At 49.2% G+C, this 143494-nt stretch overlaps 1 protein-coding gene across 5 annotated transcripts; it reads left to right on the forward strand.

Moving 5' to 3' along the window:
* Positions 1–10190: 10190 nt before the first annotated feature.
* On the forward strand, positions 10191–118290 carry OGDH (oxoglutarate dehydrogenase). 5 transcript variants are annotated; one of them, XM_054017760.1, is made up of 24 exons: positions 10191–10279; positions 18984–19232; positions 51669–51857; positions 63431–63521; positions 73055–73099; positions 80344–80459; positions 83104–83258; positions 94451–94597; positions 95541–95631; positions 98913–99092; positions 103455–103583; positions 105344–105523; positions 106165–106317; positions 107881–107983; positions 108330–108458; positions 110129–110279; positions 110638–110765; positions 110888–111066; positions 111663–111734; positions 112941–113063; positions 114570–114642; positions 115843–116006; positions 116667–116821; positions 118087–118290. In XM_054017760.1, the coding sequence occupies exons 2-24, from the start codon at positions 19011–19013 to the stop codon at positions 118205–118207; spliced, it is 3096 nt and encodes a 1031-aa protein (XP_053873735.1). In that variant the 5' UTR covers positions 10191–10279; positions 18984–19010; the 3' UTR covers positions 118208–118290. The 5 variants fall into 5 exon arrangements, with proteins under 5 accessions (XP_053873735.1, XP_053873734.1, XP_053873737.1 ...); XM_054017759.1 differs by lacking the exon at positions 63431–63521 and adding an exon at positions 63641–63743; XM_054017762.1 differs by lacking the exon at positions 73055–73099.
* Positions 118291–143494: the final 25204 nt, after the last annotated feature.

Genomic DNA, 143494 nt, shown 5'->3' on the forward strand with positions numbered 1-143494 from the left:
TCCCCATCCAGCCCTGGGCAACAGCAGCGCCACCCCCAGGCAGCGACAGCCCATTGGCACCAATCATCACCATCACCCAGCGACAGCCCATTATGTAATTGCAAATGTATTAAAGCATTTAATGTTTTTAAATAATGTATTTTGTGTATTTTCAAATTATTAAAAATTAATTTTTGAATGTATTTCACTGGTTATTTTTTACATTTCCAAATACATATTACTATAGTATTGCAGCTTTTTTTTATGGAAGGGGCCCCCGAAATTGCTTTGCCCCAAGCCCCCTGAATCCTTTGGGCGGCCCTGGTCAGTGTACACTAAAGGTTTTCTTAATATTTTCATAAGCCTCGATCTGATGTTCTAATGAACTCTTCAGTTGGTCGATGATTGTGATGAAGGTATTAACTCTGGAGGCCTCCTTATCACTGAATGAGTGGGCAGTTGCATCATTGCATGTCTTCTGTCTTTTGTGGCGTTTGGCTGACTTGTACTCATGGTTAGCAGTCCTTGCAGCCCCCTGAATTTCATACTCATCAGAACTATCCCGCATTTATTGAAGAACAGTTCCAAGACTCCTCGTTAGGTTTACAGCAGTGGAAAGGTCAATTTGAGCACTTTGCAAGCTTAGACTGCACCTGATGAATGGCTGAAGTATATCATTCCAGACCTCACACAAAATACCAGTTTCTAAAGTGTGCATTGCATCACTCAGGTTCTTCGCATCTTTTCTTGTTGCTGATTTTTTAGATTCATTATTCTTGATGCTCTCTAACACTTCAAGGATGTTGGGGTATCTCAGAACAACTGCATTCACAGCTTCAGCTAACTGACAATGTATGCTGCTCACTCATTGCATGATTGGTAATATATACAGTATTCTTCCAATCACTGAAGCCTTCGCAGAACATGCCCCACTTTTTGGTATCAGAAAGCAGGCGGCAATAAAAACAGTACACTTCCTTCTTAGAAGGGAAATAGATGAGCAATTCTCGTGTGCCAATCTGTTTGTTAGGCTTCACATATTCAAACATTGATTTGGTCAGATAACGATTCTGATTGGTGTACTCTCGCTTTGTCAATGAAAAGTCAGAATCTAGATTCTGGCATTTCTGTGGGCCCTTCTCAGTCCAATATGCAATGAGATCTTGAGAAGTCATGTCCCACTCGCCTGGATCACTGGAGAAGGATATTTTTGTATTACTATCACTGGGTAAGTCTTCAGAAGAGTGGGGTCAGACTGCAGCTAGAGAAGTCACAGGAGGCTGCTCCTTTTCATCAGGTGCAGGTGCAGCATATTCCCTTGGGCAGGTATTTGCCTGGACTTCCTCACCACCAGATTTAGTAGGAGGAAAAAACGTTAGGAGAGGAGTTCCTTCCAGCACTGCGTCTTGTCTTTGCCGTCTTTCTTTGGCCTCCTTCAATTTCTACCATCCTCTTTTCTTTGAGAGGTTTCTATTGCCCAGTGTAGGCCTACTGTGTACGAAGTTCAACATTGCTTGGGCCCACAAACACTTCCTTAGCCCACAAAGACAAAATCACGACCACCATCAATGGAATTCACAATCTTGATGGATTAATTTGTACAAAGCAATATTTAATGAGACAAAAACATTTTGACGGCCACGCTACCGTCGCTCAGCTGTTACTTCAGTATGGAATGGAGGCCTACAGTAGGGCCTAAAAATAGGAGGGCCTAAGGCTATAGCTTTATTAGCCTATGGGTTAATCCCCTGCTCATGAAGAAGCAGAAAAGGGCCCAGGCCCCTTTTCTCTTTCCCCTTGTGCAGGGTTCGGGGGACAATCACACGGCCGGCAGCCCCGTCTGCATTCCTCTTGCTCAGCTGGATTCTCACGCAACTGTCAGGGGAGGCGCCAGGCATTTGCCTGCACTTGCACCTTTTCACTGCTAGGGGATGCTTTTGTGCCTGCGGAGCGGGGAGCCTGCCTGGCACCTCCCCTCCCTGGTGGAGCAGGACAGGAAGGAGCAGCTGGGAGGCAGTGGTGGCTGGAGGAGAAGGCAGCTAAGGAGGCAGCCTGATGAGGGGCCAGATGCCGGCTCCAGACTGTCTCACCTGTCTGCGGCCCAGAGTCTCAGCATCCACCCAGCCCCAGAACCTCAACTCCTGCCATCAGCAGGGGCCTCCTGCCCCCAGAGCAAGGCCAGGCATCCACCCCCACTCAGACTCTTGCACCCAGGCACCCATGAGCACCCACCTACCAGTGCAGCGCCAGGTCCTGCACCCAGCTGGCCCCAGTGCTGTATTGCAGTTATATCATAGACCCTCCGTACATGCCCCACCGGGAAGTGGCTTCTTTTCCAAACAGTCAAACAAGGCACCCCCGACCCCCCTCCACTGCATCCAGTCACACGGTACATGCGACTCAAGCTATGGGACACATTCGAGCACCTAACTTTTACCCAGCTACCACTCTGTTGGCAATGCGACAGGGGCCTGAGCCGCAGGTTTAATATTAATCCACTAGAGCAGATTGCCACCGTCCTCAAGGGAATCCTGCAGAGATGGTGGGTCTCAGCCTGCCGTGGTCTGCCTGGCTCCAAGTAGCCAGGTCTGAGGGCCAGGGCAGAGGTGAGGCCCTGAGAGTCATGCAAGCTGTCTGTGGCCGAACAGCTAACTGAACCCGGGGTTCTTGAGTCCCAAGGTAGTATCCTAACCACTGGACCATCCTGCCTCTGTGCTCCCCTTGGCTCTGCACACACCTGTGTGTGCTGCATGCACACAAGGCTGAGTTACAGCCACCGCAGGACCCAGAAGCATGGCACCTGTGCACTGCTGCACAGCGCCCCCTGACCAGTTTTTCACTGCCCAGCCCTAAGACCAGCCCTGGCACTGCCTGACTCCTGAGCAGTGAAAAACTCAGTCTTAGGGGAGCTCAGCAGGGAGATCTGGTGCCTTGGGGGAAAGGAAACTATGGCAACTTATATAATGTGATCCATTCAGGCATGTATCTGCAATACCAAGAGGGGCGGGGGGTGCTGCAATACTGGCGGGAGGGGCTCTCTGGCAGGAAGAAAGAGCTTCAAATGGCACTGACAGGGCGGGTATAAAGTGAGATGCCAAATTGCTGTCAGATCTCATCCAGCTGTAGGCTTCAAGGCCAGAAGGGCCCATTGTGACCATTGAGTTGACATCATGCAACACACAGAAAACCCAGAGAACCTTAGCCAGCAATTCCTGCATCCAGCCCATATCAGGTCGTTGAGCTAAAAGGGATCTTATAGATAGAGACATCCAGTCTTGATGTAGACTCTCCAAGCAATGGAGAATCCACCACCTCCCTAGGCCAGCTGCTTCCTGGTTAACTAGCTGCCCTGGTTTCACTGCCATGTTTCCAGTGGGAGGGGTGATGGTGTCCTGGAGAGACTCCACCCCTCAGCCCAGCCTCTCTGGTGGAGGAGAGGGAAAGCAGGCCATGGAGCCACTGACACCAACCCCCTACACACCCCTCTCCCCATCCCCTGCCCCTTCTCAGCAGAGGGGAGCCCAGGCCTAGCGCTGAGTGCTGCATCGCACCTTCAGCACACTCACATACATGCCTCCAGAGTGACATGCAGCCTTTAGGGGGAAATGGGGGAATGGCTTTATTGCCACTGGAAGCTCACACAGCCCAGAGCTGAGAGTGGGGGAGGGGGTGTCTGGGTTAAAGCTGTAGCTAACACTTAGGAGCTGGAGACAGCAGAGTCTACTGGTTAGAGCCAGGGCCTGGCTTCTGCTCCCTAATCTGCCATGGTGGGAAGCTATTGCCTCTTTCTGTGCCTCAATTTCTTCATCTGCAGGGTGGATGCAGGGGTGCTGGAACAATGGGCATAGTGGAGGTGATGAGAGACATTGAACCAAACTGTAAACCCTGGATATGATGGAAACCATTTCAAGCCAGGGAGTGAAGCTGCACCCCCAGTACCCCAAGCTCCAGCACCTATGGGCAGATGGAAGGAGCTGCGACCAGGCACAGCGAGGCTGGGATGAGGATGGCGGCGGAGCTGGGAAACATTAGCTTCTAGCTCCCCCTAGTGGGGCAGCAGCAATGGCACTGCCTCCATGAGTCGGTGAGCCCTACGCAGATACAAAATTTGTATTTGCATATGACCGGCGATCCACAAACACGGCCCGCGGATATATGCAGATTTTTAGGGCTCTATGGATCAACCCTTTCTGCAGGGACTTAAGCAATGAGATCCTGATTCGGCACATGCTGAACTTTAAGCCCAAGCTATGTGTGGCATGGATGGCGCTGGGCCAGCTCCACCCCAGTGCAGAAAAGGGCATCATCTGCTATGGGGCAAGTGGGTCAGTTGGCCCCTCCCAGATCTTGATTCCCCCACACGCACATACACACTTTTTCCATTATGTAACCCACGCTGCCCCTTCCCCAGGCTTTGCAGGATACAATAGAATTGCATGTAATGCTCTGTATGCTGCCACATCTCCGTCGTCTGAAATTTTTCTGAAAGCAGGCCCCTGGGGCCAGGGACATTCAGGGGCTGCCCCCAGTGCAGGATAGGGCAGTCCTCACTTGTGTCCCTGCTACAATAGCCCCTATAGACCATTGCAGGGGTGCAGGTCTGCCCCATCCACAACCCCTCCTGCCACAGCACAGGGGCTTGGTTGTGACAGCTCCTTCTCCAGCAGCTCGGCGTGGCTCAGTGACGCCTGCTGGCCCGCCTGATACAGCAACTGCCTGGCAGCCATACTGGTCTCTGCTCTGTCAACAGCCATTTTGAATGTGGTGGCACTGAGAAAGCTGTGGGGAGAGTCGTGGTATATTCCCGGGTATTTCTAACACTCACTCAAGCCCTGCCTGGAGCAGGACCAGGACAGGGCAAGAGGAAAGCTCAGCAGCTCAGATCTGCGCACGAACTCACCCTCCATGGGCAGGAATCCTGCAGCTGAGCAAAGGGCTCTGACTAAATGTGCTTTCCCTGTTGCTCGAATGCCGCAAGCTCAAGAAGTATAAACCATGCAGGGACGGGATTGTATCATATCTCATATCATGCCTTGCCATGTCCTAGAGCAGCACAACACCCTCCTCTGTCTCCCTTCTAGGAGGAACACACTTGTCTTTTAAGGCTTTCAATCTGAATTTAACAAGCTCCTGGCAGGCAGGCAGTGTTCCCCTGAGCTACCTCTCTCCTCCCTGGCATCACTCCTCTTCCGCCATCATTCATCTCCTTAGTCCTTCTCAATCCTCGTAGCAACCCTGGGGCTGGCAGAATAGATCAGCCCAGGGGCCTGTGTCACCCATTATCCCGTCTCTGACAGGGCTCAGTCCCAGCTGCATCAGAGGATGGTGCAAGGAGCCCCCTGCCTTGACAGAGTGACCTGCCCCTTAGGAAAGGCCCCTCATGAATTCAAGACTGGCTTGTGCCCTAAAGAATGGGTGACAGTTCCCATTCTCCATGTGACGAACTAGGCCTGTTCTTACTGTGGTCTGTGAATGCTGACAGGGGAGTGTGGCTAGGATAGTCTGCATTGGGGGATGGGAGTCTGCCCGAAGGCGAATACCTGAGCGTGTAACATGAGAACCCAGGAAGGGGTTGGAGGCCAGGTGACACCTTGGCCCAGGAAACTGAACAAAGGCGGTGGGAGGGGTCGCTGAAGACAGAGTGCTGGAAGCGGGCTGGAGAGATGGCTGGGAGGCAGAGATGGCTCTGACCCCCCAAAGGGGGGGTGGGCTGGGATGCCCTGGGACCCCAAGCTGGACCTAACTGAGGGGGGCCCTGTTGTCTGTGCCTGCAAGACCTGTCTTGGACTGTATTCCTGTCATCCAAATAAACCTTCTGCTTTACTGGCTGGCTGAGAGTCATGATGAATCGCAGGAAGCCGGGGGTGCAGGGCCCTGAGTTCCCCAATACTCCATGACACTCCACATCAACCTCCGATCCCTTGGCCTCACAGAGTTCTTGTGGCAGTCGGTTCCACAGGTCCTTTTGCCTTATGTGACATCTATCATCCTCACATTCACTCACCCCTCCCTGTTCCTTGTTGGTTCTCCTTTCCTGCAGGGTATTAACTGGGCAGAAGCCGGTCTCCGGTGATGAGACCTGTCTCGGACTCTTCCACACACCCATTACCCATAGGGCTCTTCGATAGCCCCTTTCTTCCTGTGAGACCATCCTCCATACATACCCTGTATGGCCCATCCACAGGCCCCATTAGCCACTGTAGGGCTCATATACACCCCCCCTGGGGCCCATCCACAGCTCCCCTGCCTTCCATAGGCCCATCTACACACACACACACACCCCCCAATAGGACCAATCCACATCCCTCCTTAGGGTCCATGGGTTTATTTGTCTAGTGTGGCTAGACATCCATGTTCTAACCCAGGGGTCGGCAACCTTTCAGCAGTGGTGTGCCGAGTCTTCATGTATACACTCTAATTTAAGGCTTTGCGTGCTGGTAATACATTTTAACGTTTTTTAGAAGGTCTCTCTATAAGTCTATACTATATAACCAAACTACTGTTATATGTAAAGTAAACAAGGTTTTCAAAATGTTTCAGAAGCTTTATTTAAAATTCAATTAAAATGCAGATCTTATTAGTTTAGTGTGATCCTTGCCCTTGCTTTTCCTTGCCGAGTTTTCCAATGTCTGGTGGCACGTATTTGGATACTTTAAGCTGCACACAGGCTTCTGAGCTATCAGTTGATAACCGGCTGGCAGGTCAGCGGCTGGAACCCCAGATCGGCAGCTGAGGTGAACGGAGCTGGTGGATGGTAGGGCTGAGCAGGGCTGGAAGCCTGGACCCTGTCTGGCAGGGGGCCTTCGCTGGAACTCCCAACTGGAAGCAAGGTGCGTGGGGCTGCGGAGGGGTCAGCAGCCGGAACCCCAGAGCGGCAGCAGGCTGAGCAGGTCAGCCCGCCCAGCTATGAGGTTTCAGGGGTGGGCTGAGCATCTCTGCCAGCCCCCTTCTGGGATTTCAGCCACTGGTTCCTGCCAGCTGGGGTCTCAGCCTGCTGCCAGCCTGGAGTTCCTTCCCCCAGGCCAGCAGCGGGTGCTGAGTGGGGCTGCAGTGGGGGGGACCCCAGATGGCAAGAGGCCAGCAGCGGGAACCCCAGAGCAGCGGTGGGCTGAGTGGCTCAGTCCGCCCCGCGTGCCATCAAAAATCAGCTTGTGTGCCACCTTTGGCACGCGTGCCGTAGGTAGCCGACCCCTGTTCTAACCCTTTCGTTCAGTGTAAGACAATCCTCTGACCAGGGGGGCTGGAACAATGTGTACAGTGGGGGTGCGAAAGCCATTGAACCAAATTGTAAACCCTGTATATGATGGAAACCACTTTGAGTCGGGGTGAAGCAGCACCCCTAGTTCCATCATCTATGCTTTTGACCTGGCTCTACCACCCACACCATGTCCCAAACCGGCATCAGACACCCCAGCCTGGTTGGCAGCATGATATGGGGATGCCATATTTGAGGAAGGAGCCTGGGAGTTGGGAACCTGAGTGTTGGAGACAGGAACACTTCTTAAGCTGTTTTCAGTTAAGCCTGCAGCTTTTGGGGGACGTTGTTCAGACCTAGGTCTGTGTTTGTAGCAAGCTAGCATGTCTGGCTCAAACCAGGCAGGGCATTGAAGTCTCAAGCTGCCAGGGAAAACGGGCTCAGAGGTAGTCTCAGCACATCAGGTGGCAGTTCCCAACGGGGTTTCTGTGACCCAACCTGTCACAGCAGGTACATTTGGAATCAATTGGTTAATAAAAAGCCAGCTGTGTTAGTAAATGTTCTCTCTCTCCTGGGAACGGCACATTGAACACATGGAGTTTCAGGCAGTCGTTTAAGATATCCTGCAAACTGGGCCCCTTGTATCAATCCCCCCCCCCCTCCCCCCATTCGCACAATTCTGTCTGCCCCAGGCAGATACTTTGGAGTGCACTTCCCTGGTACCTTTCCAGGGCCACAGGGTCATTGAAACTGACTTGAACGAAGAGTTCGAAAAAGGGTGTGCGCGTGAGGGCAAGGTTTGTCTCAGGGGTGGGTTTGGCAGCTGGGTGACAAGGTTCTCTTCCTTGTTTCTCCTCTCCTCACCCTTTCGGTTGATCAGCAGCAATCTGGTTAACATGCATAGGAGGAGGCAATACCAAGCTCCTTGGGGAGTCACACTCTTCAGTGGCATTATCTGTCTTCGGACACTGCTCAGCTTTATGTTCGCACGATGGCTTCTGGGTCTACACGCATCCCAATCAACTCTGAGCCCTGCTCTCTACCAGGTGACATCCAGATGGCAAACTGCATCTGCAAGGTGTACTCTGCCCATCAGTTCCGCTCCCCTGGGACTTACTCTACCTCGGAGGTGGTAATTTCCGCACCTAGTTACATACATGAAGTGACAACTAATATGAGGGGGAACTCATTTGGGCTCCCTGTGTGCACCCCTGCCCCCTGATTTCTTCTGGCTAGAGAAGACACTTTATCGGAGGGTTTAATGGCAGAGGGACGGATTAGCCCATCTACTCAACAAGCTCTCTGAAGAGAAAGACCAACAGCTGGTTTGGAGCCAGCAAGGGCCCTGTACCTCCTGGAGGCCTTCTTGTGATTTTAGCTGCTGATATTGCTGACTGGGGCAATGCCCTAGCATAGATGATAGACAGACATGCTGCATTAGTGCATACATGACTTGCTCTAGCACATTGGGGTAGCTACCCCAGTGCCCAGCACCCCACAGCGCTGGGTGGTATAGGTAGGGGCAGAAGAGCCTGTGCAGAAAAGGTTCATTGTATTGGAAGCAAGGAGACCTTTTTCCCGTAATGCCCTGTACACAAGGAATTGCATAAATGACAGACCCTTCCCTTGTCTCTGGCCTGCACAGTTTGCAGGCACAGTAGCTGCTCTAACCCCAGTTTATCTTCACGGGTCAGTGCAGCTTAAATTAAAGTGCGTTCAATCTTCCCCTGAAGAGAGCTGATGGTTCTGTACTAGTCTGCAGACAGCGTCCCTGGCACAATTTTAAATAGGGCCTGGCCCGAAGTCTCCTTCTCAGCTCATAAACTTGTTAATTAGCCCTTAGTTCTATACTGATAAACAATTACAGTCAAGCACATGCCAAACAGTAATGAAGCCTGGGCAGCCTGGTGGCATGGGTAATTATTACCCTCTCCATTTTACAGCTGCACGGAGAGAAGGGCTTTGTCTGAGCCACACAGCCAGTCAGTAGCAGAGCCAGACATAGAGCCCTGGTTCAGTGCTCTAAACACTAGCCAACATGCCCTCCCCCCACCCCCCTCCCCACTCAGGAACAAAACTCAGGAGCTCCGGTCCCACGTCAGCTCATGCTGACAAGGTGCTGGCAACTGCGGGTGCTTTTATCACAGGTTGTCAAGCCCTGCGATCGACATGAGCAAACTTCAAGGTGACCTCCGCATTTGTTCAGGGCAGCACTGGCGTCATCCCTGAGGGTTGGCAGGTGCTTTGGATTTCCCTGGCTAGGCTGAGAGGGTGCCCCATAGCCACCCTGCAGAACCTGGTTCAGACATACAGGCAGCAGTGCATGGAGCTGGCATGGCCAGCCAAAGAGCTTTCCTGAAGTGGGTGGATGGACACAGGCAAAACTGTCCCAATCCTCTGTGCCTAGAATCATCATTCAGGCTTGACTGATATCTCCACCCCATGCCCTCCAGTGCCTGGCACCCCCTCTCACCTATGTCTCCCCGTGTTCTGTATCCACCCCATCACCACCTACCCTGCCCCCATGTTCTGCAACCGCCCCCACCTAATCCTGCATCTGCCCCCCGTCACCAACCATCTCCAGTGCCCCACCCCATCTCCCCCACTGCCTATCATGTCCTACACCCAGCCCCACAACTACCTCACCCTTCAGTGTCCTGCACCCACCCCACCCCCTAGTCCTGCATCTGTCTCCCAATACCTACCACCTCCATTGCCCCCCGTCCGCCTCCCCCACTGCATACTACTCCAATGCCCATTCCCCATCCCCCACCAACTACATGTCCACCAGTGCCTTGCACCCCCTCCCATCTACCCCTCCTGCCAGTGTCCTGCACCCGCCTCTCCCTCCTCCTCCTCCTCCTCCGTGTCCCGCCCCGCCCCGCTATTGGTCACGTGGGGGCGAGACGGGGCCGCACGCACGGGCGGGGAACCCAGCGCACCACTACCGAGCGGGTCAAGGGCGAATCCCCGACACGTGACCCGGGATAGGTGGGGAAGCGCGGTGACGCGGCACGCAGGGGGCGGGGCGGTGGTAGTTGGCGCGCAGAGCGGCGGCCGCTGTCAGAGCAGAGCTGCGAGCGGGCGGGACGGACGCGCCAGCAGGTAGCCCGTGGGCTGGGGGAGGGCGCTGGCCGGGCTTAGGGAGCCGGTCCGCGGGGAGCAGGGCGCCGCCTCGTGCCCCTGCCCCTGCCCCCGGAGTGTCCTTGGCGCCGCCGCCCGGGCGCCTCAGCCGGGGGTCACGGGGAGTGACGGCAGCAGCGGCCAGTAAGGAGGCGGCGTGCTGCCATCGCCGCTGTGGATAGGTCGGGCTGTCGGGGGCAGGGTGTGTGCTGAGGCGGGGCCGCTCGCTGATTGGATGGCGGGGGGCGGAGCCGCAAGCGCGAGCGGCCGAGACCCCAGCCCCGCAGACGGCAGGAGCGCGCGGCCCCACGTGGAGGGAGATGGGCTGCGGGGTCGGGGGGTGGCCCCCTCTCCCCTGCGGGGTCTGGCCCCTGCTCCCTGGGGAGGGAGCCGGCATCGTCACCCCTTTCGCGCAGGCGGGGAAACTGAGGCACAGAGCGAGTCGGGGGCCAGGCCAGGGCTAGAGCCCGAGCGGTCGGCCAGCTCTGCCCGGCCCCATCGGGCCTTGGCACTGAGCACAGCGCTGTCCTTTTCCCCCCATGGCGCTGTGGCTTGGGTACCTCAGAGGCAGGCACGGGACCGGTTCATGGGGAGGCGGGGTTCTCCCCTCTCCCCCCAATAATGCTGCGGCCTAGTAGTGGAGAGCCCGTATCTCTCCCCTCCCCGGGAGTCTTTGCCCCTGGAGGTGGGAGAGGCCCTGACCCTTAGCGGTCAGATGATGGCAAGAACAGCTTCCATGACGTCAGGTACCTCCTAGCCAGAGGTCAATTTAAAAGTTCACCTGCGATCAGTATCGTGGTGAGAAGCCCAGAGTCCTTTTGCTTCTCACTCCTTGGGGGTAGGTGCCAGCCTGCTCCCTCGAGCCTTTCCCAAGGAGCATACTTGTGGGTACCCTACTCACCTTCATGTTGACCTGTGGTTGGTAGATTTTGCCTTGTTAGAAGGTATCTAGCACACTTGCCTAGGCTATGACCTCCATTCCCCCTTTTGCATGACTTAAACTCTTTCTTGTAAACAAATTTCAACCTCTGGGGAATGTGTCCTGCTTTTCTGCCTGGCACCTCCCAGCAGGAATTGGAAACATTGTTAGAGCAAAAAGGAAGCTGTTGGTCTAGGCCCAACCCTTCTGGGCATTAACTATTGTGTGAGTCAGTGCTTGTCTTCGTGTGCAGCTGCTCTGTTGTCGCACTGCACATGAAGATGCTACTGCGCCGGCGGAGAAGCGGCATAATTAATCCATCTCTGTGAGAGGTAGCTTTGTTGGCGGGAGAAACTCTTCCATTGACATAGCGTTGTGTACACTGGGGCTTAGGTCAGTATAATTGTGTTGCTCAGTGGTGTGTTTTTTTTCACACCCATAAGCAACGTAGTTATACCAATATATATGTCTGTAGTATAGACTTAGCCTCAATCATAGTCACAGTCTTCAGTGAATGCTGTTAAATGTCCCTTCATGCCCACTTAGCCTGTTTGAAAAAGGGAATTCTAATAGTGAAATTCAGCAGGTTTAATTGGCTCAAGTCAGGGAAATGTAGGGTTGGTATGAAAAGTATTCTTACTGCTTGAATTACTGCTCTTCACTGCTTGATGTCATGATTGTTTCGATTTAAAAATTGGTTAGGGAGGTGAATGTAAGAAACTCATTATACACAGAAGGTATGTCCTCACTGCAGTTAACATAGATCTGGGAACCCAGATTGGCCAAGGTTGGGTGTGAGCATCCACCCTGAGAAACCACACTCAAGTCATACTGGTGAGCTGCATCTACTCTGATGCTTCAGTAACCTGGGTTAAGTGGTAGGATTTATGGGGGCATATCCCATAGTTCTTAGCACTGCACTAAGCTGCAGTGCTCTATGATGTGAACCTCTGGCCAGGTAGCAGCATGCTGGGATGAGGATGACATCACTCTATTCAAGTGCTTGTAGATGTGGTGGGCTGTGTGGAATGGGTTTAAGTGCCAAACTGGTGTATATAAGCGCTGAGTGCTGGTGCAGAAGGAGGGAGTGGGTAGAAGGATAGGAAAATACACCCCTGAGGGAATTGTGGGATAGTATTGAAGGACTGTCAGCACTTGAGTTAAATAACTTGGGTTACAGCTAGATCCATACTACCAAATGAACAGGTTGCAGTCTGAATTAAAGCAGAACCAGGGTTCTGACCTGTACTCTCAGCCAAATAAGGTAGTGCAGGCCCAAAGACCCTCCAAACCTGGGTCAAAAGTTTTTGCATGTGGGTAGTAGGCGGGCTTGGACTAAAACCCATGTGAGAGCCTGTGTTAACTTTTGTAGTGAAGACATATCCAAAGACAAACTATCAGAAATGTCTTGCACAAAGAGGTTGAAATATGCTGACAGTGGGGAGGAATGCAAGTGCCAGTTTTATACACAGAATAGAATATGCTTGCTTTGCCTTTTAATAAAGTTGAAAAGTTTTGTTCTCATACTGATAAATTCATTCTTGGTTTAAATCCTGTTGACTTCAGGGGAGTTATACCTCGGATGAATGTGCACCATTCACTTTATAATAATACTAAACAGCTCAGTGATTATATCTTGAGGGCGAAAAGCTATGACCTGCATCGATTCCTATTGGATAAATGTGATCAGGAACCTCATTTAGACAGAATGCCCTGCGGAAAACTGTTCAATATTTTGAAGGGGAGTAGTCAAGATTTTTTGGGGCCATTTTTACCTTGTCAGTTACCTTGTTATTAGTCCTAGTTGTAAGAGCTAATTGTCAGGAATCTTTCTTTTCTCAGTAGGCACTACTGAATAACTTAAGGTTAAACAAACTGATAGCATGTGTTCTGTAGTTTGTTTAGAAACTACTGTCCCATCACGTCTGGATCAGTTTGTTTAGTGGGGTTGCACTGAATGTGTGTGTTAGGGTTTTAGTTATTGGGAACATGACTGGACTGACTTTCTTAGTGCATCCTTTTTTTTTTTTTTTTTTTTTTTTTTTAAACTCCAAATGAATTTTCAGCCCTAGGTGAGTGGAGGGAAAACTCACTCCATTTCCTCTGTTTTGATAGTACTATACTTAGTTGTCATAGCTCCTGACTGAACAGTTATAAGGACTTGTATACAAGTTCCAGGTGACCTTGGATAAGTACATACCATCTTTAAAAATAAAATGACACTCTACAGCAGTAGTTAATGCTAAACATACTCAGACATGCTAGGCCCCATTCAACAAAAAAGTGCAAACTAATAGTTTTTACCAATTAAAAAAAAATACAACCATCATTTGGTCACCTAGTAAGGAACCTGTGTTTTAAAACTAATAACTACACTTAGCAGTCTCAAAACATTTAACAAATGTTAGTAAAACTTAGACACTTCAAGATTTTTTTTCCCCCTGTTACTCTGATGCTTATATACATTGGGTTCATTGCACTTACTTAGCAGCCTGATTTTCCTCTAATCAAACATTAATTCTATCTTAATCCTCTGTTTGTTTGGCTTGGTTCTGGTTTAAGCAAAAACAGTTCTTAAGTATCTGTCTTCAGTGGCAGCTTTCATTGACTCTTCTGGGTGCTTTGAGGCCAAATTAGTAGCTTAATCTACCTTGTTTAATAGCAACAGAGGGCCCTGTGGCACCTTTAAGACTAACAGAAGTATTGGGAGCATAAGCTTTCGTGGGTAAGAACCTCACTTCTTGCATCTGAAGAAGTGAGGTTCTTACCCACGAAAGCTTATGCTCCCAATACTTCTGTTAGTCTTAAAGGTGCCACAGGACCCTCTGTTGCTTTTTACAGATTCAGACTAACACGGCTACCCCTCTGATACTTGTTTTAATAGTATACCCTTGCTTAGTTTGAATACTAGGTTTATTATGAATATTCTCATTCATTGATCTTTCAGTGAAAACACTAAAAACGGAATTGGGGAATTTGTGAGTTCAAATCCAGCTTTAACGCTAAAGCCTTGTCCACGCAGAAAGTTGTACGTGTGATACGTTGTACGCTTTAATACTGTTTTAGTTAAACTGGTGCAGCTTTGTGTCTAAACTCTTATCAGTTTATCTTGTATCAGTAAACGTACAGGCACAAGGTAAACTGACGTATGTCATTTTAAACCAATATGAGTCCTCACAGACAGAAGTTCTAATGATGTAACTAAACTGATTCAAGTTAAACCTGTGCAGCTTCTGTATATAGACAAGCTCAAGCGCTCTATTTGGAGTTGGGCCAATGGATACCTCCGTTCTTATGAGCCTAATAAGGGCTTAGGAACACAGAGTTGTTTCTGAATATCTCCATGTGTAGACACTGTTATTTTGGAACAAGAGTGCCCTATCCCTATTTTAAAGTGGATTAAGCTAAACAGAAGCAAGGCACTTTTGTTAAAAAATAAGAGTGTATATACTTGGAGTTATTAAGAATAGCTATTGCTTGTTTCTGCCTCCTTCACGGAGAGTCTCGGAACCCACATCAATCGAAGATATGAAATCAACAAACTTGTCTCAAAAGGCTGCGTTTTTGTTTTATTCTGTTTGAAGCAAACAGAATAAAACATTTTGGGAATCTGGCAAGAGAGTTGGCGAGCTGTTGGCATACAAATAAGCAAAAGGCTAACAAATAAGATCGCTGCTATTTGCGATAGTAGCAATAAATTATATACAACAGTCAGATATTAATAAACAATTTCAAAAATTTTATTCAGAACTATAGCCAAAGGGGGAATCAGTAAAGATTGCCCTAGTTGACTTTTTTTTAGTGGATTGTCTCTGTCACAGTTCTGACTCTCAGAAAGAACTTTCTGATGCTCCTCTGGAAACTGCAGAAATTACTCAGGCTATGAAAGAAATGAAGGTTGGAAAGACTCCTGGAGCAGATGGATTCACAATTGAATTTTACAAAAAGTTCTCTGAAACTTTAACACCTAGATTATTGAACGTATTCAGTGAGGCCAAGAATGAGCAAACTCTCTCACCTACTCTAACAGAAGCTGCTATTTCAGTTATTCCTAAACCTGGGAAAGAACTTGCACTATGTAGTAATTACAGGCCAGTTTCTTTAATCAATTGTGATGCTATGATTTTAGCCAAAGCTTTTGCTATGCAATTGTACAAAGGTCTCTCACACAAGACAAGCTTGTCATATTAGACAAGTTCTAATTGGAATGCTTAGACCTGACTTTCAGAGATGATGAGCTCTCACAGCAGTCATTGAAAACTCTAAGTGCTCAGCATCTTTGAAAGTCGGATCCAAAATGTCTTAGGTTGGGCACCTAAATTAAGGGCTACTCTATGAAAACTTGGTCCGTAAGCCTCTCAGCATGAGGTAACTACCATGAGGTAAAATCCAAGTGAAGACAAGGCAGTTTGTAGTTTTTCATACAAGTTAGCAAGCCAATTTAAAGGCTATGTTTTCATTGCCCAAAAATGTGTGGGGAAATGGGTTAGAGTGAGTTATCTTGCTGTAAGATGCCACTCCCTTCTGGCAGAGAAGACATAGCCATAGACTGAGAGGGAGCTTAGGGTTTATACTGATGTGCTAAGTTGTGAGAAACTGTAGCCTACCTTATCTTCACGAGGATTTTACCACCCGTTAGCTAACTCAGATTAAGAACATACCTTTTTTCCTAGTGAAGATACAGCATAAGGTTGTGGCATTTCAAGTTCTTGGTCCCTGTTCTGAGACCTCTAACAAAGGAACCTGTTGCAAGGAGCCTTTGATGTGAACACCTGCCTCCTAGGAGCGGAACTGAGGCCCTAACTCATTTCACAGGTGTCCTTTCCTAATGTGACCGACTGCTCATTCATTCAGTTCCATGATCTGTGTTCTTTGTCTTCATGAGCTCCCTTTTTAATAGTGCTGTGATGGGTGCATAGGAAGAAAGATACTATACTTTTCAACTAGCACTCGATTGAATTTGGGCTGAAAGCACAGTGATTGCTGAGTGAGCAATGCAGCAAAATTGTACTTGGGGGAAAAAAAAGTGCTGTTCCAGTTAACCAGTTTAAACGCTCAGCCAGTGCCTGCTAAATAGGAATGGGGATAATGGAAAATGTTTCTAAGCTGCGTTCATGTAACTGAAGTTGTTTTCTTGTGGCTTTGGCTGTGATGGAGAGCTGTGCACTGTTGGAGTACATCATCTTCACATTAGATTGGAAATGAGAAAATGTGACATTGAGTGCTAAAATCCAGCTGCCAGACAGACCCTGCCAGTGCTCAGCTAGGGATAAATTTGTTTTGATGTCCATTTAATGGGCACTCAGTGAACAAACTTGTTACGTTTTTTTTTATGTGAATGTTTTGTAAACCAAAGGCTTAACCACAATCTCCTCCCCATCTTCCTCCAAACATTTTCTCAAACTTGCAAGCCAGTATACTAATTCTGTGGAAGTAATTTCCAGCTCATGCGTCACTGTCCTAGGAAGGTCACTAAGGGCAGGTCTACACTACGGCAGGGATCAACGCTCTGAGATCGATCCACTGGCGGTCGATTTAGCGTGTCTAGTAAAGACCCGCCAAATTGACTGCAGATCGCTCTCCAGTTGATCCCTGTACTCTACCCCTGACAAGAAGAGTAAGGTAAGTCAACGGGAGATTTTCTCCCGTCGAGCCCCCCGAGTGTAACTCGACCTAAGGCACGTCGACTAACATAGCTGGAGTTGCATAGCGTAGGTCGACTTGCTGCGGTAGTGTAGACATAGCCTGAGTGGTCACTGCCTTTCTTCTTTTTAAAAAAAACAAACTGTTTGGTATTCTATGGCCTAATGATGGCTGCTCTGCTAACAGAATGATCCTGAAATATTCAGTTGTTTTATCTGTGCAGCTAGATGCCGTCATAACTTTTGCACGGTCATTCTTTTTTAAAGGGGAGTGAGTGTTTATCTCAAGCACTTGATTTGAAACGTTAACAGGAATAGCTGGTGAGGTGAGCAAAGGTGTAAAGGCCAGATTTTCAAATGTGTTCCACTCCCATTGAAAAATTTTCCATTTTTTAAATGGGAAAAGGCAACTGTAAAAGGAATTGGCAGAAGGACCAGAAATTATTTGAAGCTTTTCTGAAATTGACTTGATAATTACAGTACCTTCTCAGCTGAATTAATATGCTTTAGGCATAAAATAACTTTAGGAGTCTGGCTAACTAAGGCTAAGTCTTCACTGCAAAAAAATGCATTTTTTTTTAATGAGGAAATCGCTATCTTGATGTAAAATCCTAGTGGAGAAAAGGCACAGGTAGTTTTTACATCAAGGTGGCTACTTGTGGTCAACCCTATAATCTCTCCTGTCCACCTGGAGTTTATCTCCATGTAGCTACACAGAGGCAAGAAATATTTTTCTTGTCTCCACTAAGATTTTACTTTGAGATGTTAAAATGGAACCTTTTTTTTTTTTTTTTTTTTTTTTTTTTTTAGTGAAGACATAGCCTCTGAATTCCAGTCTTCTACTCTCAAAAAGTGGAAATATGGGTTTCCAGCTCTCTCTCAGCATTCTTAGTTGGACAGCAAATCCATTAAGACTTTGTCCTTTTATACTTCTCACATGTAACTCCTTTAATTTTGCATAATAATAGCTGATAATTTTTACTCTGAAGCTTTAAGGACCTCTTCCTAGTGCAAGTAGGAAACAATGGAGCACATGCAGTGAAATGCCATCAGGCATTGTGCTGCAAGGAAGGGCTGCTTTTTCCCTGTTTCAGAAGTGTGGGAATGTGCAATATGGACACTAGTAAGGGCAAAAAGGTGAAGAGAACTGCAGGGAGGTGGGAATGGGAATACAGTTCAGCAGAAGTGTGGCTGTCTCAGTCGCAGTCTTATCAGCGTGAAATAACCACTTTGCTGCCACTGCTTCCCATTAGTTATAATTACATTCTCTGTTGGGGTGTCTGCTCCTGTCAATAAATCCCTTTTTCTCCCACCATCCCCTTTGTTTATAATCATCCTTATCTCTTCTCTAACCTTGCTTCTGATGGTCTTAGTCAGGAACCTAGTGACCACCTTTCTCTGATCAAATTTACAGCCAAGCTTTCCCTCCTCCATTCCTGTACCCCGACAAGTATAAATGATGAGATCTTTCTCCTTTTGTCAGCTGTCATCAGAAAAAATAGAACATCTATTCACAATGTAGTAGTACTTGATAAATGTGAAACTTGCAAGTTAAGATATTAAAATCAGTTGCACATGATGTAAACGGAAAACAAAATAGGGGAGAAAAAACGTTGATGCTAGGTTTGGTTGACAAATTTAGATGTTTGGCTCAAAGCCATAAGTGTTAACTCCCCCTCCCCTCCTCCAAAAAATCTATTCCATTTCCTGTTTCAATTCCCTTCCCCTAATGACTGGCTGGGGTGGTAACTCAAAGGGATAGTAGGCCATATCTTAAATTAGTTGTTATGCAGTGCCAATACCTGCATTAAACTATTGGTTTCAAGTAACCAAATTAGAAATCAGATTATGTAGGGAAGGCAGTGTGGCCTCATGGATGGAGCATTGCACTAGGACATGGGAGACCTGTTAGTGGCTTTGCTACTGGTATGCTGGGTGACCTCTCTGTGCCTCCATTTCCCCATCTGTAAAATGGAGATTGAGACTGATCTTTGAGGAGGGCTTTGAGATCTATGGATGAAAAATGCTAAATAACAGCTATGTGGTTATTAGGTTGATTTCTCTTTATATACTGTGCATTGTTCTGCTGTAATGTCTAAAATGCTTCTTATTCCTATACCAACAGGAGCTTGTGAGCGGCTACAGGACAAAAATGTTTCACTTAAGGACTTGTGCTATTAAATTGCGGCCATTGACGGCCTCACAGACTGTTAAGACAATTTCCCAACACAAGCTGGCAGCACCACGGACGTTTCAACAAATCAGGAGCTACAGTGCACCTGTTGCTGCTGAGCCATTTTTGAGTGGGACTAGTTCGAACTATGTGGAGGAAATGTACTATGCTTGGCTGGAAAATCCTAAAAGTGTACATAAGGTAAGGAGGAGCAACTGCCCCAGGATATTGTTGTTTCATCTCCTCTCTCTCTGTGTGTGTGTGAGAGAGAGCCAAATGGCATGTTCAGGTAAGTGCAAATGTCGAGAATTTGGCATGAAGAGCCCGTGAATCATGAATCATCAGTTCCACATCTGCTTTTGCGAAAAGAATCAACAGCATTTAGCTGAGCAGTAGCGAAACAATATGATTCTTCTTTGTTCTGCATTGAATCCATCAAGCCCAGAGCATTCCGTCAATATTGGATATTCCACTTCGGGACTCAAACATGGATACGAAGAGGAGGAGTTGCCTTTCTTGGGAATCCCCCCTTTTGCTGAGCTGCTGCTTTTCCTTTGTGATGAAATGTTGGGAGAACAGGGAGGAGGGAATTGAGTTCAAATTCTGATCTTTGTCCATTCCGCTATTAATGTGTAATACGAATTGTGCTCGATGCTGCTGTATTTGATCTATGTGTAAGTACACTGGCTCTGCTTTAGAGTTGTTCTTATAACACCATTTGGATGGCAAAAATGTGGCTATAAAATTCAGCCTGCCACTACAACTTGGTGGTGGGATTGGTTCAAATCCCCCATCGTGGTGAGCAGTGATCTTTATACCAGCCATTTCTTAACTTTCCTTCAAGCAACTAACTTAAGAAGATAACTGTTATAAGGTTTAAAGGTGCAGAACTGTAGTGAGCATTAGTCTACCCAGAGTTTGTATCGGGGAGCATGCCACCTCGAAATCTGTCACTAACATACACCTAGCTTTGGCCTAATGGCCATCAGAATACAGTCAAACTTTGGCCATGCTCCTGTGGTAAATTACTATACACTGAAACTTGTAGCCCTATTAGAAGGCCATATTCAACCATATATAAATGTGTGCAACTCTATTTGACATACGTGTCACTTAAATCCCTCTTCAGCGGGGCTGAATTTGGACTGCAGAATGCTGTCAGTTGGATGGTAATTGCCAGGAGCAATTACCAAGGGAGGTATCACTGGGAAGTCTGAGGAATAACTGTGAGACGCTAATAGACATTGAACTAAGGCTGCTGTTGCTATACACTCTGTAGTCGTACAGTTATAAAATGTGAAATTAAAAACACTGCCACTAGGAAGGAATGGTTGGTGGGGCTAGGAGGTAATCTTCAGCCTCATGTCTAAGGAAAGTCTACTTTGCTTTTTCATCTCAGGCCAAGCTTTGGAGAGGCTGTTAAAACTGAGACCTAGAAGTGGGTGTAGAGAACTGGAGTTCTGAAACCCTACTGCATGTCCCTCTTATTCTGGCATGTGCAGAGAGATTTCTCTTCTGAATAATTCAGATCTTCCAGTACCATGGGAATTCATAAAGATTGCCCTGTGAGATCTACATGTCCCTTGAGATACAAAGCAACAGAACAGTATTTCAGTTCCTGTTCAGTGAACTATAATGAAGACCAGAACAAACATCCTACAAACCAGAACTCACTCTTTTATTCTCCTTTATTCTGACCTCAACAGACATGCATGTCAATATTAAATACCTGTGAAATTTCAGTAGTGGTCTCATACAGCCAGAATACATAGCCCTATCTATCTCTGGGATGATACTTGGCCGAAAGGTTTTCAGATGGGAGGAAAGCCAAATTTTGGTCTCCCTCTTAAATAAACAAGGTGTGGTTTTTTTTTTTGTTTTTTTGTTTTTTGTTGTTTTTTGTTAAACATTGGGTGTTTTTCCTAGGATTGTGGGGGTGGGGCACCAAAATACAGAACTGCTCCCAGTCAAGGCTTTCTGTGTTTAATTATTGATGCAGAGAGCACTTAACTCTGAAAGAACAAAACTACATAATTTTGGATTATGTGCCATTTGGCACAGCAGTAATTTAAGAAGAAAGTTGTGTATTTTTCATGCAGATTTTCTGTTATGTGGAATAATTTATTTTAAAAGGTGTATATAGAACTTCTAAACTGCTGCACATGCGTCTTAGTCTTATAATCTAATTTATAGTAAAGTGAGGAGGTGTCATAACACTCATCCTTTTGATACATGTGACTACACCTCTTACAGAGCCCCACAACAGACTTCTTTAAAAGGTGATTGTTTTGCCAGTCCACAGACCCTACTTAACACCTCCTTCAAGGGATGTTCAAGGCAAAACACTGACCTGGTAATAAACTGAGAGCAATCTGTTGCAGGTGTCCTGTGAGTAACTTCAGGGCATGTTGGGCTTTTCAAAAATCCCACCCCACCCCCTTTTTTAAACTAAGGCAGGCTGCATGCTGGCTATGACCCTAAAATAAGAGGGTTACGTTTTTCTTTATATAGACACATTGATGGATCTTAAGGCCAGATGAGACCATTAGATCCTCTAGTCTCACCTCCTGCACACTACATGCCATGGAATTTCATCGCAATTTCTTGTGACTAGGCCTCAGTGTAAGCCAGAACGCTATCCAAGGTGTATCGTTCTTGTTAGCATAAGCAAAAACCCTTAACCCTGAGAAATGCAGGTGTCTGGCACTAGATACTTCTTGGAAAATGTTTCTGGACTGTATTTGTAAAGTGTAAGAATATTTAATACTCTCTGAATTTCTAACTCTCTTGTCCTTTGTTTGATGTTTCACATGCTGCAGGAGCAGAAGGCTTCAAAATCAGTAGCTGACTTTTTTTTTAATTCTAAACCAGCCCTCCTAGAGCTTTGTAAGCTGCCAGCAGCTGGAATGTACACAAGTTCTTGCTCTCTTGTGATCTTGTTCCAGGAGCAAGCCTTGTATGCAAGGTTAGGGCTTTGGGGCAGTAATTAAAAACCTGGTGCCTCTTTTCTACAGATACAACAGTTGAGCCACAAATGGTAGAAAACTGGAAGTCAGCAGCTGAATTGTGCCTGCTGTTCGCCATAGAAATAGAGGTCAGGTCAGCTGAAATAACCTTTATATCATGCTTTTCTAAACAACTTCATATTTATGTAATTCCCTCTGGCCCCTGTTTCCATGGCTAGGCTGCTGGTAACTGGCAAGCAGCCATACCTGAGAGAGAACTTGCTTGTACAAGGATCGGCAACCTTTCAGAAATGGTGTGCCGCGTCTTCATTTATTCACTCTAATTTAAGGCTTTGCTCGCCAGTAATACATTTTAACGTTTTTAGAAGGTCTCTTTCTATAAGTCTATAATATATAACCAGGGCCGGCGCAACCCATTAGGTGACCTAGGCGGTCGCCTAGGGCACTACAATTTGGGGGGTGGTGACCGCAGTGGTATTTCGGCAGCGGGACCTTCCGCCGCCTCTGTGGGGGACGGCATTTCGGGGCGGGACCTTCTGCCACCTAGGGCAGCAGAAAAGCTGGCGGCGCTTCTGAATATAACTAACCTATTGTATGTAAAGTAAATAAGGTTTTCAAAATGTTTAAGAAGCTTCATTTAAAATTAAATTTAAAATGCAGAGCCCCCCGGATCGGTGGCCAGGACCCGGGCAGTGTGAGTGACACTGAAAATCAGCTCGCGTGCCGCCTTTGGCACACATGCCATAGGTTGCCTACCCCTGTGCTTGTAGATGTTAGCTGCTAACTCTTTAATGTAATCTCCGTATTGACACTCCAAAACCAACTATGGATTTTAGGAGCCTTTTGGTAACCTAAATCTGTGGTCCTCAAATCTGAGAAATTGCTCAAGATGTTATTTGGATGGGCAAACTGGTTACATAGCTGCACGGCTTGGTTAACCGTGCAATTAAAATCTTTGCTAGCCAGCCAGCTGTTTTTTTTTTTTATAGTAATTGCCTTCTAACTGTCTGGAGGGATGAGTACAAGAGTTGGGAGTCTGCAGTCCTAGGTTCTAATCCCAGCACTGCAACTGATTTGTAGTGTGGTGTTGGACAAATCACTTTTCCCTCTGTGACAGGTTTCAGTGATAGCCGTATTAGTCTGTTTCGGCAAAAAAAAACGAGGAGTCCTTGTGGCACCTTAAAGACTAACAAATTTATTTGGGCATAAGCTTTCGTGGGCTAGAACCCATTTCATCAGACGTATGAAGTAAAAAATACAGGAGCAGGTATAAATACATGAAGAGATGGGGGTGCTTTACCAAGTGTTAGGTCAGTCTAATGAGAGAAATCAATTAACAGCAGGATACCAAGGAAGGAAAAATCTCTTTTGAAGTGGTAAGAGAGAGGCCCATTACAGACAGTTGACAAGAAGGTGTGAGTAACAGTAGGGATGAATTAGTATTGGGGAAATTAAGTTTAGGTTTTGTAATGACCCAACCACTCCCAGTCTTTATTCAGGCCTAATCTGATGGTATCTAGTTGGCAAATTAATTCCAGTTCTGCAGCTTCACGTTGGAGTCTGTTTTTGAAGTTTTTGTTGTTGAAGAATTGCCACTTTGAGGTCTGTTACTGAGTGACCAGAGAGATTGACGTGGTGTTCTACTAGTTTTTGAATGTTATGATTTCTGATGTCAGATTTGTGTCCATTTATTCTTTTGCGTAGGGACTGTCCTCCGTGCCTGCTCTGTCCACGTATCTATTCAAGGGATACCATCATAGGACCTAACCACATCAGCCACACCATCCAGGGCTCATTCACCTGCACATCTACCAATGTGATATATGCCATCATGCCAGCAATGCCCCTCTGCCATGTACATTGGCCAAACCGGACAGTCTCTTCCAGTTCTTGCACTAACAATCATGATGCAACACCATCAATGTCATGCTGGTGGTTATTTAGTTGAGGGCCAGATGGCCATAAATCTAAGCTGCCATTTATCAGTGGCTTAGAAATCCCTCCCCCACCAACATCCCTAAATAGCCTCTTAAAATAAAAATATACTAACACGCACAAAATATCCTTAGTCCAGCCCCGAGTGCAGCTGGACTGGTGGGGGTAATGTATACTGTCAGCAGTATCTTAATTGGATCAAAAAGAACAGGATGTGAAATTTTGTCTCTTACGGGTCTGTTAACCATCATATTCTTGCCTGCCCTGTATGTGACCATAATATCACTTTCTGTTTATGTACCTTTCCTGTGCAGCGTTAGCTTAAGTAAACACTTGACAGGATGGATTTTTCACTAGCTTTCTTACACTCCCCCTCCAAACATCTTGTTTTTCTGCTCTCTTCCTCTCTCATTCTCACAAGTCTGACAGCAAGCTTCCTTTTGACTCTAGCAACAAGGAGTTAGCTTCCTTATCTGGTTTTCACTGCATGCTGACACACCCAGTTATTGCAGTAATTAGTGTAGTGCATTTATTGTTCCACACTAGTACAGATTGTTCTACTAGCTTCTCCAGGAGCAAACAGGGCACTGATCCCTGTGTGCACTTGAGTGCACTAGTGTTATACTTGTCCATGGTGAATTCGTTCAGTAGGGTCACAACTTGATGTCATAGAATCTTGGCAGGGAGGGGGTAACTATGGTTGAGGGAGCGCCAAACCTGTCCCCACAGGAACAATGGACAGCAGTGAAGCCAGTGAAGCCTCTCCATAATTAGCATTGTTCAGAGTGGGTGTTTTACCTTACTGAAAACAAGCCTGCGCTCTTTTCATAGTACTTCTGTTGTATACTGCTTTAAGCAACCTAATGGATAGAGCAAGGCACTGGGACTCAGAAGGGTATGTGGACTGGATTCAACTCCTTGTTCTGCCCCAGCTGCCTATATAACCTTGGGCAAGTTATGTCCCCTCTGCCTCAGTTTCTCCACGTGTAAAATAGTGAAAGCACTCTGAGATCTCCTGATGAAAACAGGTAAGCTAGATCACTATTTAAGTAGAGGCTGCCATCTCAAGTAAGCAGCACCAGACCGGAAACAGAGGTTTCAGACTAGTCAATGTACCACTCTCTCCTGCTCTCCATATTATCGTTCTGCTTCTCAAGTGACGGTGATAGTGGAACTAATGCCTGAGTCTTTATTGCACTCTGCACTTGGATAACTTTCTTCAATGCCTGCTGATTTTAGTGGGCACAGTTTTTGACCCATCATTTCCAAGTTAGTGTCATTCTCTTGTGTCCTCTTCTCTAGCCTTGAGAAATCCCATCATCCCTGCTCATATCCATTCACAATGCTGCTGTAAAAATCGCTTTCTGGCCTGTCTCTTTGACCATGTCACCCCCCACCCTTTCTCCATCCCATCAAACATAGGCTACTTATCTTCACTTCCGAGGCCCTTTGCAGCCTATCCCTATCCTACCTATCATCTCCGGTGCTAGCGAGGTGTTGACAGCTGCCTCTGCTCTGCCAATCATGGCAGCCTTCATCGTCCACTTGCTATCCTTTCTGACCAGCTCCTTTGTGCTTTCCCCCATGCCTGGGAGAAGCTCCCCACGAGCAGAGCCACCTCATTGTCCTCCTTTATAGCTCTTCTTAGCCAGGGTGCCTACAAAAAGCTTGACAGTGGTTAGGCACGTACTGTGCGAAGAGCATTGCCAATGGTCCAGGGTAATTCCATCCTGTGTGCATACGTTTGAATGGTCTTGGCAGCAAATGTAAGCTTGCTCTGTCAGTTGATGTTTTTGGAACACTAAATGGGCTCTGTGTGGTCTCTGTGACTGTAGCGCTTTATTTTCCCAGTATGATTGTTGCTGTTTATGTGTACTTATATTGTGCCATTCAGTTTGAAGGCTTCCAAGGTGATTTAGGGACTATGAGTTTATCCTTGGAATACTTTATTTAATCTTTCCTGTGGTGGTTGTAGTATCTGAGCACTTATACCTCCTTACCAGCTGGATATGTGAACTCAGCTGGCTCTAATATATTGTACTAGTTTATAATAGGCCTTTTCTTGGTCCTACATCTCTTGTACATACAGCATGTAACATGATGGTCCAATGCTAATCACACTATCTCAGTTTTAGTACAAAGAACAAACTTTCACAGAATTTCTCCCCGGAGTTATAACTTATGAAAACTGATCCACAAAATGTACTCTAATCATTTTGTGGACTAAAGTTAATGCTGATTTGGGTTTTTTTATCCCCCATACATACAATCACTCAGACTCTAACCCCCGAGTCATCTTATAATGCATTTAACCCACAAACTTGAAACTAACCTTTGTGGGGAGGGTTTAAGCCAGTGTAAGTATTGGGATCTTCTGCGGCCTTTTTAAAATGGCTTTTGCACCGGGGTGTCAGGATTGTGTGTCTCTCACATGCACAGGCACACTCTATCCCCAGTATAGTTAAAGAAGTTCATCCCCAAATGTGGAACCAGTTATACTCATATAGCTTATTCCCTTTCCTATATGATGACAACTATACCAGTATAAGCATCCTGATACCAGCAGAAGTGCATCTGTGTTGTGCAGGTTATATACTGGTATAGTTAAAGCAGTACAGTTTTCTAGTATGGAGAAGGCTTTCATGCCAATGAGTGATCTGAACCTCCTCTCCTTCTGTGTTTCTTTGAAAAGATGGTTTATCCAGCTCTGCGGAACCTGCTAACATAGTCCTGGGGTATTGGTTTAATACTTATTCCCAGAGGCATGCTCTTCTGCAGCATTGTGGGTTTCCTTAGTGAACTTCCATCAAAGTCCTGAGCTGGGTTGACCCTGAATAGCTTCATGTTAAACAAAACCACAGCTGCAATGTAACTAATTCTTCACATGTAAACTGAAGCAAACCTGTGACACGGTCACAAATGCTACGGTAGAAAGAGTCCTGCAAGTCTTGTATAAATCCTGTTGCATATGTGTGCAAAAGGTGCATCTTGAATGCAGTGATCTGGTAACGCTCCAGTGCCTCAGTGGTGCTCCCAGAGCAGACTTGTTTCACTTAACCTTGTTTTCAGTGACCAGGCAAAAACCGTGTGTATCTCTAACACATTGAATAGAATCTGCGACAGCCTTGCACTGTACTATTTAACTTCTTAAGCCTAAAAAGGTCAAACTAGTACGATTTAAGTGCAAATCTAACCTTGACTCCACTCTGTGTAAGCCTTATCTCCCCTCTCTGCTCTTATTCATGTCCCGTACCCCTTGTCATTTTTCTATGTTATGTCTAATGTAGGCCTAGTTTATGGAATTACTATGAGCTCCAAGTGAGGGATGGCACATAGACCAGACCAAGAACTGTAGTGTAACTTGAAATCCTTGCTCAAGAGAGAGATAAGCTCTGCCAGTCCTATACCTAGTTCGGTTTACTCCCATCCCCCTTTCAAGTTGACTCAGCTGCACTGGCTGGTGTGTTGCAGTGAGCAAAAGCAGTGCTCCCCACCCACTCTCTACCCACAGCCCAGCCATGTGACCAATCTGCATAGGGCAGGGAGGAGGTGTTTTTATGCACTTTACTCCTGTGCATGGGTATGGAGAGAGCTAGGGTACTTAGAAGGTCTTCAGTCTTTTTAGCTGCCTATAGCTTCAGTCTTGACACTGTTAGTAACAAACACTTGTTTCTCCATCTAGGGCCCAGTTATGTAATCTTTATTGCTGTAAGGGTTGCACGATTGGTCCCCTAATGTATAGTGCAATGTAAGAGATCTGGTGGTGCCTTGCTTGAACTGTTAGTGAGGTTACACTGATCCTTTTTGGGCAGGAGGTGAAGGGATTAGCTAGTGCTAGCCGGGGCAAACTACAACTCTTCCTGTATATATTGCTATTAGTTATAGCTGTGATACACCTGTTCTGAGCCTTGAGTAATAAGTTTCACTTTCACACTGCCACACTAAAATGAAGTATCAGCTTGATCCTATGTTTCCATCAATCCAGTACTGTTCATGAGTAGGGCAAGCTCCATGTGAGAGAACTGCACCGCTGTGAGATGACCAAATCTGTGGACACATCCTTGGGTATAACTGAAGTTGCCTGGCATATTCTCACGCAGTGTATCCCGAGGGCCGCTTGGAACTATTGACTATGGCACAGCAAGATGATAGTAACTGAGTCTTGTAAAACCAGGTTCTTACCCAAGAAAGCTTATGCTCCCAATACTTCTGTTAGTCTTAAAGGTGCCACAGGACCCTCTGTTGCTTGTAAAACCATGTGGTATTTAATAAATATTTCCTTGCAATAGGATCTCTGCGTCTGCAGAAAGATGAAAGGAAAACAAAAGCCAGGTGGTTCTTTTCCGGTTAATGTACAATGGCATGCAAAGAAGTAAGGCTCTGACTGCTTAGTTTGGAGCCAGCTGGTGCAGCATCATTGGGCAGAGAAGGCTGGCTCCCTCTCTGAGGAGAGGACTGGAGAGTTCTATGCGAGTGCTCTGTATAATCCATTAGGACTCAGCAGGGATTGGTTGGGGGGAGGTGTTCTTGAAAGAAAACTTATAACACCAGTTTTTTTTTTTTTTTTTTTAATATGTATGATTTTAAAACATGAGACTAGCCTTGAATTTTGGCTTTAGTATTAAGAGCAAGATGCTGTATCATGTTTGCTCCTCCTGTCTCATACAGTGAGTGTGCTCAGCAAATGACAGACAAGATATACCTGTGGGATCCCTAAGGCCTGGTCTAAACTTTCAAGTTTCACCCTCAACTATGTTTGGAGTCTGACTTTTTTTTTCCTCCTGATATAGTTATACCATACAAGCCCTATTGTAGACAGCTATACAAGTACACCTCTACCTCGGTAGAACGCTGTCCTCGGGAGCCAAAAAATCTTACCGCGTTATAGGTGAAACCGCGTTATATCGAACTTGCTTTGATCCAATTGAGTGTGCAGCCCCCCCCCCCCCCCCCCCCCCGGAGCATTGCTTTACTGTGTTCTATCGGGTCGTGTTATATCGGGGTAGAGGTGTATAAAGATGGTTATCCCAGTATAGCTTATTCCCCTTCCCATATGAGCTGTACTGTTATAAGCACTTTTATGTCTATATGATAGTATCCACACTATTAGAAGGGAGGTTGTACCAATTTTAACTATATCAGTGTGGTTAAAGCACTATAACTTTTATGTGCAGACATGCCAGACAAGACTTGTAGTTGAATTTGCTGTAGTATGGGCACTTCGTCTTAATCTGGTTGAGTTCCTATTAAGAATTGGTGTAATTACATACTGATAGAAGAATTGGAATGACTGTACACAATGAAGCTTTTAAAGTCAGTTTAATCTTAGCAAAGAGGGGAGAAGGTTGAATAATGCTTCTCTGTGCTCCCCATCTTTTAAAAGATGTGCCCAAACTGTCTGGCTATTTTGTAACCCTTGTATTGTAAACATCTGGCACCTGCTCAACACAGCCTGATATGTCTGGCCTCTTGTTTGCCTGCTGAACATAATGGGTCATATTTATGCCCCCAGTGTACAGTACAGACTTCTCTGCAGTTCCACTAGGAATGAATGTAGCCCAGCGAGTGACCTTTTTACTCGGGTATGTTAGCCGCCCTGTCTGTGTGAGCACTGGGGTTGCCTTACCCCCATGCATGAAGGTTGGAAAAAGCAATTAGGCTGCTGTCTGCTGTGACACCTGCAGGGTGAGAGCTATGGAAATAGCTACTATAACAGTAGTGCAGGAATTTCTGCATTTTTGGGGGGAGGGAGGAAATGGGGGAGGGGTGAATTCCTTCCAGGAAAAACACTTTTTTTAGTTTGAAAATAGCATGAATTCCTGCCTGATGGCCTTTCTCCTCCCCAGACAGGAAATTGCTCCCTCTTCCTGGGAACTGTTTGCAGCAGTACTGGCTCCCAGACAGCATCTCTGCCTTTCCTCTAGAGAGGAAAGGGACCCAGGAGTACAACTGTCCCTCTGGGACCTTGGGAGGAGGGCTAGAGGAGGTGGAAGATCTTAAGACCCAGGGAGCTAAAAATGAATGCTGTGTGCTGGTTGACTGATTGCCTCTAACGCCAGGCCACTAAAACTCATCACATGATCCAGCTTCTTAAACACAACTTGCTTCAATGTTAAAGCCTCGGTTCTTTACTCTGTGAGGGTGACTTGAAAACACAAGTATGCGATCCAGTCACAATATAGTGACTCATCTTCTTTCAAACCACTTTCCAGTATTATAACAGTTAATTCTGGGACCAAGAGACACAGAAAATTAGATGCCATTCTCTGCTTCCCCACAAAAAAAGCAGGAACAATTAGTTTAACTATCTCTACAGGCTAGTCTGTTTCCTTCAGTAATCTTCTCTTGGGCAGCAAGTCTGAAGTATAGGTATTTGCAGTCCTGTCTGGGCTCATGGGCATCCATCCTTTTGTTCAGCAACACTGTCGGGCAATTATAAATGACTGCAAAGATTTTTAGCTTAAGTTAAATACTGAACTAGACATAAGTTCAGTATAGACCCCAGCTGAGTGTTCCAGCTATGGGAGAGTGTTGGGTAAATCTCTGGATGTGTGTGCCTGGTTTCTCTGCCGGGAATGGGAACTCGGGTGTCAAGGCAAAAGAGAGCTGAGATTGCCAGTAGTAAATTATGTAGAGTTTCTGGGCTAGCATCCATGCTTCAAACGTATCTAGTTGTTTATAGTCCAAAGTACAGCACACACATTTGGGTAAACTGAGGTGATAAATGATTCCCTTCAAGGTCATATTGAAGACAGGCTTTGTTGCAATATGTTTTGCAGAATTCACAAGGTCTGTCAGTGTACAAAGTCTCATCTCAGAAGTTTTTTGGCATGACTCAAACAGGCTTGTTTGGCTGACAATGCCCTTTTCATCATCACAACTTCATTTGATTGTAAGCTAAGGATCCCAGCTTTCCAGTGTACTGGACCGTTTAACGCCTGATCTCCTAAACGATCAGACCAAGACAGTAGATGGCCATCGAGGTCTCTAGGTGGTCATTGGTTCCTAAGTCTATCGGTGCATGTTTTGCTCTAATCAGACAGTTGGATCAGAGTAACTTTCAGATCCTATCTGTTTTTCGTCTGGCTCCTCTTGAACAGGATGTGACTGACTAGCAAACACTTAATTCCTGACAGCGTGATGATACAAAGTCTGTGTTTCTCTGTAGATCAGGTATGAGAGCAGTCAGCCATGGACAGCTGGGAATCAAATTGTCGAGGAGACCATCTGAAAGAAAACAGAGATCCGTAAAGTGGCCTTCACTGACTGTAGTAGGGAAAGATGCACTTTCCCTTACATATTATATACATGCTGTTAAGAGACGGATCTAACTCTGTGTGCTTCAGTGGTTCCTAATCACCAATCTAGATTTTAATACGGTGCCCATTTTGTGATATCCGGGGAATGATACCTGGCCTAGTACTGATCATGCCCCAGTAACTGGCACTGACTTTCTCCTGTGCGTAGTGAGCCTCTATATAGTGCCTGTATGTTGCTAGCCTGCTGTATTCCATGGGCACCGAAACCCACAGTGGAGTGTGAGCTCTTTCCAACCAGAGCTCTCACTCATCGGGAGAGTGTGTGGAGTTGTCTGGATGCTCTTTGGTGAGATGTTGCTGAGCAACTGGGCTAGTAAGGGATCTGCTTATGAAATTGTATTTGTGCTGTGAGTTTAGTTCAAACTATTCACAACCACAAAATGGCACATTATTCTCGTTATGAGAACATTCATAGAATCATAGACTTTAAGGTCAGAAGGGACCATTATAAAATCATCTAGTCTGACCTCCTGCACGACGCAGGCCACAGAATCTCACCCACCCTCTCCTGTATCAAACCCCTAATCTATGTCTGAGCTACTGAAGTCCTCAAATTGTGGTGTAAAAACTTGAAGGTGCAGAGAATCCTCCAGCAAGTGACCCTTGCCCCACGCTGCAGAGGAAGGCGAAAAACCCCCAGGGCCTCTGGCAATCTGCCAAAATTCCTTCCCAACCCCAAATATTGCGATCAGCTAACCCCTGAGCGTGTGGGCAAGACTCACCAGCCAGACACCCAGGAAAGAATTCTCTATAGTAACTCAGATCCCACCCCATCTAACATCCCATCCCAGACCATTGGGCATATTTACAGCTAATAGTCAAAGATCAATTAATTGCCAATTTCCATCCCCTCCATAGACTTATCAAGCTTAGTCCTGAAGCCAGATATCTCTTTTGCCCCCACTGCTCCCTTTGGAAGGCTGTTCCAGAACTTCACTCCTCTGATGATTAGAAACTTTTTGAATCTCCTTTCATAAGACAGGTTTTCCATTCCTTGGATCATCCTAGTAGCCTTTCTCTGCACCTGTTCCAGTTTGAATTCATCCTTCTTAACATGGGAGACCAGAACTGCACACAGTATTCCAGATGAGGGCTCACCAGTGCCTTGTATAACCGTACTAACGCCTCCTTATCTCTACTGGAAATACCTCGCCTGATGCATCCCAAGATAGCATTAGCTTTTTTCGTGGCCATATCACATTGGCGGCTCAACCAATACTCTGAGGTCCTTCTCCTCTTCTGTTACTTTCAACTGATGCATCCCCATTTTATAACAAAAATTCTTGTTAATCCCTAAATGCATGACCTTGCACTTTTTACTATTAAATTTCATCCTATTACTATTACTCCAGTTTACAAGATCATCCAGATCTTCCTGTATTATATCCCGGTCCTTCTCTGTATTGGCAATCATAGAATATCAGGGTTGGAAGGGACCTCAGGAGGTATCTAGTCCAACCCCCTGCTCAAAGCAGGACCAATCCCCCGATCGCCATGAGTTTTCAAAGATAATGGCCAATGGCTCCGCAATCACATTCGCCAACTCCTTTAGCACCCTCGGATGCAGCGCATCCGGCCCCATGGACTTGTGCTCGTCCAGCTTTTCTAAATAGTCCTGAACCACTTCTTTCTCCACAGAGGGCTGGTCACCTCCTCCCCATGCTGTGCTGCCCAGTGCAATAATCTGGGAGCTGACTTAGCCCAGGGCCCTGTGGCCCCTAAAGCCCCTGCGTTCCGGGTGGACCTGCCTGCCAGCGGGGGAGGGGGTGGCTCCCAGAATTGCGGCCATGGGGGCGGTGCCATGCTTTGCAGAGCCACCTGCCCTCCCCTTGCACCAAACGGGAGCTGCCCCAGGTAAGTACTCTGCATCTCCTGCCTGCCCCAGCCCGGAGCCTCCTTCCGCACTCTAACTCCCTCCCAGACCCTGCACCCCCAGCCCTGAGCCTCAGGGGTAAGCCAGGGGCCCCTCCCCACCACAGAACAGTACAGTATGTAATGCCTTTTGTCTGCCCCCAAAAAACTTGCTTGGAACCTAACCCCCCACATTTACATTAAATCTTATGGGGAAAATTGGATTAATTTAACGTCGTTTCACTTAAAGTTGCATTTTTCAGGAACATAACTACAACGTTAAGTGAGGAGTTACTGTAAATTCAAATCTATATGCCCACTCTTGCAGAAAATCCTGCTGATGGCTTTCTTGACTCTCTCTTGTCCACGTCCTTGCCCCCACCCTATGGAAATGGCTAGGCAGAACTTTCTAAGTTGTGTTAGATACAATTGGGCTGTGTCCCGTTGTTGCTTTTGTATCTAATGGACATTACTTATGCACTCAGCAGGATTAAACCAAGGATAAAATCCTTGCTCCACTGAGATCTATGATGTCAGGGGGTGGTGGGTCAGGATTTCATGCACATGTTATAATGGAGGTAATGTAAGCATGTATATATGAACTACTGTAGAAATATCAGACTATTTCTGGCTCCATGGAGGTGGAGAGCAAAGCTAGCCAGGCAAATTTGATTTGATTTGTTTTTTGGACAGAATCACAAAAGTGGAGATGTGTCACTTGGGTTCTAGCCCAAGCAATTTGATACAACAACTCAGTCTTAATTGCAATATTAATTCAAATTGGCTTAAATATAGAAATGTCACGTGGCATCGAAACTGGCCAAAGAACCATAAACATAAGGGACTGAGCAGGAAAGCATTTGAGGATACTGAACTGGAAGGTGTCACAAATTCTGGTGAGGACAAAGAGGAATACAGGCATCTAGGCAGAAAGGTGTATTTGCATTTTTTCCCCTAATATTTGCATCTGAACTACTGATTCCAGTGGAGGGAGAAATTTAAGCAGTAATAGCTGAAAGAATCCTAGGCGCGACAATATCTGTGCACTGCCGGAGCAATAAAAAGTGAATTCAGAGGTAAAAAAAGCCTCTGATAAAGACCTGGTGATGATGATAGTCTTTCACCCAATGACTAGCTACTAAGATCTCTAATGCCTTACAAACTGGATCAGAAAGGAAATCCGTTTTCAACATGGGAAGAGGCTGATAGGGTGCTGCATTGATGCATGGCAGGAACAGGGTGTCAGTACATACATTTTGATCTGTAAAAGCAAAACTTGCAGATGATGCAATTTATTATTTACCTAATTTCTTCAGGAGGACTTAACATGGGCACCACGGTAGCTGTTGAGATACAGTGCAGGAAAGTGCAAATTCTTTAAACTACACATACCCACATGATGGATTCCAAACGAACTGTAACCTTTCAGAGTAGCAGCTGTGTTAGTCTGTATCCGCAAAAAGAACTAGTACTTGTGGCACCTTAGAGACTAACATTTAATTGACCATAAGCTTTCATGGGCTACAGTCCACTTCATCAGATGCATAGAATGGAACATATAGTAAGAACACACCCTCCCTCCCCCCCCATCCCCCCATGAAAAGGTGGAAGTTGCCCAACCAACTCTAAGAGGCTAATTAATTAAGGTGAGCTATTATCAGTACCAGGAAAAAAAACTTTGGTAGAGATAATCAAGATGGCCCATTTCAGACAGTTTGACAAGAAGGTGTGAGGATACTTAACATGGGGAAATGCATTCAATTTGTGTAATGACCCAGCCACTCCCAGTCTCTATTCAAGCCAAAGTTAATGGTATCTAGTTTGCATATTAATTCAAGTTCAGTAGTTTCTCATTGGAGTCTGTTTTTGAAGCTTTTCTGTTGCAAAATTGCCACCTTTAAGTCTATTACTGAGTGACCAGAGAGGTTGAAGTGTTCTCCTACTGGTTTTTTAATGTTATGATTCCTGATGTCAGATTTGTGTCCATTTATTCTTTTGCGTAGAGACTGTCCAGTTTGGCCAATGTACATGGCAGAGGGGCATTCCTGGCACATGATGGCATATATCACATTGGTAGATGTGCACGTGAACAAGCCCCTGATGGCGTGGCTGATGTGATTAGGTCCTATGATGGTGTCACTTGAATAGATATGTTGGCATCAGGCTTTGTTTCAAGGATAGGTTCCTGGGTTAGTGTTTTTGGTGTGTGGTTGCTGGTGAGTATTTGCTTCAGGTTGGGGGGCTGTCTGTAAGCGAGGACTGGTCTGTCTCCCAAGGTCTGTGAGAGTGAGGGATCATCTTTCAGGATAGGTTGTAGATCTTTGATGCGCTGGAAAGGTTTTAGTTGGGGGCTGAAGGTGACGGCTATTGGCGTTCTGTTGTTTTCTTTGTTGGGCCTGTCCTGTAGTAGGTGATTTCTGGGTACTCTTCTGGCTTTGTCAATCTGTTTCCTCACTTCAGCAGGTGGGTATTGTAGTTTTAAGAATGCTTGATAGAGATCTTGTAGGTGTTTCTCTGTCTGAGGGAGTGGAACAAATGCGGTTGTATCTTAGAGCTTTGCTGTAGACAATGGATCGTGTGTTGTGTCCTGGACGGAAGCTGGAGGCATGTAGGTAAGTATAGCAGTCAGTAGGTTTCCCGTATAGGGTGGTGTTTATGTGACCATCGCTTATTAGTACAGTAGTGTCCAGGAAATGGACCGCTTGTGTGGATTGGTCTAGGCTGAGGTTGATGTGGGATGGAAATTGTTGAAATCATGGTGGAATTCCTCAAGGGCTTCTTTTCCATGGGTCTAGATGATGATGTCCTCAATGTAGCGCAAGTAGAGTAGGGGTGTTAGAAGAACGCTTCCTTAGCTCTTGTCCCTTAAGTCAGCCATAAAAATGTTGGCATACTGTGGTGCCATGCAGGTACCCATAGCAGTGCCGCTGACTTGAAGGTATATATTGTCCCCAAATATGAAATAGTTGTGGTTGAGGACAAAGTCACAAAGTTCAGCCACCCAAGTTTGCCGTGACATTATCGGGGATACTGTTCCTGATAGCTTGTAGTCCATCTTTGTGTGGAATATTGGTGTAAAGGGCTTCTACATCCATAGTGGCCAGGAGGTGTTTTCTGGAAGATCAGAGATGGATTGTAGTTTCCTCAGGAAGTCAGTAGTGTCTTGAAGATAGCTGGAAGTGCTGGTAGCGTAGGGCCTGAGGAGAGAGTCCACATAATCAGACAATCCTGCTGTTAGCGTGCCAGTGCCTGAGATTTGGGGACAATATATACCTTCAAGTCAGCGGCACTGCTATGGGTACCCGCATGGCCCCACAGTATGCCAACATTTTTATGGCTGACTTAGAACAACGCTTCCTTAGCTCTCGTCCCCTATGGAAAGACTAAGATAAACTGGTTATCTTCTCTCTGCCACTCCTTACTTTATAAACTCCTGTCAGGTCAGTTGGGTGATCCTATTTACTCTTTCTCACAAGAACAAAGGGATGCCCAATAAAATTCAAAGGTAACAATGTTTCTTACTTATTTTAAACTTGTTGCACACAGTACATAACTAATGCGTGGAACTCATAGTCACAAGATTAGTAAAGCTAATAGCTTTATAGGTCAGCTCCTAAGGGTTATGTATCAGTAAATGTCGATAAACACGATCACTGTACACACTCAAACTGGCAAATAATCAAAATTTACAGATAGGTAAAATAATAAAAATGCTGCTTGAGAACTAATTAGTTTGATTTAAGGGTACTTTGTTTATTTTGACATGTGATGTTGACCATTTGTGTTTTAATAGTTATGAAGCTTTAACTTTTTGTATCTCATTTCACTGTCATTAAGTAATTATTTTCTGACTCTCCCCCCCCCCCCCCCAAAAACACTTTTTTGCCCAACTGAAATTTAAATGGATAACAATTTTAAAAATGCTTTAAAAATAAATATTATCCATTGAAATGATTTTAAAAAAATCAAATTATGCCAAGCGAATTTATAGATGTCTATTTTCATCCTAAATGATTGTTACCCCCCACCCCCACTATCAAGTAAGTGTGTGTGTTATGCCAGCATAGGAGCAGGGAGCAGAAGAGGAGGCTGGATTGGAACAGGAGTTGAATCCTGGGAGGATGGAATGACCAGTGGGAAACTGGAGGCTAGATTGACTGACTGGGTGAGCCTTGTGGCCTGGGGGTGATACTTATCAATTCCCTACATTGCACTATGTGGGGTACTGCTAGCAGTGAGGTAAGGGAAGTATGTGATACTGTTCTGGTTACTGATAGAGAGAAATGCAGCTATAGGGTTTCTAATAGGTAAATGTTCATGAGGGAAAACTTAAACATGCAGTTGTGGGAAGATGATCTTTAAAGTGGAGGTCTTGGTTCTCTTCTGCAAAGCAGATCATGTGTATTTGTGGGTCCCATAGTTAGTGAAAAGGATGCATGCTGATGACTACTCTTGTGGCTTGCTCCTATTAAAAGGTGCCCTTTTTCCTGCAGCTGACTGGTAAGCATTTGCCAACTAACTTGTTTGGCAGGAGGTTGCCAGTGATTAGAATCAGCATACTGGGCATGTTCACAGCACTCCTGCTCACTGTATGACCTTGGCAAGTCACTCAAATCTCTTCTTTTCCCACTGGTAAAAGAGCTTTGTGATCTGTGGATGAAAAAGCATTATACGAGTGCTGGTCTAAATGCACAAATTGTACCACTTTAATTATACCCTTCCGTTGCTGCAGGAAGTGTCTCTATGGTATTATGATGCTATAGCTGCAGAGCCATTGCTGTACCACAGCAGCACCTGTAGCCTAGGGATGGCCTCAGTAAAAACTCATATTCCCCTAATAGAAATAATACCAATACAAGATCCTTATGTAGACCGTGATGTACAATAGTGCCTTGAAGTCTCAATAAGGATTGGGTCCCCATTGTGCAAGGTGCTGTGTAAACCACGTTTGTGCCCTGAAGAGGTTGCATTCCAAATACTAGTCTGGAATAATCAAATACAGCTGCTTTATACACTTGGGATGGAGATTTAAAACTGGTGACAGTAGCATACCATGGCTGACATCCTAGCTGCATTAAGGTTGATGGCAGAACTCCCATTCAGTGGAGCCAGGATACTACCTTCCAACTTGGCTAGCCTTGTTTTGCTTATCCAAAGCTAATACAGAAGCAGAAGATACTTGTCCCTGTGTAGTTCTTCACAAGCATATATGAACCACAAGAGATCAGGGGCCTGCTGAAGTCAGTTTTGCCACTGACTTCAATGGAGCAGGATTTCACCCCAGATCTTCAAAATAGGATAAACTTTGAAGCTATATCTACACTTGAAACAGTACAGTGGCACAGTTGCAACATTGCAGCTGCACTGCTATAGCACTTCAGTGTAGACACTACCTATGCTGATAGGAGGGTTCTCCAGTTTGTGGAGGTAACGTACCTCCCCAAGAGGCAGTAGTTAGGTTGATGGAAGAATTCTTATTTGACCCAATACTGCCTAAATTGGGAGTTAACTCAGCTTAATTTACTCAGGGTGTGGATTTTTTTGCACCCCGGGGCGATGTAGCTGGGTCAACCTAACTTTTTAGTGTAGACCAGGGGTTCCCAAACTTAGTTCGTGGCTTGTTCAGGGTAAGCCCCTGGCAGGCCGCAAGATGCTTTGTTTACCTGAGCATCCGCAGGTACGGCCGCTCGCAGCTCCCAGCGGCCGTGGTTCACTGTTCCGCAGCTCCCATTGCCAGGGAAGCGGTGACCCGGCCCTCGCTGCTTCCTGCAGCTCCTATTGGCCCGGAACAGCAAACTGCGGCCACTGGGAGCTGCAAGCGGCCGTACCTGTGGACGCTCAGGTAAACAAAGTATCTCACGGCCTGCCAGGGGCTTACCCTGAACAAGCCGCGAACCAAGTATGGGAACTCCTGGTGTAGACCAGGCCTTAATTGTACGTACTTGTATTACTCAGAACAAACTTGTAGTGGAGAAAGGGTGGCTATGAAAGCTAATGAGAACTGACAGCTACCCCACAAGTCAAAGGTCATCTGTTGTAAATTTGGACGCACGCTACTGTAGTTGCTGTGTTTCACTAATGAACAATAGCAGTCCCAAAGCTCTGAACTTGCTATTGTTTCCCATGCAGAGTACAAAGCTAGCTTTTATTAAGCAGTAAGCACTGCCTGATTTGAAGTCTATAATGAGCACTTCTTGAGGGTGCTTGCATGCTTTTAGGAGTCAATCCAATTATAGCGTAATAGTTGCACAGGGAGGGAATAGCCACAACCAATTAGTGCTGGGGGCCTTCAATTATCTGAGCAGAGACCCTGTCTCCCTTTGTACAGATCCTAGCACAGGAGTACCCGAGTCCTAATCAAGGTTTCTGGGCACTATTGTAATTATCACAAATCGCTCTTGTGATACACACGATCCAACCAGCAAGTGGCCATACAGATGTAAAAAGGGGGTCCCAACTTCACTGATGGAAATAGGAGCCTCTGGGGACAGAATGACTTATCCTAATGGGCACCAGAGTAAGCTTCTCACTAAAACCAACCAAAATCTGATCCAGTAGTTACTGAAAGGGAAAGACGACATTCTGTGTGCGCACTGTGGAAGTGTCTGATGATCCCCTAGTTAACGTTGTGCTGTGACTTGCTTTCCAAGCAGCACTAACATCCCTCTCTCGGACAAATAGTTGAAGTTAGTTTCCAAGCTTGACACCATAACCCTGTGAAGGGCAGCTGAAACTTTCCATAATGGTTTGCCAAGATATTAGCATATAAAGGGCTTCCTAACACCGCTGTTCTTCTCTTCTGAGCACAAACTCAGCAGTGCCTTGCTCAGGGATCGGCAACCTGTCAGCAGTGGTGTGCCGAGTCTTCATTTATTCACTCTAATGTAAGGTTTCGCGCGCCAGTAATACATTTTAATGTTTTTAGAGGGTCTCTTTCTAGAAGTCTATAATATATAACTAAACTATTGTTGTATGTAAAGTAAATAAGGTTTTTAAAATGTTTTAAGAAGCTTCATTTAAAACTAAAATGCAGAGCTCCCTGGACCGGTGGCTGGGACCCGGGCAGTGAGAGTGCCACTGAAAATCAGCTTGCATGCTGCCTTTGGCACGCATGCCATAGGTTGCCTACCCCTGGACTAGCTACTCAAATGCCAGTGCCTTGGTGCAGGCACCTTAGTTTCCCCCTACTCCGCAGCCTTGACTCTGACACGTCTGGCAACAGCAGTGCCAGTGGAGTATCTCAGCATTGGCTGCCCCTGCTCCCTGGCTCACAAAGCCATGAAGCCCTTAGGGCGCAGTGTCAGGAGAGTCCTTTAAGCATGATGCAGAGAAACTGAGCTCTTCCATAGCCCCTGTCCATACCCAAAATCTCATCTCCACCACCTCCTACCACACAGCTATTTCCCCTAGCACTCCTGCTTACCACCACCCTGTTGTGTCCACTGGCACACTACGTAGCAGCTTTCTTGAGAGCCAAGACAGGTGAGCTGCTGCATACGTGGAGTAGTTTTTTGAGAGGGGAAATCTAGGGGAAGGGGGGGCATTCGGCTGTAGGGAGACAGTGGTGGGGGGAGGAGATGATCAAGGATATGCAGAAGAGGTATAGAGGAACAGGGCTATGTAGGGGGAGCACTGCCAAAAGGTGGGAGAAGGAGAAGGACCTAGGAGTCCTGGTTGATCGCAGGATGACTATGAGTCGGCAATGTGACATGGCCGTGAAAAAAGCTAATGCGGTCTTGGGGTGCATTAGGCGAGGTATTTCTAGTAGGGATAAGGAGGTGCTGGTTCCGTTATACAAGGCACTGGTCAGACCTCATTTGGAGTACTGTGTGCAGTTCTGGTCTCCCATGTTTAAAAAGGATTAATTCAAACTGGAATGGGTACAGAGAAGGACCACTAGGATGATCCGAGGAATGGAAGACCTGTCGTATGAAAGGAGACTCGAGGAGCTCGGTTTGTTTACCTTACCCAAAAGAAGGCTGAGGGGGGGATATGATTGCTCTCTTTAAATATATCAGAGGGATAAATACCAGAGAGGGAGAGGAATTATTTCAGCTCAGTACTAATGTGGACACGAGAACAAGTGGATATAAACTGACCGTCGGGAAGTTTAGGCTTGAAATTAGATGAAGGTTTCTAACCATCAGAGGGGTGAAGTTCTGGAACAGCCTTCTGAGGGAAACAGTGGGGGCGAAAGACCTCTCTGGCTTTAAGATTAAGCTTGATAAGTTTATGGAGGGGATGGTTTGATGGGATAACGTGACTTTAGTCAATAGGTCAATAACGCGCCATCGCTGGTAATTAGTAACAATGGTCAATGATGGGATATTAAAAGTGACTACAGAGAACTTTTTCCAGAGGGTCTGGCTGGAGAATCTTGCCCACATGCTCGGGGTTCAGCTGATCGCTATATTTGGGGTTGGGAAGGAATTTTCCTCCAGGGTAGATTGGCAGAAGCCCTGGAGATTTTTCGCCTTCCTCCGCAGCATGGGGCAGGGGTCGCTTGCTGGGCAGGGTTCGCTTGCTGGAGGATTCTCTGTGACTTGAAGTCTTTAAATCATGATTTGGGGACTTGAACAGCTGAGTCAAGGGAGAGAATTATTCCAGGAGTGGGTGGGTCAGCTTTTGTGGCCTGCATCATGCAGGAGGTCAGACTAGATGATCACAATGGTCCCTTCTGACCTTAAAGTCTATGAATCTATGAGCTGCAAGGAAAGAAGTGAAAGGAAGAGGAGGTATGTTTTTATATGCTTAGTAAGGTATCCTCAAAGGGCTCCACTCTCTCTGCGGGGTGCTGGTTATTAGGAAGGCTTTTGGGGAGGTCTGTTTCTGACATTTTTGAGAGTAATTAACTCTGCCCTGCGTCTAAAGCATGAGAAGCAAAAACTGAAATAGACTAATTCAGGTAAAATAAAAATGTCCAGGCTTCCAAATGTTTAGATGAATAATGTTCTCTTGACATGTGGTAGCTACATCTAACTTACCCTTAATGCTCCATATTAAGGGTTCTGGTGGTGTTATGAATAAACAAGCTCTCAAACCTGGAAGTGGGCAAAGGAAGACACATTTGGAGGGAGTACAGTACCTACTAGTAGCTTTGTCTGTAATTCCAGTACAGCAAGTGTGTATCAGAATTGCTCTGGGCTCAGTTAGCCAAAACAAGTAAGAGCAGGAGGGAAAGAACAAGGAGTTTTGGCAATGATAATTCTTATGTACCATCTTCCTCAGGTGCACAGATCTTCTGTTTGCCAAGGTGAGTGCTGCTCAAAAAGCTAGAGCACTCATGCAAACCAGTTCTTCCCACCATTGTAGTAGCAAGGTTTAGAATTGCATTTATCTTCACTCATTTGAGCAATACTTGGAACACGGTTATGAGTACAAAGGAAGGTCAGAGGAGGGAAACCTGATTAGACTAATTACGTGCTGCAATTGACCTTCAGCATCTGATGAAGTAAAAGTCAAAGTACATCGTCCTATGATAAGCAAAGATAGCACTTGGGAGGAGGATATTTAGTCATTTTCAAAAACATCTGTGCAGTATAAAGATTTCCAAAGGGCAGAACAAATGCAGCCCCCAGACTCCATTAATCCTCACAGTGCTCCATGTTCTCAAATCTCCTGGTTTTGTTGGCTGTGCCAAAGTTGTGGAAGCAACACAATAATCATCAACTTCTATAACTTTGTTTATAACCCCAACTTCAAATACATCAAATTAGTAGTCCTTAGTGAGGGCAAAGCCTGTTGTAAGTTTGAAATGTTTGGGAGTTATCCAGTATGATAAAGTACCTGGAAAAACATGCCTGAGTGTGTGCCACAGTTTGGAAATGGCTGAATGAAATATTGTCTAATTTACTTTACTTTCAGCCTAATGGGTAACTTGAAGGCTCAGGCACCAGGGGCTAATGATCATGGGCGCCAACTTCTGCTCCTGCTGGTGGGTGCTCAACCCTCCTCTGCCCCTGGCCCTGCCCCCATTCCACCCCCTTCTCCAAGTCCCCGCCCCCACCCTGCCTCTTTCCCACCTCCTCCCTTGAGCGTGCTGTGCCCCTGCTCCTCCCCCTCCCTCCCAGAGCGCTGCCAAACAGCTGTTTGGCGGCGGGCAGAAGTGCTGGGAGAGAGGGGAAGGAGCAGGAATGCAGTGTGTCCAAGGGAGGAGGTGCGGGGAGCTTGGCTGCCAGTGGGTGCGGATCACCCGCTAATTTTTCCCCCGTGGGTGCTCCAGCCACCGAGCACCCAAGCAGTCAGCACCTATGCTAGTGATAACCATAACTGTGGTAGTGTCATGTGAGCTAGGCTATATGTAGGGCTCTTTTGTTTTCAGTTTCTATTTAATTTTTTCCAAGAAATTCATCAGTGTTTATTACCGCAACAACAAAAACAGGTGAAAATCTGTGCAAAAAGCTATTAATAATTTTTCTGGGTAAATATCCGGGTTTATTTTGGTAGATGGAAAGACAGGGGAAAAACGTATTCAGTAGATTAATGCTTTGAATTCCGTTCATCAATGTGGTTTGCTGGAGAACTAAAACAGAACTCAAAACACAATGCTACCTCTGAGTTTAAGAAAACAATATCTCTCTAATCACCAAATGCAACTTTTCATTTGAATAAACAGTTGACTGTTGTAGACACAGAATTATTAGTCTGTAAGTATGTACATATACTCCATCCTTTTCTCCTGTTTTTGTGTTTTAAAACTTTCAAATATTTCCTTGTTCTGAAACACATTCTGATACAGATTTTCATTTTCTTCCTCTTTTAGTGTGTCAGATCTTTAAACCATTATCTGCTAATAGCTTGAAATGTGTATGTGGTGGGTGTGAGATTCATCAGTACTTCAGAGCTTGCATGCATACCTGTTAGTCTAGAAGATACACACAACAAACAAACAAATTGCCTTACTTCAACAGGCAGCTTTGCATATACCCGCAGACTACTGTATTTTCCTAATAACAAGTTATTTTTCATATATTTGAATGATACAAAAGTGGGGTGAAAATAAAAAAAATGAATAATATTTTTTGTAAAACCTGGGAATTTTTCAATTAAAAATTAGTTTAAACTGAGAACGAAGGGCCTTAGCTATAAGTAAGGCTACAATTTTGTCACGGAGATCACAGAAGTCACGGAATCAGTGACTTCCAAAGACCTCTGTGACTTCAGCCAGTGGTGGCTGGGAGCTGCAGGGTCCCACAGTGGCTGGGAGCTGCGGGGTACCCTGCCTGCCCACAGCAGAGCCCCCAAGCTCCGAGCTGCTGCGGGGGGACCCTGGACTTCAGCCCCCACAGATGGTGGGGACCCTGGAGCTCCCAGCTGGCCCTCGCAGCTGCTCAGCTGTTCCCCCATTTTGTCATGAATATTTTTAGTAAGTCAGGGACAGGTCACTGGCTTCTTTGAAAATTTTTATTTTTTTTATTGTCCCTGACCTATCCGTGAAATCTTAGCCTTAGCTATAAGTGACCGTTGATGAACTTGGCAAGTTTAGAGGTGTGATGGAAGAGAATCAACCAGCATGTTTCAGGATGCATACTGACTCCAACCCAGGATAGCATAGCTTTTCTCCCCTCCCCAACCCCAAAAGAATGTAACACTGTGTTTAGGTGAGTTGCATTGGTTTCCCATCTTCTGAATCATCAGGTGCTAGAAACAGGATGAGAGAGACTGGGGGGGAGGGATAGCTCAGTGGTTTGAGCATTGGCCTGCTAAACCCAGGGTTGTGAGTTCAATCCTTGATGGGGCCATTTAGGGGTCTGGAGATAGGTCCTGCTTTGAGCAGGGGGTTGGACTAGATGACCTCATGATGTCCCTTCCAACCCTGATATTCTATGATTCTAAGAAACAGGATGGCACTGTTGCTGAAATAGGTTCCTTGTTAGTACTTCCAGTTGTCATTCAGCTTTAGCCCATCAAAGAGAGATTTGTGGCTTATAAGTTTGATGGTAAATATAACTCCCTGTTGCAGGATTTATCTAAAAGACTGTTTTGGCGCTGAAAGACCTGTATGAGATGGAGAGAGATTGTTATAGTTGAACAAAAAGATTCCTCATGCGGATGAGTGAAGAACTGAGATTCAGTATGAACTCTGAAGGCTTTTCATTTTTGTTTATCATACCTCTAGCATTTGTTTGAACACAGGAATTTGTGGTGGTCTGTCACTGAACAGCTGTTGCTCAGTTAGGCAAGGAAAAGAACAGGTGGACAGGCTAGAGCACAGCTGGGCATTTGGTCTTGAGTATGATACATGGAGAGCAAAAGTTACTTTCTACATTTGCTTTGAGGAAGAAGCTACTGCTTTTGTGTGTTTAAATGTTATAACCCTTGTTTTGCCTAGTGGATAAAGCAATGGACTGAGACTTGAGGTTCCTGTTCCCTGCTGGGTGATCTTGGGCAAGTCATATGAACTCTGTGCCTCGTTCCCCCTTCTGTAAAATAGGGATAATGATGCTGACCTCCTTTGAGGTGCTTTAAGATCTATGATGAAAAAGCAATATCTAAGAGCTAATAATGTTAGAGTACCAGATCGGGGAAGGGGGGGTGTTTAAGTTGCTCATGTCCACCTATGTGATTGTTCTCCTAACCTATGAGCCCCTGAATGGGAAGATCATTTTGACATCCCCTTTCTGAGACACAGCAATTGGCAACTCCTCCTTAAACCTGACAAAAGCCAAAGCCACCAGAGTCTTCATCCTGCTCTGAGTCCCACATTTAAATCTGTCTTGAGAAATCTGGCAGCAGCACAGGATACTGTCAACTGAGGAGGAAATCTCTCTGGTGCAGTCTCCCCATTTCTCAATCCCCTTCCCAGATCTTCCTTTGGTCTCGAAATTCAGGCTTTTCTAATCTGTAGGAAAGCAAAACACAGAGGCAAACTCCCTCCCATCACAAGCAGCATTAATTATCTCTTCAGATTCTTAAACCACACCCACCATCATAATGTCTGCGCCATTGTGGTGTCTAAAAGAGTCCTGCAGCTTTCCACAGCACTGCTGTGATGAAGACAGGTATTGATTAAACGTGTTTGCTTTGTTTCAGAATCCTTATGCCTAGAACTGCTATGCCAAATAGCTGTCAGACCAGAGTGAGGCTTATCAGGATAGGTATGGAGAATAGACATAGGTATTAGACTGCTAGAGTTCATCAGATTTGTACAGCACTATGGCTTTTAAATCCAAAGAAAATAAATGGGTAAGGTATATGTTTCTGCTCAGTCAGCATTGCAGACCCAGGCTAGTGTGTGGCTAATTTGGTATTGTTCCACTTTAGTTACTAGAAGTGTCAGAATGGGCACTGTGACAGAGTTCCCCAGAAAAGCCTTGATTTAAGAATCTTCCTCGGTCTCATAGCCCTACCTCCTTTTTACACTGGGTCCCTTTTTTGTGCCCTGGCTAGTCTGATGCCTGATGAACGTGATTAAAATACAGAGAGAACACTTTGGCACCAGGATCAATAAGTGATTTTTTTTTTTAAAAAAAACCACAGCTTATTTTCCTGCATTATGACCTCTTTCTAAATTTATCACCTTGTGGAGCCATGTGAATAGTAGTCTGTAAATCAGAACTGCTGGAAATAGCTTTCCCATTACCATGTGATCCACCAACACTGCAGCAGCTCTGCTCTGAACACCAGTCCCTGGAAAACACCTGCTAGCAGAGAAGAGCCTATTCTGCTTTCTGCAGAGCCCGTGTGTGTGTTCTGGCTTTCAGTGGTACTCGCTATTTCCTGACACCTGTAAACTCAGTTTTTTCTGACACTTGAACAGAAAAGGCACTGAAATAGATCTGAAGGCTGTCCTAGTCTTAGCCAAAATTATGTTAATTAAGTGCTGGGGTGGATAAGATGTACCCCTGTAAAAGCTACTGCATGTTGTTACAAGGTCTGCGTGGCTGCATTTCACGTCTCCTTTTTGAACCTGACCTTTAGCGTTGCCCTCCTTTCTCTTCTTTCAATTGAGGATTAATTTCAAAGCTCTTCACAAACTTCTCACAAAGGCCCCATGTGCAGGGAGATACTATGTATGTTTCAGAGGTGAAGAGAGGAAATCACAGAGAAGGGAAGTGACTAGCCAGTGGTAACACAGCACGTCCGTGTAGTGTCAGCAAAGGGGCCCAGAACTCATGACTCCAGCACTGTAACCACGAGACTGTATTTTCTAAGAATAGCAAGAGCTGACATTACGGAACTGTTTCTTAGTTATCAGATGGGGTAGCCGTGTTAGTCTGGATCTGTAAAAAGCAACAGAGTCCTGTGGCACCTTCTAGACTAACAGACGTTTTGGAGCATAAGCTTTTGTGAGTGAATACCCACTTCATCAGACACATGTATTACTTAATTCTTCCCTTTTAGCTTACAGGAGATTCTTCCTTATAAACTTCCCATCCTTGTTAATACTGGTTCGTAGACTTCAAGGCCAGAAGGGACCATTATGCACATGTAATCTGTTCAGTTTAGTGCTCCCAGTGTTGCTAACACCAGTTAATGTGGAGAGACCACCAGTTGCTGCACGTGGTTTTTTTAACAGTGTGTTATGGCTAATCAATATGATGCTCAAAATGCTGGGAGCAGCCTGTACACTGCAGTGAAGTGGGCTGTGTTGGTACTGAATAGGCCATGTACAACTTGGGACAGCTGGATGGTAGGAATTCGAGCTTGTTGTGTGTAAACCAACGAAGGGCCATCCATTAAGACAAGCTTTTGGTCACTCCTCTGTAAAATACAGATACGCTTGCAATAACCTTGTGATACAGTCACCCTCAGCCATTAGTTTGGTTTTCTAACTTAGGGTGTGAGGGCTAGCATTTAAAAATGCTGGTTGTCTTTAAAAGTAACAAAACCATTTGAACGGAAACTTGACAGTCTGAGTGGGGCAGAGAGCTGACACTAGAGGATGGGACCTCCTCTGACTTCTAGGTCACTGGTTCAAAGCACAGTGGTAACCAAAGCCCTCATAAATGGATGGCTCTTTGTTGGCTGTTGTAAAACAAGTTGACCTTCCTACCATGCAACTGTCCCAAATTGTACATGACCTTATATCTAGGTACCTATGTGGCCTACTTCCCTGCAGTATCTGAGTGCATCATTAGCAGCCTCCAAAGAGAGAACTAGGATTAGATGAGTCATGCAGGCGCATCTATCCCTTCACTCTTAGAGGTGCCCCACCAGGTCAAGATCAAGATACCTTCGCAGAGCAGCCTGTGTGAGGCAGCTTGAATGACTGCTGCTTGCAGTGCATCTGCATAGAGCTGGGAGCTGGGAACTCCAGAGTTCTTCTCCCATTCCTGCCTCTGAATTGCTGTTTGGCCCTGGTCAAGTGGTGTGCGGACCTGCTTTCTTGAGGTGCTCTGCATCCAAAAAATCAGACTCTTACCCTCAGGACTCCGTTTCCTCATCTGTAAAATGGGGGCAATGTTTATCTGCCGCCTTCACTGGAGCAGGATTGAGGATCAGTGAGCTAATGTGTGTGCTCAGAGCTGTCTGCAGTGGTGGTGTAGCTGTGTCAATTCCAGGATACTAGAGAGACAAGGTGGGTGAAGTAAAATCTTTTATTGGAGCAACTTCGGTTGGTGAAAGAGACAAGCTTTTGAGCTATAGAGTTCTTCAAAAGCTTGTCTCTTTCATCAACAGAAGTTGCTCCAATAAAAGATTTTTACCTCACTAACTTTGTGGTTAGTACTGTTGCTCCACCACACTTCCACATCCAGAGCTTTTAGGGGGGCGGGGGAGCTGAAGTGGGGGACGACTTAAAATTCCTCCCTCCCGCCAGGTTTTGAACCTTAAATCTGTAAAGAATGGGTTAAATGTAGTAAACTTCATTCCAATCTCTACCCCTGTGCATGGAAATATCCTCCTGAGTGCTTTGGCTCTACCATTCATTCCTCCTATACGTCTGCTACTTCCATGTTACTCACAAGTGAATTGTCCTATTGAAAATATATATATGTGCATATAGTTTATAAGCTCATACCAGAGTATAGTAATCGGGTAACCTTATTACTGTAACCCTTCTCCTTTCTCATGCTAATTCTATCTGGTGTGTTGTATGGTCTCTCATTTTGTCACAGATCTTAAGTACTCTTGGGGCAGGGGCCTTGTCAATGCCATCTCTTGCCCTCTCCACTTTCTGTGAATTGTACACACAATTACCTTAAATATGTTGTGGAGGGGGGATTTGTCCCAGTCATGCAATGTGTGCCATTCATGTGGAGCTGTGTTGGGGGGGAAAAAAAAAATCTATGAATTCATTAATTGCTAAATGTTAGCAAGTCTGCATTGTTAATGTTTAAAATCTTAAATTGTGTGCTTGGCCTCTAGGGTGGGGCATGGTCATGAGGCAGCTCTGTGTCTTCCTCCCCCAACGCCTTAAAATTCATCACTGTTGGCTGCCATGAAGGTAACAAGAGTGTAGACTAGTCTCTAGAGTAAAGAGGTTCTGTTATCTCTGGGTTTGGCTCTGGTGTGACTGCCGCTGGAGTACTGTGTCCAGTTCTGGTGTCAAAATTCAAGGATGTTGATCAATTGGAGAGGGTTTGGAGAAGAGCCATTAGAATGATTAAAGGATTGGAAAACCTGCCTTAGACTGAAAGAGTCAAAGAACTCAATCTCTTTAGCTTAACAAAGAGAAGGTTAAGAGGTGACTTGAGCGGTCTGTAAGCACTTGCATGGGGATCAGAAATTGGATAATAGAGGTGTGACGGGTTGGACGCCCTGGGATGTCACCTGGTGTGCTGAACTGACTATTCTGCCAGCCTGGGCCCCCTTTTTACCTGGTCTTGCTGGGCTGGGCTCCCCAGCCTTTTCCAGCCCAGCACACAGGCAGGGCCGCACCCAGGTGCACAGAGAGACAGAGATCCGCTCTGAGAAGGCTCAGCTCAAGGAGCTTGCCACAGAACCCAGATGTCCACCACCCCTTGGAGTACAAACTCAAAATAATATGAAATTCACCTCTTCTCTCAATGGGGACGAGGTATACACTTCTCCCCGCGCCCCAGTTAGAAATCACATAAATTGGATTATATTGTAAACTAGAAATAAATTTATTAACTATAACAGGTATATTTAAGTAGTTAAGGAGGTAGCAGACAGAACAAGGCAGATTATGAAGAAAATAAACCAGAGCATGCAACCTAAGCTTAATACACTAACGAAACTGGTTACATGTAAATTCTGATTTTCTAATAATCTTCACAGGCCAGATGCCCTTCCAGCCTGGGTCCAGTTCTTCCCCCAGTTCAGTCTTAGTTTTTTCCTGCATTCATCTTGGGTGGGGTAACAGGATAGAACTCACAACCTGGATTACCTTGCTCCCCACGTCTTTTGTTTCCTAGTGTGACCCCTGCCCCCCAGCTTCTCGTGGAAAAGTACAGAATTCGAGATGGGTTCCAGTGTCAGGTGACATGGTCACATGTCTCTGTAGCGCCCCTGTAGCCATTGTTCACAGGCTGACCCACCCATTCACCGGAAGACTAAGCTCTTTTACAGTCCATTGTCTCTTGCTGATGGGCCATCATGGGCATTTTCATTGTTGTACCTGAAGTGTTAGCAGGGGGCGTCACTCAAAGTAACTCAGTTGAAATATAGATACGTAGTCAATATTTCTAATTTTAGAGACAGACATGATACGTGCATACAAATAGGATAATCCTATTCAGTAAATCATCACCTATCCAATGATATCTTACAAGGCCCATTTTGCTTAAAGTACATCTTAGTTATGTCATATTCCTATCACAAGCATATCTTCATAAAGATTATAGAGTGTAATGTCACGAGGGCTTTTCAATGTGGCAGGGAAAAAGTATAACAGAATCCAATGGCTGAAAGTTGAAGTTAGACAAATTCTAACTGGAAATAAGGCACACATTTTTAACAATCAGGGTAATTGCTCGTTGGAACAACTTGCCAACAATTGTGGATTCTGCTTCAATGGAAAATTTGTAAATCAAGTTTGGATGTCTTTCTAAAAGATATGCTCTAGTTCATGCACAGCAATTGGACTTGCAGCAGGAATTAATTCAGGACAGTCGTATGGCCTGTTTTATGCAGGGGATCAGACTACACTACCACAATGGTGCCTTCTGGCCGTCAAATCTGATTCTCCGGCTGCTGTCAGTGTATTTAGCTGTGTGAAATGGCAACTGTGAATATGTGGGAGATTTTTAGGCTACTGGGAGCCTGTCTACACTTGAAACACTCCAGTGGCACAGCTGCAGCTGTGCTGCTATAGCTCTTCAGTGTAGACACTACCCATGCCGGCAGGAGGGGGTTCTCCCGTTGGTATAGTTAGGGCACCCCTTCCCTCTCCTCTGACCCCCCAAGAGGAAGTAGCTAAGTTGATAGAAGAATTTTTCCAGAAAACTAACCTTGTCTACACCAGAGGTTAGGCTGGCTTAACTAATCATTAAGGGGTGTGTGGATTTTTCATGCCCCTGAGCGATGTAGCTGGGATGACCTAACTTTTGAATGTAGATCAGTCCTAATGCTAGTTTAGACAAGGTCTGGGATGGAGTTTAATGCTTTTGAATTTTTGTGCAATGGATCTATCACTCTGCTCTTTCCTTTTGTCTCCTTAGTCATGGGACATATTCTTTCGCAATGCCAATGCTGGAGCTGCTCCAGGTACTGCTTACCAAAGCCCCCCTCCACTGAGCACCAGCCTGTCCGCACTGACGCAAGCACAGTCCCTGGTTCAAGCACAGCCGAATGTAGATAAACTAGTGGACGACCATCTTGCAGTGCAATCTCTTATCAGGGCATATCAGGTAAGAACGCTCTTTTGTGTGGTGGTGGTGAATGGATACCAGTCTTCAGTTCAGGATTTGCTCCTTTTTAAAGACACGGGGCCTGATCCTTGACTGCCAGCAACTTGTATAGTCATTGCCACTTGCCTTGCACTGGTGTCAGTGCCTCCTAGACAAAGGGCAGCGTAATGAAGAATCAGCCCTGTTACTATTCAGGTTGTTGCCTGAAGTCACATGCAGAATTTTGGTGACTGGGTAAGCAAACTGCATGCGGTGTCACTTTTCTGAACTACTGGTGGAACTAAACCGTTTACCCTGGGGTGCTGGAAAAGGCTTCCATGGTTCTGGCTGTTCGTGTTGTATTTACATGGTAAGTATAGCTTAAGAATGTTTCCTTGCTGTTCTATGTGTAAAATCTACCTAATTTTAACTGCAAGCCACTGATCTATTGGGAGGATGCATTAGCTGACACTTCCTAGATAATAGGAGAGCCAAAACCATTGTTTTTACCCAAATAAAGTGATTATTACAGCTAAGCTAGTTATTAACCCCATCCCATCAACTGCAAAACAAGAGACACACCTTTGCCCACCCCTGACTGTTTGGTGGATAATTAGTTTCTAGAATTAACTTCTTAACAATAATGCATCTCCCACTTCATTCCTAGCTTAAAACGTGCTGCTGTGCAACAACTGACTCCAGTGTTCCAACACACTTCCAGGATTAATCCCTGATATCCTAAAATAAAAATGCAGGATACATTTCTCATCTGCAATTAGGAAGAGGCCATGCTGTCGCTGGCTACTTAAATACATTTAAATATGCTGGCCGAAACATTCGGATCAATACAAAGCTTGATGCCAAAAATCAACACGTCAAGGGGAGCAGGCGTCCTTTCTTGGAGAGAACATCTATAAACTATGGAATCTACGCTGCTTCTGATTTCCTTGCAGAGGCTGTTTTTTCTCAAGATGCTCTTAAATTTACCCTTTTTTGTGGTTTAGTGGTTTCCTATGCTGCTGCTGAGGGTGGCTCATATATTTTTAATTGCTCTCCACTTTGTCAAGCCTGTGATCTTTATTGTGGACAAATCTCTCACGATTTATACACTTCAAAAAGAAAGAAATCTCATCTGATCGTCCCCTCAACTCCACACACATTGTACCATCCCCTTTATTAGCGGCCCCTGTAGCAGGTTTGCAAAGCTGCTAATTAGCATTCAGAACTCTTTATTCTTAACTCATGTCTCACCATCTCTCAGCTGCTGTCTGGCGCTGCCGCTAAGGAAGAGCTCCCATGAGAAGTTAGGATCACTCCAGGCATTGTAGGGATGTTATCATATTTGGAACTGTTGCCTAGGAAACTGGGTCAAGCCTATACTTTCATAAAGGCTAGGTTTGTTTTCCCAGCCCCTGAATGCAAACCTAGTTACCTGAACTGTCTCCCCACTGGGAGAGCTGAAATGAGCTCCGTTAATACAGCTGTTGTTCCAGCAGGATCGCTGTTGAGCGACATTGTGGTGCCTCTGCTTCTACCCCTCCTGTTGCAGAGCTGTGTCTCCTCTGCAGGACTCTACGCCTTGCATGCTCATGGAACAAGAGGTCAAGTTTGCAGTATTTAGCTCATACCCTGCTTGGTACTACATAGGCACTGGTTCTAGGCCAAAAGTCAGGCCGTCGCTCAAGGTCAAGTTGAAATCTGCTGTAGATGGTCTTGGATCTCATCCCTGATTGTATGGCAGAATCATCCACTTCACTCTACTTCCCTCAGTACCAATCCTAATTTATGTTAGCAGCTAAACCCAATGTCTGCCCATTCTTGGTTTGTAGAATAAGTAGGCAAACCAACGAGAAAAATACTTGGATTTTAGTTGTGTATACGTAGTCCAGCCTGAGGTTATTGTGGGTTTTGTTTTTGTTTTGTTTTCTAAATCCAATTACTAGTGAATATCAAATCCCCATTTCTTCCTTTTTCTCTCCCTGCCTCAGCCTTTGAAATGGCAGAATAAGAGTGTCCACACAGTGAGTTATACTGGTATAACTATTCTAGTAAAGTAGTGCCAGGATATCTTTCCCATGTAGAAAAGCCCTTAAAGGAAAGGACTACAGAGCCTGGCAGATAAAGCAGATGTTTGTGACATATAGCCTCTTTAAAAGCACCAGGCAATTACCATCTTAAAAACTGGATTGAACTGGAATATCTCCAAATTAATTATAAGGGAAGAAGAAACTGCTGAGTTTCGTAGTGGCAGGAATGGTGGTTTCTTCTTCAAATGATTTGCTCATGTGTATTCCACAGTAGGTGTGCGTGCTCGCCACATGCATCAGTGCCAGAAGTTTTTCCCCTAGAAGTACCTGTGGGGGGGAGCACCTCCAGCGACCCCTGGAGGGGCGCCTCTCCCCACCCTCAGTTCCTTCTTGCCACCAGTGAAGGTGCGTTGGAACTGCTTAGCTCCAGCCTTGCTGCAGCTTGTCCCCAGAACTGTTTGTTCAGCAGTATCTGTAGTCCGTTTAGTGTTCAGTGAAGTTTAGTTAGTTTCTGAGCCCGGGCCAGGGCATGCCCCGGGTTTTAAGTCGTGTGGCTCTTGTAGGCATTCTATGCCAAGGAGTGACCCAACACAGACTGTCTGCGCTGCTTGGGAGAAACTCGTATCAGCAAAAGGTGCAAGATCTGCAAGTCGTTCAAGCCCTGGACCAAAAAAGAAAGGGACATTAGACTCTGGGCTATCCTGATGGAGTCGGTGCTGGCCCCGACCCCGGTACGTCACTCTGATCCGGTATCCGGCACAGCAGCGTTAGTATGCGGAGACCCTCCGGTACCTCTGACTAGTCGCCACCGCTCCCCTTCCATGGGGCATGCCAACAGGACCAGAAAGACTCCCTCTTCTCAACGGCACCGAGTGAAGTCTGGGACAGAGGCTAGGCCCATGTCTGGTCTCGGTCCCCATCGGGCCCTAGGCCTCCGACTCACGCGGAGTGGAGTAGTCCGGCTCCTTGGGAGCAGGCCTCTCCGGATGTCCGGATGCCATCTACGCCTGAAGCCCTCCAGGCGGCTAAGGATGTCGTGTCCATGCTGGTGCTGGGAGCACCACCGATGTCGGCCCCACGCTGCAGAGGCAAGGCGCCGCTGGGATAGCCGCCGGCCCGGTCTCGGTCGAGGGAATGTTCCCAACACCACTCACTGCCAGCGACGGTTCAGGACTAAGTCCATGTGGATCGCCCTCGACGCCGGCTAGACTGTCTGGATGGGTGCCATCTGATCAGTACTCCCGGCACCACTCGTCTTCACGGAGCGAGCACAGACGGGACCGCAGCGGACGTCGCCAACGGTCCTCGTCTCGAAGGCGGTACCGCAGTCAGCCGCGACATGACCATCGATGCTGTTCCGGCTCGGAATCCTGCTCAAAGTCTCCACCAAGGCACCATAGCTCCGGGCGTCGATCGCCGGCTCCTCGCCATCGCGGGTCCACCTGTCAAGACCGCTCGCAGAGCAGCTACTACCATCAGTGCCGTTCTCCCGCCTCGAGGTCGTGATCCAGTGGTCGACATAGATCCCGACACCGCTGCCACTCCCAGTCCGGGAGCAGCAGCGTGTTGTACACCAGCCCTACCTCCGCTCACAAGCGCCCGTCTACAGGCCAGGCTAGCCAGCTTGATCGGCCGGCCCCGCTGGGGCCTCAGCAAGTGCAGTGGCACCATGCGTCATGGCCAGCCCAGTGGTACCAGTGGGCACCCTGGCCTCCGGCGCAGCCCACAGTGGGGGCTCGCTCGGTGGCTGGGGCATCAGAAGCACTATCGGCCTCCATCCCTAAACCGCTGAGGAAAGAGTCGACGGGACCCACTTCCTCGGTGCCGTGCCCGGAGTCTGACCAGGTGGTGGATCCTCCGGTGCCGGCCAACACCCAAAGCACCGCACCGGCCTCCTCGCCCTGTTTGGAGGAGCTCATTGTGGCCCTGCCCCCCTCCGTCCCGCAGAAGGACTACCGGGCCCATCAAGAATTACTAAAAAGGGTGGCAGCGAGCCTCCATCTCCAGGCAGAGGAAATGGAGGAGCCCTCGGACTCCCTGTTCAATATTCTGTCCCCCTCAGCTCTGGGCAGGGTGGCCTTGCCGCTCCACGAAGGGATGGCGAGAATTTCAAGTGCCCTGTGGCAAACACCAGCCCCGTCGCCTCCCATCTCTAAGAAGGCGGAGCGCAAGTACTTTGTACCCACTAAAGGGCACGAGTATTTGTATGCCCACCCATACCTTGGTGGTCGAGTCGGTCAACCATAGGGAGTGACGGACAGCCAGCCCCAACCCCAAAGAACAAAGACTCTTGGAGGCTGGATGCTTTTGGGAGAAATATTTATTCGTCGTCAAGCTTCCAGCTGAGAGTAGCAAACCATCAGGCTCTCCTGGGTTGCTAGGACTTTAATCTCTGGGGATCCCTCCCCAAGTTCGAGGACTCCCTCCGGGAGCGCGATAGAAAGGAGTTTAAGGCGCTCATGGGGGAAGGGGCAGCTGCCACAAGGGTGTCTCTGCAGGCCACTTCGGATGCAGCGGACACAGCTGCACGGTCCATGGCCTCAGCGGTGTCCGTGAGATGGGCATCCTGGCTTTGCGCTTCGCTGGATAGCCCAGAGAGCAGGTCATCGATGCAGGATCTCCTTTTGACTGGGAAGGGGCTGTTTGCAGAGGAAACGGACACAAGGTTGCATGAAAGAGGCCCAGGGTCTGGAGGGTCGCGCGGGAGTCTATGTCCCTGCTCTCGCAAAACCCAAGTTCAAGCCACAGCAGGCTCTTGCCCAGGCCGCCCTCACAAAATACGAGGCCGACCATAAGAAGCAACGGGACTATAAGAAACGCCTGCAAAGACATTACCGGCCTGCCCCCCAGCCTGGGTCCTCTAAGGGCAAGCAGGTGGGTAAAAGGCGGTTTTGATGGGATGCTCGGTGGTACCCTGCTAGTTTTCTGCAGGGATCCACCCCCAATAAAGCTCCCTTTTTCCAATCGGTTGTGTGCATTCCGGAATGGTCACGGTTCACCTTGGATTGTTGGGTCCTCAACATCATCTCCCGAGGTTACACCCTCCTGTTTACCTCCGACCCCCTCAACCGCCCCCTTGGGGGACCCATCTCATGAGGCTCTGCGCGAGCAGGAGGTCAGGAGGCTCCTGGAACTAGGAGTGATAGAAGCGGTGCCCAAGGAGTTCCTGAACAAGGGGTATTACTCTGGGTATGTCCTTATCCCGAAGGCCAAACGGGGGCTCAGACCCATACTGGACCTGCAAGGTTTGAACCAGTACTTGGTAAAACTCAAGTTTGACATGGTTTTCCTGGCCTCCATCATCACCTTCCTGGATCCCGGGGATCGGTATGCGGCCCTTGAGCTACAGACTTCTTCACTAGGAGGGTGGTGAAGCACTGGAATGGGTTATCTAGGGAGGTGGTGGAATCTCCTTCCTTAGAGGTTTTTAAGGTCAGGCTTGACAAAGCCTTGGCTGGGATGATTTAGTTGGGGATTGGTCCTGCTTTGAGCAGGGGGTTGGACTAGATACCTCCTGAGGTCCCTTCCAACCCTATGATTCTATGATGCGTACTTCCACATCCATATACACGAGGGGCACAGGCGATTCCTCCGTTTTTTGTGGTGGGACAGAATCCCTACCAATTCACGATCCTCCCATTTGGTCTGTCCACTGCCCCCAGGATCTTTACAAAGTGCATGTCGGTAGTAGCGGCCTACCTCAGGGTCCAGATATTCCCCTATGTGGACGACTGGCTGGTCAAGGGCACCTCCCGATTGCAGATGAGGGATCATGTAGCACTCCTCCTGTCCACATGCACTGGCCTGGGCCTGTTGGTAAACAACACCAAGTCCACGTTAGTCCCGGTCCAATGCATAGAGTTTATTGGGGCACTCCTGGATGCAGCGTTGGCCAGGACCTCTCTCCTCTTCTCCCCTCCCCCCAACAGGTTCGAGAACCTGAAAGGGCTCATCGACTCGATCGTAAGGTTCACGGTGACAACAGCCAGGTCCTGCCTACAGCTGCTAGTTCACATGTCAACGTGCACGTATGTGGTCTGCCACGCCAGGCTCAGGATGAGGCCCCTCCGACTCTGGCTGGCCTCGCAGTTCTCCCAAGCCACGGACAGGTTGGACAAGGTCCTTACCATGCCGAACTCGGTGACCACCTCCCTACGGTGGTGGTCTACACCGAGCAACATGATCCAGGGGTCCCTTTTAGGGGCAGGGCCCCATCTGTGGAGCCGGTGTCCGATGCATCGGACCTTGGCTGGGGAGCCCATGTGGGGAATTTTCAGACCCAAGGCCTGTGGTCTCCGCAAGACCTGACCCTTCACATAAACATAAAGGAACTCAGGGCGGTGCAGCTGGTGTGTATGGCCTTCCGCTTGCACCTGAAGGGCAAGGTAGTCAGGGTTCTCACAGACAACATAGCCTTGATGTTCTATATCAACAGGCAAGACGGGGCCCGATCCTCCGCCGTCTGCCACGAACCCTTCAGTCTTTGGGACTTCTGTATAACCCACAACATCCACTTAAAAGCCTTTCACCTACTGGGCGCCCGGAACGTGAGGGCGGATCGCATGAGCAGGGACTTTTCCTCTCAGCACGAGTGGTCCCTACACCCAGAAGTGGCCCTCCAGCTTTTCCGGAGGTGGGGAACTCCCCAGGTGGTCCGATTTGCGACCCCACAGAACCGACGATTCCCCCAGTTCTGCTCCGGGGGACCTGGGGAGGGGCGCTATCTCTGATGCCTTTATGCTGCCCTGGTCTGGCCAACTCCTATATGCCTTTCCCCTCCCCCTCCCCTGCCCCCGTTCCCGCTGATTAGCAGGGTCCTAGAGAAAATAAAGACGGACAAGGCCAGGGTCCTCCTCATTGCCCTGGCATGGCCCAGGCAGCACTGGTACGGGACCCTCTTGGGCCTTGCGGTGGCTCTGCCGTGGCCGTTGCCACTCTGCCCGGACCTGCTCTCTCGGGACCGGGGCTGTCTCCTCCACCCCAACCTGGAAGCTCTTCATCTCACCGTGTGGCAGCTGAGTGGCTAGGTGGTGAGGAGAGGACATGCTCAGCTCTGGTCAAGCACGTCCTCCTTGAGAGTAGATGGCCCTCCGCTCACTGCTCCTACATGGCAAAGTCGTCTCGTTTTGCTAGGTGGGTGATAGACCAAGGTGTATCCCCGACGGCCGTCCTGATCCAGTTTACCCTCGATTACCTCCTCCGCCTGAGGGCCCAGGGCCTGGTGCTCTTGTCAGTCAGGGTGCATCTGGCAACCATATTGGCTTTCCATCCCCCAGTGCAAGGACACACGGTGTTCTCCTATGCTGTGACCGGCCAGTTCCTTAAGGGTTTGGACCGGCTTTACCCATATTCTAAGCCCCTGGTCCCGCAATGGGACCTGAATCTGGTGCTTGCTCGGCTTAGGGGGCCCCCCCGTTTGAGCCACTGGCCACGTGTTCCTGGTCTCACCTCTCCTGGAACGTGGCCTTCCTGGTTGCTATCACGTCGGTCAGGCGGATCTCGGCACTCAGGGCCCTGACCTCAGAGCTGCCGTGTACTGTTTCATAAGGACAAGGTCCGGCTCGGGCCACACCCCGCGTTCCTCCCGAAGGTGGTCTCCGCCTACCACATGGGTCAGGACATTTTTCTACCAGTTCTTTGCCCCAAACCCCACGCGACTAATGAGGAACGCCACCTCCACACGCTCGATGTGAGGCGGGCTCTGGCTTTCTACCTCGAGCGAACCAAGCCATTCAGAAGGTCCTTGCAGCTGTTGCCTCAGCTGAGCGCACGAGAGCCCAGCCGATTTCTACTCAACGGCTAGGCAACTTGATCACTTCATGCATCCGCTCCTGTTATGAGTTGGCGGGTGTTCCCCCGCTGCCTTTTGTTAGGGCACACTCGACGTGGGCACAGGCCTCGTCGGCTGCCTTCGTGGCCCACATCCCTATTCAGGACATTTGTCGGGCCACAACGTGGTCTTTGGTTCACACTTTTACCTCACACTATGCGATAGTCTCCCAAACCAGGGATGACGCTGGGTTCGGCAGGGCGCGGTACTCCATCCCGAGAACTTGTGAACTCCTACCCACCTCCAGCAGATACAGCTTGGAATCACCTACTGTAGAATATACCTGAGCAATCACTCAAAGAAGAAAAGGCAGTTACCTTTTCCGTAACTGGGGTTCTTCGAGATGTGTTGCTCATGTCTATTCCACATCCCACCCTCCTTCCCCGCTGCTGGAGTTGTCTGGCAAGAAGGAACTGAGGGTGGGGGGGAACGCGCAGCTCCCCTTATACTGCACCAGGCAGGAGCCACTCCAGGGTTTGCGGGGGGGTGCTCTCCCTCCTCCCCCCCCCCCCCCCCCCCCCCCGCACGGGTACTGCTAGGGGAAAAACTTCTGGCACCGGTGTACTTGGCGAGCATGCAGACCTACCGTGGAATAGACATGAGCAACAAATCTCGAAGACACCAGTTACGGAAAAGGTAACTGCCTTTTACTTTCTAATCATACCGGTAGTTATGCGTCTGTTTTCCTGCCTCAAAACAAGCCCCTACCAGCCATTACAAAAATTAATCAATCTGCCTTTGTATGATTATAATGAAGGAAATAGTCATATGCCACCCACTCAGGTGGCATTCCATACCTTGCTGCTTTCATGGCTGCCTACGCAGTTCAGCATGTTTGCACTGCAGAGCTGCTTTGTATTAAATCTAGGAGATAAAAGGAAACTAACTTCTTCCAGTTCCCCCACACATTCAGGGATTTGGGATTTGGGTTAGAAACCAGACAACTATCAAATCCATCTCCTGGTGCTCTGAGTTCTGAGCTGTTTGACAGCCATAACCAGGCAAGCTGACCCTTCTCTGTTCACCGTTACCAAAGAACAGGATTTCCAGCATTGGAACCCCAGATCCCTTGACATGCATGATTTGGGAAGCTGAACTGGTTGATCTAATGGATCTCTCCATGTTTCAATTACAGGACAATCCTCATGGATTATCACATGCCTGTTCAAAGGGTGGGGAGTGGGTCCCAGACTGGTGCAGGAGAACATTTTTCTTATTCTAATCCAAGACTGTGTGGGGACTCATCAGCAATAACTCTGGAGAGGTCACGTGATGCAGGTGCTCAGCGCTTTCTCAGTGAGTTCCCCTAATTTCAAGCACTAAATTATGGCTTCTCAATGGATTAAACCACAGAAATCACTTCCTAAACCTCTCTGGGATCATTTACAGTACTAAGACCTTGTCTATACATCCAAGTTGTACCAATAACTATGCCAATATAGCTAAAGCGGTACCACACCCCAGTTATATTCAGGAAAGGAAATAAGCTATACCACTGTAAGGTATTGTTATATTTGTATAACTGGGTCCACACTCGAGTGGGCGCTGCAGATATGATATCCTAACTTGCAGCTCAGAATGGAAGCTGATCAGGAAGGGAGTCAAAATGTCTGCAAAATCTAGAGGCCTGGTCACCAAGATCAGGCAACATACTGCCTTCAACTTGTAGTAAGCTTTCAGAAATCAAACTGTCTCTCCAGGCCCCCTAACTGAAACAGCAGTCTGTTTCAAAATCAGCTGACACCAGTGGAATAAAGAACAGCAGTGTTTTAAGGCCCAAACTGTTAGATACACCCATCTGCAGCTTCTGGACAACAGCCTCCTAGCTGGAGGATAAAACTATAGATACTGAAAATAGAAGTTATTGACTCAAAGTTTCGGCAGCTGAGCAAGCAGTTGGTGGGAATGACCCCAGTGGTTTCTGAGGGAAGAACTCATAACTCATCAGCAGGAAACTGTTTGGCATGAGACTTATTCAAAAAAACTAAATTCTGATCTGGCATAACATCTCTCATTGTGGGGTTGGGTGTCTCTGCACGTGTGAGCAATATCCAGATCAGAACCCTCAGCAACACTTTCCTGAGTTTGAGTGATATCTTCCCAAGCTTTTCTGATATCAGAAGCAGAACTCCCGAAGCTGTTTCTGAAGAATACCTAACAACAATTCACACAAGCAGAAAACAGCCCAAAGTCTGTAATAGACCAGAAATGGTCTGAGAAACATCCTTTATCAAACCAATGTCTGCACAGCCTTTAGAATTCTCTCTGTTTGGGTGTCTATACCGTGCTCCTCGCTGCGGTTTCTGGGTGCCCGTACTTATTCCTTAACAGCCTAAAGCTCTTTAGAAAGATGAGCTCCGAACCTGACTTGTAATATTGGCCTTTGATGGGTAACATCCTGCTTAGTTTGGAACTTGGTGTCAGTGGTAAGGGGAGGGCTACGCTAGAATGAAAAAGACTAAACTATTTGAGACTCCTCTTAGGAGCATCCTCTGTGCTGGAAGCACTTTGCTATTCTTGTGCTTAAACTTGTTGAGTGGTTTAAGTCTTCTTCCTTGGTTCAGTCAACCATTTATGAAATTGAACTGATGTATCTGCCCAACTTCAGTCTTGGAGCATTGCCAACTGTTCTTGTGTTCCCAATCCAACCCGCAACTCCTTCTCTTTTGAATTATTGTTGCAATGCAACAGGACTATATTCTCTGCACTAACTAGTCATTCACATTTAAGCCTGCCAGCCAACTTGGCATTGGTCTGACCACTGGGATTATTAACCTGGGAGCTGACTCTTAACGTACTATGGTGCTTACAGGAAATAGTCATGGTTGAGTTCTTAAATTCTGGAAACTTGTATGATAACAAGTGCCTCTCCTGTACAGATCCAAGGTGGTGGTAGGTCTACTCTTTGCTTTGGGATCACTTCTCTGATCTCCGAGAATCTTTCAGCGGAGAAGAAAATCTTTGCTTTCCCTATATTGAATTTGACCCCCAGTGTTATAAATTTCTTCACTGTAGAGAAGGTGTTTTGCTGCATTCATAACCATGTGAGCCTTCTGGGCTGCTATCTGGTTTTGAGCTGAGAAACTTCACACTGTAAATGTTGTTTAAATATGAAACCAGGACATCCTAGTGATCCAAGCAGAAACAAAATAAGAACAATTTACCAAACCACACAACATACAATAAATCTACTTTCTTGTCTCCTTGCTACTGTGGGTTGAAAGGGAACCCTAGAATCTGATGGGAACCAGGAGGCTATTAATAATGTTTCTCTTAGGCATGTGTTCAGGTCATGCTTGTGAATCCCTTGACCTGTTATTTAGGAAATGCTTTCAGAAATTATCTGACAGAGTTCAAAAGTCCTTCTGCAGAACATGAAGACATAATCCCTTCCCCAAAGCGCTTACAGTCTAAGTAATCTCCCCTCCACAGCTTCCTTTGAACTGTAAAATGGAGTTAATAATGGCTAACTCGGGGGGAGCAGGAGGGGAACGGAGCGGAGCGGTGGAGGGAAGTTCTGGGGTCATGCTGATAAACTTTGTATATGGTGTATACTCCATGTTGCTCTTAAACAAAAGTTGTGATGTTTATGGACAACTTCTTTATACATTATTACATGCAGTGGATCCCTTTTGTACAGTGGCTTTGCAGAAAGGGTGGAATGTGGTGGAATGTGAAAATATGTATGTCTCTTTTAATGAACTTGTTTAATAACTGATCTGTGTTGTTGCTTCCAGGTCAGGGGTCACCACATTGCAAAGCTTGATCCTCTCGGCATTAGTTGTGTAAATTTTGATGATGCACCAGTAACTGTTTCTCCAAACGTCGGTGAGAATTACTCTGCAAATTAATTCGAATGTAATTTAACTTTTTTTATCCCTTCCCTTTCCTTCCCCCCCCCTCCTTTTGGTATCCACTTTCCTTTCCATTCCTGGCCCATTTCATAGATTCGAGGGCATCATGTAGCACAGCTCGACCCACTGGGAATCTTGGATGCAGATCTGGACTCGTGCGTTCCAGCTGATATTATCACATCCTCAGACAAACTGGGTGAGGGCTTTGAGAGCAGTTAGTGCCGCATTGCTTGCGCTCCTCTCTCACTTTCACAGCTTTGTTGTAGATAGAGCGCTTCACCAGGAAGAGAGGTCTTAAGTTTCCTTAGTAATGATCACGTTCTAAATTTGTATCTGGTGAAACATTGGCTTCACCAGACTAGCAGCAGCGCACCAGTTCTACTACTCCTTCTAGTTATCCTAGTGGATGTGTATTGTACCATGTGGTAGATCTAGGAGCCATGTTATCTCTCGTCTCCTATCAACGTTTGTTCATTTCACATTGCAGTTGTGAGTGGACTGACTAGTCCACTGGTGCAAACAATTGCATTTCTGTGGAAATGTAAAGTGATAGGGGGAGACAGGTATCATGGAGATAGGTGTTCATGCTTCCTTTCCTTAGCATCCTTTGCTACTGGAATCCTCAAAGCGCATTGCTGCTTTCTCGCCAACAGGCTGCTACTGCTTCTGGGGGCCATGGTGGTAGCCCTCAGCAGGTTGGAGAAGACAGGAGCTTTGTTGGTATTCTCCATACAAGAATAGTGCAGTCAAAAAGAAATCTCTCTTGAATTACCCACAGTCATATGTCATGGTGTTAATTTTGTGACAATGCTGTTGCATTCCTTAGTTCCTTGGCTTGCTGTGGAACTTTAAAACAAGTTGAATGCACAGTTTCAACTCTGACCAATAATTGTCTGCTAGTGATCATGACAAGGAAGCTTTGGAATGTCTTCCCATATTAAGTAGAGAGGTCGAAAATACAGTGCTTTTGGTTGGAAGATGCATGTATGTTGCACAGATGACTGTGTGTGTTGTTCAGTACTTGAAATTCTGTCCCAAAGGTGCTGAAATTCCAGTACCTCATAACAGTCTCTAATTTTGATCTCTGTAGTATGCTGCCATTCTTCTAGTCTAGATTATGGTGGCTGAGCTCTCTCTCAACTTGCTGGTGCTTTCCAAGGGTTTATAAACCTGATTCTGTAAGCTCTCCTAAGCAGCATGCTTCTAACTTAGACTAGAGCAAGAGTAATGACCACTAACCCTGACATGGGTGAAACACCTGATCAGAATATATTGTGCATGTAAATGTATTTGATGATGTCTTGTCCAGCTACCAGTATAGGAACAGGAACATGCTGCTGGAATCTATTCAGGAGTGTGCAAGGGAAAATAATTTAAAAAATCAACTTGTTTGGCTTGGCTGAAGCGTATAGGATTATTGAAGCAGTAGTTGCATTGTAGCTATGAAGGTCAGGTAATCCTGTCTACGATCATTTATTGTTCCTAGAGCTCTTGACATTTGGGTCCAATTTTGTATTCGGGTTTATCATTAGCCATTCAGTCCCTTGTAGTCCAGTACAACTTTAAAACAAACAGTCTTAGCTGGTGCTGACTCCGTCAGGGAGCAGTAATGAGGGACTTGCTTTCAGACATCCATATTCATCAAATACGGGAAAACCTTTCGCAATCTCAGCCCAATGTCCAGAAAATGTGTATCTAAATAGAGTTGTCTGGGTCTGTGCCCCAAAGATCAGTGAACTCTGGGTGGAGCTAGTTCTGTGTCTGGAATCCCTTCAGGTTGATGGCTTAGCCTGTCAGTTCTCAAGAGTCCAGATCCAGGAAAGAAAAGGAATGTTTAATCTGATGTCTGCTAACTGCATCACTGTAAACAGCTGATGAGCATTTAAAATCATTTGGTGGCTCTCATTCTAGTCCTCTGCCCATGTTTGTGGTAGCAAGGGGGGTAAAGGTGGTTTTGAGCCACATCTTGTGCTCCCTGGATTCTGAGATTGTGTGGCACCCTGCACAGTCCCTCATGTAAATTAGAACAGCCTTGTGCTGCTTTAATTTTAAGATCTACTTCTTGTAAGCCCTGGAAAGCAAAGAATAGTCATAGTGAGTGTGTTATGGCCATGACTCCAATGCACCCCCTACAGCTGAGGGGATGTCTGAGAGATGGGCCAGTGTAGACCCTTATACCAGGCTGAACACCAGCTAGGGGGAGGCCTATGTGCTCAGTGGTCTCATGAGGCTGTTTCTGCCCTCTGAGGTGACTTTTTGCTGCCAAAGTGGCCTAAAGGGGCATTAGTGTAGGTGAGAATTGGGCCCCATATCACAGAACTAAAAGGAAGAAACTTCTTGAGAACTAAATTAAATTTAACACTGAGCTCAGTACTGTTCTAATCTGGAAAATGCCTTGTGTTTAAAGGCATAGTAGGTTTCTGCCTCACAGGTTCAAGCAAATCTATTCATTTTAGATGCAAAACTGTGTTTTCTGTTGGGATTCTGCTCTTATTCTCAGCTCACCAGCTTTGCAGTACTGACAGAAAACACATTTTAACTTTAGTAACATTCTATTGATGATGTCTGAGCTAGAATAGAGCTGGAGCGGAGCAGGCTGAAATCGATTAAGGGAGAAATTGAGGGCCAGCACAAAACCTACCTGTATGCACCAGTTTAAGACATATCCTGAGACTTTAAGTGGTGTGTAGGCTATCTGCTGATTCTAGACTCTGACTAGACTTGGGGATGTATTAACATGTTTTCTAAACATAACACCCAAAGTCACCAGTTACTTTTGAAATCTTGATCTTAACATCTTTTTCCCAATCTTTACTAAGATCAATGTAAAAAGCTGCACAGGATTTTCAACATTAGCAGGGTTACTATTTACAGCATTTTTCTCATCCTGTCAAGGAAACGGTTGATACATGAATTTGAAAGGGAACTTGTCATTAAGTAGAAGATGGCTGTAAAATTCAGCCATGTGTGGAAAGATCCCTGATATGAGAAGTACAGCAGTACATCTGAGCATCCGGTTAAACACAGGTTGTTCTGCTCTGGCACAGTCCTCACCAGGATCAGAGTGTTTGCTTCATTAAATAAAAAGAATTTAAAACTGGATGTCTTGCCCAAATGGGCATTACAAGATCTAAAAGCAGGAGCAGTGCTGTGGACAGTGGAAAGGCTGTAGGAACACCTGATGGGTCAACAAACACAAGAGAAAAGTAAGCACTAACACAGATGTCTGCTGAAGAGTTCCTGCATTCTGTCAAAATCTGTGTCAAGAGTAAAATCCTAACATTGTTGAAGAACAAGATAAGAAGCCAATAAGAATGTTGTAGAACTTTGTCTGAGTGTCCCTGCTGCAGTTAAAACTCATTGTGGAGGAATCTAATCTGTCAGGAAGTTCTAAATGAAATTAGCTGGCTTAGCTGTGAGCAGATGTGCATCGGCTAAGACTCCAAAGGAAGAAATAGTCTTACTAACAGGTATAGTCTAGTTATGCTTGAGGGAACAGACTTTCAGAAGACCGCTGTGCCCAGCAGCTAAACTGGCATGTGTTTGAAAACTGGTTCCCTTCATTTAGGAGCCAAAGGCCTTATCTAAACACACAAGATGTACTGTTTTAACTATGCCAATATAGTTAAGTAGTTAAAACACAATACGCACAAATATGCAACTATGCTAGGGATTTTACTTGTATAACTAGATCAGTTTAAAAAAAATGAATCCCAAACCAACCTAGTTTATACCAGTACAAAATCTGTGGGTAGGCCAGACCTAAATGAGCATCTGGCCCCAAGTGCTTAACCTGGCAAGAATTTCAGTTCAGCTCTCTTTAGAAGAGATTAAAACCAGAGTGGTGAAGAGTAACCTAGGGAGACTTGTGAAGGATTTAGCGGTGCAAGGGAGGAAACTAAATCTACAAAGCAAATGTCTAGGATTCCTTTCTACAGAGAGACTTTGACACTAGCTCTAACCAGAGGGCTGTGGAGTGGGGAAATATACTGTGCATTACTTGGTGTGTGGGCCAAATGCTGTATTGAGATCAAATGTGGCTGCTCAGGCAGTGCAAGGCAGCTGGGAATGGGCTGCAACTGACCGGCAGAAATTTCCTCTAGTATAGGGGGGCTCTCTGCTGGCTCAGATGTGCTTGATCTGAGCCCCGTCTGCACCTGGCCCACCATCAGTGTAGTGAGGAGGGAAGGAGCATGCCAGAGCTCACTATGTTGGTTCCTTCACTGGTGCAGGCTGTGGGTTCCGTTAAGGACCCGACCTCTGTGGTGCAACTTAGAGCTGCTTATTGGCGGTTCCAGGTGGTGATGGTGCTGGAGGGTCTGGGAGCTGTAACTGGTTACCTAATGCTCCCTCCATTCTCTGGTGCTGACAGTATAGGAGATAATCTGGCATAGCGTTTCTCTGTGCTGCTTTTTCCTTTGGCAGGGCAGTGTGGATTGTGTCTGACCCTGCCATGAAGTCATAATGCTGAATACAAGGCACTAATCACACCAACATCAGTGTGAAGTTACAAATGGGAGCAAGAGAAGAGTCAGAATGAACATCGTAACGGCTTTGGTGGGGCAGTTCCATCTCATTTGTTGAGATGAATCATAGAAATGAGGTCCCTTCCGGCTCTCCAAGAAGTCCTCTAGTCCATCCCCAGCACTGAGGCAGGTTTAAGTACATCTAGACCATCCCATCTACACCGTGGATTTTGTTTAATTATGACTATCTGAAAGCTCTCCCCAGAACAAAAGTCTCAAGGAGCTGGGCTATGCACAGTTCTTGTACGGATTTAACTTTTGGCTAGGGGTGTGATCTGTTCTACCAAAATAGATAAATCATTGCAGACTTCAGAGAAGCAGGCCTGATGCCCAGTGGAGGGCCTTTTGCAGCAGATGAGTTAATAGGAAAACAAAACTCAGCAATACTAGCTTGGAAACAAACTCTCTCATTTGTGATGAGAGCTCCCATAGGAAAATATTAGTGACAATGCCATAGGCAGGTACAGCAGAGGACACATCCAGTACATATATTTGTACTGCAAGTGCTGACCTGACCTTCTCTGGAGCACTTGGAATCCCATTAGATACAACTTTTATATGCGAGACTGAGTCAAACCCAGCTGCAAAATCCTACATCATTGGTAGGCAGTGTGTTGCTGGGATTTCCTTTTTTAACTGGTGACAATCTCCAGAGCCAGGAAAATGCGTCTGGATTGATGAGGATTTTGTTCTGATGTGGCACCATAGCCAAACTAGTTCAGATCTTTGCCATCCTAAAAGCCATATGTGGCTGCTGAGTTCAATCTGAAACCAGTGGGTTTGAAGAGGTGCAAATTAACACACAGCCCTGGCCTATTGTATTAGATTTTGAAAAGGCAAGCTAAAAAGCTGTTGTGCAGTCCGTGTTTTTAAAGCTTAAAAAAAAAAAAAAAAAGTGGTGACTGACAAAAAGATACAACTGATCTGCCAGCTATGCAGCTTCGTTTACTCACTGTTCCCTAATTAGCCCCACCCCTTTGGGCTGCCACTGCCCAAGCAAGTAAACAAAGTTGCTTCATAAGAAATAGGACAAAACCAGATGTTTTTCAGATGCCGAAGAGCACAGTCAGAAAGCAATAATTTCCCCTTCTTCAGACTTCTCTGCTATAAACAGAGGAGAGGCACTAAAAACCAGAATAATTCACAAAATCATTGTATTGAAAACTGAGATTCAGGTTGGATGGATGTTGGCGCATGATGTAATCTAGGGACAAGTAAAGAGGTTGCCTTGCTCTGCTATTCCAGGGCATCCACAGCTGCCTAATCAAGAGCCAGGCTGGCATCTTGCCACAAGCCCAGGAGTGTAGGGATGTAGAACTGTGGGGATTACAGGACCCAGAGTGCATTATACCACTTTGATCAGAGCAGTCCAGTCTCATTACACAGCTGGACTTTTAACCTCTAGAATAAAATTGAGGGCAACCGCTGAGCACCGTGGGCCATGTCTGGCCGTGTAACCTGTCGGCTGCGTACTGGCCACCTCTGTTTTTACTGAGGTATCCCTCACTCCTCCTCCTCTCTTCCAGGAGTGAGAATCTGTGAGCCTCATTCTGATCTCACTTACAGCGGTATGAATCACTGAAGTGAGTGGGGGAGAGGAGAAGAGAGGAGAATAGGGGTCTGTGTGTCTCTTGGTTTAAGGCCTTTCCCTATGTATGCCTTACATGAGAGGATGATGTAGGACTGAGAAACTGAATCCTTCAGATTTAGTGTTATCATTCATCTAAATCCCAATTTCAGCACTGGTATCCCCATGGCCTTAGGCAAAGACAGCTATGCCTCCATTTCCTCATCTAGAGGGAATACTTGCCTGGCATTCAGGACTGCTGCGACCTATATACTGTTGGTAAAGTGCTTTGACTGTGGGGAAATGCTATACTAGTATCAGGAGATCATGTACAGTTACTCTTGTCACTCGGGGGGCACTTAGCAGACCTCTCTGCCTATGCTGTTCACTGGCTGGTAGCTCAGGGATCATTAGAGGGAGGAGGAACACCTAGGCCTTCTTACAACTTGATCTTTGCAAACTGAGTCATCAGCAAGACAAGTACAAATATTCTGGTCACTGGCCTGGGATCTGCAGGAGCCTGTTTATCACATATAAAGCTAATTTCTAAGCAAATCCTGCTCGGTTTTATGTTAAAATGGTTTCTTGACACTTAGGCTGCAGTTAACAAGCAGAATGGTTAATTACTCGGTGATTTTATTTGTCCTGGTGACACGATCTGCTTTCAACGTCCGTGCAGTGAAATCCATGGAGATCAGCTTTAGTACAAGTTCTGCAACTAATAGCTTGGGTACAAGATACTGTTGGGTGTATGCTGTAATTAAGAGGGAGTAGCACAGAGCCAGTTTCCGAAACTGATCTCTTGCTTTTCAAATGGCTTTTATTTAGCAATTTGCTATTATCGCTGCTCTTTCAGAAACTCCTTTTGACTTAAACAACGTGACCCCATTTATGCTGAGAAATGTGTACGGGTATTGAAGCCTGTGTGAGAAGAAGTTTGGGGTTGGGATCTCCAGAAAGACTTAAGCACCCAGTTTCTCTGGGACGTTAGTGGGATGTGGGCGCTGAACTTCCTTATTTTCCTTTGAAAATTCCATCCTAACTCCCTGCTGCCAGTAATGGATCTGATGGACAGTGATACAAAGAGAGCCATGTTAGCTGTTAAAACCCAAGGTGTGTCTTGAGTCTTCGCAGGAGATTCCACCCTAGGCTAGATGCCGGGGGGTGGGGGTGGGGGAGAACACACATTGAAATTAAGGTACAGCAAGTGAGCCAGCCACCCAGCCTGTTTATGCCCCTGGATGGGTTGTTGGGCGCATTCATCAGTGGTGCTTGTGGCCCTGTTGCGCCTTCCTCTTCAAAATCGAGCTCCAAGAGGTTCAACAAGCAGATGATGTCCCAAACCCAGATTGATCTTCTGTGTTGCTTTTGTGATCACTGGGCAGCATACAAGATTATTTGTAACCAGAGGCGCCCAAACCTTCCTCCCCTTTTCAAACTGCTGCCTTCCTTCCCCTGCTTTAACTTGGGTACTCAGACATTGAACCAGTTCTTCTCTCCTCCGCTCCCCCCCTTCCCCCCCAGCACCCTTTCCTCCCCACTGTAACTTCTTGATAGCTCCCTGATAGTTGTTATATCCAGGCCTGGCTTTACCTGCTTAATCTGGTGTAAGCATTTTATGCTGTCCTACACATCCCCTCTGGGTTGTCAAATTGTAGAGCAGCTCCTATTCCCAGTCCAGCTCCCAGCAAATGCCCTTTTGGAGAAGCATGTTAGAGCAAACCTGAAAAGAGTTGCATGGAATGGACCGTCCTGAGCCTGCATCTATCTGTGTTCATGTAATCATTCAGGCTCTGACCTCTCTCACAAGCCAACGTACACTGCTGTTCCTTGATCTTACGTAAGTAAAAGATAGTGGAATCCACCCTCTAGCTCTGAAATGACCAGGCAATCACGTGGAGTAGTTCAGCAAGCTCATGAGTGATTAGAAGAGATGGGCTGAGGGAGGTGTGGTCTCTCTGATCAGGAGTATGAGTGGATGGGTAAATCTGGTGTGCCTGAAAGTTTTCTCTGCCTGAAAATCTCATTCCATAAGCCAGTAAGTTTCAGTAGCACGTTGGTCAGATCCAGTCCTGCCTAGATCTCGTATATGGAAGTGCGCTGCTTCCTTTCTCACCGAGACAGCTGTGAACTTAGCCTTCACAGTTCACACTGGGGGTTTATGCTCCACATTTTCTGCTGCAGAGGTTCCCAGAGTGTAATCTGCTGAGAGCTGGCTGCTCACCTGTTGCTGGCTCTCCTCCTTTCTGGCTGCTAAAATGTCATTAAGACAGCTAAAAAACACACTGCATACTTCACTGTTCTCCATGTAAGCAATTGCCTAGGGACGTTGTGGAATGGCCAAAGGGAGGAGAGGTGTCTCAGATGTGGTCCATGCCATGAAAATGGTTGAGCCCCCAATCTTTCTAACCCACAAAAGGAGCTTTGGCACTGCTAACCAGCTGTAGCCCGTCCTGCGCAGGAGTCCAGCGTGTTGACTGCCTGTGGCACCAGCATGTCCGACTCCATCCAGCATGCTCACAGCCAGTGTCAGAAACAACAAAGCATTTTGCATGCGTGGCTCTCCATTAAATGAGCAAGCCATTAATAACATTTATACACAGGGCAGACTTGAGTCAGTGCAAAGACCGTGATCAGAACATCATCCCCATAAGGACAGGTGTGCATCCCTGCATCTGTCAGCGTGCAGAGAACCTGTTCTCCTCTGTCTGTGCCTTGCACTGATGTTGCAGAGGCAGCTGCACGGTGGTTCTACATCCAGTTTCCTTGTAGCTGAATGCTGTCAGCAAATCCATTGTTGCTCTTTAGGGATGACCTTGAAAATCCTATCTCCCGCCAGCAGCAAGGATCGGAGCTGAGGCATTCAAAACACTGGCATTTGCAGAACAATTCCCAGCTTGATAAACTAGCTGTGAAGAAAGGGCAAGGTCTCATGTTCAGCATCTGGAACTCTGCATATGATACCTCCCCATAAGGCTTTATGCTTCTACAAGGCTTTTGACAGAGTTGGTTTCCAGAGCTTTGTCAGACTCCTGGCTGCTGTTACATGCCGATGTACTGTAATCTTCTTGTGTGCATGTTTCGTTTAGGGGAACAATAAGAGGAGATCTCAAACCATGCAGCTCAATTGCTCCCCAGTGTCAGTGACACCCCTCACTTTCACCTGCACCCTTTTTGCAGCTGGCTTTCTGAAGGATTTCCTCATGAATCTCTTCCCCAGTATAATGCGTAGTCATCCCCCATTCTAAGCCTTCCCTCCTAAGGTGGTTTTGACCATATTTGAATACTTTTATTTATTTTATTTTTTTTAACTTGTGCTTTCCATGACTTCTCTTCACAGTTCTGGTTTTACTAACTTTGACTGCATCTCTCTGTCTTCTCCCTTCTGCATCCCACCTTTCCCTCCCCTCCCAGATCTTGCAGTGTTCAAGGAGCGGCTGAGATTGCTAACAGTAGGAGGTATGCAAATAATGAGACTTTAACCCTTCTGGAGTTCAGGACTCTCTTTGAATAGGTTATTCTGGGCATGTGCAGAGCGGGTAAAGTTACAAAACCCTTCCATGTTTCATCAACAGTGTCAAGTGTTTTGTATCGTTTTTTAATTTCTCTCTGAATAACAGTGCCTGAGCTAAATGCTTGGTTAGTGATGCTGCCAACGTGCATAGATTTATTTTAATCCTGAGTTTTTCAGGTGCTTTCCATACTGTCCACTTGCATGTCTGGCTTGCCAGAAATACTATTTCATTGTGCTCAATCATTCTCTGGTATCCTGATATCTTCTAGAGCCTACAACCTGCTTTGAATTGGCATAATAGTGGGGTAGCTTTCAATGCAAGGCACCTACCTTTCTTTGACCAGATAACATTCATATTACTGGGTCCACTTTGCTTTCATCTGAATCGTTATTGTGCATGGAGGCCAATTTTCCCTGTTGGGCACCTAAGGTCAGGCCCTTCTCTGTTTCAGCCTCTAAACAGTTTGTCAGAGGTGCTGAGCGTCTGTGTTGCCATTGACTTCTATGTGCTTGGCAGATTTGAAAAATCAAGCACCTAAAGAAATGGCCTAACTTCCAGGCATCCAAACTGGGGAATTTTGGGCCAGTGTTTTAAAGAGGTGATCTCTATGTTAGAATAAAATAACCCCGTATAGCGAATAAATAGAAAGGTTAGGGAGAGCCCGACCACACTGTACTGCCATTGGACCATGTCTGTGTGCTTCTTCAGAGTCCTGTTCTACAGGTTACATGCGGTGACATGGAGGAGTATGGGTGTGAGTAGCAAGGGAATTCGTCCCAGCTGCGTGGGCTGGGAACAGCTGACAATCAGAGGTGCCCGCCTACAGACTGATTATATTCCTTTTTCCTGCTGTCACTAAATCCTTGAATCTCGCCCTCCTGACTTGCATCTGACCTAGATCTAAATTGCCTGTGTGCGAACTCTGCCCCTAATCCACACCCTCTCACACCCAGTTATATGAATTGAGCTCTGGTTTCTATAAATACCAACATAAATAAAAAAACTGGAGCATAACAAGGGAGCAGAGACACAAAGGTCTGAAAACAACCCTGAACGTTGATCCTAGTGTTCACGTAGCCACCATAAAATTAAAGCAAAAAGTCAAGGGAAACTCAGAAACCTGAATCTGTAACTGCAGTCCCATTGTTCCCAGGTGCAGGGGCAGCAGATTTGTATAATTTTTGGTGGTGCCCAGAACAGGTCCAAGTCTCTCCCCTCTCTTTCTCCCCCCCCCCCCCCACCTGCCTAAGGCTCTGGGAGGGAGTTTGGGTGTTGGAGGGGGCTTGGGGTGCGGGAGAGGGTGAGGGGTGCAGCACTTACCTTGGGCAGCTCCCAAAAGGGATCTGCACACCCCTCTGTCAGCAGCTCCTAGGCAGAGGGCTGAGGGGTCTCGGTGTGCTGCTGCCCACAGGCACTACCCCTGCAGCTCCCATTGGTTGCAGTTTCCTGCCAATGGGAGCTGCAGAGTTGGGGCTGGGGCAGCGCGCAGAGACACGCGCCTCCCGTGGCCACAGGGACGTGCTGGCCTCTTCCGGGAGTGGTGCGGCGCAAGGGTGGGCAGGTAGCCGTCTTAGCCCTGCTGTGCAGCTGGTGGTGATGGCAGCAGGCAGGGCCAGGAGACGCTCCAGGGGAGGCGAGTTGGGGCAGCAGGCAGGGCCAGGGGAGAGACCTGCCCCCGAACATTGGTGGAGCCATGCCCCAGGGCCCTGAATATTACTGGAGCACGGACGCCAGGGGCCCATACAACTCGCCACCCCTGCCCAAGTGCCCCCAAGCCCCCATCCTCTAGAGTGGAGGATGAAGGATTGGGTGAGCCACCACCTTGCAAAGAGCAAGAGGAGGCAACCAGCTTGCACACACCTAGCAACTGTCGGGAAACCTAAAGGAATGCTCCTCTATCTCCTGGGTCTATAGTTCACCCTCTTCTCTTGCTAGTGTCCTGTTGGATTCCGGGATGTGGCCGGGGGCAAGCCCGCCCACAGCTAAAGGCCTCTCTCCCAGCCTATGGGGAGCCTCCCTTGCTAGTGTGGCAGGCAGGCTTGGAGGGCCCCAGTCTAGTACCAAAGAGTTTCCAAATGGGAGGTGGCTTTTCACAAAACTCATTGGCATTAAGCACCAACTTCCTTCTTGAGGCCACGTTTCTGCCGAAAGGCAGCATGTCCGTGGCTGAGTTATCAGCTCAGGCCAGTGTAGCACTTCCACTTTTTTAGTGCTGCTGCTGGAGTAGAGCTGAAATCCTATGTCCATTGCCCTGGCCTAATCCCCGCTGCCTTTTAGGGCTTGACTACATGGGGAAATTACTCCAGAATACGGTAGGGTGTGAATTTAAAGCACTATAGGTATTTCAGAATAAGTGTGGGAGCTATTCTGATCAATTTCCTCATGTAGATTTCCCATTACACATCCTTACTCCTATTGGGGAATAACTTTCTTGTGACTGCAGTGGAAACTGCTGTTAATCTAGGCAATAACATAACATTCCTGAGGCTCTCAGCATTTTCTTTGGCATTAGAAACCCCCCAGCCTAGGACTGTTCAGGTGGCTGCCTGCTAGTCATGGAGAAGGAGCAAGGCACTCTGTGCAATGTAGTCCCATCTCCTACCCAGAGACCTTGCCGCATCTCACACACAGGCTGTTTTGGCTTCACCCCGGTATGTGTAATTTATATATAAACAACAGCTTCACTTAAATTGTGTTTAATTGCTCAACACAGCCAAAAGCAAAGGCTGAGTCGAGCAACTGTTGGGCAACCAATAAGTGATAGAGGAGGTAAAGAGACCAACTCTTTTTATGCGTATGGAGCCAAATTCTGCTCTTTACTCCCTTTGAAGGCAGTGGGCTCCATTATACCCCAGAGCAGGGGTGGGCAAACTTTTTGGCCCAAGGGCCACATCTGTGTGGGGAAATTGTATGCAGGGCCATGAATGTAGGGCTGGGGCAGGGGGTTGGGGTGCAGGAGGGGGTGTGGGGAGGGAGGTGTGGTATGCAGGAAGGGGCTCAGGTTAAGGGGTGGGGGTGCGGAGTCCGGCAGAGGGCTCAGGGCAGGGGGTTGGGGGGCTCAGGGCAGAGGGTTGGGGTGCAGCAGGGGGCTCAAGGCAGGGGATTAGGGGGCTCAGGGCAGGGGGTTGGGGTGCAGCAGGGGGCTCAAGGCAGGGGATTAGGGGGCTCAGGGCAGGGGGTTGGGGTGCAGCAGGGGGCTCAAGGCAGGGGATTAGGGGGCTCAGGGCAGGGAGTTGGGGTGCAGCAGGGGGCTCAAGGCAGGGATTAGGGGGCTCAGGGCAGGGGGTTGGGGTGCAGCAGGGGGCTCAAGGCAGGGGGTTGGGGTGCAGCAAGGGGCTCCAGGCAGGGGATTGGGGTGCAGCAAGGGGCTCAAGGCAGGGGATTAGGGGGCTCAGGGCAGGGAGTTGGAGTGCAGGCTCTCCAGCCTGGCATTGCTTACCTCAAGCAGCTCCAGGGTGGCAGCGGCGCGCAGCGGGGTTAAGGCAGGCTCCCTGCCTGCCCTGGCCCTGCGCCGCTCCCAGAAGTGGCCAATATGTCTGGCAGTGGCTCCTGGGCGTGAGCAGGGGAGGCAGGCGGCTCCTCTGCACGCTGCCCTCACCTGCGGGTACCACCCTCAGAGCTCCCACTGGCTGTGGTTCCCTGTTCCTGGCCAATGGGAGCTGCTGGGGGCGGTGCCTTCAGGTGAGGGCAGCGCATGGAGCCCTCTTCCCCCTTCCCCCAGTGGGGGGCGGGTGTGGTGTGGTGCAGGGACATGGTGCCAGCCGCTTCTGGGAGCGGCAATCCCATGGGCCTGATTGAAAGCCCTCATGGGCCGGATCTGGCCCACGGGCCGTATTTTGCCCTTCCCTGCCCCAGAGGTATAAAATTCTATTGTGGAGAGGAGGCGTTCAGCAGCACAAACCACCTGCCACTGCAGTTCAGCTGGAGCCCCCAGATCTAGCCAGCTTGGCCTGGACAGGGCATGAACATCTTGGAGACATGAATGCAGTGCACATGCCAGCAGCAGGACTCTGTGGAACTCCAGTGAGACCAGCTGTTCCTTCACCCCCACAGAGAGTGGCTGCCACATTGCTCATCACTTGCCCATCCTCAGGATGACTCGCCTGTAGTGCAGTAGCACAGAGATATGCTCATTGAAGTAACTCAGCACTGCTGTGATTTGAGCATTAGAAAAGCCAAGAAGACAGACCAGGAATTTGCCACGGACAGGTCCCTGGCCCATGGAAACTCCACTCTAGCCGATTGAGGCTTTACTGCAGGCTTAAATTTGTGTGTTATTAAAGTTGCACCCTCCCACCAAGGCAGGAAATTCTAAACAGCATCCATATTTGTAATGTCGTGCATTGTGGCCTCCTGTAGCACAGCACGTACACTGTGGGGAATGTAGGGACTGTGTAATACTGAGTTGAGACTTTAGAGGGCCTGATGTAGACCCAGAGGAGGTCACATGCATTCAAAGGCTTGGTCTACACTAAACCCCCAAATCGAACTAAGGTACACAACTTCAGCTACGTGAATAACGTAGCTGAAGTTCGAAGTACCTTAGTTCGAACTTACCTCAGTCCACACGCGGCAGGCAGGCTCCCCCGTCGACTCCGCGGTACTCCTCTCGCCGAGCTGGAGTACCGCAGTCGACGGCGAGCACTTCCGGGTTCGACTTATCGAGTCCAGACAAGACGCGATAAGTCGAACCCAGAAGTTTGATTGCCAGCCGCCGAACTAGCGGCTGGTTATAGACGTACCAGACTGGAGTGTTGATATGAGCTGCGATGACTCTTCTGTGTCATTCAAGCTTCAGCCACTTCATGGAAACTGTATACTGTCATGTGGTCCCTAAGTGGAAGGCACTAGTCACTCTGTAAATGTGTATTTAGCCACCCAGTAACAATCTTACTCCATGATCTTACCCATCCCTTTGGTGTCATCCTGCCAACCTGTGTGTGGCAGGATTCCAGAGTTGGCACTGTTATGGCACATGGCTATTCATCCCCTTACGAGTGCAGAGGAGCTGCAGTGTCTGCACAGATGCAAGTGGAATGGCTTGAGCCCTGGGCCGGGTTAAACCCTCTATCAAAGCTAAGCAGATTTTTCAGCACCAAGAGAGAACAAATCCTGTTTATTTGCTTTTACTAGTTCACCACACTTCTAGTTAATAGGTAAGTGTGGCCTAATGGTTAGAACAGGGGACTGGTGGTCAGGATTCCAGGGTTCTGGTCCCAGCTCTGCCGTTGACTTGCTGGGTTATGAAAGGAAAGTGCTTTTCAGTGCCTCAGTTTCTCTGTCTCAAGCACTTTGACCTACCTCACAGAGGTGGTGGTTTCATGTTTGTCACTCATTTTGAGTTCCATTGAGGTGCTATAGGGCAGGATAGTAATTATTGAACATCAACAGGAAGGTTATTTTTGTGGATTTAATAATACCCCCTTCACAACTTGAAACTTCCTGTCCAGAATTCCAGCTTGGTTCTGTGGCCCATTTATGCCCTCTAAAAAAGGGCTTGTCAGTATAAAAGCTGCTGGGAGCATGCCTGTAATTAGCTGTGCTAATTATCTGCCTGTTTTACTAGTGCCCTCAAATGATGTTAAACAACCTTCAAATACATTCATGCCAATACCTCGTCCATGATTAAATTGCCCCATCAGTGCTCACTTTTAAATCAGAGGTCCTTTCACTTTCAGAAGTAGGCACTGAAAAGTGCTCTGATAGAGGGAGCCCTACAGAGCCATTAACATGGAGTGACCTTGTCTCCATGCGACTTGGCAGCTGAGAATGTAGACAAACCACTGCATGGTCACAGGATGGCTCCTATCAGTGGACTCCAGTTACCGCAGGCAGGTCAGGAACTCCTTCTCTGCCCAGAGGAGTTATTGCTAGTCCAAAAAATATGGAATGAAAATAGAATTTCTTAGCAGATCTCTATCTGCTTGAAACAAGGTACAAGGAGCAGGGCTGAGTTACATGTAAATAAGGGTGTGTGTACTAGCCAAACACTCCCACCTAGCTGCCTGCTTCTAAAAGGAGATGATCTTCTGCTCAGAGAGACCGTTGTAATGGTGTTTAAATTGTAATCCTGTGGGCCAGCGTACAGCTTTGGTAACGTCTGGGGGAGGTTGGTGGGGAAGAAACCTCATGGCACAATTGGCCTGTTGGTAGAGGAGGAATGGCACATATAGGGCCATATCAGTAACATCTTTGGTTATCACTGGCGTACAGGTTAATCTTTAAGGGATTGCCTCTGGTAATGGGATGTTGCATAGGCATTGCTGCCCTGTTCTGAGCCCCTCGTCTCCCCCTTGCCAGTTCTTTGCTTTGAGCCCTGTATTTGAGTCCCATGTAGATTTCCTTGCAGACTATTAATTTATTTTAAGCTGAAACTTCCCATTTACTATGCTGAAGGCTTCAGCATCGCCTCCTCCGATACCAAGGTGTGGTGGGCTTGGTGTAAGAACCTATCCACCACAGGGGAAAACAAAGAGCTCCAAGGGTGGCCAAGTTTAAACCTATAGGCCTGAACAGGTTAACGGAGCCAGCTCTTGGGAAGAATAGCAAAACCCTCCTGCCTGTCTGCAAAGAGGGCTTTGCTCAAAGCACATGGGTCCCATTTATTGTAAAATACTTCTCTCCCCCGCATGAGCTATTCAGAAGAGTCCACTGCAGAATCCTGAAACTGACGCAGCTTTCTTTATCTTGCTTTCCTTCCTTATTTTTTATTGTTTTGGGTCGGTCCATTTAACCTTTTTGTTTTCTGCTTCAACTTTGTTTTGTTAATTCGGAACATGTGGTGAAATCTGTTTGCTCAATGACTGGCCAATCCTCTTTGTTTTTTCTTCTCCCACTTATATTATATTCCTAAAATGTATTTTGTGTATGTGGGACTCCAATCCGTCTCAATTCAACACTCAATTTAATTACCAATTCCTATGCCTATATATTGCTTTGTTGTGTTTTGTATCCTGGTGTTGCCTGCGTGCCTTTTGTAATAACCTTTTTGTTCTGTGCTTGTGTGTCTGTTTAATTACTGCTTGGTTATTTATCGACACAAACCTCCTTCATGCTTATTTTTGTTTTTTGTGCTGCTTTTTTTGTCATCCTCCCCACAACCCTGGTTCCTGTGTGACTGTCCATGTCCGAAACACCCCCCTCTCTCTCTCTCCTGCTTTGGCTTGTCCTACCCATGAAATCCTGCAGGGTTTTATGGACTTGATGAATCGGATCTCGACAAGGTCTTCCACTTGCCCACGACCACTTTCATTGGAGGCAATGAGTCGGCTCTTCCACTCCGCGAGATCATCCGCCGCCTGGAGGTAAGACAAGTGCAGGGGGATTGCACAGACTTCAGAAAACTAGGCTGTTCCATTTGGTTCCCAATTTGGGACCTTTATCGGGAGATTTAATAATAAAACTCTGAATGCTACTTCCCCCTGCCTCACCAGAGATCAGAATTCTCTGTTCCCCTTTCCTTTATTACTCATATTCAGCACTTAACATGGCACTCTTCATCCAAGAATCTCCAAGCTCTTCACAGCAATAGGAGGCGCTGTTATCCCCATTTTACAGCTGGAGAAAGAGGCTATGCGAGATTGTGATATGCCCAAGATCACACAGTGAGCTAGGTCACTGTGACCTAATCAAGTTCTGCTTACTACCAATCCAGGGACCAGTATTGCCAACCCCAAGTGTTTAGATTTCATAAGTGCGGTCCCTCCCCAAGAATCGTGAGATCTTAATAAAAATACTCCCAAATTTACTATTTGCCTTCTGGATTTTGAGCCTTTAGGATCCCATTTTCCAGCCACACTCTGCAATCATGAGGGAATAGAAACTTTTTCTTCACTTATGAAAGGTGAGATTCTCCCATCAGCACAAGACTCCAGGAGCTGGAAATTCAAGAAAAAAAAAAAAACAACTAGATATCATACGACTCATAAATATTCTGAGAATTAGTAACACTGAGAGCCTGACCCACTGCAGACATCCCCAAAACAATATTGAAAGCAGGAGAATGTCACTCCCAGCTCTGCACTCGAGATAACAGTGGATGAAGGAAGCGGCTGGGACCTGTAACTCAAGGCTTGGCAGGGAGAAAGCTTTCTGTCCCATGATGGACATTTGTACTACTCCTCTCTTACATAACATGGCTGCTGGATCTGGAAGGCTCAGTGCCTCAGTCTGGGATTGAAGCAAATCTTTCCAACTCATAGTTGTGCTCTCATTCAAGGAGTTGGATCTCGGGGACTGGTGCTACGGGGCAGTGGGGTGCTGTCATAAGTAACTTGTGCCCCCTTCTGCCTCATCCAAGGAGCCACTCTAGGGAGAGGTATCAGAGGGGTAGCCGTGTTAGTCTGAATCTGTAAAAAAGCAACAGAGAGTCCTGTGGCACCTTTGAGACTAACAGAAGTATTGGGAGCATAAGCTTTCAGATGAAGAAGTGAGGTTCTTACCCACGAAAGCTTATGCTCCCAATACTTCTTTTTCATCTCAAAGGTGCCACAGGACCCTCTGTTGCTTTTTACTCTAGGGAGAATGAGAGCCAGATGCTTGTTAGGGTGGTGGGTGCTAAACCCACTGGATGTCTGAATGGAGGAGTGAGGTGATGGCCAGAGTCAGCCTGCTGTTATGGGGTGGGCAGGCACAAGGAGGGAGAGCTGGGCACCATCCCTCGAACAGATTCACTAAGGAGTTGAGATGGGGAAGAGCAGCCCTGGCGAAAGCAGACACCTTCCTCTGTCAGTGGTTGGAGCATGTACCCTTGGCCTGCCGCTCTTGCAGGAGTAGGGAGGGAGCAGGTGCTGCTGATCATGCTTCCAATGAAGGAAGTAGGGCAAGGAGCCAGTTACTCGGGCACTGTCACTTCTTTGTGCACCTAGCCACAACAGGTGCAACCATCCAACTGCCCAGCCCAGCTTTGCTCATTCACACTATGAAGCGCCCTTCTCCCGAGGAGCCACTGAGTTTCGTGCTTCACCCCAGTCCGTAGAAGGACTGTGATCACCAACTTTTATGCCTCGATGGTGGCAGCCGCGCGGTAACACATTATATATTTCAAGGGGTTGTGCAAATCCCAGATGATAGAATATTGCACATGCTCTATACCTTAATTATGAAAGGAGGAGCTGTGCATGGTAACTGTTCTGTCCTGAGGGCCGTGTTCTGGAGCTGTTGCTCTCAGAACCTGTCAGTGTTCAGAAAACAGTGTGCAATCTATGGCTCACAATGTCAAATACAGCACATTTTCTCAGTAAGATGCATATAGTCTGAAACCATCAGCACAGCTTAAAAAACAGGACAGCACCTGCCAAGTCATAGTCTCTTCTTACCATCAACATCAAGTCCTGACTGCTAGTCCTATGTGCTAACATTAAGGACCAGATTTCCAAGAAAGCTGAATGCGTTGGGTCCCGAGCTCTTGTGACAATCTGGCCGCATATATCTTGTGCCTCAGCATGCCCTTCTCTGGTTGTCAGGCAAGTTCTTGTTCCATGTAACTCCATAGCATGCACTGTGCTGTTGACAATGCATCTCCCACACAACCTCATTGGGGCTATGCCTGTGCCTTCTGCAGAATACCTCTATTCTGTAAGTATGGACTAACCAGCTCCCTAGAGCAACCATATGGCTGATACAACCTCAGCAGCTTAGTGCAATGCTGGGGAATAGCTCGGGAGAGGACTGAGCAGTTTGTAACAGGGCTGGATTTCACGAAACACTGGCAGGTCTCTTCGCTTTCTGATGTGCCAAAGGTCCAACGTGCTCTGGTGTTAGAACGGCCTCCTGCATCCCCCTAATACTGCTTGGGCCTTCTGTGCTGTTTGCAGAGCTCCTTGAATTCTGAACGAGGAGCCCATGCCACTTGCGGTGACAGGCATTTATTACATTTTATACTTCGCAGGGCAAAAGTAACTTAAATCTCCTGCTTTACCTTGTGTTCCTCTTTCCTGTGTTAAATAGATGGCTTACTGCCAGCACATTGGCGTGGAGTTCATGTTTATTAATGATCTGGAGCAATGTCAGTGGATACGGCGGAAATTTGAGACTCCAGGAATCATGCAGTTTACCACTGACGAGAAACGCACCCTACTGGCAAGGCTGGTGCGCTCAACCAGGTATTCTGTCTACCTTTGGTGTCCCTCTGGTGCCGTATGGATGGGGTGGTTCGGTGATGTCCCACGGAGCCCTTAGTGCCATTGATTTGCCGATGGTACTTGTCCAGCCCCGTCATCTATGTATCTGAAACTCTCTCACTCTTTAATGAATTTATCCCACAATACCCTGTTATACAGATGGGGCAGTTGAGGCACAGAAAGGCTACAGGACTTGCCCACGTCTGTAGCAGAGCAGGGACTTGAATTCAGGGTGGTTCTTCGAGTGATTGCTCATATCGATTCCAATTAGGTGTGCGCGCACTGCGTGCATGGTCGTTGGAAGATTTTTACCCTAGCAACACTCGGTTGGTCGACTGAGGCGCCTCCTGGAGTGGCGCCTCTATGGCATCAGATATATGCCACGGCCGACCCAGCCCCCCTTCAGTTCCTTCTTACCGCCCGTGACGGTCGTTGGAACTGTGGAGTGCAGCTTAGCTGATCTCCACTTTCCCTAGCATTCGCTTTAATACCTGTTAATAGTTTCTGGTTAGTTATTAATAGTTGGTTATAGTTGTTAATAGTTGTGAATTACTTAGTATAGTTAGAGTTAGTTTAATTAGTGGGGGGGAACGGGGTCTTCTCCCTTCTCCCCATCCCAGTACCCAGGCACATGCCTGGGTCTCCGGGCTTCAAACCCTGCTCAGCTTGCCAGAGGCCGATGCCAACGGGAGACCCCCACGACTCTTGCCTAAGGTGTCTGGGGGAATCCCACCAAGCAGGCAAGTGCCGCATTTGCAAAGCCTTCAAGCCGAGAACCAGGAAGGAGCGGGACTTTAGACTGAAGCAGCTCCTTATGAGCGGCACTTAGCCCGGTCCCTTCCTCCGCGCGCCGAGACTCGGCACCATCGTCCTCTGTGTGGAGTGCCCCTGTGGCACCGACTGGTCTGGCACCGCGTTCGGACTCTATCAAAGACTCGCGGCGCCAGATCTCCCCAGCACCTCCACCACTGCAGGTCTCTATCTCCGAGCCAGAAGAAGCAGCCCAAGCACTTCTTGTTTGTCGGTACGAGAGCCACCGATGCTTCCCGCACTGCAGTTGGAGCCACGTCCATTGCCGGAGCGCATAGGACAAATATCGGCTCCTGCACCGTCAACTCTGGCGCCGCAAGGGCCATCGAGTCCGGTGCACGTAAGCTCCCCGGTGCACACCGCGGTCGAGCTGAGACTACCCTCCACACCGGAGACCTTTTCAATGGCGTGGGACTTGATCGCGCTCAGAGCCGACTCCTCTGCAGCCGGCAGCACAGACGGTGCTGTCGAAGGGAAAGCCGTCCCTCATGCGACCACTGTCGCCGAGTGAAGAAGGATGACACCGGTCCCGATCTTCTTCCTGGCACCCATCACGACGTCGCTCGCAGTCCCGGCACCATTCTCGTTCTCTGCGCTGGTTGTACTCGCAACGCTGCTCCGGCTCACGGAGATCCAAATTGCATTACGGCTGGTACCGAGCGGACTCCCAGCACCGCTCCCGGTACCGGTCAGAGCGGCACTCAGCTCGGAGCCAATCCTGACACCGATCTCACCGGAGGTCGCCATCGAGATCCAGATCAGGCTCCCGGTACCGATACGATCACAGGCACCGATCAACATCTTGGTACAGTTCTGCCTCACGGCACCAGTCCCCGGCACCGTACAGCACCGGGGTACTCGGCAATGGCGCGTACAGCACTGTCTTGGCCATCTTGCTCTGTCTCTTCATGCTCACATGGTGGCTACCACGACCAGGGCCAGGGCAGTAGCTAGAAGGCCAGGACAAATATCGGCTTGTATTTTAAAGAATCCTTATTAAGGTTGGAGGAAAAAAACCTCCCGATGTGTAGAAAGAATAGTAAATATGGCAGGTGACCAGCTTGGCTTAACAGTGAAATCCTTGCTGATCTTAAATGCAAAAAAGAAGCCTACAAGAAGTGGAAGATTGGACAAATGACCAGGGAGGAGTATAAAAATATTGCTCAGGCATGCAGGAGTGAAATCAGGAAGGGCAAATCACACTTGGGAGTTGCAGCTAGCAAGAGATGTGAAGAGTAACAAGAAGGGTTTCTTCAGGTATGTTAGCAACAAGAAGAAAGTCCAAAGAAAGTGTGGGCCCCTTACTGAATGAGGGAGGCAACCTAGTGACAGAGGATGTGGAAAAAGCTAATGTACTCCATGCTTTTTTTGCCTCTGTCTTCACGAACAAGGTCAGCTCCCAGACTGCTGCATTGGGCAACACAGCATGGGGAGGAGGTGACCAGCCCTCTGTGGAGAAAGAAGTGCTTCGGGACTATTTAGAGAAACCGGACGAGCACAAGTCCATGGGGCTGGATGCTCTGCATCTGAGGGTGCTAAAGGAGTTGGTGGATGTGATTACAGAACCATTGGCCATTATCTTTGAAAACTCATGGCAATTGGGGGAGGTCCTAGATGACTAGAAAAAGGCAAATGTAGTGCCCATCTTTAAAAAAGGGAAGGAGGAGGATCCGGGGAACTACAGGCCAGTCAGCCTCACCTCAGTCCCTGGAAAAATCATGGATCAGGTCCTCAAGGAATCCATTCTGAAGCACTTAGAGGAGAGGAGAGGGATCAGGAACAGTCAGCATGGATTCACCAAGGGCAAGTCATGCCTGACTTATCTCCTCCTAGAAGGCAATTAGGTTACTGGCTCTGTGGATGAGGGGAAAGCAGTGGACGTGTTATTCCTTGACTTTAGCAAAGCTTTTGATACGGTCTCCCACAGTATTCTTGCCAGCAAGTTAAAGAAGTATGCACTGGATGAATGGACTATAAGGTGGATAGAAAGCTGGCTAGATCGTCGGGCTCAACGGGTAGTGATCAGTGGCTCCATATCTAGTTGGCAGCTGGTTTCAAGCGGAGTGCCCCAGGTCCTGGGGCTGGTTTTGTTCAATATCTTCATTAATGATCTGGAGGATGGTGTGGACTGCACTCTCAGCAAGTTTGCAGATGACGCTAAAGCGGGAGGAGGGATAGATACACTGGAGGGTAGAGATAAGATACAGAGGGACCTAGACAAATTAGAGGATTGGGCCAAAAGAAACCTGATGAGGTTCAACAAGGACAAGTGCAGAGTCCTGCACTTAGGACGGAAGAATCCCATTCACTGTTACAGACTAGGGACTGAATGGCTAGGAAGCAGTTCTGCAGAAAAGGACCTAGGGGTTACAGTGGACGAGAAGCTGGATATGAGTCAACAGTGTGCCCTTGTCGCCAAGAAAGCTAATGACATTCTGGGCTGTATAAGTGGGGGCATTGCCAGCAGATCGAGGGACATGATCGTTCCCCTCTATTTGACACTGGTGAGGCCTCATCTGGAGTCCTGTGTCCAGTTTTGGGCCCCACATTACAAGAAGGATGTGGAAAAATTGGAAAGAGTCCAGCGGAGGGCAACAAAAATGATTAGGGGGCTGGAGCACATGACTTATGAGGAGAGGCTGAGGGAACTGGGATTGTTTAGTCTGCAGAAGAGAAGAGTGAGGGGGCATTTGATAGCTGCTTTCAACTACCTGAAAGGGAGTTCCAAAGAGGATGGAGCTAGACTGTTCTCAGTGGTGGCAGATGACAGAACAAGGAGTAATGGTCTCAAGTTGCAGTGGGGGCAGTTTAGGTTGGATATTAGGGAAAACTTTTTCACTAGGAGGGTGGTGAAGCACTGGAATGGGTTCCTTAGGGAGATGGTGGAATCTCCTTCCTTAGAGATTTTTAAGGTCAGGCTTGACAAAGCCCTGGCTGGGATGATTTAGTTGGGGATTGATCCTGCTTTGAGCAAGGGGTTGGACTAGATGACCTCCTGAGGTCCCTTCCAACCCTGATATTCTATGATTCTATGAGGACCCGGGCCACGAACCCCCACAGTGGTCCTTTTGGACCCCCTGGGCATATCATCAGGCCCAGGGGACTCCTTCGGGGGCTTCCCGTTCCACCCCTGCGGAGCCCCAAGTACCAGAGGCCACTGTGTCTCACGCCCCCCCTGCCCCCGGGAGGCTCTGAGGCAACTGTTCCAGCGCCAATACAGGCCCACACTCCTAGCGTGGTGGACCTTGAGCAACAAGATCCTCCACAAGAGGACTTCACGCAGGATCCCTTAGTCCCGGGGGTATCTTCCTTGCCCGATGAGGCAGTGTCGGGGACTACGGTTTCGGGCCTTCCTCCTATGGACCTCCGCGCCCACCAGGAACTGCTCCGCAGGGTGGCGCGTAATATGAACCTGCAGTTAGAGGAGGTGGTGGAGGTAGAGGACCCCGTGGTGGACATTCTGTCTGCGGAGGCACCATCCAGAGTTGCCCTCCCCATCATACGAACCATACAGGCCAAGACAATCTGGCAATCGCCAGCCTCTATTCCACCTACGGCCAAGGGGTTGGAAAGGAAGTACTTTGTCCCTTCAAAGGACTACGAGTACCTCTATACGCACCCCCAACCGTGCTCCCTTGTCGTGGCTTCGGTCAACGAGAAGGAGTGGCACGGTCAGCAGGCCCCGGCGCCTAAATCAAAGGACACTAGATGCCTAGACTTGTTTGGGCGCAAGGTGTACTTGGCCGGAGGCTTGCAGCTCAGGGTGGCCAACCAGCAGGCACTCCTGAGCCAATATGACTATAATTCGTGGCACTCTATGGAGAAATTCAAGGAGTTGGTTCCACAGGAGTCCAGAGAGGAACTTGGGGCTACAGTAGAGGAGGGCAAGAAGGTGGCCAGAACCCTCCCTATAAGCCTCTCTGGACGTGGCAGACTCGGCAGCTAGGACCCTGGCCTCGGGCATAGCCATGCGTCGCATCTCATGGCTTGCAGGTCTCTGGCTTACCACCAGAATTACAGCAGACCCTCCAGGACCTGCCCTTTGATGGCCAGGGCCTATTCTCCGAGAAGACAGACTCAAGGCTGCAGAGTCTGAAGGACTCAAATTATCATGTGCTCTCTGGGAATGCATACCCCAGTAATGCAGAGAAGGCCCTTCAGACTACAGCCTCAGAGGTCATACTTCCCCCTCGGCCGAGACAGGACTTCTTTAGAAGACGTAGCCGAGGTGGTAAAAGGAAACACACTGGACACCAAGCCAACCAAGGCCAGGACCCTCCCAAGCCATCGGCAGGGCCTAAGCAGAACTTTGAAGGTGCGCCCCGAGGACGGAGCACCAGTCTCCATTCAGGATCCTTCCCTCCCTTTCCAAAATCATCTCTCCCATTTCCTCCATGCGTGGTCCTACATAACATCAGACCATTGGGTCCTACACACGGTGGAAAGGGGATACTCCCTCCAGTTTGCTTCCCCCATCCCCCTCCTTCCCCGTCCCTCTTCAGGGACCCTTCTCACATGCACCTCCTTCTACAGGAGGTCCAATCACTCCTGGCTTTGGGAGCAATAGAGTAGGTTCCAGGAAAGTCAAGGGGCAAGGGCTTTTATTCACGCTACTTCCTAATCCCCAAGGCCAAGGGCGGGCTTCAGCCCATCCTGGACCTACGCGGACTCAACAAATTTATGGTAAAGTTGAAGGTTCCGCATGGTCTCACTAGGGACCGTTATTCCTTTCCTGGAGACTGGTACGCTGCCCTCGACATGAAGGACACGTACTTCCACATTGTGATCTACCCAGCGCACAGATGCTTCCTTCGCTTTGTGGTCAATCAACAGCACTTTCAATTCACCGTCCTTCCTTTTGGCCTACCCACGGCCCCCAGGGTGTTTACCCAATGCATGGCTGTGGTAGCTGCCTCCCTTTGTCGACAACGGGTCCAAGTGTTCCCATATCTCGACGACTGGCTTATTCGGGGTCGCTCCAGGGATCAGGTGCAGTCTCCCGTTCAGCTCAACGTGAACATGTTCAGTCAGCTGGGTCTCTGGCTCAATGTTGCGAAATCCACTCTGGTACCAACTCAGAGGATAGAATTCACAGGAGCAGTATTAGACTCAGGCCTAGCCTGGGCAATTCTGCCGGAAGCACGCTTCCAATCCCTGGTGAACATCGTCCACAGCCTGCAAAGCTTCCCAACCTCGACCGTGAAAACATGCCTCTGCCTCCTGGGACACATGGCCTCTTGCACGTTTGTGACCAGGCACGCCAGGCTGCGACTATGTCCACTCCAAGCTTGGCTATCAACAGTGTACTGCCCAGGTGGGGACAGCTCGAGCACGGTGGTTACCATCCTGCCAGGGTTATTAGCCTCTCTAGGCTGGTGGCTGGACCCCAAATCAGTGTGCGAAGGGGTGCCATTTCACGCCCCCCAGCCCTCAGTGTCTCTAGTCACAGATTTGTCATCCCTGGGATGGGGAGCCCACCTCGGGAACCTCTGTACATAGGGGCTATGGTCGGCAGGAGAGTTATCCCTGCACATCAACGTACGGGAACTCAGCAGTGCGCCTGGCGTGCCAAGCATTCCGAGAGCGCCTTAAGGCCGTTGTGTTGCAGTCCTCACAGACAACACTACGGCCATGTTTTACATCAACAAGCAAGGGAGAGCCCGGTCGTCCCCCCTCTGTCAGGAGGCCACTCGTCTGTGGGAATTCTGCATAGCCCACTCGATCCATCTGGTAGCGTAGTTTCTCCCAGGGGTCCAGAACACCTTAGTGGACCACCTCAGCAGATCATTCCAGGCTCATGAGTGGTCGGTTCGTCCGGCCGTCATCCACTCTGTCTTCCTGAAGTGGGGCTTTCCCCTGATAGACCTTTTCGCCTCTCGCGAGAATTGGAAATGCCAGGTGTTCTGCTCTCTCCAAGGGCAACTCTCCGGGTTCCCTGTCAGACCTCTTTCTAATTCAGTGGAAGGATCACCTGTGCTATGCCTTTCCTCCATTCCCGCTAGTCCACAGGGTCCTAATCAAGCTGCGCAGGGATAGAGCCCGTCTGATTCTGTTCGCCCCGGCGTAGCCCAGACAACCCTGGTATACCACTCTCCTAGAGCTGTCGGTGGACACCCCGATTCCACTCCCGCTGTGGCCAGACCTGATCATTCAGGATCACAGTCGACTGTCATCCCGACCTGCATTCTCTCCACCTCACAGCATGGATGCGGCATGGCTAAATCAGTCTGAGCTGTGCTGTTCTCATTCGGTCCAGCAGATCCTTTTGGGTAGCAGGAAGCCCTCTACCAGGTCCACATACTTTGCCAAGTGGAAGCGTTTTTCCTGCTGGTACTCCTGGAATCATACGACCCCATCCCCCCCCACAGGCGTCAGTACCTATCCTCTTGGACTACCTCCTGTCCTTAAAGCAGCAGGGCTTGGCAATATCTTCCATCAGGGTGCACCTGGTAGCTATTTCGGCTTTCCACCTGGGCGAAAATGGGCGCTCGGTCTTCTCCAATCCCATGGTCAGCAGATTTCTCAAGGGGTTGGAGCGCCTGTTCCCACCAATTTGACAACCGGTCCCTACGTGGGATCTTAACCTGGTCCTATCCAGACTCATGGGTGCCCCGTTCGAGCCGATGGCCACCTACTCACTCCTGTACTCCTGGAAGACAGCCTTCCTCGTAGCTATCACCTCGGCAAGGCGCGTGTCTGAGCTCAGAGCACTCACATTGGAAAATACCATATATGATGTTCCACAAGGACAAGGTACAGCTGCGACCCCACCCGGCCTTCTTCCCTAAGGTGGTGTCTGTCTTCCATGTCAACTAGGACATATTCCTCCCTGTCTTCTACCCGAGGCCACACGCCTCTCAACTGGAGCAACAGCTGCACTCCCTAGACATTCGCAGGGCCCTGGCCTTCTACATCGAGCGAATGAAACCCTTCAGGAAAACATCACAGCTGTTTGTTGCTGTGGCAGACTGGATGAAGGGCCTTCCAGTCTTCTCCCAGCGCATCTCGTCCTGGATCACATCATGCATGCGTGCTATGACTTGGCTGGTGTTGCATCTACGCACCTTACTGCCCACTCCACGCAGGCTCAGGCTTCATCCTCTGCTTTCCTGGCGCATGTGCACATTCAGGAGGTATGTAGGGCAGCGACTTGGTCATCAGTACATACCTTCTCCGCCCACTATGCGATAGTGCAGCAGTCCAGGGGTGATGCTGCATTTAGTTCAGCGGTCCTTCACTCTGCAACACCTCACTCTGACCCCAGCGCCTAGGTAAGGCTTGGGAGTCACCTAATTGGAATCGATATGAGCAAGCACTCAAAGAAGAAAAGACGGTTCCTCACCTTTGTAACTGTTGTTCTTTGAGATCTGTTGTTCATATCCATTCCAAACCTGCCCTCCTTCCCCTCTGTCAGAGTAGCCGGCAAGAAGGGACTCGGGGGCGCTGGGTCGGCCGGGGCATATATCCGGCGCCATAAAGGGGGCGTCTCTGCCGACCCACTGAGTGTTGCAAGGGTAAAAATCTTCCGACGATCGTGCACGTGGCGCGCGCACACCTAATTGGAATGGATATGAGCAACACATCTCAAAGAACAACAGTTAAAAAGGTGAGTAAAAGTCTTTTCCTGAGTCCCAGGCTAGAGCTCTAACCACTGGCCATCCTGCCTCTGGAGATCCTTTGTGAGGCCTGTCAGTCCAGTGACTCCACTTGTGTACACCCAAAAATTGTGGCCTTAAACTATTTATAGGATTCCCCCCACACCGACAGAAATCACATAGATTCGCCTCTGGACAGTTACTTAAATATCATCTTAGCAGATGTAATCCAAATTTTAACACGTCTTTTCTGTGTGTTACACATATAAACATGGTGCATGCCTTGGAGTGGGAGAGCGTGGCTGGGACTTTATCTTAATGTCCCCAGAAGTGCAGTTCTTCTTCGAGTGCTTGCTCATATCGTTCCAGTTAGGTGTGTGCGTGCGCTGTGTGCTCGGCTGTCGGAAACTTTCCCCTAGCAGCTACCCGTCGGGCCAGCTGTGGAGCCCCCTGGAGCAGCACCGGTCTGGCGTTCTATATATGACCCTGCTGGCCCGACCCTCCTTCAGTTCCTTCTTACCGCCAGTGATAGTTGTTGGAACAGTGGTCTCTTGCTTGCAAGTGTCCCACTAATCCCTAGTTTTTCTGCTAATCTCTGTATATAGTTACCCAATATTAGTTAGTTAATAGTTCTTAGTTAGTTGTTAATTATAGTCTCACTACTTAGCAGGTTGGGGGCGTCTGTTTATCGCCCGGGCCGTGACAGTCTGGACACAGTGCTGACCATCCCTCGGCACAACCTCGACTCCCTACGGTGGTGGCTGAATCGCCGTGTGGTAGGCGCCAGGGTTCCTTTTCGCCCACTCCAACCCACCTTGACCTTAGTCACAGACGCGTCCGCGTTGGGCTGGGGAGCGCATCTGGGAAGCCTGACAACTCAGGGCCTATGGCAAGTAGAGGAACTGGCTCTGCATATCAACATCAAAGAACTCAGGGCGATCCACCTTGCCCACCAAGCTTTTCTGACTCGCTTACAGGGCCACGGTGTAGTGGTATTGACAATATCGGCAGAGCGGTACTTTGGTTGGCAATAACTTGACTCCGACCCCACCTCCTTGGTAAGGCTTGGAAGTCACCTAACTGGAATTGATATGAGCAAGCACTCAAAGAAGAAAAAATGGTTACTCACCTTTTGTAACTGTTGCTCTTCAAGATGTGTTGCTCGTATCTATTCCATTCCCCCCGACCTTCCCCTCTGTTGGAATAGCCAGCAAGAAGGAACTGAAGGGGGGTCGGGCCGGCAGGGTCGTATATAGAGCGCCATACCGGCGCCACTCCAGGGGGCTCCACAGCCGGCCCAATGAATAGCTGCTAGGGGAAAGTTTCCAACAGCCGTGTACGCGGCGCACACACACCTAATTGGAATAGATATGAGCAACACATCTCGAAGAACAACAGTTACAAAAGGTGAGTAATGTTGGGGTTTTTTTTGTTTGTTTTTGTTTTTTTCTGTATTGAGTCTGATCTCTAGCAACCTCATTCTCTGAGACTTCAGCTATCCTTCTGACGTCCCGTTTGAGCCCTTGGCCTCCCATTTCTTTTCCACTGCCTCCTTGTTGACCTTCATCCTGTATTAATTCCCACACTCCTTACAATGGCTCCTCTCTCGACCTTGTCTGAGCACTGCTCTCACCAATCTGCCATCACCAAGTTCCTTCTCTCAGGCCACCATCTCGTCTCTTTCAACATCACCTCCTGCCCACCACTCCGAAGCTTTCTGTGGTCTCCAGGCGGTCAACGCCTTTGATGGCCTTTTTGTTCTCAGATGATTCCTCTGTTGATTTTTGTTGTGGAACCTTGCTCAGCTATCCCCCATCTCCCCTAGTGCCTGATTCCTCTGCTCCTGAATGTTTCCAGGGGGAGTTTCACTTTCTCCATTATGGGTGTGTTTCTCTTCCTTCAATCCTACCCTCCTCTTTTCCATACAGTGCTATTCATCACTGCCCGCTGGTTCCAGCTCACAGAAACTCAGCCTTTGCCTCCCTTCTGAAATGCCCCCCATCTTGCATCTTTTCCCCTCTCTGCTTAAGGTCTTCTCAGCTCCTTCAAGGAGATCAACAAGATTATAATGAGTCTTCCACCAGCCCCCACTTTCCTTATTCTCTTCTGTCACAGACAGAGGTTTTTGATTGCTCCCTACCTTTGCCTTCTCCCCCTTTCCACCCCATCTCCATTCACTACCACTGCCCCCTGCGCCACTCCTCTAACTCCTGGAACCTCCCCACTTGGACTTTGCCTCCATTCCATTCACTGCAGCCGCTCTTCCCAAGTTCCCGCTTTGCAGCCGCTTCTCAGGGCCCTCTTCTTCCACCCCCCTGCAGCTTTTGGTGCTCTTGATTATAACGTTCCATTTTGAAATCTTGACCCCCTTTTGGTTTCCACCACTCCAGCCTACCTCTGCATGTTAGCCAGCTGGCTGTTGGCTGCTCATGCGAATTCTTGGCATTTACTTAAAGCTATATTTAGATTGTATATTTTATCCTTCTCTCTTGCCCTTCATATGTTCCTTTCATTCTTAGATTAGGACCAATGTTGGGCAGGGACTGTGCTGGGTGTGGCTAGCACTTTGTACATAGTGCGTGCTATCCTAGTAGTAATAATTATAAGGGCACAACACAGCCAATGGAGCATAGAAGAATCACTTGCACAAGTGACCTGTCAGTCTATATCATCCATCTGTGACTCCCCCACTAACATCCCTGTGGGTTCTTTGGCCCATGCAATAGGCTGTAGCCTGACCATTGACTTCTGTCTGACTCTGCCTTTTAGGTTTGAGGAGTTCCTCCATCGGAAATGGTCCTCGGAGAAGCGTTTTGGCTTGGAAGGCTGTGAGGTGCTTATCCCAGCCCTAAAGACGATCATTGACAAGTCAAGTGCGAATGGAGTGGATTATGTTATCATGGGAATGCCACACAGGTAACAGGATCCTTATCTCCCCACCCCATATTTTGGCGGCGGGGGCAGCTGCAGAAAGGTGGCAGTTGGTTGGTGGGGCTGAGGTGTAAAGGGAAACTGGCTTCCTCTAGAATTCTTGCTCCTAGCATGAGATGACTGTTTTTCCAAAGACTATTCAGTTTAATTTGATTGAAAATGATATAAACAAACTGAGATTCAAATGCATCTTGGGCATTAGCATCACCCATTCATAGCTAGCATCACCCATTATACAAGGCTGCAGGAAATGTATCTTAACATACAGGGAACACCCTGTGCCTTTCTAAACAAAATGACCAGCAAGCCCTTGTTTAGTATCTGCATAACTGCACGCTGAAATCTGCAGAATAATAGAGTTTCCCCAGTAAGCCCTTAATCTAGGGTATGTGTTGTACCCCCTGCAGAGGAGCCAGGGGTTCCCTGTGAATATTGAGGCCCTGTTGCTCAGGTGCACAATACTAGGCAATTTGGACCTGTGTTTTAAGAAGGTCTGGCCTTGCAACACGGATTTAACTGGCATCTGGATCCAAATTAATTGGGGAGTGTAAAGAATGGTCTTCCTGAGGTGGCTGCCAGCATAGAGGAATCTCCTGTGGCTGTTTCTGCCAGAGTCCGGCATGAGTAAATCATAGTATTGCAAAAAGAACCCCTCATGGGACAGGGTGCTGCTGGGTGACCCACCTTGCTTTCCTCTTCAGAAGGAGCGCAGGGTCCTGGAGTCTCTTGCCACAGACTGTACCACCAGTTTGGCAGGATGTGGGGGAAGTAAAACTGCTTGTTCTTGGTGTAAAATAGGAAGAGGAATGGGTCCTTTGCCTTGGTTTGAAGCATAGATGGTGGGGTGAGAAGCACTCTCTCCAGACAGGCAGCATAGAGTGCAAGGCGAGCTGTCCACGTGTAGCTGACTGTGGCATTGATTTCACAGAGGGCGTCTGAATGTTCTCGCCAACGTGATCAGGAAGGAGCTGGAGCAGATCTTCTGTCAGTTTGATTCCAAGCTAGAGGCTGCCGATGAGGTGAGTGAGGTTTGAGTAGAGTCTAAGCAAGCAGCCCATGGATGTGTAGGTACAGTATGCAGTGGGGCTCTTTCTCCAGACAGCAGACTACACTTGGCAGTCCCTGTCCACAGAGGTCTCAGCAGAATTCACGAGAAGACCACATGAGTTGTCAGTCCTAGGGTCCTATCTAGCCTGGTATCCCCTTTCTGACAGTGGCCAGAACCAGCTGTATCAGAAGGAGGTGCAAGAATCCCCTTAGTGGGCAATTCTGGAATAACCTGTCCATACGGGAAACCTCTGCCTGTTCCTGACCCTCGTCAGTTAGTGGTTGGTTTGCCCTGAACCAGGAAGGTTCATAACCCTTCTGTTTTTCTTATTCTGTGACTTACCGTTGGGTGTTCTCCTTATCCAGATGGATAACTAGTTATTTATTGATCCTGCTCAGTTCATGGTCTAGATACCTTGTGGCAGTGAATTTTGCTGGGTAAATGTTGTTTTAAATGTGTTGTCTCAGTTGATCCAGTTTCCAAGCCAAGACAGTACTTTATCCCATGACTGTTTTGTTTACCTTAATAGCTTCTTGTGAGACTTGGTAGCCTCTTCAAAATAGTCTTGAGAGTCCAGTAAATTATGAATCTTGGTTCTCCTGTAGCCTCTACCTTGCTGTCAGAGATGCTAGTGGATTAGAGAGACGTGATTGTTCGTTGAACAAGCTGGGCTGATCTGTCCCTATCCTATCATGAGCTTCTAGGTCAGGCTTCCCCCTTTCTTCCATAGTGTGGCCCATGTGTTGGTAGAGAGATCATCTTATGGAGCACTTCCCCCTCTATAGCATGTTCTGATTTTTGGCCACATACCATGCCACTAGCAGCTATAGTAATTCCTTGTTCCTCTTCGAGTGATTGTTCATGTGCATTCCACAATAGGTGTGCATACTCGCCACGTGCACCGGTGCTGGAAGTTTTTCCCTTAACAGTACCTGTAGGGGGGAGCGCCCCAGTGACCCCTGGAGTGGCGCCACCCTGGTGTGGTATAAGGGGCGCTGCGCGCTCCCTCCACCCTCAGTTTCTTCTTACTGCCAGTGAAGGTGCTTCGGAACTGCTCTGCTCCAGCTCTGCTGTAGTTTTCCCTCTTGGACTCTGTTTGTTCGTAGTTAGTAGTGCTTGTAGTTTAAACAAAAACAATGTAGCTTTAGTTAGAATTAGTTAAGTACACCTGGGTCGGGGCATGCCCTGTGCCCCAGGCTTTAAGTCATGCGACACTTGCAAATGGTCTATGCCCATGAGTGAGCCGCACGCAGACTGTTTACGCTGTCTGGGGGAACCCATCTCAGCGACCGCAGCAAGATTTGCAGATCTTTCAAACCTCAGACCAAGAAGGAGCGGGACGTTCGGCTCCAAGCCATTTTCACACTACTGCACCGCTCCAAGTCAGCACCGGGCACTGTTGCATCGGTGCGTGGCGACCCAACGGTGCCCTCCACCAGTTGGCACCACTCCCCGTCCATGGGACACTCTAAAAAGGCGAAGAAGAGGTCTTGTCCGCCAAGGCACCAGAACAAGACTGGGGGAGAGACTAGACCCACATTAGGCAGCTCTCAGTCCCCATCGGCCTCGTGGCCTCCAATTCAAGTTGAGCGGAGTAGCCCATCCCACTCAGAGCCGGTCTCCCTGGGCGCCAGTGGCCACATTCGGGTGCCCTCCATGCCGGAGGCCCTGCAGGCAGCTCGAGACATTATGTCTCTCTGCCTACCATATGGACCAAGACCTTTTCCTGACGGTGCTCTGTCCCAAACCCCATGCATCCAGTGAGGCGCTGCCTCCACATGCTGGATGTGAGACGGGCCCTGGCCTTTTACCTGAAACACACAAATCCATTCAGAAAGTGCTCGCAACAGTTCATCGCCTCGGCTGAACACGAGAGGCTGGCCGATCTCCACTCAGCGGCTCTCCAACTGGGTCACCTCATTTATTCATACTTGTTACAACCTGGCGTGAGTTCCACCGCCGCGATTGTGAGGGCACACTCGACTAGGGTGCAAGCCTCGTCGGCTGCCTTTCTGGCCCATGTCCCTATTCAGGAAATCTGTAGGGCTGCCACCTGGTCATCGGTTCACACTTTCACCTTGCATTATGCGATAGTCTCCCAAACCAGGGAGGACACCGGGTTCGGCAGGGCAGTACTCCGTCCCGAGTGTCTGTGAACTCCTACCCACCTCCAACAAATATAGCTTGGAATCACCTACTGTGGAATGCACATGAGCAATCACTCGAAGAAGAAAAGGCAGTTACCTTTCCATAATAGGTGTTCTTTGAGATATGTTGCTCATGTGAACTCCACATCCTGCCCTCCTTCCCGTCTGGCAAGAAGGAACTGAGGGTGGGGGGAGCACGCAGCACCCCTTATACTGCGCCAGGGCGGCGCCATACTCACTAGGGGCACTCCCCTGTGGGTACTGCTAAGGGAAAAACTTTCGGCACCGCTGCACATGGCTAGCACGCACACCTATTGTGGAATGGACATGAGCAACACATCTCGAAGAACACCAGTTATGGAAAGGTAACTGTCTTTTTGGGGGGAAGGGGAAGCTTGTGTGTATTTGTGCCCCTTCTTACACTTACACAATTTTACTTCATCTGTCCCAATCTTACTCCCACCCTCGTGAGTTTATTCCCACTTCTTCCTGATCTCCCACTTCCAGACCCCGCTTCCTTCTCTTCTCTCCTCTCCCCCCTGCCCCGTCCACCTCCCTTGCTCTCTCCAGACCCCATGCACTTGCCGTCTTTCCTCATTCTTCTACCTCCTGGCTGCTGTCCCACCCTCAATACCCTTTGGTTCTCCCATCTCTAGGGTATAAATGAGGTCAGATGCTTATCAGAGATGCACAGAATACAGCTGGTACCCAGGGCCTATGTTGTTGACCTTGGATGCTTAAAGCTAGTAGTACTTAGGTACCCAAACAAGAGCCCTGCCTTGGCTTCAATGGGAGCAGGACTGGGTTCTTAAACAATATAAAAGATTTTCACCTTTGTGGCCAATATTTGGGGCACTTCTGTGCTGCTGCTACTCTGTGATATCAGCAAATGCACTGTGGGTTCAGTATTTCTGGTCATTGCAGCTCTAGCCAAAGAGCTCCAAATTCATGACACTTGTATACTCCACACGGCACTAGCAGATGCTGCGTACCCATGCTGTGAGCCTATGGACTGCGGGAGGCATCGGGGACTCCTGCTCTCATCCGAAATCTCCCCAAGCTCTGCCGCCCACGCTCCTCTCTTGACTCTGCTCTTTCTCTCCAGGGCTCGGGAGATGTGAAGTACCACTTGGGAATGTACCACCGGAGGATTAACCGTGTCACTGAGAGGAACATCACCCTCTCCTTGGTGGCAAACCCCTCTCACTTGGAGGCTGCAGATCCAGTGGTTATGGGCAAGACAAAGGCAGAGCAGTTTTATTGTGGGGACACTAAAGGAAAGAAGGTAAAGGGCACCAAATATCTCTGATCCAGTGTCTGTTATAAGTTTATTCAAACTCGGCTCGTAGCTGACTGAAGGGAGGCAAACTGCTCCATCAGGGAGCCAGATTAGCCGAAGAAATCCATGTGGTTTGTTTTCCATTCTAAATTTCCCCAGAGATCTGGAATGCTGTCTGCTACAGGAAGACTTCTGGTCCTACATAAAGCACCCTCTCCTGTAGTATTCCTCCATCAATAGTCAGAGCAGTGCCGCTTCTGTCCTGCTCCAACTTAACCGAGCCATAGCGAGCAGCGGAAGTAGCGGCTCAGCCAAAATGTCCTCTCTGATTTTGGGTGTCTTGGAGTGGGAGGCCAGATTTTTAGAAACGGTAAATGCACGAATCTCCAGTTCAAGTCAGGGGGCGGGGCGGGTGTTCAACACCTCTGAAAATGGGGCTCAGAGTGTTGCAACTGAGGTATCTGAGAACCGAGGCATCCCAAATCGGTGGCCATTTAAAAAAAAAAAAAATCGGCTTGGTGCTCGTGCTGTGCTGCTACTCAGCAGCAGCTAGAGGCCTCGGTAGTGTTCTCCGAGGGGCCGGGGATGGAAACGGGAGGAGATACTGAAGTCGATGAGATGGCAGAAGGCTGAAAGATGCCACAATTAAGCTTTATATAACTTGCTGGAAAGGGATAAGCCAATATTTGGTGGCTATGGTGGTGGATTGCAGATCTAGACGTCACCATGACTAGGTGATGCAAAGGGGATTCACTCAGACTGAGAACCACTGGCAGTTACTCTGGAAATCAATGAGAACAGCAGAGACTGGAAAGAAACAGAGAATAGCAGAAAAGGTTGGAGAAAAATATCTGTGGTGCGGATCCTCAAAAAGAAAAATAGAATGATGTGGCAATTTACCAGCCATTAATCCTTTCCATTGTAAAAAGACACCATGTGAGTGACTGGCCCACGCTCAATAAGAGAAATGAGCTTATGTGGAATCATCGTAGACTCTTCACTTTGCTCTACTAACAAAATGTAGTGGAGGAAGAGGACACAGAGGATGGAGGATCTGTTTGTTTCAGTGAATTTGATCAAGTGCCTCATTTAGTTCAGATGCCCTTGTATAGGGACAAAGTCTTAAGGCATATTGTAAAGTGCGGTAAAGGAAAGTCCCAGCGAATGGATGCATGAGTCATCAGTGGGATTGGGGTTAGATCCATTCTGAAAGAGTGGTTAACAAGCAGACCCACCCTAGAATTGCAAACCCCACCGACCGAGAAATAACACTAAGGAACCTGAGAGGGAGTAATGTGAGAGTCAGGCTGCAGTGATGCAGCCTAAGGCATCAGGGGATGGGGAGGGAGGTCCCTTTTGCGGCAGGAGATCTCTGCAACAAGTAACCAGGTGTGAAAGTATCTGGGTGAAGTCCTGGGTCCATTGCAGTTGGTGGGAGTTTTGCCACTGACCAGCGTAGCCAGGAGTTGCATGTCTAGAGGCATGTTGTGCAGCAGGAAGTCGCTTTCTCTTATAGAAAATGACTATAAACAAACTCTCCCTCCCCAGATAAACCTGACCAAACTGAAGGAACTGAATGTAAATCGAGGATCACTGTGATCCTGAGATGTGTCCTTGGCTTGGAATAGGTAGTGGGGAACAGAGGTTCCATTCCTTGAGAGAGAACAGCTGTGTCCTTCAACATGTATCCTAATGTGAAAGAACAAGCCATAAAAAATGGACTGTTGTAAGCAACTTCAGTGTCTGGCTTATAACAAACAAGTATCCAATATCCTGGGAGAGGTATACGGGTGAGATTCAACGAGATCCAAAATAGCCTTTGTGGGAGGATGGAGAATATACCAAGACAAATACTGTCCTCTGGTACGGCAGCCTCTGCAGACAGCACTCCACGTCTAGCGTGATTAGGCAGCAGCCTCACACAGATACTAGTGGAATTCCCATTTTAATTGCTGCACCTGAAGTGTCCTCACTAACATTTGAGGTGGCTTGTGAAATGCACATCCTTTCTCTCTGCACATGAATTTTTTCAACCCACACTTGGGAGGGAAGTCTGTCATCAGTAAAATCAAAAGCAACCACGCATGTTCATTTAGGGTGATTCCCTTTTTCCAAAAGCTGGAGAAGTGAGATAGGCACTGTCTGGTGCTCAGTACACTTTATCTACCACTGGGACTGGTTCCAATGTAACACTCAGCAGTTGATCAGTTAATTGGCATAATCCACTAATTGCCTTTAATTCCAAGAATCATTTTTAACTAGGGTTGTAAATTAATCGCCATTAATTCATGCGATTAACTTAAAAAAAAAAAGATTAAAAAAATCACGATTAATCTCACTGTTAAACAGAATGCCAATTGAAATTTATTAAATATTTGTGGACGTTTTCTACATTTTCAAATATATTGATTTCAATTACAACACAGAATACGAAGTGTACAGTGTTCACTTTATATTTATTTTTTATTATGAATATTTGTACTGTAAAAAAACAAAAATAGTATTTTTCAATTCACCTAATACAAGTACTGTAGTGCAATCTTTTCATGATGGAAGTTGAACTTACAAATTGTAGAATTATGTACAAAAAAATAACTGCATTCAAAAATAAAACCATCTAAAACTTTAGAGCCGACAAGTCCACTCAGTCCTACTTCAGCCAATCGCTCAGACAAACAAGTTTGGTTAAAATTTGCGGAAGATAATGCTGCCAGCTTCTTGTTTACAATGTCACCTGAAGGTGAGAACAGGCATTCACATGGCACTTTTGTAGCCGGGGTTGCAAGGTATTTATATGCCAGATATGCTAAACATTCGTATGCCCCTTCATTCTTCAGCCACCATTCCAGAGGACATACTTCCATGCTGATGATGCTCGTTAAAAAAATAATGCATTAATTACATTTGTGACTGAACTCCGTTGGGGAGAATTGTATGTCTCCTGTTCTGTTTTATCTGCATTCTGCCATATGTTTCATGTCATAGTAGTCTCAGATGATGACCCAGCACATGTTCGTTTTAAGAACACTTTTCACAGCAGATTTGACAAAATGCAAAGAAGGTACCATGTGAGATTTCTAAAAATAGCTACAGCTCTCTGCCCAAGGTTTAAGAATCTGAAGTGCCTTCCAAAATCTGAGAGGGACGAGGTGTGGGGCATGCTTTGAGAAGACTTAAAAGAGCAACACTCCGATGCAAAAACTACAGAACCCAAACCATCACAAAAGAAAATCAACCTTCTGCTGATGGCATCCGTCTCAGATAATGAAAATGAACATGCATCGGTCCGCTCTGCTTTGGATCGTTATCAAGCAGAACCCATCATCAGCATGGACGTATATCCTCTGGAATGGTGGTTGAAACATGAAGGGACATATGAATTTTTAGCGCATCTGGCACGTAAATATCTTGCGGCGCCGGCTACAAGAGTGCTATGAGAATGCCTGTTCTCACTTTCAGATGACATTGTAAACAAGAAGCGGGCAGCATTATCTCCTGCAAATTGTAACCAAACTTGTTTGTCTGAGCGATTGGCTCAAGTAGGACTGAGTGGACGTGCAGGCTCTAAAATTTTACATTGTTTTATTTTTGAATGCTGTTTTTTTGTACATAATTCTACAATTTGTAAGTTCAACTTTCATGATAGAGATTGCACTACAGTACTTGTATTAAGTGAATTGAAAAATACTATTTCTTTTTGTTTTTTTACAGTACAAATACTTGTAATCAAAAATATAGTGAGCACTGTACACTTTGTATTCTGTGTTGTAATTGAAATCAATATATTTGAAAATGTAGAAAACATCCAAAAATATTTAAATAAATGGTATTCTATTATTGTTTAACAGCGCGATTAATCGCAATTAATTTTTTTAATCGTGCAATTCATTGCAATTAATTTTTTTGATAGATTAACAGCCCTAGTTTTAACGTAGTCGTCTAGAATTTCGGGAGGGGAGGGCTCTGAATCCACTCAGCATCTTCCTGAGTCATTGCACCAGAGACACTAGCCATAGTCTGTTCAGATCCAGCCTCACTTGGAGGAGCTTTGTTGAAACATCAAACTGGAACCTCACTCCCTAGTGCAGTCACCTGGGGGCTAAAGCATCAGATCTTCCTTGCCATGGAGGTTACGGACAGACAATGGAAAGGATGAGGCAAAGGAGCTGCCACCAAAGAGATGGGGAGATGGAGAAGAGTTTTCCATGCCCAGTCAGAGCCTGCTTGTAGCTGCTCTCCCACCCTAGCCAATAGCCCCTCCTTCCCCAGTACTGCTGGGCCTCCTCTGTGTGCACGTCTGGGCACCTTTAATGCTGAAAAGAAGCCAACAAGCCACCAGCCTTCAGTTTGGTCCTCTTGTCCCCACAGGTGATGTCCATTCTCTTGCACGGAGATGCAGCTTTTGCCGGGCAGGGTATAGTGTATGAGACGTTCCATTTGAGCGACTTGCCATCCTACACCACGCATGGGACAGTTCACGTGGTTGTGAACAACCAGGTAAAAACTGGGCCCCTTGGCTGCAAGACTGGGTCCTTCAGCTCCACCGATGCCAGAATCTTTGAGAACATGCACTTTAAATGCCCAGGGCAGGGAGAGTGGTTTGTCAGTCTCTGACGTATCATGCTGGTACGCTAGCAATGGTAAGCGTGTGTCAACTATGTGTTTTATCCTAGGGATGGGGCCCTGCATCAGGGTCTTCTCCCACTAAAATGCTGCTGTGTTGTACCTGTGAAACTCCAGTTATGGTTCACTGCTGGAATTGGGGCTTCTGGGGACGTGTATAGGCAGATCCATGAGTAGGAGAGCTCCTATGACACAAGGCTAAGGAACAAGAAGAACTGATGGTAACTTGCTCTGGGCTAGAACGGTGAAGTCCCTAGTGTCTGGGGCCTGATCTACACTACAGACTTAGGCTGACATAAGACAGGTTACTTCAGCCTAATTATGTCAGTGTACACACTACAGCCTTGCTCCCACTGATGTAAGTGCCGTCTCCACAAGAGGGGTAGGGCTTATGTTGGTGTAGTTAGGGCAACGCAGTGTCACTGCGGGTTACTTAGCTGGGCTGTTGGCTGTCATTCTTATCAAGTTCATGGCTCCATGCCGGCATCCTGAAATTGACAAGAAAGCCGGGCTGTCGACCCCGGGATGTGGAGGGGGCTCCAGCTAAAGCCCAACTGCTCCCTGGGTCCCGTCTCCCCATTCCCAGCCTGCCAGTTACATGGGCTCCCCTCTCCCAGCCCAGCTGCTCCCCTGGTCCTGGCTCCCAGCCCAGCTGCCTCCCACTGCCCAGGGGCTCCTGAGCAGGGAGCTGCATGCAGAGCTGACAGCTCATGCTCTCAGCCCCCTCGCACTGTCCCTCTTAAGTCGGTGGAAGCGTTCCTGATGATGACACGCATCACCGACAGGAGGAGGGCATTGTGGACATGAACCACCGCAGTGGTGGCTGTAAGTCAACCTAACATAGGTCGACTTAAGTTTGTAGTGTAGACCTGCCCTAAATTATTGTCTTTTTGATCCCCTGTTCTGTTTTGAGCTCAGGTGACAGTGGCTTGATTGATATCCTGTTCCCTGATGCTGGGCAGCCTGGTTCTGAGCAGAGCCCGGTGGGAGAAGGAGGGGGACTGTTTAAGCTTTTATATGGTCTCTCTGAAAGAGTCTTTACCCAGTCTTACCTCTCACAAGCACCGCCCTTTATGTGGACTCCATTAATGTTCTGCCCTGGTGACTGCCCTCTCTCTGCTGAACAGAGCATAACAAAGTCAGAACAGAGCTAACTTAAAACTGACCTGGATAGCTTCTCTAGCTAGACCAACATAACAACTATGGCTCCCTTTACTGGCCTGGGAAGCCTTCTCCAGGAAAGGTAATAGTTGTTCTGTAATACTTCCCTCTGGTTGGAGCTCTGTTATCCAGCAGGTGGGGTAAATGGTTGTAAAAATCTCTTGTCATCAATCATGACAGCTCCTTGGTCTAACCTGACATGGAGGCAGTGTGGTCTTGTGGTTAGAGCAGGGACTGGTAGGTAGTTGGGAGCTTGCAAACTTATTCCCAGCTCTGCCAACAGCTCGTTTAAAATCTGTCTGTTTTCCCTCTGCAAAGTGGAGGGAATGCTCCCTCCTCCCACTCTATGTGAAGCATTTTGAGATGCTCAGATGATGAGCACTATCTGATTGCCAAGCCTAACTATTTTCTAGACCTTTTTGTGTTCGCCTTCTACTATTTTCCATGATGGCCCCAAATTGCTCTGTTTCCAGATTGGATTCACTACAGACCCTCGTATGGCCCGTTCCTCTCCGTACCCAACCGACGTTGCCCGGGTGGTGAATGCACCTATTTTCCATGTCAATGCGGATGACCCAGAGGCAGTGGTGTATGTGTGCAATGTAGCAGCAGAATGGAGAAGCACTTTCCACAAAGACGTAGTGGTTGACTTGGTAGGTGATTGGGAACCAGTTGAGGCTTTGCCAAAATCCTGGCTTTGTTTAGTGAACTTTTGGGGAAATGACAAAATGCTCTTCAGATGAACTATTGGAGGCATCTTGGACTGTGTTTGTACAGCACCTAGCACAATGGGGCCCTGGGCCATGACTGGGGCTCAGAGGTGGTACTATAATCCAAATAATAATGACCCTCTTGTGCTTCTTTGCACCTTAACCCTTTGTTCTTTGGGTCTGGTAGTTGTGGGGAGGGCATCTAAAGAAATATTTAAGCGAAAACAAGGCACTGAAAATGTGGCTGTGTTGTACTTGAAGAAAAGGAGATGCTAGTTTTCCTGTAACTGCTCAAATAGCTGCAGTTTTTCTTTTAAACTGGGATGAAACCATTCCACTAAGTCATTAGCTACTCTAGTTTTACACCAGTGTCGCTCCATTGACTTCAGTGGAACCTACTCCTGATTTACACTAGTCTAAATGAGATCAGAATCAGGCCCTCTGCCTTCAGGCTGTACATGATTTCCTTCATCATGGGTACATCCCACATACAGAGCAATGTAAATGCCACTGCTTTTTTGGCTTCTGACATAGGGATTGAAGATTGGCTATTTTTTATGGCTTTCTTTCCTTGAATGCACTAGGTGTGTTACAGGCGGAATGGTCATAACGAGATGGACGAACCCATGTTCACCCAGCCGTTGATGTATAATCAGATCCGGAAGCAGAAACCTGTGCTGCAAAAATACGCCGAGATGTTAATTTCAGAGGGGGTGGTAAATCAGCCAGAGTATGAGGTATTGTCACCCAGTGCTCTAAAAGAAAGGTGCAGTCAGTGATCAGTCATAACCCCTTAAATCTAGTTGGCAAATAAGAATGTTGAATGGGGGAAAATGCAAATTAATATAATGCAAGAAATACATGAAGGTTACCAGTGTTGCCATAGTTGCATAGCATGACTGCGCCCCTTCCCGCTGACTCAGCAGTGTAGTGTAGCATTGCCTTGCTCTAAGCAGTCTGGGTAGGGGAGGACTAAAGGGGTGCCTGAAGATCTGCTGATGTGTTTGAAAGGTAGGACTCAGAGTTAGACATCCAAGGGACCTCAACACTTGTTGCTAGCATTCCTAGCAAGGTTCTCCTGACTAAAGAAGCTAAAGCTGTTTCTGAGAACAGCACAAGCCCATCCATGCTGCTGGTTAGAACCTGGCTCTTGGGCAAAAAATCCCTCTCTGCACTGGTCCTGCAAACACACAGACTCCATTTAAACCCAGGTGTAGCTGGTACAGTTATAGTCCCAGTGTGAATAAGGTCTGTGGTCCAATCTACGCTTTACATGCTACCATTTTGGTTACCAACTTACAATACAGTAATTGTGCCAGCATCGTTCCCCCTTCAGTGTATTTGGAGCACAGCAATAATTAACTGTGTTTAAGCCATGCTGCAGTCTTGGGGTGAAACCCTGGCCTCACTGAAGTCCATGGCAAAACTCCCTTTGATTTTAATGGAGCCAGGGTTTCACCCTTGGATTTTAGCAGGGCTATAGACATAGTTCAGGACCCAGGGGACTCCTGGCTTAGCCTTGCCTGCACTATAAGATCAGACAGTATTGTACCGGTGCTCCTTACATAGTTGCTGGCACTGTGTCAATGGGACCTAAATTAAAAGTGCTTTATTCTGCCTCTTGAGCATTCAGACCCATTCGCTGGCTGTGGCATTTCCTAATGTCAGGGGTATTTGGGATGCCTCACTGGAACTGGTTTTTGTATTTTATGTAGCTTTGGCATCAGCGAAGGACATAAGCTCTTAACTGGCGCACAGCCAGCAGTAGGCAGTGCCCTGGCAGTGCTGACCTCTCGTTCCTAATGTTCTGTGGTCAGGCACAAGCATGGCAGCGTGCAGCAGCCGTGAATGTGGTGTGAGGCTCATTTGTGGTCCAGGTCCTAACCGATGAGTACATAACATAAGAGCAGCCGTATTGGGTCAGACTAGAGGTCCATCTAGCCCAGTATCCTGTCTACCGACAGTGGCCAGTGCCAGGTGCCCCAGAGGGAGTGAACCTAACAGGTAATAATCAAGTGATCTCTCTCCTGCCACCCATCTCCACCCTCTGACAAACAGAGGCTAGGGACACCATTCCTTACCCATCCTGGCTAATAGACATTAATGGACTTAACCTCCATGAATTTAAAGTAGAGTTGAAAGTGTCTGAAGAGGAGTTGGATGTGACAGTGCCCCCTCTGGGATCCACGTAGACTTGTGCTGGAATGGAGAGGGAACAGCAACAAGAGACATGGCCTTTAACCCCAGCGCTCTTATTTTGGCTACTTCTCAGTAACAATATTCTGCCCTATTGCTCTCAGGAAGAAATTTCCAAGTATGATAGGATCTGTGAAGAGGCCCATGCCAGATCCAAGGATGAAAAAATCCTGCACATCAAGCACTGGCTGGATTCCCCTTGGCCTGGTAAGTAACTAGCAGCTTCCCTGACAAATGGCCACAATTCAGGAACCACTTCTGCCTCCAGTGGATTAGACCTTCGACTTCTGGTGCAGATAGGAGCTGTGTGTCTCCAAGGCCGTGTAATGAAGAGAGTGGGAAATACGCCATTCCAGCCTGGTGAAGAAAATGCACCCATCGGGAAAGCATGGGGGACTGACAGAGGTGGAGCAGCTCTGGGTTTGCTCTGCATCCCAAATCCTCTTCCACATCAGAGAGTACAGAAGAGCCTGTAACATAGTCATCAAATGCTCTTACTACAGAGCCAGCCTGGCCTTCACCAGGTTACAGATGATCTCTCCTTCTTCCCCAGGTTTCTTCACTCTCGAGGGCCAACCTCGGAGCATGACCTGTCCCTCTACTGGTCTGAATGAAGAAGACTTGGCCCATATAGGCAAGGTGGCCAGCTCAGTGCCTGTTGAGAATTTCACAATTCATGGAGGTACAAATGTGCTGGAGTAGATGCCCCTGGCACCCTAGTCTCTAGGGGTTTATTTTTTGTAGAGCTGGATGCTTTATGGGGTAGAGGATATGGTTAATGCTATGAGTGAGAGTTGTTCCACCACAATCTACAGGGAGTCATGGTCTCTGGTGCTGTAGACTGAGGCCATAGGCCAGCCTGGGGAGTGGGAGGGAGAAGATCTGCTAGAATGGTTAACTATTGGAACAAGCTACTAAAGGAAATGGTGGGTTCTCCCTCTCTTGGTGTCTTCAGACAGACTGGCTGCCTTTCTGGAGATGCTTTAGTCATACACAAGTTGTTGGGCCAGTGAAGGGGTAACTGGATGAAATTCCATGGCCTGTGTGCTGTATAGCAGTGGTTCTCAAACTAGAGCTGCCGCTTGTTCAGGGAAAGCCCCTGGCGGGCCGGGCCAGTTTGTTTACCTGCCGTGTCAGCAGGTTCGGCCGATCGCGGCTCCCACTGTCGGCGGTTGGCTGCTCCAGGCCAGTGGGGGCCGCAGGAAGCGGCACGGGCCAAGGGGCGTGCTGGCCACCCTTCCTGCAGCCCCCATTGGCCTGGAGTGGAGAACTGCGGCCAGTGGGAGCCGCGATTGGCCAAACCTGCGGATGCGGCAGGTAAACAAACCGGCCCGGCCCGCCAGGGGCTTTCCCGGAACAAGCGGTGGCCCTACTTTGAGAACCACTGCTGTACAGGACTAGGTGATCTAATGTCCCTTCTGATCTTCAAATCTGAGTGAATGGGGAGTTCCATGTGGTGGTTCAGGCCCAAAGTATGATGGTTGGGATGGGGATGAGTGCTGGGATGGGGATGAGTGCTAATAAGACTTCTGAGGGTGCTTATCTGTCCCCCGTCACTAGTATCTGAGATGCTTCCCATCTTCAATGTGTTTATCCTCTCATACCTCTGGGGGGCAAGCAGGGCTGATATCGCCATTGTTCAGAGGGGGAACTGAGGCCCAGAGAGGCTAAGGGACTAGCTCAGGTCACGCAGGCAGCCTGTGGCAGAGCAGGGACTTGAACCCAGTGTCCCATCCTTCCTCTCCCCAAAAAAAAAAAAATTCCTTGTGGCAGTGCCCAAAGTCTCTCCAGCTGGTACTTACAGAGATAGCAAGATTCAAAGATTCAGTCTGGCAAAGTTCTTGACCTTTAGAGCTTCTTGTGAGTTCCACAATCTGGTGACATGACTCCTCATCCCCAGGACCTTCTGGCCGTGGGCCTGGCAATGCCCGTGCTTTTGACCCAGCACTCAGAAACTGTTCTCTCCACTACCACTTGGACTCCTCTGAGGTTAGAGTTCAGGTCTCCTCTCCTGGGCAGTGATGTCTGGCAGTGAGTGCTCCTAATGCAGGTGAAGTTGGCTCAGTGAAAAGCACGTTAGTTAAAGAAAACAGAGAATGGCCAGCAACTCCAGTTGTTTTTCAGAGCTGGTCTCCTCTGCTCCTTACCTGTATGTGCTTTGCCCTGTGCTAGGCTGGAACAGTCCACTTCCCCTTTGTCCCTTTATGTCCAGAGCATCTGCGTGTCAGGGAATCCAGACTGCCGATAGATGGGTTGATAGCGTGAGCCGTCTTGACCCAGCCTACGGCTGCTTGCATAGTACGTCACTGCAGTTCTCCCCAGCGGGCTGCAAACTGCGTTTTTTCTCTGCAGGTTTGAGCCGGATTCTGAAAACCCGTGGGACGTTGGTTAAGAACAGGACAGTCGACTGGGCCTTGGCAGAGTATATGGCGTTTGGCTCCCTCCTCAAAGAGGGAATCCACATCCGACTGAGCGGCCAGGATGTCGAGAGGGGGACATTCAGGTAAAGCCGGCAGTTTCCCCCCGTAAAAGGTGATTCCAGCCCTCCTCAAGAGGCTGCTGAGTGGGGAGTAGAAGAGGCCAGCCTTGGGTTGCCTGCTGTGCTGGAGCTCTGCTGAAAGGCAAGGGGGCAGCCCAAATTGGGGGTGGAGGGGTCTCTTTCACAGCACTTAATGGTGTTAGTATGGGCAGCTCCTAGATATGATCGTAACCTGGCTTCATTGCATTCTGCAGTTGCAAGCCAAGCCTGTCAACAGAGCAGCGTGAGCCAGGTGGCCACTTGCATGCAGGCACTTGTTACCCTAGCCAGTGGGTCAGAGCACTTGAGTAATATTACTGCTGGCCGTTGTTTCCTCCCACAGCCATCGTCACCATGTACTGCATGACCAGAACGTAGACAAGAGGACCTGTATCCCCATGAATCACCTCTGGCCAAACCAGGCTCCTTATACTGTCTGCAACAGCTCCCTGTCAGAGTACGGAGTCCTAGGTTAGTGTCGCTGGGGAGTCTCCGCCTGGCTCGCGACGGCCACAGGGCTAGTTAGTGCTCGGTTGTCTGTGCCAGGTGCTGGTGGATATGGCTTCTTCACTCTTCCTCTCTCTTCTCTGCAGGTTTCGAGCTGGGCTTTGCTATGGCCAGTCCCAATGCCTTAGTCCTCTGGGAGGCCCAGTTCGGTGACTTCCACAACACTGCTCAGTGCATCATTGACCAGTTCATCTGCCCTGGCCAGGCCAAGTGGGTGAGACAGAATGGCATCGTGCTGCTGCTGCCCCATGGCATGGAGGGCATGGTAAGGATGCACTCGCTTCCCATCTTTCTGGGCAGCACTGACAGCTCAATGCCACGGTTCCCGTAGCACCCCAGGACACTTCCCCTGCACAGACCAGGTCTCTATGCGACCAGTTACCTGGGAGCATTGGGGTAGTCCTGCAATTCGGAGATCGCCCACCTCTTTGCCTGTGTCACCCGGCCTGCACCAGCCTATGTCATTGCTTCCCATACAGCTGTGTGTTAACAGCCTGCAGAGGGGCCTGGACTCCATGTGGTTGGGAGCAGTGCCAGCCCCTCTACAGGTTAGAGTGAACGGCTGAATGGAAGAGGATTGGGAGCAACAGGGGTTGGCACAGGGGCTTGTTGGGGCCAGGGGAGTGGAGTCTAAAGTTCAGTACTAAGGGACGGCTGCAGCTGTTGGACCTACTTCTTAGTAAAAACAAAACTTTTAAACCAGAGTGAAATCCTGTTGGGCAGCACATACCAAGGTCCTCCTCAAACAGTGACTAGCATCAGCTGGCTCTGTGGCCAGCCGCTCTGCGAGGCATGGAGAGCTCTCCTACAGAAGGAAACTCATGTGAGGTTTGCTTCACCTCTTGTTGATTGTGCCCGCAGGGTCCTGAGCACTCGTCAGCCAGACCAGAGCGATTCTTGCAGATGTGCAATGACGATCCAGATGTCTTCCCCGTAAGTGTCTGGCTGTGCTAAACTCACTCTCTTCCCCTTTGGGGCCTTTCCCATCTCTCCCCTCCTGCATCTTGGAGCACTTGCTCTGTCCCTGACTCTGATCACTACACAGCAAAGGCTTCCAGAAACAGCTTTGGGGGATTTTGCGGATGGGATGGTAACACATGGAACAGTTTTACAGGGCACCTGGATTCTGGGCAGCAGGCCAGGGGGAGCAGGATACAGGAAGCAGTGCTGTGCTGGTGACTCACATTTGGTGACTCCTGGGCTTCCTCTGCCCCCAGAGTCCGGAAGACTTAGGTTGGGTTATCGAAGGGGACTCGGAAATGTCCGTTGCTGTGTTAGCACAGAAGGAGCAGAGCTCTGGTTAGTGCGCTAATGTGGGGCAGTAAAGGCTGTCTGTAAACCAAGCAAGGCCAGTGCATGGAACTCTGTTTCCATGGCTTATGCTCTTTCCTCCTTGGCTTTCCCCAGAAGCTGTCATCAAAGTCACACCCATCGCTCTCAGGCCCATTGGCTCATTTTTTATTAGGGAGCAATTTCCCGGTTCCATAGCCGGGGGGTTTATCTGAGTATTTCGAAGTGCGCTCCAAAGCCCTGTGCAAACATGGCAGCTCTCCTGCTCTCAGCCTGTATTGTCTACATAGCTGGCCCATGCACTTAGGGAGGCAGTCCCTTTTTGGGTTAGGGACACGGAGGCACTAAGAGGCCAGGGTAGGCTGAAAACCACCTGAGAGAATAGTGTAAAAGGGAAAGCAGAAAGTTACACTGGCCCAGAATTTGCTGTGTTCATTCCTGAGCAGTGTCCTAAAAGCTCTGCTAGGCAGCGAAAGCAATGGACAGTATAGAGCCGGGACTCCAGTGGCTTTGAGATATCTGCTGCTAAAATCCTACCTCAGTTGAAATGGAAAAACTAAAGTGAAGCACTTAACTAAACTTGACTTTTAAGAGCCAAGTTCTCCCAATTTGCCTGGACTTGAAACACTCTAGGTTGAGCTTGCAGGTTAGGGCCGCTGCATTCAGCTAACCACTGGTCCTGGGCTAGTGATGAGCAAGAGAAACTCCTGGCCCTCATATTGGGGTACTCCAGTTGACTCACATAGCCTCTCTCTGCTCATACTGGAGCTGCCGGCAGATGTAAATGCAGGATGTTAATGTGGGACATTCACGATTTTGTCTAAACCGTTTCTACTTCATGTGCTGTAGAAACTCGATGACTTTGACGTTCGCCAGCTGTACGACTGCAACTGGATTGTTGTAAACTGCTCCACTCCAGCGAACTTCTTCCACGTCCTGCGGAGGCAGATACACCTCCCGTTCCGGAAACCGGTCAGTGAGCTCTAGACACTGCCCTGGTAGGGACCCGGCCACACACCATTGTCTTGTAGCTCAAGTGCTAGGTTAAAGCCAATGCTTGGCGGGTGGGGCATGGGTGCTGGTGCCGGGAGGGCTTAGGACCTGGATTTGAAGCTAACTTCTCGAGTGCTCCAGTAGGGCTAGTCAAATTTTCCACCAAAACTGTTGAAAGTTGAGATTTTGACCAAACAAAATTTTTTGCAAAATGTGTTTGCTTTCCATGCAAAAGAACAAAATTTTTGTCCAAAAATAAAACAAAAAAAACCTGAGCACCCTAAAACTAAAATACTTCAATTCTGGAATGCTGCCGCGGTGCCTCGTGGGACTTGTTATTCAGGTGCTTCATGTTCTATGAGCTGGGTTCCCCAGCCAGACTACATCTCCCATAATGCACTACAGCCTCGTGACTGCCATAGAGTATAGCTTCCTCTTACCAAGAGCGGTGACTGTCATGCATCATGGGAGATGTAGTCCAATCCGGGAGCCCAGCCTATAGAGAACTACTACTCCCACGGTGGCATTTCAGGATTGAAATAATTTGCCAAAAACTCCCAGTTGTCTGACCAGCTCTGTGCTCTACCCTTTACCTGGTTAATGGATAGGTACTAACAACCCTTGGTAAAGGTCTATTACCTGATAAGAGACACCAATATTAAGTATCAGAGGGGTAGCTGTGTTAATCTGGAGCTGTAAAAAGTGACAGACTCCTGTGGCACGTTATAGACTAACAGACTGATTGGAGCATAAGCTTTTGTGGGTGAATACCCACTTCCTCAGACACATGTACATCACCCACAAAAGCTTATGCTCCAATAAGTCTGTTAGTCTATAAGGTGCCATAGGACTCTTCGTTGCTTTTTACCAGTATGGGGGTAAAGTCCTGTTAAAGGCTGGGCAGTCTGTGCTTGCTGATCTGTGCTGTGGTCACTGTTACAGGTGAGCTGTACGTTACCAAGCACACTGGGGCCCTGTGACTGGCACTTATTAAATAACCATGTCTGCCAAGGTTCAGCTGAGCTCTGCCCAGACTGGAAACGCCTGTCCTATCTGGGCAGCGGCATTTGTGAGCCGCCAGCGCGTTATTCCATAACAAAAGGGCTAGAGGAGAAAGTAACGCTGACTGCTGTGCAAAGAAAGCGACCCGCAACCAGACCTGCCGACAGCGCCAGAGTTCTGCACGCCACTTCACATTGCCCTGCCCCAGAGCAACCTTTGGCTTCAGTCTTTCTCTCTGGCGGCATGGGAGAATTGAGACGTTCCTGTGATTCCTGCCTGGGTTAAATGTACAGTTCATCAATGGCACTTGAATTAGGGGGCTGGGCAGGGGCCAGGCTGGAACTAGCTGACCAAAGACAGTGGGGTGTGGAGGGAGGGTCTGTGCTCTGCCTCTCGTAGTGATGATCCAGTCCGCAATGTGCAGCTTGTGTGCCAGAAAGGCTATTTCCAGCCCCTTCTGATTGCCTTGCCTTGATCTTCCAGCTGATCATCTTCACTCCAAAGTCGCTGCTGCGCCACCCCGAAGCCCGCTCCAGCTTTGATGATATGTTGCCAGGTATGAAGGGTGTTGCCAGTGTCCAAGGGTGCAAGTGAACCGGAGAGATGCAGAGCAGGGTTCAGACCACAAGAGGGCAGTGTCTGTCTTCTCTTTCATAAATCATAGAATATCAGGGTTGGAAGGGACCTCAGGAGGTCATCTAGTCCAATCCCTTGTTCAAAGCAGGACCAATCCCAACTAAATCATCCCAGCCAGGGCTTTGTCAAGCCTGACCTTAAAAATCTCTAAGGAAGGAGATTCCACCACCTCCCTAGGGAACCCATTCCAGTGCTTCACCACCATCCTAGTGAAATAGTGTTTCCTAATATCCAACCTAAACCTCCCCCACTGCAACTTGAGACCATTACTCCTTGTTCTATTATCTGCTACCACTGAGAACAGTCTAGATCCATCCTCTTTGGAACTCCCTTTCAGGTAGTTGAAAGCAGCTATCAAATCCCCCTTCTCATTCTTCTCTTCTGCAGACTAAACAATCCCAGTTCTCTCAGCCTCTCCTCATAAGTCATTTGCTCCAGCCCCCTAATCATTTTTGTTGCCCTCCGCTGGACTCTTTCCAATTTTTCCACATCCTTCTTGTAGTGTGGGGCCCAAAACTGGACACAGTACTGCAAATGAGGCCTCACCAATGCCGAATAGAGGGGAATGATCACATCTCTCAATCTGCTGGCAATGCCCCTACTTATACAGCCCAAAATGCTGTTAGCCTTCTTGGCAACAAGAGCACACTGTTGACTCATATCCAGCTTCTTGTCCACTGTAACCCCTAGGTCCTTTTCTGCAGAACTGCTGCCTAGCCACTCGATCCCTAGCCTGTAGCAGTGCATGGGAGTCTTCCGTCCTAAGTGCAGGACTCTGCACTTGTCCTTGTCTTTACAGGACCCCGCCCTGTTCCCAGGTCTCTCTGGATTTTGGCTCCTGTCCACATGTATGACAGTCCAGAACTGCACCAGGATGGTGTGTGCTTCAGACTGTTTCCCCCGTCTCTCTCCCTGCACAGCCCCAGCTCAGTGGGGCCCTGATCTCAGTGGGGTCTCTAGGCCTTAATCACCTCTGAGCCAGCCCAGTCCTTCTGCAGGCATAGCCAATTCCACGGGGTCCAGGCCTGTAGCTGGCCCCCATTAGCATTCTCCCTCCCACCATGTGTGGCCCCTGGGATGTCGAGACATGTCCCCCATGGTTGTCTGTGCTCTGCTACAGGCACTAACTTCCTGCGCGTAATCCCTGAGAGTGGCCCTGCAGCCCAGAACCCCGACAACGTCAAGAGGGTGCTCTTCTGCACCGGCAAAGTGTATTACGAGCTCACCCGGGAGCGCAAGACCCGGGACATGGAGCCAGACGTGGCCATCACCAGGGTGGAGCAGGTGAGCGTGTCTGTACCCCAGGGGGCTCCACGTAGGCCAGGGGCCAATAGTCAGGCCCGTTGCTGGCTTACTCCACGTCCCCGGGAGCCATGAGGAGTTTAATCCACAACATGTCCGCTGTGGCTCAGACACAAAGTGCTCTGTCCCACGTCCCGCTCCCACTGCTTAACGTCCCGTCCCAGCCCAGCCTCAGGGCGGAGAGCAGGCAGAAATACGCCATCACCACACCTGAGAAGGGATGGACAGAGGGCCCAGCTCGATCCTGTGTCTTCAGTCTGAGTCCAGGAGACACTGCGCAGCACCCCTGGGTGGGCAGCGAGGGCAGAGCTGGGGTATCTGGGCAGGTTTGCAGGGAAGAGCCCGTTGGTGGCGGGAGGGAGTGGTGCTGGCCAGCCCAGCGGGCACCCCACCAAACAATCTCCCGGGCCTGGAAGGGTCGTTCAGGCTCACGCTAGGCGACCCCAGATCCTCGAAGTGTGTAATGTCAGAGCCGTGTGGGGTCGGGAGATGCTGCTGAGGCAGCACAGGCTGAACAGTGAGCATGGAGGCTGCATGGTCCACTGCACAGCCCACCTGCAGCTGCCTGCGCCCCACCTCCGCTCCTGGCTCCCCCAGGCTTGTGTGCCCCAGTGGAACTGAGCCCTCCCCATTTCCCTGCAGCTGTCCCCGTTCCCCTTCGACCTCCTCCAGAGGGAAGCACTGAAGTACCCCAACGCCGAGCTGGTCTGGTGCCAGGAGGAGCACAAGAACCAGGGCTACTACGACTATGTGAAACCCCGGCTCCGCACGACCATCGACCGCGCCAAGCCCGTGTGGTAAGGGCCACCCCTCTGCACCGTGACGGGCTAGTGCCGCGGGTGGCAGCCACACCTTGTCCTGCTCTCGGGACCTCCCCACGGATGGGCAGTTGGTGCTATGGGTGGTACATCTGAGGCCACCAGCTCCCCAGTGGATTTCAGTATCATGTGGGAGCGGGGATGGAGATCTCTCAGTGGCACTGGGGGTAGGTAATGTGGGCTGGGGAGGGGGGTCTCTTGGGTGGGTGTGACAGTCACAGACCCGATGCTCTGGAACTGCTCTGTATGAAGCCAGCCAGGACTCTGGGGTGGCGTGACTCCCCTCAGGACATGCTGTCCAAGGCAAAAAGCCTCCTTGGCTACGGCCTCCCTGGGACTGACCTCGGAGCTTTCAGCATCCCTGTTCATATCATACACTTCCCTTTGGCAGGTCCACTTGGATGGGACCTCTGGGGAAGCCAGAGGGCCCTACACCCCCACTCTGCAGTCAGCTGTGACTCTCAGCCAGCGTGTAACACAGGTTTATTAGTCAGCAGGAACACCGCGTAGAACAGAGCTTGTTAGCACAGAAATCAGTGACTTTCAGCCAATTCCATCTTGGGGTGGGGGGACCCCAGGCCAGACACCCTAGACTCCCCCCTCAGGGTCCCAAACAGGAGCTGGCCCAGCTTCCAGTGACCCGACCTCTGACACCCCTTTGTCCCCCTTCCGCGACAACGTGTCACCTGGGTCTCAGGTTATGAAAGGCATCGGCCATCACTTGTGTGCAGGCAGCTGGAGCCTCCTCACCTGCCCCCAAGGGTCCCAGCAAAAGTCACACACCCCTATTCCCACCATCTAGGCATTGGTGCAATTCACACGGAAACTGAGGCACACATAGCATTCATGCAAAACAGTAAGACTCACGTAGGCTCACATACAACATAATAAGGTCACAGTGGGCATGGTGATCTCATTGCTCTCTCCACAAGATGGTAACTGGGTGAGGGACAAGAGCTTGATACAGGGTCTTTGTTGTGGCTAACAGCCAAGTGGGGGATGCTGCAGGCAGCAGGGGCTGGTCCCTGGTTGGTGAGCATTGGGCTTTGGGGTCTGCACATGATACAGCATTTCTTTCTAGGCTAGGTGGCTAGATCTTGGCAGCCTCTGGCCCTCTCTTCCATCCAGCTTTCCTGTTGCTAGACCAGGCCTGTATGTAGCCATCCTAGACCTGAGTCCAGTGTAACGTCCCGTCCCTGTACTGGCCCTCATCTGAGCTGCTGCTTCTCCCTCCCTTGCCATAGGTACGCCGGCCGCGACCCAGCTGCTGCACCAGCCACTGGCAACAAGAAGACCCACCTGACTGAGCTCCAGCGCTTGCTGGACACCGCCTTCAACCTGGACGCCTACAAGGCCTTCTCCTAGACCCCACGCAGCTGCTGTAGCATGCTGTCTGTCTCTTGCTCACCTCCTGTCTCCGTACTTAACTACAGACCTTGTAAACTAAACGCCCGCGCCTGAAATCCTTGTTCGTCACTCTGGCTTGTTGCCTTTCACTGAAATACCTCTGCAGGATGCTTGGATTTTAACTCCCCCCTTGCCCTGTCCTTGAGGGGCTGCAGTCTCTGTGTCCTCCTGAGTGGCCAACTCCATCCCAACACTACCCCAAAAGCCCCAAGCGCCAGCCAGCTCAGGAGGTCCGGCAATCAGCCTCTGCTAGCTTCTGTCCTTAGCCCACCCCCTCCCTGTGGGGTTGCCATGCTGCCTTGTATCTGGCTCAGGGGAGCAGCTGGGGTTGGCAGAGCCAGGAGGAGGGACGTTGCAAGCACACCTCTCCCTGGCAGAGAAAAGCTGCCAGCAGCAGGGGATGCAGTTAGGTTCTCCATAAGAAGGAGACCGTTCCTTTTTCCTTCTGCCTGTGGCGGTTCTTTCCCAAAGATCAGAGCCTCTTTGGCTAACGTCCTCAATCGCTCCTGGCCGGCTGGGTCGTAGCCTCGGGCCACTGGCACTGTAGCCCGCTCAGGTGGATTAAGATTCAGTGGAGCCCTAGGCACAAAGAACATTTGGATCCCTCACGCTTTTCCCCTGGCCTGGCCCAAAGCCAGAGCTGTTCCACGGTAAGAACTGCCCAGGGAGTCTTGTCTGCTGTGGGGAGCCCTGGACCCTCCCCCTGCCCTGGGCAGCACGCCCAGGGGGACAGGCCAGGAGTTGCTTTTGGGGCTGCTAGGGTAGGTGGAGGGGCCGGGGCTCCCCAAGAGTTGCCCAGGGAGCCTGGGCTGCCGTACCACAGCCTATGCTGAGCATACGTCCTGTTTTGGCCAGGACCGTCCCCTTTTTAAGCCCTGAACCAGACATCTTGACAAATGCCCAGTTTTGTCAAAAAGGGCCTCAGGGGAGAGGGGTGAGTGGCAAGGTTTTGGTGGGGACCCTGGCCATGATCTCGTGGGCCTGTGTGTTAATCTGCCACGGATCCCGCTCCCAGCTGTGTAACCCCAGATCCCTGCCACCTTGCTAACAAACCCCAGGGCATGGTACATACATCCCTCATGCCCCTCCTGCATGTCCACCCCGCAGCTGCTGTCAAAGGAACCCAGCGTTGGATTTTCAAACTGGGCCTTGGCTGAATCACGGGCACTGGCTGCTTGGCTGAGCCCGCCAGGGCTGGCTCTAGTACGGGGACAGGGAAACACTAGAGAGGGATGTTGGTGTGTGCTCTACTGTGCTCCGCTGAAGGGGACCCTGGGGCTCGTGGCACAGTGCCTCTGAAAAGGGCTGGCAGATTCCTCATGGCACTCCCTGCTAAGGCCCATCTCTCCCCAGAAGGAAGGGGCCACTTGACTTTAAACTGCTTCCCTACCACCAACCATTAATCTCCAGGGTTGTATGGAGTCGGGGGCTGTTTCTAAACACTGCAGCAGGGGGGCTGTGGGAGCTGGAAGAGCCAGTGTCGGGCCAGCATGGACCTCTGCAGAGCTCTGCTTACAGCGTAGGAGAGTCCCTCGAATCTCTCCCTTCTGCCCTTGCCCTCCTCTCTCTGCACCCCTAATGGGCAGTCCCAGCTGCATGCCTGCTGCCCTCCAGGCCTCGCTGCTGGAGCCCCTCATCCCTAGTACAGGGAGCCCCTTAGCCTGACAGCCTCAGCCCCGTCTGGGGCAGCGCAAGCCCATAGCCCAGGCCAAGTGCAGGGCTCTGCATCTCTTTGAACAGCTGGCATCTGCCAAACCTGCTTGGGTGGGGAACACCCTGAGCCAAGGGCCCTTCCTCTACTGCTCAGCCCCAAGGGGCTCTAGGTCATTTCCATGAGATGCCCCCTGCTCCCACCTGCTATGGGTGAGACACCAGCACCCCTCTGTCCTCCATGTGAGCAGAGATGCTAGCCTGGTGCCTTCCCGAGCTCCCAGCACCTGCCCTCTCCAAGCCCCTCTCTGGGGACCCCATTCACTCCCCTCCCAGCACTGCATGAGGCTTTCACTCAGCGCTCTGAGCCCCGCCTGAGGATGCGTCTGCATTTAGAAGGACAGTGCTCTTGAGACTCATTCCCCTGGAAGCCCAGCCCTGGGGAACCATCCCTTCCTGGGCTGTCCAGCACCCAGGGCTGCCCCCTTGTCAGTCAGGTCTCTCCCCTGAGCTCTTCAGCCTGGTCTGTGCATGTGCTCACTTGTCCCTGTGTTGGAGAATTTCTCCGCCCCCCCCCCCCCCCCCCAACTCTCCCCTGGATTGCTGCAGCTTTTCCCTCATTTCCACAGGAGCCCCACTGCTTTGCCTTTTGCCTCAGTTCCCCTCCCCCAGAGCACCGCATCACATTGTGTGTGTGCTTGCTGCCGGCCACTAGGATCCTGGCTGCAGCTTGGGAATAAAAACTTCTAGCCAGGGGGCTGGGCCCAGCCTCTTCCCAACACCGTGTGGCCAGGGCCTGGGCTGCAGGCCCGGTCCTGGCTTCTCGCTCGTGGCACTGAAACATCCAACGTCTCTTAAGGGTGGAGGCTGCTCCCGGAGCTCTGATCTCGCTGGGCCAAAGCCAGGCGGAGTAGAGCAATGCAAGCCATGTTGCCCCTGGGCATTGCTTTGCCACCCCCTCACACTCTCAGACTGACTGACTTATTTTCATTTTAAAGAAAAAAGAACTAAACCCTCAGCTTGTCCCTGGCTTCCCCAATAAAAGCTGAAGCTCCTCTCATTCCTCATGGTGCCCACTACTGGGCCCTTCACCCATCTGGGCCCCATCACATGGGCCGGCCAGCACCCAGGAACCAGGCCTGTACAGTGCCCCGGGGCTCACCACGCCTGCCTCTGCCTTCTCCCTGGGGGAAGCTCAGGTCCTGCAGTGCCTGCTCCCAGCTTACGCAATCTAGCCTCCCTGCAAGAGGGCTGGAGTCCTAGCTTGGCTAATGCCTACCTCTGCCCAGGATGGGGATCCCTTGGCCTGAGCCTAGCACCCGTTAGAGCAGCTGTGTGCTCCCCAGGCCCAGGAATTGTCCTGTGCTAGGGGCAGCTATTGGCCTTTGGCCTCTCTTCCCTGGGGAGACCTGGCTCCAGAGGTCGAGCAGCAGTGATATGGCTCCACAGCTGGTTCTAGCAAAGCTCCCCCACCGCCCTGGGGCTGCATGGAGAAAGCTGGGCCTGGGTTACAGCTGGGGGCAGCGGTCACGCAAGCTGCATCCACTAGGTGTCCCTCGTGTGCTACAGAGGGATGAGTGGGGCAGCCTTGCCCCATGTCAGGGGGTGGGGTATGTCAGGCAATGGGGATTCAGGGGGTGGCTCCTTCCCCTGGGCCCAGAAATCTCAGGAGCCAAGGGCCTTTCCCCTTCCCAGCACCTGGCCAGGAGCAGGGCTGCTCATCTGCTATTCCAGCACAGCATCCCCCAGTGCCACAGCCCACTGCTGTGGTCAGTCCTGGGGCTTAGAGGGAGTGTACCCCCTGCTGAGCCCTGCCCTGCAGATGGCACGCACCCCACCACTGCACTGGGGCTATGGGGAGCGCACCCTCTGCTGAGCTCCCCACCCTGCTCCCTGCAGCACAGCGCCCCCTACTACTGTGCTGGGGTCAGTAGCCCCCTCCTCTTCCTTGGCCTCCCACCCAAGCACTGACAAGGTTGGTGCCTGTCAGGGCTGTGAGTGGATGGTAACCCTGTGTGAACCCAACCCTCCACCCCTGTGTATCCCCAAGGGGATGGGGCAGCAATGCACATGCAGCCTTTGCCCCTGGGCACAGAGGGCTCTGCCCACGGCTGGGTGCTGCTCCCAGCCAGCACCTTAGCTCAGCTCGGGGCCTGGCTGCCTGGATGACAGCTAGGTTTTCATCCTAGGTGGGTGCCTCAGGGGGGCCCGAGCCTGCAAACTGCTGCCCTGCCCCCCCCCTTCTGTGTCAGCCTCTTGTCTCCTTGCTGTGCAGCGGGGGGTCTCCTGGCCCCAAGCGTGCCTGTGCTCCAGCCAGGTGGCACTTCCCCAGGGGTGCCAGCACCAGTGTGTGTGAGGGGTCCCCTCGGAGCCCCATTCACAGCGGCTCTGAGTGTGTTGCAGCCCCGGTCTCTTGCTCAGACTGGAACTGCCCCTGGCTCGTGCCCTAGTGTCGGCGGAGATGGCAGGGCTCTCACACTCGTGAGAAGCAGAGTTCCCATTGGCGTCACATGCCCCCTCGGCCTCCTCCAGGGAAATGCAACCAGACCCCTGACGGGGGATATCCGGGCGCTCCCTGGTTTAGGGCCGTGTCTGCCTCATCAGAACTAGGGTTCACCCCCGGGCCTTGCTGGCTAGGCAGCCCCCTCTACTCTCAAACTGGCTGGAGCTAGGGTTCCAGGCTGGGAACAGAGTTTGGCATCCCGTTCCCCAGCAGCAGGGACAGTCGCCTTTGACAAAGGCAGCGTGTTAGATGAGTGGGACAAGGCGGAACCCAGCAGCTATCTGCACAGCTCCAGTGTCAATTATTCCATCCTCAGGGCCACTACATGGTGGTAGAGCATCGGCAAAGGAGCCACAGGCCCAGGGCGGCAGAGCCCAGGAACCATCTTACACCCAAAGACAGTAGAAGGGGGCACCTGGCTGGCAAGAGGCAGGGCTGTGGGTAGTGCCTGGGGGAGCATGGTGCAGGAGGGATGAGCACTGGCCTTGCTCAGAGGAAATGTCTGTTCTCTGGCTCTCCCCCCCACAGGGACATTTCTGTACTTCCCACAAATGCCAGGGGCTTGGTGTAATCGGCCATTTCTGTTCAGCCAAGGCTTAGGGCTAGAATGGCTGCACATTGGGATGCAGCGGGGTTGGCAGAACTGGGGAGATGGATGCAGGGCTGTGTTAGCAGGGGCCTGCGGGTCAGGATTGAGGGGCATTGGCAGAGCTGGGGTAGGGTGACCAGATGTCCCGATTTTATAGGGACAGTCCCAATATTTGGGAATTTTTCTCATATAGGCACCTATTACCCCCCACCACCTGTCCCAATTTTTCACACTTTGTCTGGTCACCTTAAGCTGGGGTGGGGGAGCCCAGCACTGGGATAGCAGGGGGAGTGCAGGTCAGGACAGAGGTGCACCAGGAGAGCAGTGGGGGAAGGGAGCCCAGGGCTGGGATAGCAGAGGGCTGTGGGTCAGGACTGAGATGTACCAGAAGAACTGTGACAGGGAGGGAAGCCCAGTGCTGGGTTTGTGTTTTTTTGGTGTCAGAGATAGGATCATCAATTTTCATGGCATTTTGCTTGCTTCTGCAGAGGCCGGTCACGTCATGGCACTGGTGCCAGTGCTTGGCTACCCCTCCCTTCCCAGCCTGGAGCCAGGGCTGGCTTCAGCATTTCTACCATCTCAAGCAAAAAAAAAAAGCCGCGATCGCGATCAGCAGTTCAGCGGCAGGTCCTTTGCTCCTAGAGGGAGTGAAGGACCTGCCGCCCCCGAATTGCCGCAGGTGCCGCCCCTCTCCCTTGGCTGCCCCAAGCACCTGCTTGTTAAGCTGGTGCCTGGAGCCGGCCCTGCTGGGAGCTGACCCCCCCCACTGCTCATTCCCCTTTATATTTCAATCCTTGACTCCTAATCCAAAGTAGCACCCCCGCCCTCCCACACTGCGCTCTTTGGTGCCAGCCTGACCCAGAGGAAAGCACTGTGAATGAAAGAGCCATTGGATGCTCACAAAGCATCTGAATTGGGCTGACCCAAGACCCCGGAGCAGTCGGACAAGGAAGCTAGTGAGGGAGGTGTAGCAGGAAGGAATATTAACAGCTGCCAGTGGGGGAACACAAGATATGGCACAATAATTCCAGAGAGAGAGAAGCACACAAAGAAGAATCAGGCATGGGCTGCTTGGAGCTGACAGAAGAACCCAGCCTGAAGTGCAGAGGCATCTAAGTACATGTATTCCCTTGGCGAAGGTTTGTAAGGAAAACATACTGGGCCTGCTTCTCCCAACACTGAGCAGCAACTAGACTGGTGCACGATGGGACAGATTCTGATTTGGGCATGGGTGTAAATGTCACCATGGTGCCAGGCAGGGCAAAGTAAAGACCACAGCCAAAAGGCTAACTAGAGCAGGGGTTCTCAAACGGGGTCAGGACCCCTCAGGGGGTCGCGAGGTTATTACATGGGGGGTTGCAAGCTGTCAATCTCCACCCCAATCCCTGCTTTGCCTCCAGCATTTATAATGGTGTTAAATATATATAAAAGTGTTTTTAATTCATAAGGGGGATCACACTCAGAGACTTGTTATGTCAAAGGGGTCACCAGGACAAAAGTTTGAGAGCCACTGAACTAGAGCTAGAGGGAATTTTGAAACTCCATCAGCATAGAGAGAAAGCAAATCCTTTAATAACCAAGGTCAGGAGGTGAACTTAACAATGAGACCCTGAACTCTTAAATCTGATGTCAATGAATGAAAGTAGATGGGCAGGAAGAACTTACAAAATAGAGGCAGGCACCCTCGGGACATTTAAATCGATTAATCTTTGGGCAATTGCCAGAGCAAAACAACAGCCTGAGGATTATTTTGGAAAAGGGAGGTAGCAGGAGCTTGGGATAAAAGCAAATGTGGTACCACTAAGAAAAAGGATCCTGGCGATGACTTAGTGCTAATTATTAATGTTATTTATTAATTAACTTCTGACCCTTGTGAAATAATAGAAGAAATCAGACACCTAAAGCTTCGTGAGGAGTGATGAGAAATATGCCACAGAAGTGCTTAAAAATAACAGAACAGTCAAACAACTCCTGGCTGGGGAGAATTTCACAATGGACTGACACTGAGAGTTTGGTCATGTGCTGCCTGCATTCTTACTCACGGATTCTCTTAAAGCGGGATTGAAAACGCAACTGGGGGCCCACAATGAAAGGGTCGACCCACACAGTGCTGAGTTAGGGTGGCAGTGTTTAGTTAGGTGCTGCGGGAACCTGCGTCCTACCTGGTTTTATTTCGTCTCTTCTTTAACGAGCTGGAAGAGAGAGTGGAGAGAATGTTCATTAATTGCATTGGCTAGATGGGGCGGGGCTGTGAATGCCAGTGAGGATGGAGAAATAACCAAAGGAGACATGGAGGGCATAAAACTAGGGGGAAAACATAAGACCATAGCACTTAGTTTGAGAGGCAGGATTGCCCAATGGTTAGGGAGCTAGCGTTCAGGTTCCTACTCTGCCATAGACACAGTGTGTGACTTCAGGTAGGTCAGTTAGGCCCAGATCCTCAAAGGTATTGGGTGCCCCATGCCCATTGAGTTCATACTGCTGAGTATCTATGCCTCAGTTTCCCATCCGTATAACGGGGACAATAGCTCTGCCCTGCCACGCAAAGGTGTCATGAGGCTAAAAGCTGCTGTGGGTTGGGTGATGTGTCATTAAGCCTGGGGGGAGGGTCTAGTTGCTATTCTTCAGTTACGATAGCTGTACAAAACAGTGCATCTCCATTATGAGATAATAGCAGTCTTCACCTCAAATGCAGCCCACAACAAAGGCCCACGTGGGTCTGCTCAGGACTCAGAACTATGTGGGTGAAGGAGGTTTTGCTTGACGGTGTTTGGTGGGAGCGTGTGCCTCTGAGAGAAGAGGCAGAAGCAGCCAAAAAGCCAGGCAGACAGGAACAGAAGGGCTGGTATTGTGGCCCTGAGAGAAAAGGGGGAGGAATAGCTCAGTGGTTTGAGCATTGGCCTGCTAAACCCAGGGTTGTGAGTTCAATCCTTGAGGGGGCCACTTAGTGATCTGGGGCAAAAATCAGTACTTGGTCCTGCTAGTAAAGGCAGGGGGCTGGACTCAATGACCTTTCAGGGTCCCTTCCAGCTCTATGAGATAGGGGTATAAAGCCTATCAAAATCCCAGCAGTGCTGTGCACTTCTGCTCCTAGTTCCCCTAGGTGGGGAGTTTCCTTCCCTCCTCTAGGATTTCTTGCACCCCGTAGGATCTCAGAGGCACATCCAGCCATTTACATGCTCCGGAGGTCATCAGAACAGATCATGCCCTTGGAAGCTTCAGTGGGAGGGTTAGGCATCTTCTGGTCCTTGGGTAGCTGGTCCCCCAGGCAGGAGCCCTCCACTGACACACACGTGGCTGCCCTGAAGCTGCATTGTCCCAGAAGAACGCTGTGGTGTGGGTGGAGTGGCCAGCTCTGTTGGAGGCAGATCCTGACCTGGGAGGTTAAGACCAAAAGCCTTGAGCTGGCTTCAGGTGCAGAGGCAGCACAGGAGGAACAGATGGTCACACCCAGATGGGGACAGTTCTGTGGTTACCCTGGGCAGAGGTGTCACTAACCAAGACATGAGCTGTTACTTTTGGTTCCTTCTAGCGCGTCTCGGCAGCGTGAGGCCAAGCAGGATTCGGCCCTAGGCCGACAATGCTCTGGGAGCCCTATGCCACCCTGCCCACATGGCTGGGCTGGTCCAAGGCCCCTGACCCCTTCCTCGCTCCTTGGCCTCTCTGTGCACTGAGTCCCATCCTGTGGGAGCCACGGAGCCCTCGTGGGATTGCAGCAGCTCTGAGCCTGGGCTGGCTTTGGACCCATGACCTTGGAGCCAAAAGGCAGGGGGGCTCATCTCACGCCCAGCCTGGCCCTGCTGCTTCCTGCTCAAGTCTGGCTTCTCTTGAGCACCGGGCTGTAAGTGCTGGAGCCCACGGGGAACATTATGGCAGGGACCCGGGCAGCGACTGGCCAAACTGGACCATTGCTCCAGCGCCTCAGAAAGGGAAAAGGAGCTGCTCCCTGGATGAGTCATTTCCTGGCCTCCTGCTCCCCGCCTGCTTCCTTCCTCCCCCATGGCCATGGAGCAGGACCTCCTCCAGCCTGAGACAGGAGATGGGGTCTGTCATACGGGGGGAACCCAATTAAAACTGGGGGGGGGGGACTGGAGAAAGTGACGCAGCGGTGTTTGAGAGAGACTGAACCGGGGGGAAGTTTTAATCCCAGCGCTCGAGAGAAGATGGGCCCCGCGGGCAGGGGGAGGCCCAGCCACCCCATGCCCCCAGCTTGCTGCCCATCTCTCCTCTGGCTGTCCCTCCCAGTTCACAACATTCCCCCCTCCGCCCCAGCTGATGGCTACCCTGAGGTGCACGAGGAGGCAGCTGGACCTGCCTGTGGGGCAGGAGGCAGAGACTCAGCAGCTGCCCTTAAGGCCGCCTGGCTAACCACTGGGGCAGGGCTAACGAAGCAGAGGGGGAGCATAGCTGCTGTCGCCACAGCAACAGCCGTTCACCTGCCTGGCAGCAAGAGACGCGGGGCAGGGGGAGCAATACAGCCCCCCTCTGTCCTGCTTCCCATCCCCCTCTTTCAGCCAGACTTGGGGGGGCTGAGGGAGGAGCCAGAGGTGCCAGTGTGTCCTGCCCGCACTCCCTCTGAGCCGGGCTCCGGGGCGGTGAAAGGCCCAGGGCATCAGTGTGAGCAGCCCCCTCCCAGCTCATGCTACCAAGGGCTGCTGAGCAGTTTGGCAGCATGCTGGGGGGCTGAGGGGTTGCCATCCGGCCCCGTGGGGCCAGCGTTGGCCCTATGCAGCAAGCTGGGAAAGGGGCCGCTAGCGAGGGAGGCGCAGGTGTGGGAAGTCTAGAGGGAGCAGACCCATGGCCAGGAGAGAACAGGGGCCCAGGCAGCCTCAGCACCTCACAGATCAGGGCCCCAGATCAGCTGGGAACGATGCAGCTGGCCCCCTCTGATGCTTCTCAGGGCACCCAGGGCTGCCTGCCCCCAGCATGAGGGGCTCTGCTGCCTGTGCCAGCTGGGGGGTGAGCTCCCCGCCACTCACACACTCTCCTCCAGGCTACACCAGCCCTGCCTTTGCCCTGTGGGTTGCACCCCAGCCCCAGAGTCCCTTCAATGTGCCCCTCACAGTGTCCAGCCCCTGATCACGGGATCCCCACAGAAACCCCACACCGTCATCCCCAAAGGTGCAGCATCCCACAGCATAGCAGCTTTCCCATCACCCACCGCTCCCGGGCCACACACAGCCCTGCAGGCCAAGGAGAGTGAAGCAAAAGGAAATATGTTACGAGGGAAAACAGAGCCTTAAACAGAAGCGAGTGTGAGTGATGGCCACAGCTGGTTACAGTGCAACAAATACGATAGAACGTGAGCTAGGCCTCGGTGCACAAACAGTCTCATCCGAGCTCAGCAAGCAGCATCTCACCCCCACGGGCAGGCCTGCGGCACTTGCCAACCAGCAGGGAGGCCCAGTGTTTCATAAAGCCCCAAGTCATCGAGGTATGGCATCAGGGAATGGGTACAGTGGGTCCTACCACTCTGGGCTGTACTGGATCAGGCTTCTGGAGTGTGCGCACACACACACACACACACACACCTAGCGCTCTCGCTCACTCTCTCTCTCACACACAAATGCTGTCCTAGTTCTCTCTCTCTCTCTCTCTCACACACACACACACACACACACACACACACACACACACACACACTGTCCTAGCTCTCTCTCTCTCTCTCTCACACACAGACACAGAGAATTCTATCACACACACACACACACACACACACACACACACACACTGTCCTAGCTCTCTCTCTCTCTCTCTCACACACAGACACAGAGAATTCTATCACACACACACACACACACACACTGTCCTAGCTCTCTCTCTCTCTCTCTCTCTCTCTCTCTCACACACACACACACACACAAGGTTTATAATCTGCCTTTGCTGGGTTCTCATTGACTTTTCTGGATTGGTGCAAAGGTGGCCACCTGAGCAATACCTTACGTCAACAGTCACGTCAGTGGTGGCTGGTCTCTGTCACGCTCGGAGCTCGACAGCTGCTGCTTGCCAAGAGGCGATGTCTGGCGCCAGCTTTTACAATCGGGTGCCCTGTGCCAGACTTTCCCTCCAGGACAGTGTGGGGGCATCCAGCACCTGCCTTGTGGCAACGCTGTGACCCTCCACACCCCTGGCCAAAGAACCGACATTTACCTCCCCACGTGTGTGGGCCAGGAGCAAGGGAGGTGTGAGCAGCCAGGTGCCTTGATTGGAAGAGTCAAACTCCCCTCCAATCCTCCCTCTTTACCACAGTCCCTCTGCCTTGCACCTGCCCCCCTGGGGGAGGGGATCCCAGCTCCTCTGTCCCTGCCCCACCGGAGACTTGCTGCTCTCATTGAGTGAAAATCTCCCTCTCAGTCTTGTGCTCCCGACATAGGCCAGCAGGGGCCACTGCTTATTTGAATGATTTAGGGGTTCTGCTGGAGAGCCCATATTGGACACCTCTCAGCCTCTAGGACCCTATCTTTTGTAGGAGTGGTGAACTAATTGATGAGCTTGCACTGTCCAAGGGACTCTTGAGCAGTGTAAAACAGGATAGTTCTGGGGTGCGGGGCTGGGTGATTGGCTGATGCCTCTCTGTATAATTTGTGACTGGCTTGGAGAGCCTTCATGCAATTTAGCTGGATGTGGGTCTCCACATGCTGATGGCTGAGTGATTACAGCGTCTGGAGGGGTTTGCTGTTTGTCACTGGCATAGCTTTATGACAGACATCCCAGGCTGGAGAGATAAAGGGCCCCAGCAGTCCCACAGTTTCAGGCTGTGCCCCAGGGATCCCATCACAGTGGCACAGCGAGCAGGATGAAATACACAGCTTATAGCTCTGAGTGAGATTTTCACTTCATACACCACTGTAGAGATTTTAAGTGAGACTTTAAGTGTAGAGGCTGGAAACAGTCAAAGAACAGTTGCGCTTTTTCTGACACTCTGTACATCAGGGGAGCACCCCGCACCCCCATGTTCATCCTTATAATATGATCGTGTGGTATCCAATGCAAAGTTTGTCATGTCAGGTGTCTTCGGAAGGCTCATGATGCACTGAGCAGTGTTGTTATAGTGATGTTATTGGTTATCATTTCATGTATATAGTTATGAAGCTGAAAATGTGGCTCATGGCTAAAACAAGCCCAGGCAAAACTCTCCAGAAGCAGAGGGACAGTTCACACCTCATCAGGGCATGTATGGGACAAACCCAGCCCAGCCACACAGGAACAAAGGACACTGGCCTAGGCAGCAACGAACGGATCTGTTGGACTCTCGAGTGAGTCACCCCCCTTCATTTGATCAGTTTGGGACTGTGATGAGGTACTGTTCACCTGACTCTGAAGTGGGGGGGGCAAAGCCAAGAGGGAGGAAAGGACATGATAAAAGGGAGAGACGTTTGCCATGCTCTTCCTCTCTCTTCCATATACATCTACAGACACCACCACCACCAAGCAACTGAAGCACTGATCAAAGGGGAGAGCCTGGCTGAAGGGCAGCCAGCCAGCCTGTGGTGAGAAGCACTTAAGTTTGTGAGGACACTGAAAGGGTTAAGATCAGCTTAGAATGTGTTTTGCTTTTATTTCATTTGACCAAATCTGACTTGTTATGCTTTGATTTATAATCACTTAATCTCTATCTTTTGTAGTTAATAAATTTGTTTGTTTATTCTACCTGAAGCAGTGCGTTTGGTTTGAAGCATGTCAGAGACTCCCCTTGGGATAACAAGCCTGGTACAGATCAATTTCTTCGTTAAATTGACAAACTTATATAAGCTTGCAGCATTGAGCGGGCATAACTGGGCACTGCAAGATGGAGGTTCCTAGGGTTGTGTCTGGGACTGGAGATACTGGCTAGTGTCATTCTGTTGCACAATCCAAGCAGCAGCTGGCCAAAAGTGCTCGCTCACATAACTGGGAGCAGCTTACATGCTAGAGGCTGTGCATGGACAGCCCAGGAGTGGGGGTCTCACAGCGGAGCAGGGTAAGGCTGGCTCCCAGAGTCAAGCATTGGGGTGACCTAGCAGATCACCGGTCCAGGTAACATCAGGGGAACGTCACACTTTTGTTCTTCTTCGAGTGATTGCTCATGTGTATTCCACAATAGGTGTGTGTGCTCGCCACGTGCACAGGTGCCGGAAGTTTTCCCCCTAGCAGTACCCGTGGGGGGGAGCGCCCCCCACAACCCCTGGAGTGGCACAGTATAAGGGGAGCTGCGCGCTCCCCCCACCCTCAGTTCCTTCTTGCCTCCAGTGAAGGTGCGTCGGAACTGCTCAGCTCCAGCTTTTCTGCAGCTTGTCCCCAGAACTGTTCGTTCGTTCATTAGTACCTGTTGTCAGTTAGCTATTTCAGTTAACTTAGTTAGTTAGTGAGTCGTGCGTTGTAGGCGTTCTGTGCCAAGGAGTGACCCGCACGTGGACTGTCTGCGCTGCTTGGGAGAAACCCATATCAGCAAAAGGTGCAAGATCTGCAAGTCGTTCAAGCCCCAGACCAAAAAAGAAAGGGACATTAGATTCCGGGCCATCCTGATGGAGTCGGCACTGGCCCCGACCCTGGCACACCCCTCTGAACCAGTACTCGGCACCGTGGTGTTGGTACACGGAGACCCTCCGGTACCATCAACCAGTTGGCACCATTCCCCTTCCATGGGGCATGCCAAGAGGACCAGAAAGACTCCTTCTTTGCAATGGCACCGAGGGAAGTCTGGGACAGAGGCTAGGCCCATGTCGGGCAGCCCTCGATCCCCACCGGGCCCTAGGCCTCGGACTCACATTGAGCGGAGTAGCCCGGCCCCTTCAGAGCAGGCCTCTCCAGATGTCCAGATGCCATCTACGCCCTAAGCCCTCCAGGCTGCCAGGGATGTCATGTCCATGCCAGTGCCCAGAGCTCTGCCAATGTTGGCCCCACGCTCCAGGAGCAAGCCACTGCTGGTATTGCTGCAGTCACTGCTGGCCCGGTCTCGGTCGAGGGAACATTCCCAACACCACTCACCGCCCAGTGATTGTTCAGGGCTCAGTCCATGTGGATCGCCCTCAACGCCAGCTAGACTGTCTGGATGGTGCCGTCCGACTGGGACTCCTGGTACTGCTCATCTTCACGGAGCAAGCACAGACGGGACTGCGGCGGACGTCGCCAATGGTCCTCGTCTTGAAGGCGCTACCGCAGTCGGTCGTGGCACAACCGTCGATGCCGTTCCCACTCAGAATCCCGCTCCAAGTCTCTGCCAAGGCACCGTAGCCCCGGGTGTTGATTGCCAGCGTCTCGCCATCGCGGGTCCACCCATCGAGGCCGTTTGCGGAGCAGCTACTACCATCGATGCCATTCCTCCACCTCGAGATCGCGGTCCCATGGCTGACATAGATCCTGGCACTGCCAATACTCCCAGTCCAGAGGCAGCAGAGGGTCGTACGCCAGCCCAGCCTCCGCTCACAGCCACCCATCTACAGGCCAGGCTAGCCAGCCCGAACAGCCAGCCCCGCTGGTGCCTCAGCAAGTGCAGTGGTACTAAGCGTTGTGGCCAGCCCAGTGGTACCAGTGGGCACCGTGGCCTCTGGCGCAGCCCCCGGTGGGGACTCGCTCGGTGGCCGGGGCATCAGAAGCACTGTCAGCCTCCATCCCTAGACCGCCAAGAAAGGAGTTGGTGGGACCTGTGTCCTCAGCACCGTGCCTGGAGTCCGACCAGATGGTGGATCCTCTGGTACCGGCTGACACCCAAAGCACCGAACCGGCCTCCTTGCCCTGTCCGGAGGAGCTGATTGTGGCCCCGCCCCCCTCTGTCCCACAGGAGGACTACTGGGTCCACCAAGACCTCTTAGAAAGGGTGGCAGTGAGCCTCCACCTCCAGACAGAGGAGATGGAGGAGCCCTCAGAGGGGTACGAGTATTTGTATATGCACCCGGCGCCCAACTCCTTGGAGGTCGAGTCGATCAACCACAGGGAACGGCAGAGGCAGCCAGCTCCAACCCCAAACAACAAAGACTCTCAGAGCCTGGATGCTTTCAGGAGAAAAATTTATTCATCGTCAAGCTTCCAGCTGAGAGTAGCAAACCATCAGGCTCTCCTGGAGCACTAGGAGTTTAATCTCTGGGGATCCCTCCCCAAGTTTGAGGACTCCCTCTGGGAGCATGATAAAGAGGAGTTTAAGGCTCTCATGGAGGAAGGGGCAGCAACTGCGAGGGCATCCCTGCAAGGCGCTTCGGATGCAGTGGACACAGCCGCACGGTCCATGGCCTCGGTGGTGTCCATGAGATGGGCGTCCTGGCTCCTGCTCTCTGGGCTATCCAGCGAAGCGCAATCGTCAATGCAGAATCTCCCTTTTGACAGGAAGGCGCTGTTTGCTGAGGAAACAGACACAAGGCTGCACGGCATGAAAGACTCCCTCACGACCCTCCAGACCTTGGGCCTCTATGTCCCTGCTCTGGCAAAGCCCAAGTTCAAGCTGCAGCAGGCTCCCACCCAGGCCGCCCTCCTGAAGTGCGAGGTCGCCCATAAGAAGCAACGGGACTATAAGAAACGCCCACAAAGACAATACTGGCCTGCCCCCCAGCCTGGGTCCTCTAAGGGCAAGCAGGTGGGTAAAAGGAGGTTTTGACGGGACGCTCGGGGGTACCCCGCCAGTTCTCAGCAGGGATCCACCCCCCAAAAAACTCCCTTTTTCCAATCGGTTGTGTGTGTTCCTCCCGGAATGGTCGTAGCTCACCTCAGACCAATGGGCTCTCAAAACCATCTCCTGAGATTACACCCTTCAGTTTACCTCCTCCCCGCCCAACCACCCCCCACCCCAATCCCTCTTGGGGGCCCCATCGCAGGAGGCTCTGCTCGAGCAGGAGGTCGGGCGGCTCCTGGAACTAGGAGTGATAGAGGTGGTGCCCAAGGAGTTCCTGGGCAAGGGGTATTACTCCCGGTATTTCCTTATCCCAAAGGCCAAAGGGGGGCTCAGACCCATCATGGATCTGCGAGGCCTGAACAAGTACATGGTGAAACTCAAGTTCCATATGGTCTCCCTGGCCTCCATCATCCCATCCCTGGATCCCAGGGATTGGTACGTGGCCCTCGATCTACAGGACGCATATTTCCACATCCACATATTCAAGGGGCACAGGCACTTCCTCCGTTTTGTGGTGGGACAGAATCACTACCAATTCATGGTCCTCCCATTTGGTCTGTCCACTGCCCCCAGGGTCTTTACAAAGTGCATGTCGGTAGTAGCGACCTATATCAGGTGCCGGGGGGTCCAGATTCCCCCATCTGGACCACTAGCTGGTGAAGGGCACCTCCCAGTCGCAAGTGAGGGATCATGTGGCACTCCTCCTGTTCACATGCACTGCCCTGGGCCTGTTAGTAAACATCACCAAGTCTATGTTAGTCCTGGTCCAATGCATAGAGTTTATTGGGGCGCTCCTGGACGCAACGTCAGCCAGGGCCTCTCTCCCCCAAGACAGGTTCGAGACCCTAAAAGGGCTCATCGACTCGATCGTAAGGTTCCCGGTGACGACAGCCAGGTCCCGCCTCCCCCCTGTTCCCGCTGATCAGCAGGGTCCTAGAGAAAATAATGACAGACAAGGCCAGGGTCCTCCTCATTGACCCGGCATGGCCCAGGCAGCACTGGTACGGGACCTTCCTGGGCCTGGCGGTGGCTCCGCCATGGCTGTTGCCGCTCTGCCCGGACCTGCTCTCTCAGGATCAGGGCCACCTCCTCCCCCCCAACCTGGCAGCTCTTCACCTCATGGCGTGACTGTTCAGTGACTAGGTGGTGAGGAGAGGACATGCTCAGAACAGGTTCAGCGTGTCCTCCTCGAAAGAAGATGGCCCTTCACTTGCTGCTCCTACATGGCGAAGTGGTCTCGGTTTTCTAGGTGGGTGGCAGACCAAGGTGTGTCCCCAACGGCCGCCCCAATCCAACTTATCCTTGATTACCTCCTATGCCTGAGGGCCCAGGGCCTGGCGCCCTCGTCAGTCAGGGTGCATCTGGCAACCATATCGGCTTTCCATCCCCTGGTGCAAGGACATACTGCATTCTCCCATGCTATGACCGGCCGGTTCCTTAAGGGTTTGGCCCGGCTTTACCCATATTCTAAGCCCCTGGTCCCACAATGGGACCTGAATCTGGTGCTGGCTCATCTTACGGGGCCCCCATTTGTACCGTTAGCCATGTGTTCCTGGTTTCACCTCTCGTGGAAGGTGGCCTTCCTGGTTGCTATCACATCGGCCAGGTGGGTCTCGGAGCTCAGGGCCCTGACCTCCTAGCCGCCATATATGGTCTTTCATAAGGACAAGGTCCAGCTCTGCCCACACCCCTCGTTCCTCCCGAAGGTGGTCCCTGCCTACCACATGGGTCAGGACATTTTTCTACCAGTCCTCTGCCCCAAGCCCCATGCATCCAGTGAGGAGCGCTGTCTCCACACGCTTGATGTGAGGCGGGCTCTGGCTTTCTACCTTGAGCAGACCAAGCCTTTCAGAAAGTCCTTGCAACTGTTCGTCTCCTTGGCTGAGCGCATGAGAGGCCAGCCAATTTCCACTCAGTGGCTTTCCAACTGGATCACTTCATGCATCCGCTCCTGTTATGAGCTGACGGGTGTCCCCCTGCCGCCCATTGTTAGGGCACACTCGACTCAGGTGCAGGCCTCGTCGGCTGCCTTCGTGGCCCACGTCCCTATACAAGACATTTGTAGGGCCACCATGTGGTCTTCGGTTCACATGTTCACCTCGCACTATGCGATAGTCTCCCAAACCAAGGCTGACGCTGGGTTCGGCAGGGCGGTACTCCATCCCAAGAACTTGTGAACTCCTACCCACCTCCAGAAGGTATAGCTTGGAATCACCTATTGTGGAATACATATGAGCAATCACTTGAAGAAGAAAAGACAGTTACCTTTTCGTAACTGGTGTTCTTCAAGATGTGTTGCTCATGTCTATTCCACATCCCGCCCTCCTTCCCCTCTGCCAGAGTTGTCTGGCAAGAAGGAACTGAGGGTGGGGGTAGCCCGCAGCTCCCCTTATATCGCGCCAGGCAGGTGCCACTCCAGGAGTCGTGGGGGGCGCTCCCGCCCTACGGGTACTGCTAGGGGAAAACTTCCAGCACCGGTGCACATGGCGAGCATGCACACCTATTGTGGAATAGACATGAGCAAAACATCTCGAAGAACACCAGTTACAAAAAGGTAACTGTCTTTTATTTTCTGTTTGCTTACTTTGGGAAGGGGAAATAGAAACAGAAAGGCATAAAAAGGACAAGGAGCGAGGGTGATGCAGTTGGAAGGTTAGTGCTGTAGAAACTGCAAGCAGCAGAAAAGGAGAAAGAGCACCAATGAATCTTGGAGCTAAAAGAGGCAGAAAAGGCCAAAGAGGAAGGGGCCATGGAACTGAAAGAACTGGAAATAAGAGGCCAGAAACAAGCTAAGGTGTTAGCACGTTGGAGGGCCTTGGAACTGAAGCAGGTAGAGATAGCAGCACATCAATAGGTGCTAGATCTGCAAGCCAGAGAACCTGAGGAAAAGGAAGAAGAGCAGAGACACCAGTTGGACTTGCTAGAAAAGTAGAACCAGGACCCACCCACCCCACTGATTCCCATCACTCCAAAATTCCACAAATGGGACCAATTCATTGACCAATTGAGTCCTGCATACAAAGCGACAGATGATATCATGGAATATTTTACTACTCTGGAGAGGCTCAGTGCAGTTCATGAAATTTCTGATAACAAGAAGATCCCCACTTCGGTTGCAAAGTTAACTGGTAAAGCTCTGAATATATTCAATGAAACGCCAATTCAAGATGCTTTAGGGTAGTGTAAATTCAAAGAACTTGTTTTGAAATAATTTTAGATTACCCCTGAAACACATAGGGTGAAATTTAGACATCTTAAGAGAAATGCTGGTATGAGAATGGAGAATAGGGAAACAGGATGAAAGATCTAAAGGGAACGTGAGTGACAGGAAAAGGTGTTGAAAGTTTCGAACAAATGTTTGACCTTGTTGCTCAGGAGCATTTCCTAAGTGTATGTAAAGATAATGTGAAACAGGGTTTATGGGGTGAAAAAGTGAAAACTGTGGATGAGCTGGTGTCTCTAGTCAATGCCTTTGAGCAGACCCAGGGATCTATTGAAAGTAAACTACAGACAGAAGGGTTTAAACCTGGTGGGAAGGCAGGATACCATTTTCCCCTTGGGAAAAAGGAGGATGGATGGGAGACTGGGCACTCACCTCCCCAAAACCATTCCTCTAATCCCCATCCCAACCCCGCTGGAAAAACAGAAGAGCCCATAAGGTACTAGCACTGTAATTCCACTGATCACCTGAGGAATACATGCCCTGTGCTGGGAGGAAGCAGACAGCCAGTAGCCCATGTTAATACTGCTGTCCTTAGCACAGAAGCCTCTGAGGCTACGTCTACACTACCTGCCTGAATTGGCGGGTAGAAATCGATCTCTCGGGGATCGAATTATCGCGTCTCGTCGGGACGCGACAATCGATCCCCGAATCGACGCTTGTACTCCACCAGCAGAGGTAGGAGTAAGCGCCATTGACGGGGAAGCCGCGGAGGTCGATTTGCCGCCGTCCTCACAGCGGGATAAGTCGGCTCCAATACGTCGAATTCAGCTACGCTATTCGCGTAGCTGAATTTGCGTATCTTAAATTGACACTCCTCTCCCCCGTAGTGAGGACGTAGCCTGAGACACCTGACACTTATCATACTGGTTGTGTGGGATTGGAGCACATAAAGGTTGTCAAAATGAATGGCAGGGAATACTTAGGATGGGAGGATACAGGTGCAGAGATTTCTGTGGTTAAGCAGAGTGTAATTCAAGAAGGTGACACATTGCCAGGGCAGATGGCAGAGCTTTTATTAGTAAGAGGTGTCAGGATTCTTGTGCCTCTGGCCAAAATGCACCTAGAAACTGAGGGTTTAGAAAGTGTATTACAGATGGGAGTGGTGGACGATATCCCCATTGATAGGCTTATTGGAAATGATTTTTTCCATGTAGCTCATGCTGGTAAGGTGTTTGCCTGCAGTAAGAAGGATCATCTTGCTGGGATCCTTGAGGGAAAGGGTAAAGCCCCAGGAACAGCTGAAGGACAGGGAGAAAGTCTCTGGTTCCTCTGCAGCAGAAGGAAGCAGCATGCTTCCAGGTGTGTGTGTTGGTGGGGAGATCTGAGACCGGTTCCTGCACTGCAGCTGAAGGCAGCTCTCCTCAGGGAGGGGGTGGAGTGCTATCACTGAGAGAGAACTGTTCCAGCTGTGAGCCCTTTGCAGCTGAACCAGGGACAGACCCCATCTACACAGCACAGAGAGATGTGTCCTAGAGGGATCCCAGAGAAGGAAAATGGGGTAAGAATAGAGGGAGAACATGAATGTCTCCTCACCTGGGAGAGAATTGCCCAGGACAGAGTGGCTGATTCAGCATCTGTGCACCCAGGCAGGCAGCCAGTGACTCAGGTTTTGAGAGGAAACGGTGCAGCTGACCTTCTGGAGGGGAGCAGTCACACAGCTGACCTCTTGGGGACAGAGAAAGGGGTGATGGAGGGTACCCCAATCCAGGTCCATTTTCCAGGCCACTGGTCCTGATATGCTTGTGGAAAGTAACTGTGTCTCTTTAAGTCAAGATGCAGCTCCCACACCTGTAACAGCCAAGAAGTGGAGTCCAGAAAGTTGCCAGACAGAGGTTGTCTGTGAACAGGCAAAGGACCCAGTTGGCAGAGGGGAGGGGGTAAGACACAGAAAGCAGCTGAGTAAACTGCTGGGAAAAGGTGCATCTGACCAAAGAGCAGACACTCTTAGCCCAGAGAGCACAGACCACAACCCTCTAGGAAAAGGGGGCAGGGAAGGTCCCAGTGCTGGGATTGGGGATCACAGAGTAACCCCAAGAGGGGAGATGGATTTTTTGCATATGTCCAGTCCTGGGGTTGGGACATAGCTCCACAGGGGGCTAGCCAATATGCAGGATCCCCTTATATCCTCACCTAACCAGGCCTCGGAGTACCAAAGCCCCAAAGCAATGGCTGGACTGAGAACCCGCACTGAAGGGAACACTGAAGGGAACAGATACAGGCAAAGGTTCAGGAAGGAGTTAAAAGACACAGTGGGTATTGAACAAACCAGACTTTTCTAAACAGGGGGCGTGGTATGGCAAAGACACTTGTGAACGCCCAAATGTGAAAAAGGGTTTGGTTCTACTGTCAAACCTCAGGATAAAACATTTGATGCTAAAGTTAAACCTGGTAACAGAACATTTGGTACTGATGGTAAAACCTAGGAAAAAGGTGCAATCTGCATGATTTCTGGGGAAAGACCTTAGCCATGCTGAGAGTGGTAAATAAGAACACACCCTGTGTTATGAAGCCCTATGGTAATGCTGCTTCTCAGCTAATACCTGTAAACAGACTTGAAGCTTATCACAGCAGAGAAACCATAATAAACCTGGTCTGCTGAATGGAAGGGGAAACTGAGGCACACTTCAATGCTTTGATGGCTAAATGCCAAGGTACCTACACTCTGGAAAACATTAATATCTGCACTGAGTTAATGCCAGCCGGAAAAGCAGAAGGGTTAACAATGCTGCCCTGATACAAAGAGATGCTATCTAGCAACCCAGGGAACCCACTGGCTAACTTTTGAGATCATCAGACTGATCCACAAAGTGTGAGAAGGTACCCAGAGCTTTGCAAGAGCATATGTGGGCAAGACAACAATGTTCAGCAACACTTGGGAGTTATATGGTCAAAACCTAAAGAGGACCTTTGGCACACTGCCTCCGCAGTAGTCGGTGACCAACACTCCTGCAGTAAACTAAGCGGGGAGTGGGGGAGTGACACTATGTATGTCAAAATAGCACCCTGCAACTCCCACATTCACCGCTGTGATGTGATGATGATGTGTTTTGTACAATGAAGGCCTTATGAGGTAACATTTAAAAAGCCTTGCTCTGTTGAACCTTAATATCCTGTTGAATTGTGCGTACTCTCATTGTATGGGAAGTTATGAAGTATTGCTATATGTGTAAGCCCCTTCGTTTTCAGTTTAAATCGATTTTTACCAAAATATTCCCGGGTTTTACAAAGATATTATTCATTTTTTTTCTGATTTTCACCCTACTTTTGTATCATTCAAATATATAAAACATAACTTGTTTTATTAGGAAAATACAATACATTGCTTGAGATCTATGTATGATGATAATCCATTAGTCTGTGTGTAGATGCAAAACCGCCTGTTGAAGTAAGGCTATTATTAATCTGGAAGATACACCCAATAAACAAACAACCCTGAAGTGCGTGCAAATCTGAACGTACTGATAAATCTTGCGCCCACCACATTCAAGCTGCTAGCAAATAATGGTTTAAAGATTTGACACACTAACACAGGAAGAAAACGAAAATCTGTATCAGAATACGTTTCAGAACAGGAAAGTAATCAAAAGTTTTAAAAAACAAAACCAGGAGAAAAGGATGAAGTTGAATGTATGCGCTGCAAATGATGTGGCCCAATTATTAAATGTAAATATTTATAGGCTAATAGTTCTAAGTCTACAACTGTCAACTGTTTATTCAAATGAAAAGTTTTATTTGGGGATTAGAGAGATATTGTTTTCTTAAACTGAGAGGTGGCATTGTGTTTTGAGTTCTGTTTTTATTCTGCAGCAAACCACATTGATGAACGGAATTCAAAGCATACTGAATACGTTTTTCCTGACTTTCCGTCCACCAAAATAATTTAAACCCTGATATTTACCCAGAAAAAATATTAATAGCTTTTTGCACTGATTTTCACCTATTTTATTGTTGTGGTAATAAACACTGATAAATTCCCAGGAAAAATTAAAATAAAATAAAAACTGAAAAAGAAGGGTCCCATATCTGTGTTACTGAAATATGTTGTGAGGTTAGGAGATGCGCACAGCTGGCCTTTCAGTGACAAAAAGGAGCAACCATCAGTAGCCAGATAGAGGGTGATAGCCCTTCACTAAGAATCCCCTCTCCCAGAGGCTCCTCGGAGAGGGCATGTACACAGTAGGGGCAGCGGCGTATTATCACCTAGGCCAACAAATTTGCAGGGGCAGCAAATTTGCTTGCGCCCCCTCCCCAACTCCGCCCCTTCCCCAAATCCCCAGCCTGCCTCCTCCCCCAGGCGCGCCGCGCTTCCCTCCTTCCATCTCCCTCCCAGGCTTGCCGCCTGAAAGCACTGGGCGGCAGGGAGGGAGAAGTGAGTAGCAGTGCGCTCGGAGGAGGTGGAGCAGAGGTGAGTTGAGGCCCGCGGGTGCGGGGAGTAACCTGGGGAGCCGGGAACCGCTCCCCGCCCCAGTTCACCTCTGCTCCACCGCCGCCATCCCTGGAGCACACCGCAACTCCCCTTCTCACCCTTCCCTCCCAGGCTTGCGCGCGAAAGCGCTGGGAGGGAGGGAGGAGAAGCGAGTAGCGGCACGCTCGGGGGATAGCGGAGGTGAGCTGGGGTCGGCGGAAATGGGGAGTAACTCTTGGGGGGGGCGGGCAGGGAACCGCTCCCTGGCCCAGCTCACCTCCACTCCACCTCCGCAATCCCCCGAGCGTGCCACAACTCCCCTTCTCCCCCCTCCCTCCCAGGCTTACCGTGGGGGAGCGGAGGTGAACTCGCACGGGGGAGGGCAATTTTTTGAGGGCCTAGGGGCGGCAAATTTGTTAATCCGCCACTGAGTAGGGGCTGCCTGACCCCACGTCAGAGCCAGGATATTTCTAGCAGCTGGAAGAAAATATAAAAGAGGGGCAGTGCCATCACCACTTGCCTCTCCCCTTCCCCATAGCAACGCCTGGACTATCATCTAGAGAACAAAGACTTTGAACCAGGGAGATTGGTCCCAGGCTGAAAGGGAATCCAGCCTGTGTATTGAGAACTGTGAGCTGCCTGTAACATCTACTAGGGTGCAAGACTGTTTGATTCAAATCCAGCGTAGTTTGTAGAATTTAGACTGCAAATTTATTTTTATTTTTTATGTAACCAACTCTGATCTCTCTGCCTGCTCCTTATAATAATTTACAATTGATCTTTCTGTAGTTTATAAGCCTGTTTTATATTTTACCTAAAACAGTATGGTTTGGTTGAAGTGCTTGGGGAATCTCAGCTCAGGTTAATGGGCTGGTGCATGTCCACTACCCTTTGATGAAGCGGTAAACTAATTAATGAATTGCACTGTCCAAGGGAGTCTTGAGCAGTGCAAGACGGTATAGTTCTGGAGTGCAAGGCTGGGGACTGGGTGATTGGCTGGTGCCTCTCTCTGCATGATTCATGAGTGGCTTGGAGAGCCTTCATGCAATTTCACTGGGCTCCACCTGCTGCTGGCTCAGAGATCACTACACCTGGAAGGGTTCGTGGCTTGTCACTGGCATAGCTTTGTGAGAGACATCCCAGGCTGGAGAATTAAGGTGGCACCGCAGTCCCACGGCTCCAGGTTGTACCCCGGGGATCCCATCACACCCACCTAGTACATGGAGATCGCTTGCATGCACTGGATCATGGTGCCATCCCATCCACCATATGCCCTGCCACCGCATACAGCTCACACAGGCATGTGCCCTGACCCCCATATTATGGGAGGGCGCCCTCCTGCTTTGCCCAGTGCATTCACAAACTGGCCTGCACACACACTGACCACCTGGGAAATGCGCACAGGGCATGGAGGGGGCAGGTATCTGGCCGATTTCCCCCCCTCCAGTGGAGCAGGTTGCAACAAAGATTCCCATAAGAATTGAGCGCAATGATGATTCCTGCCCAGCAGCCTGCTGGAGGGAGCTGATTGTAACAGAGATGCCCATCTCCCTGTGTTGGGGTCAGGAAGGGCCAAAGCAGTTCCAGTCCCTGGCACCCCATTGGCGTAGCCGCTACCTAAGGTGCCGCACAATGAACCTCTCCTGGGGAACAAGCACTCTGCAGACGACGACAGGGCAGCTCACTGCCTGGCATCGGTGGCAGAGACGCCGATGCATGTACACAGAGCACACATCTGCAATTCCCCCTCCACCTCCTGGAACCCCTGTGTGATGCCCAGAGGACATGGAGTGACACAGCTGTGCCGGACTTGTCTGATCAATAACCCCCTGGCCCTGGAGCACCAAGGCCACAGACAGCATGTGGCCATGGCTTCATCCAATTAATGTGCCCCTCTCTCCTCTTTCTTTGTGTCACCTTGGCACCTAAGCTTGCCGCTGTCCAGCCCAGCCAGCCCACAGAGCTAAGCTCCCTGGCCCAGTGCCTACAGGATTGGGGACAGCCAGCTGGCAGCGTAGCGGTGCTGTGCCTTTAAGCCATTGCACACTTTGGACTCAGCTCTTCGGGGTGTGCTGAGCCCTTGGCTGGCTGGGTGGGTGCCCGCACGGCGGAGACTCCTGCAAGTTGCACTGTGCGAGGAAGGGTGTTGGTGCCTAGCTGCCCTACTCCCCCCAGTGCCATGATCTGTTAGACCCCCTAGGTTGAAGCCAATAAAAGCCCCCCTACCCCAACCCAGAGTGTTTCCCCTTTTCACTCTGCATAGATTGGGACTGTACTGTCCAGCACGCACCTC

The sequence above is a fragment of the Malaclemys terrapin genome, chromosome 2 (assembly GCF_027887155.1).
Source record: "Malaclemys terrapin pileata isolate rMalTer1 chromosome 2, rMalTer1.hap1, whole genome shotgun sequence".
Taxonomy (NCBI): domain Eukaryota; kingdom Metazoa; phylum Chordata; order Testudines; family Emydidae; genus Malaclemys; species Malaclemys terrapin.

Coding starts and splice junctions, on each gene's coding strand:
- OGDH (XM_054017759.1), top strand. CDS start 19,011: ATGTTTCACTTAAGGACTTGTGCTATTAAATTGCGGCCATTGACGGCC. Junction 51,858..63,640: donor CTCTTATCAGGGCATATCAG/GTAAGAACGCTC, acceptor CCCATTTCATAG/ATTCGAGGGCATCATGTAGC. Junction 105,524..106,164: donor AAGACGTAGTGGTTGACTTG/GTAGGTGATTGG, acceptor TGAATGCACTAG/GTGTGTTACAGGCGGAATGG.